Source organism: Ochotona princeps, chromosome 19, assembly GCF_030435755.1.
Source record: "Ochotona princeps isolate mOchPri1 chromosome 19, mOchPri1.hap1, whole genome shotgun sequence".
Classification (NCBI taxonomy): Eukaryota; Metazoa; Chordata; class Mammalia; order Lagomorpha; family Ochotonidae; genus Ochotona; species Ochotona princeps.
In genome coordinates, this window is record NC_080850.1 from 43,080,140 (window position 1) to 43,224,318 (window position 144,179).

The 144,179-nt window shown below is 48.4% G+C and overlaps 2 protein-coding genes across 2 annotated transcripts in view; one reads left to right on the top strand and one right to left on the bottom strand.

Annotated features, from left to right (window-relative positions):
• Positions 1-4,280: 4,280 nt before the first annotated feature.
• PRDM6 (PR/SET domain 6) lies at positions 4,281-101,272 on the bottom strand. The gene is made up of 7 exons (XM_004586363.4): positions 100,381-101,272; positions 92,614-92,921; positions 39,390-39,517; positions 35,927-36,051; positions 26,858-27,200; positions 11,970-12,146; positions 4,281-5,345 (listed from the first exon to the last, which is right to left on the bottom strand). Exons 1-7 carry the CDS (start codon positions 100,976-100,978, stop codon positions 5,231-5,233), a joined length of 1,794 nt encoding a protein of 597 aa, XP_004586420.2. The 5' UTR covers positions 100,979-101,272; the 3' UTR covers positions 4,281-5,230.
• A 38,246-nt stretch (positions 101,273-139,518) lies between these two features.
• Positions 139,519-144,179, top strand: part of PPIC (peptidylprolyl isomerase C) — an 11,579-nt gene continuing 6,918 nt past the window's right edge. Inside the window, exon 1 of the mRNA XM_058677752.1 lies at positions 139,519-139,653. Within this exon, the coding sequence (XP_058533735.1) occupies positions 139,537-139,653 (117 nt within the window). The 5' untranslated portion in view covers positions 139,519-139,536. The remainder of the gene's footprint in view (positions 139,654-144,179) is intronic.

Genomic DNA, 144,179 nt, shown 5'->3' on the forward strand with positions numbered 1-144,179 from the left:
TGCAAAATCTAAATTATGGTCATTACCAACACCTCCATCAACATCTGAGGGAATAAACCCAAGAATTCCCTCATTTTTCCACTAAAATCTATTCAACAGATTCTTTGCCAATGCCAAGTACAAAGGTAGGACCTTCAGAACACAGAAATAAAGATGCAGGAGGTATCATCTTTTATCATTCCATATTTTGATCTGATGAAACATCTGGCACCCATCATTTACAGAAAAAAATCACTTACCTATTTCAAATGTTCCATTCGACCCTGGGTCACATCTACACCCCTGCGGCTAGCCTCACAGAGACAGTAATGCTTCATTGGGAGTACCCGATGACAGCTCTTTGGGGTTTACAAGCTTTAACTGGAGGAGGGCTAGAACATGCACCGTTTCCTAAGTCTCTGCTATTAGTTTGTGGGAGCTTAGATAAGCACCAGTAGTGGGAACACCTTACCCTCCCCTCACACGTACTCCAAAGCCCTTTACCTTGAATCTGGAACCTACTCTTACCACATAGTAAGTACACCTGGGCCCAGCATGATGGCTTAATGGTTAAATCCTTGCCTAGTACATCCTGGGACCTCATATGGGCACTGGTTCGTGTCCCGGATACTTCACAGACCATCCAGTTCTCTGCTTGTGGCCTGGGAAAGCAGTGGAGGATGGCCTAAAGCCTTGGGAACCTGCAGCTGTGTGACAGACCCAGAAGAAGCTCCTGGCTCCGATTGGCTCAGCTCCAGCTGTTGTGGCCGCTTGTGGGGTGAACCAGAGAATGGAAGATCTCTCTGTATATCTGTCTTTGCAATACAAATGAACAAATCTTAAGAAAAAAAGAAAAATTAAACAGCATACCTCTTCTACTTTCCAGGATTTTATGCCAGGAGTTGGTACAGACTCTGGGAAATAAATCTACATCAAGTAAAGCAAACAAAACTGCTTTTGAAAATGTATTTATTTGCTTTATATGTTATTCCTGGCCAGGCTTCAGCACGCCCGTGTAGATTTAACATGAGAGCAACCCAAGACTCCTGGGTGTGCTCGGAGTGCCCCATTGGTCCACCAGCATTCTAGAAATGCCCTATTTTGAGAGCCATACCATGCTTTCTACTTTAAACAACACTCACATTTGGTTTTTTTAAATCAATGCAAAATAAAGGGAAGGGCGAAGCTACTTACTAAGAAAAGCAACTGGCTATCAGTTTCTTATGGGAACAACTCTAATGACTAGCGCTCCACTGCGCACGGAAGCACCTGAGACCAGGAACCATGGAACTTGGTGTCCCTGGCCTGGGCAATCTGCCATCAGGACACTTAGGGAGCCCCATGGGAGAGTAAAGGTGACTTTAACGCAACAACTAGGGTTTTTAAGTGACCGCCCAACACCCACACGGATGTCCTCTGCAGTGCCAACGACAGCAAGCAGCACTCTGAAGATGACACTTGGGAGCACCTGTCAACACGAGCACCACAGCCACAAACTGGGGACCCACTGAGGCACCCCTGACTGTGCAGGGACTGGAGGGAGCTCTGCCCCTAGCTACTCCAGGCCCGGTTCACGCCATTGTTTCATCACTGCCTTAGGGTCATAAAAGTCCCAGGACCCTGGCCTCTCAACAGTGTTGCCAAGGACCAGCAGTGCAGTGGGTTCATCAAGGACAACACAGTGGGCATCTTTCTTTGTTTTATAGGGTGCGACTTCCTGGTCCTGGTCTGAATTTATGTCTCACAGATTCTGCCCATTGCAGCAAACCTGGCCACCTGACCAAGACAATGACCCAAAGAACCAAAATTCCCATGCTACGAGCTGGCCTCTTCAGAGAATAGTTCCCTAAGCGACAAGCAATGCTGCTCACGGCAGACACCTAAGATGGGGTCCTCAAGAAACACCTGCTGAATCAACACATGGACCAATCAAACAGGCAACTGATCAAAGAGGTTGGTAGGCTGTTAAATGTTGATAACACTTCTGTATCTGGAGTACAATGAAGTTTTCCCCCAAGGCACAACCCAACAAACTGTAAGCCCTGTGAGGACGGAAGGGCATCGGTGCCTCTTTCTGCTAGTTTTTCAACAAGGCTACACTTGCATGGATACTCAATAAGAACTTACTGTCAGAATTATATGAGATGAAATTTTACAGCTTTAGTTACCCACACAATAAATTTTTCTCTGCCGGAAAACAAAGGGCATTTTTCAAAATAAAAAAGAAAATTTACTTGAAAAAAAAAATGAACACATAATCTCCTGAAGAAAATACTCAAGTGTACTCAGTGTTTCTTTCAATGACTAAGATTTTTCAAGAAATGTAACGGTCTGTGGCATCACCCAATTGTCCAGTTCCTTAACCTTGACCTGGCATTATCCTCTGGCTTAGACTAACTAGTCCAATGAGCATGTGCTGGCAGGGAAAGTCTTATTCCAGACAAAGAACAAGGAAGTGCCTGGCTGCAAGAACAGAAACAGTGAAGAGCATCACTGCTAGGGTCAAACCTTGCCTCGCCTCCGACACCAGCTCCTACTGTGGGCACCTGCTCTCGCCAAAGCCACAGAACTTTCTGTTTTGAGACTTTGTCATGAGGTAAGAGATTGGTAACCAGGGAAACTGGCACATCTTGATGACTGCATCTTCTACTACCCATTGCCTGGCTCTCCAGAAATTCTGTGTTTGTGCCAACTGGAAAAATCTAAAGCAACTGTGGCCTCGTTTCCATAAGCTTTCTCTCCAGCACATACTTCCATAAAGAAAGTACTCACAAAAAATAACAAACAAACAAAAAATAAAAGCACTAGGGACCCAAATGACCTCTGTACTCACTTAGAGCGTCCGGTCCACCTGCAGGTCAAGGTTGGGCAGCTTAGGCTGCTCTGTCAGAAGCTGACCATAACTCAACATCACAAATCTATAAATGTTCCCAGCTGCCTGGAACATCGGATTGCTCTGTACTCTGTTAAACAGAAACCAGTTCTGGCCCAGAGCTGGTGTACGCTCTGTGTCAAAACCCTCTCTCAACAATGGAGGAGAAACAGACTTAAAAAGAGAAGAAGGCAGGACACGGGATGGGAGCAGTTGTGCCACATTCAGGGGGAGTTTGGGATCCATGAGTTTTGCTCTCTTGAAGCGTTCACTGCTCCTGGAACTGGTCACAAGCCAGACATGAAGGGAGGTGTGAGAGCTTTTTTTCCCCCAACTGAGACAGTTTGTGTTCAGTTGCAAAACAAGAAAATAAGGCAAATGATCCACTCACCTAACTTGTTTCACAGACAGACCTATTAGAAACACACATGGGAGTCCCTAACTACCATCTGCCAACAGAAGTTCAGCCGAAGATTTCCACCTTGGCAACCCTTGGCCCTTCGTGCAGCTCAGCAGTGCTGCGCTCACAGGCTTTAGGTGTACACACAGGCATGCTTTGTTGTCAGCCAGCCCAGGGAACCGTGAGATCCCTGTGCAGTCTACCCACGAGAGGACCCTGTCCCCCAGCCACCATCACACAGCACTGTATGTGCTTACTGTATCATGGGTTCTCCCCTCAGAGCCACGGAGATTTCCGGGTGAACGACTCAGGATTAGGCAGTGAATGTCGCAACCGGTCGGGTTTCTCCTTGGAGCCTGGGATATGAGAGGTGTCTCTGGCAGAAAATAACTCAATTTCTACTAACATTTGTAGTATCTCCAGATTTGTGCACATGGACTTCATACTGCCTGTTAAAAATCAATTGAAAGGTAATCACATCATGACAGATCAACTGAAACCACATATCCTTGCCTCGCAGCAGCAAGAAAAGCTAGATGGCTCTCCATGTCTTGGTTTTGCTTTTTTTTATGACAAATACTGGGAAGACACGAACACAAGGAGTTCCTTAAAAGGGTGCGCCCTGCTGCCAGGAGACCTAGAAATTACTGCTTGCACTATTCAGCAACAATGCACAATGCCTGGACCAGGAACTCTTGGGAGCTGATAGACCAGGAACTGTATGGGCAGACGTGGCTCACTCATGCACTGTGACCCAACTCTTTGAACATCATTACTGGGCCACCATCGGAGTAACAAGAGCTCAATTCACCTTGCAAGCTGTCCCACAAGGAAATTGCTTAGCCAAGACTTTCCATCCCACTTAGTCACCTTGAGAGAGAGAAAAGAAAATTCTTGTTGACCAGAGTGGCAATGCTGCATACCACATTCTAATTGTCAAGGGTCCCTTGCCCCCACCCCAGCTTGGTGCACCTACTATGGACAGGGATTCCCTTCCCCACCGGCAGCCAGTAAAGGAGCCTCCCAGCCACACCTGCCCGTGAAGGCTCTGGCCACAGAGTTGAACGCCAATTCAGCTTACTGATTCCATGCTTGTAAAGAAACAACAACAACATTACTTGAAGCCTCATACCTTCTATTCAGCCTCACACCGAACAGCTTTTATTATCATGTCCTTTTTGTTTTTTTTTAAGCTAAAATGTCATTGAAAACAAAACTGTCTCAACTAACTGCTTCATATTCAGAGCAATATACTGCATGATAAAGCCCCGTATATTTTTAACCAGTTGGGAAATCCAGACAGCACGAAGGACCCCCCCTCCCCTGCCCCAACCTCTTCCTTTGCAATCGGAAAGTGAAAGCTCTCGGCTCCTCATCACGGCTCGCCTGCTTCTTCAAGACCAAGCTGTTGGGAAAAACTCACGAGAAGCGAGCGTGGCAAACATGGGCACACGCGGCATGGGCAAGACTCTTTGGCCTCTGCCTCCACCCAGTGCCAGGGCAGTTAGCAGCAGGTCAGGCCCAATCAAAACAGCAGGAGGCAGGGCTCTATACCAAGTCCCCTTGAAACATGCTAAAAAAAAAAAGGTGCCATGAGATCCAAGTCCCTGTGCATTCTTAGTTGCGACTGTGGGCACAGCAGCCCACGCCCATTCCTCCCTTTGGTATTAAATAACAATTCTTTAAAAAGCTTTTTAGAAACAAAGCAAATACACAATGGGAGGACTGCAAATGTTCGGCCACCCCGGTCCACGGTCCACTGCAATGAGTCTCATCCCCAGTCATAAATAAATAATCTGTTTCCTGGTCTGACTTCCACGCCGGGATCAATATCTCTTAACATCTTACTTATTTTATTACGGCTTTTGGTTTTCTGGGACTGATTGAAAGTTGCTCAGAGGAAATCTTTGGTTTTGCTTAAGTGTCCGTGACATTTAATCATGACTTTCCTTGCAGTTTAATTCCAACCAGTCAATCAGTTAATCCACTTCGATTGATTCTGGACTCTCGGATATCGGCTTGCACTCATTGGGCATCCTCTGGTGTCGGCTCAACTGGGTGGCCTGTGTGAAGCTCCGTTCACACCTCTCGCACCTGGTGGAGGCAAGAGAGAAAATTGAGACCGAGGTGCAGGGCCTGCGGGGTGACGGGCGTCCTCTCATCCTGCCTAATCAGAACAGACACTCCAAAGTGGCTTCAGCTTTTCTCGGCTCGCGAGGTTTAATTGGCGCCTCCTTCCTTGGCTAGGATGGGACAAAGGCGTCAGCTACAAAACAGAGGCATGTGTCAATAGGCGGAGGAAGGTGATTTCTCCAGAGAGCCCTGTCCTGTCGCAGCTCTGATCACTGTCACTTCAAATAGATAAAGAACAAAAAGAGATTTTTAGGAGCGGACCATCAATGCTGCAGCTTGTCCGCAGTTTTCTGCTCCGTAACCCCAGGCCGAAATGGGTGACAAATAGAATTTCATGTGCTGCTAATTCAAACCCAGGAATTCTTCTCCCATCATCCAGCCAGCCAAGGAGCAATGGGCTTTGGAACTTAGAGACTGCAGGAAACAGCCCCTTTGATCTGCAGGGCCTGGCAGAGTGAGGATAGAGTGGCTGTTGCTTGGCAAGTGCTGGCTATGGTGCCACAGCCCAACCAAAGTTAGCCTTGAAACAATCTACAAAGCTAACATGGCAGTGGGACGGCAGGGAGAACCAGCGATGGAAGGGTGTCTACATGGACCAAATTTCACCTGTGCAGAAAGCACAGTGGGAATCGAATGTCACAGTCATCCGCTGGCCTGTGCAGCTGACGAGGAGGAAGCTGGCCTCACAGTGCGAGAGCATCCGCTGTGCGTGACCTCCGAAGGAACCGGTGGCACTGCTGGGCCACAGGCTAGCCTCAGCCTGAGGTATCAGCACCCCACAGAGGCCGCTGAGAGTCCCAGCTGCTCCACTTCCCACCCAGCTCCCTTCTTTTTTTTTTTTTTTTTCTGTTGCAAACAGAGAAGTTTGTTTGTGAAGGGACCAGGTGAGCAGGGAAGGGAGAGGAAGGGGAAAGCACCTCCGAAGAGCCGGGAGGTGGGAGAGAGACACCAAAGGTTTGAGGAAGGGTCTTGGGATTTTAAGCCTTCCTTGACCCCTCCTTGTTGGGCGGGGAACCTACAGGTAAGATGTTCCCCATTGGTGGTCTCTTAATTAATTAGAAAATGGGTGGGCAATGCTGGTACCGCCCACCTGAAGGTGTGGCCAAGACCTCAGCAGGCCTGGATGGTCTCAGACCCCCCTCTTGAAATCCCACACCCTACTTCTGTAGGGGTAAGGGGCGACCATGACGAGTGTGTCCAAGTGCAAAACCAGGATATACTTGAACTGGCAGGAGTCCCAGAATTAGCATGGCGCAGGAAATGGGAGGCTGAACAGAGATTTCAGTCTCGGCCACCTTAGACACTGGGATTCCTTTGAGCACCAGAACCTGCTACACCACAGCCTGCCTGCCTGCCTGCTTCAAGCTTTTGAATGGCGAGAATTAGCCTGTGGGCCCTCTTTGCATCTGTGCTGCTCCTGCTCACGTGGAGCACGCAACTGGCTTCTCAATTGTCTTATGGTCTTATGTTTGTTTCCTGATTAGGGGTCTTCAGACTCCAGGTGGCACTGAACGTGCAAACTTGTATGACAACCAGACCAACTTCTGCCGTGGCAACTTGGATGACCTGGACCACCTCTCTGGATCCCACACCTCTAGGGGCCCCTTATCCAAACAACGACCCGATTCAGCAGGAAGTAGCCAGAAGACCCAGCTCCCTTCTAACGTGCCTTGGAAAGCAGTGGAGGAGGGTCCAATGCTTGGGCCTCTGCACCCATGCGGGAGACCCAGGAGCTGCCAGCTCTTGGCTTCAGCATGGTTCAGCACCAGCCATTGTGGCTGTTTGGAGAGTGAATCAGCAGATGGAAGATTTCTGTCATTCTCTGTTACTCTGCTTTCCAAATACATCTTTCAAAAGGAATGGCAGGACTGTTATAATCTGGCAACCCTTGCCCTGCTTCTCTCCCACTCACTAGCTTGACGGCTCCTCAATTTGAGGAAGCAATGCTCTCACAGAAACCACTGGAAGCCTCTGGTTTGTCTGTGGTGGTTGTTTCCGGCAGATGGTGAATATCTGCTTCTCATGCATACATGTTCATGAACTTAGGCAGAGAACTGCACATACAGTTCCCAAAACCACCTTGTCATCTGAGCTGCCCACACCCTGGGTTGCACCTGCTTGGGCCCAGCAGCCACCTCAGCCATCCCCTTCTTGTCCTCTTCTCAACCTCCCGAAGCACAAAAACCATCCAGAAACAGCTGCAGACAACTCTGCCTCTTTTATATAATGCCACCTCCAGTCCGCAGGTCTTGGCACTAATGGGGCAATGTCACAGCCACCAAAGCAAGTTCCCCTGTCCAGGTGCACAGGCTGTGGGTCCCAACCTCTGGCTGGCATGCCCTACACGGGGAGGATGCTCTCTTAACAGCACACCCATGCCAGGTGCCTGCATCCTGCCCACCATGCTCTGGACCCCTGCCCCACAGCTGTGTGTGTCAAGGAGAAGTTGTCGTTTCTTTGATTGTTTCCACGAATATTTGTCAGCAGGGCTGCGCCTGTGTTAAAAACTGCACTGTGATCTTGACAAATGTATGATGTCAGCTTTAATGGATCGGGCCCATCAGCTCAATGGAAATAACTCAGAAGTATTGATCACCTAATGATTTCTGGTGTATTCATTAGCGTCCACCGGCAGCCAGGCCCCTCGCCCGGGCTCCTGCTGGCCTGATGACATGTTAGGCGATAGCCGATTGTTTATTAGAAAACTGATTGGTTCCTGGATTTCAGTGTCAAAATATACTACCTTTCATGGGCTGACAAACTTCCAGATTATTGAATCCCTATCTTCATGCTGAAGCTCTGGAATTAATATCCAAGACAGCAGGGGTGCAGGAGTTGCCTTAATTTAGGTCAGGTTCCCAGAGATGCCCCCTTTCTGGGGAAACCGGGCTACAGGAAATAGCATCTGATGGCTTGGAAATGAGAATACAATGTGTGTGTTCCCGAGGAGCAAATGACGGGTGGATACAAAAATATTTTATTTATGTAAGGCCTGGGGCTCAGCATCTTATAGAGAAGCCACCTATACCAACACGCTTTCAGAGCAGAGAAAGACCAGTCCCATGAAGGCACCCGGGCTCTGACACATCCCAGCCAGCCTTTGTCTGGGTTTTCAGGACCCCAACAAAGTGACCAGATGCGGGACAGAGGAGGAGGCTGCAGATGACAGGCCATGAGGAGAGAAGACTGCTTGCATTCATCCTTTCTACATGGCACCCCTGCCCCCTGGTCCCTGGTCCCTGGTGCTGATGATGTGGAAAACACAGCAACTCTCACAGGCAAAGGCTCCCAGATACCCCAGCAGTGACTCTGCCTTCCTATGGGCAGGAGCGTCTGCACGTCACTTCCTTGTAGGGGTGAGACAGTTGATGGCTTACTATGAAGGCCGATTACGAACACAGAGTTCAACACATCAACGGGAAGTCCTGCAAGAAGGGCCTGTGTTTCTCTCACATGTCACAAAACAACTTGAAAAAGCACCAAACTGCTCATGGCTTCTGATGCTTGAAGTGCTCAATGCATGATCACCAATCAGCCATTTGGATTTCCTTCGATGTTGCGCCCGGTTCTGCTGAAGTTGTTGATGCCTTAGAATGTCCTTCCCTTCTTCCTTCCCTCTTAAATGAGTTGGGCCATTAACACCAAAAGAAGTCTTTTTTTTGCTTCTTGTTCTCTGTGACAGCACACTCAAAGACAAGATCTTCAAGGCAGCCCTGTGGTTGTCATTCTCCTAGGACCCCCTTTCCCCTGACATTCTGCAGACAAGTCCAAGCTCTACCCAGAACTTACACGGTGGGATCCTTCTGGCCGATCAGACCGTGAAGCGAGCTCTTAACGTCATACCATCTCCAGTCTCCATCGCATGGCAATAATCTTGACCTGCCTTCCAAACTCACAAGCAGGGGCCCACAGAATTGAAAGGCTCCACCCAGCCCCATGCAGAGGCTCAATCCCACTCAACTCAGGGAATTCTGGGAAGGCCTGTCAAGCCCTGGGGATGGGAATGGGGTGTGGGGGTGGAGGCATAACTCAAGATCCAAGCCACCTGGGGCACGTATGTAGGAGTTCCCCATCTACTCTATTTTTGGTTGTACACTTACCATGGCTCTTCCTCTGTGTCGCATTGTTTAAGCCAAACAGTCATTAGTCAAAGTAGCTAAGTTAATTGCTGTGGTGAAACCCATTTTATTGACTAGTCTGCAACTCACTTTTGTTTTTTAATGTTTGTTTCATAGACTTGTAAAAGCATATCTTCGTAATATTTACACATGTTGGTGGGATGGGATGGATATGTATGAGCTATGGTTCCAAGAGCCCCAGGTCGCCTTGGGAGGGTTCGATCCTGGGAAACATAGTTGTCTACACCAGAGGAGTTACTGTTCTACTTCTAAAAGACGTTTAAATCTTGCACTTCCAAAGTCAGCAAGTACTCAGTTCTCCACTGCGAATAAATGTTCGCCGAGTTTAAGAAATCAAAAAATGAAACCATGTGGCTATCTTCCTAAGAACAGGGTGAAGGAACAAACATATAAGCACACACAATTGAATCAAAGCCTGGCTCATGTCCTTGCATATTTCCCAGCTCAGGCCCAGGGGTAATCGCAAAATGTATTTCCAGAAAGGAAAGAGAAGCTGTGATCACCAAAGCCCTTCAAATATTCATCGCATGAATTAAACTTAAGTTAAAAAGGCAACTCTATTGGAAACATGACAAAAACAAGATGTTAAAGGAAAAAACTGAGTGGAGCCAACGAGCTAACACATAAGTAACACCTTAACATTAATAGAAATCTATTTCCCATTTTGACCCTGAAACCTCTTCAATTAATTACTAAAATCTATTTACACAGCAACAAGATAAAAATCAATCTGATTCCTGGCACTGTATCTGTCTGGCTGTCCTCTCTAATACAGGGCGCTAGAAGGATGCCAGGTCCTCCTGCACCTCCATTACGTAAAAACTCCCCATCTCAGAAACACAAAAGATGTGCCACGGTCACCTTCCATACATGGAGGAGTGGGGAAGTCAAAACCCAAAAGCTTGAAGGAGGGAGGTGAAGTTCAAAGGCAATCACCAAACTTATCAGACAGAATGCAAACACTGGGGATCAGGGGTTCCCAAGCCAGACAGGGGTAACCCACATGACTCCAGAGAATGATGTAGAAAAGCACATGGCAGCCTCAAGGGACACTGGCCTGTTTGGCTTAGCACAGGTTCAATCCAGACCTCATCCTACAATGCACATGCTGACAAAGCTGGTCCTGCCTTCCACTAGGCCAATGAGAAAGAGACAGACTGATCCACGGGAGGAGAGAAGGGCGGGAAGATGACCGCCCACAATGAGCTCTTCTCTTCAGTGACAGACATGGTGGCAAGCAGAACACAGAGCAACAGGACACTGCTACCAGGGGCAACAGCAGGTGTCTGGGGCTGTGAGAACCTAAGATGACCTCCCAGCTGATACTGGGGCCTGGCCTCCTACTGCTTGAATCTCACCCTCTCTCATTTGACCTGGTCACACAGAACTTCAGACTGTGCATCAATGCCCCTTCAAATTTCCCTCTTCCCAGAGGAAACTCAGTGCATCAACTGAGTAGCGAGAGCTGTAAGAGAGCACACCACACAACCAGGCAAACCTGCTCTGGGCCACCGACAGCCACACTCGCAGTCCACATGTGCCAGCCTTTGGGGGCCTGGGCTGCCCTTTAACCATCATCTGTCTGCCGAACTCTTACACGGGCCTCCTGAATGTATCTTAAACTTCATCCCCCCCATGCACCAGCCCTTCCCCCAAATGGCACTGATGACTCAATGACCACAAGGACTCCGTGCTACCTCGAAGTGCTGTACTCCCTTCTCACGCTCGGTGTGACACGCATGTTCAGTTAATGGTTAGACTAGGAAGGCGTTCAGGTACAGGACAGCAGTGGGGAAACTGAGGCTCATTCATCTTTGCATCTGTTTCACCTAGCAGGGTGCTGTGTGCAAAACAAGGTGCTCATTAAACATGCGAGTGAAGGAATGTATGAACGCAAACAGCAAAAGCAGTGAGCGGAGGGGCCCCCTTAGAGCATGCTCCAGCTGACCCCATGACTGTGCTACGTCTACAAACAGTGGCCGCTCGGGTGCCCTTCCCTTGACCTCTTCCCCAGCTCCCCCGACTTGCCCTGTGCTCAGCTGGCTTTGCTGAGAACCCTCAGGGTAACTAACGTCCACAGTACACAATGAGGATGGCTGCAAGAGGGCTGAATCTCTGTGGCTGCTGGATAAGTCTGTAAAGCACAGACCCCCAAGAACTAGAAAGAACATTCACCTCAACCCCCCAACACCTCCTTAATAGTTGTCAATGAGAACAAAGACGCAGAAAGCATGTCTCATGTCCAAGAGAAACCACAGACAGCCAATCAGCGTTCACGTTTCCTGATTTCATTGGCCAGATGGCAGCCACTGAACTGGGAGCTGCCTTGCTGCCAGGACGCTGAGGGTTTGGGTAGCCACCCACACTCACAGAGCTGCACCTGTAGCTGTGGTGGGGAAGGCACAGAGAGAGGGGGGAGGACAAGGGCCAGCCAGCTGCTACTTACTTGAAGGGCTTCTCTCCAGTGTGGGTTCGGATGTGGTTGTTGAGGGTAGTGGCTCCGGCAAAGGCTCGACCGCAGTAGCCGCACTTGAAGGGTCGGTCACTGGAGTGTGTGACGACGTGGTTCCGCAGCTCTGAAGGTTGGGAGAAGGACTGGGAGCAGTGCCCACACTGGTAGGGTCTGAAACGAACAAAGACACTGCCTGGTCATTGCTGTCCACATCGCTCGGGAGAGGTGAGCAGCACGAGGCGGGGCAGTGGGTCCATCAGTACCTAACAAGTACCCCTTCCCAATTACACCATCGACAGAACTCGCCTTCCCTCCAGCAAACACGAGTGTGCATTTCTGAGCAACGAAAGCACAGACCATTTGGCCAGTGTTGCTGCACAGTGGGTTAAGTTGCCACTTTCGATGTTTGCTTCCCACAGTGGGCTGCTCCACTTCTGACGCAGCTCCCTGCTAATGTGGCTGGGAAAGCACTGGAAGATGACCTGAGCACTTGGGTCCCTGTAAGAGACGTGGCTGGGTGTTTAGGTTCCTGGCTTCTGGTTACCGCCTAGCCCAACCGCAGCTGTTGTGCTCATGTGGGAAGTGAACTGGGAAATGAAGAGATTCTACCTTTCAAATGAATGAAAATGATTCTTAAAAAACAGAAAGCACAGACTGTATTCATCAGAAGGTTACAAGAGAAAATACAAAGTTGTCGGTCACACTTCTTCGGCACTTTTAACTTTCCCAAGAGCTTTAAAATCAAGTATCTAATTCAATCCCACTTACCCACCAGGATAGGAAAAGCAAGTGCTACTTCATCCAGTCCAGAAAACCGAGTGCTCACTCTCCTTCCAGGGCATGAAGTTCTTGCCACCAAGGTCATCTGAGGGTGTATGGATCTCATTTCAAGTGTCAAGTGCGTGTGGAGGTCCGCACTGCACATGCGCGTTTCAATCAACACTAAGCCAACTTGGGGCTGGCCACAGTGTGGTCACTGGCATTGCACGGATGAAGAGACATGCATCCAGATGTGTTCATTTGGAAGAGAAATCCTGACCCTTGCTTACTACAGCCCCTGCAAACATTTCTCCACCACACCTGTTTGCCCAAACCTCAGCTCCCTGGTTTCAGCTAGCAGCAAGAAACAATTTATAGCAACCAGGAACTGACGGGATGTCACTACGACCAGGGATGGGTGGCGACAAGGCCCAAGCCAAGGCAAGGAATGGCGAATACCTGATAATTAGCAAGATTATCAGGGCACACTCTTTCCAGCTCACGAGAAGCCAATCAATTCTGGGTTTCATAAGATAGATTAAAATTCTGTCTTCTCTATAGCAGTACTTTTGCTTGCTTAAGCAGTCTGCTGAGTGATGGAGAACCCGAGGGCTTTTCCCTGTTTGGAGCTATTTCATATCACTACTCAACGGGGCTCTAATCCGTTTATCACAAATTTCGTTCCAAAAACTAGTAATCTGTCATGTAGGATGTTAGCTGCACTGCTTACACCCCAGTTTGTGGTCCAGACATCTCTGGTTGCCTCTAGAAAGCCAAAGGCAAACACAGCCTTCATTGCCCCTACTTTGAGCAAACGCATGACCTCCAGTGGCCAGCAACCAAAATGAAGGGCTAGGAGACAATGGTGCCCCAACCTATACAACAATTCAATTAAGTGCAGAATAAAGTGTACCCTCTCATTTGTCAAGCCAAGTGCTTAATTGTGGCTACTTGCCTCACTGAACACAAATACTATTATTTTACTAGGCCTCAGCACACTGAGCACTGATTGTAGAATTTTTTAGCTTGATTAATAGTCCAGCATTGGTCAATAACTCAATACTATACAATTTTAATTACTTACATTAAGAAATCTATCTAACTGGCTCTCAAACAAGTTTCAAAGAAATATATAATGGTCCTTGGTAAGGAGTTTATCAACCTTGACAAATTACATATGCATGTTATTACAATTCTAAAATAGTTGCTTTGAAAGCCAACGGACAACACACAGCTCACCAGGGACAGCGTGTCTCTGATCTCCAGCTACTGTCGCATGTGCCACTGCCAACAGCATCACTAACCGTAAAGGAGTCTCCAAAAATAATCCTCTTGAGGTGAAGTTTTTAAAAGCACCGTTGAAGACTTTACGCAAAATAAATCTATTCATACATGCTACAGCCACTGACAATTGATTTTTTTTAATAGTGAAGGGACCATTAACGTTTATTAGCCTCTGGTTATCTATTTTTAATAGCTATCACAATAAACAATAAGCTACTAAATAAAACCAATTAATCTTCTTGCCTCCTAACTCTTCCGTCTCAAGTTGAAGTGATCAATTTCCCATGTCAGCAGCCAGCCTGTCCTTTTTTCACTTCACAGTCAGAGAGGCAAGCATGTGCATCCAGGAGAGCAGAGCTGACCACAGAATGGCTGATGCTGCACTTCCCTTCAAGGTACCACCAGACAGACAGGACTCCCAACAATTCCCTGTGCCCAACACCTCCAGCCTGAGAGCACCTGCAATGGATTCAGAGACACCAGGGTAGTTGTACAACTTGGCAAAGCCCCGTCTGAGCAGAAGGGTTCAGAACAGTCGAGGTGAGACCTGCGTGGGCTCCTCACCTTGATTAGCCATGCATATCGGCCCATCATTCAACCTGTCTCACCAGTGCGTCCTCATCTCCCATCATGCTCTGTGGCAACCAACAGCTCTGTGTCCAAAGTGCAGCTCACAAGCGACAACATGAGCCACTATGTCCAGCTCCCTAGACACAGAGCGTTCCAAGTGCACGTGCAAACACACTTACCAGAACATGCAAAACTCCAATCTGCTGGTACAAAGTGAGGAATTCAGAGCCGCACACTTAGTTTTGATCATGTCAAAAACCAATGTGGGGCCCGGCGGCGTGGCCTAGCGGCTAAAGTCCTCGCCTTGAACGCCCCGGGATCCCATATGGGTGCCGGTTCTAATCCCGGCAGCTCCACTTCCCATCCAGCTCCCTGCTTGTGGCCTGGGAAAGCAGTCGAGGACGGCCCAAAGCTTTGGGACCCTGCACTCGCATGGGAGACCTGGAAGAGGTTCCTGGTCCCGGCATCGGATTGGCGTGTACCGGCCCGTTGCGGCTCACTTGGGGAGTGAAACATCGGATGGAAGATCTTCCTCTCTGTCTCTCCTCCTCTCTGTATATCCGGCTTTCCAATAATAATAAAATCTTTAAAAAAAAAAAAAAGCAATGTGGTGTTTTTGTATCCTTAGGTACTTTGAACAGTAAGATTTCAGCGCAGAGTATGGTTTTATGTAGAACATAGAACTCCAGTGCACCTGTCACCCGCTACTATGGCACAGCGAGGCAGCCCTTGGGAGGTGCAGCACCAACACTGCCGGTACAGAACACTCCTCTAAGCTCTTTCCCTATCTTTTCAAAGCTTCTTTTTAAAATAAGTAAATTATCAAAAAGTCATTTTGGTGCTGACGGTATGCCTTAGGGTTCCATCCTCAGAACGGGTACACAGGACAGAATTACCTCTTCAAACCCAACAGGGGGTGGGGCTAAGGAAACAAGGCTGCCCTTCCACAGTGCCGGACATCACAACTTCGTAGGGGGGCAACCCTCCAGCAGGTCAGCCTCATCCTGACTCTACACCTCTCAACTCACAGCCCAAGGCGGGTCTTTGGGACAGATAGGTGCCACTACTTAGCTGTTCATTCTGATGGCCAACAGTCCTAGTAATTGCTTCATAGTCCAAAGGTAAGAATTGTTCAGCTTTCAGATCTATTCAGTCCTAACTGTAAAGCACTGTCTCCCTCTGATATACCATGGCAGGAGCAGCATGCCCAAACTGGCACTGCTTGGTGTTTTGCCAAGTCCTCTATCATCCAGCTAAATGGAACTCTCTTAAAAGCATTTTAGTCCCCAAAACTGGCGTAGGCATCTAACACGCCACCATTCTCAAAACAAACACCACGAGTATGCCTCACTCAGAGGCAACACGTCATCATCTTTGTCACTGATGGAAGTCTCCAGCAGTGGTTGCCCAGCTAGAGAGATATCTAATGAACAGTCTTCAAGAAGCTCACAAAAAAAATGCATAGTATCAAAAAATTCATGGATTCCAAAATAATGTTTGCACCAAAATAAGCTCATTTTCCAATTTCATTGCCCCACACACTTTTTGAATTCCCATACAGAAGTCACTGACTCCATGAAGCTGTTGAGCCCATAAAATGTAGCAAGTGCAACCGAGAAAGTCAAGGATTATTTTGCTTAACTGCAACCAACTGAAACAGTCTCTTGTGACAAATTCAACACGGAAATATTAAGCTCCATGAAACACGAGAAGGTACTCAATAAACACATAACTTGCAAACAGGCTACAACAGGGCAGAGTTAGTTAGCATGCGTCATTGCTAGCCAATTTGTAAGAAGAAAGAAAGCAGCGAGACAATGTCCTACATCCTTGGCATTCTGCTCCTAGCAGCTCCTTTCCCAGCAATCACTCCAGCACAGTGTGCAGTTCATTTACTTTGAGTCTGTAATTGGTTTGGTGTACACAGAGGAAAAGGATGAAACATGTCACACAATTAAGTGTGGTTTGGTTTCAAGTTCTCCATCCCTTCTTTGATTCTTCTTCTCTGGCATGAAAGCCTTGAGGACAGTCTTGCTTGCTTGGGGCTCCATTTTCTCCTCGACCCACACGAGCCAAAACAAGTGTGGAGCCCGCAAAGCTCCAAAGTGAGGCTACTTGAGTCACCACCAGCTGTGCAGTGAGGAACTTACTGAGCTCAATGTAGTGTCACAAAGATATCAGAAAAGTGACCAGACGGCAGAATGCAGGGCCTGGACGCTGCAAAGAAGGGGACCTTTGCCCTTAAGGACATCAGAACACGGGCAGACGCCGTTTCTGGAGACCACTATGCTGCTCCCACTTCCAACCATCACCTTCTTGGAGCCACTTTGTCCCCTGGCATGACAACCTCCCACTGCAAACAACGGAACCTAAAGCACAAATGTGAAAGCTGACATGTGCCCAGGAGGGGGAAGGCAGATTTCCCCATGGTCGCAAACAATCACAAAGGAAAAGCAAAGGGACGCAAAATACCGATGTGTATGATCCCCCTGTAGAAAAAAGAACGTGACCATCAGAAGCTAATCCAGAGGGCCCAGAGTGACAGCCTAATGGCTAAAGTCCTCGCCTTGCATGTGCCAGGATTCCTATATGGGTAGCAGTTCCTGGCCTGGCTGCTCCACTTCCTATCCAACTTCCTGCCTATGGCTTGGGAAAGCAACAGAGGATGGCCCAAGGCATTGGGACCCTGCCACTACACGGGAGACCTAGAAGAAGCTCCTGGTTCCTGGCTTCAGATCAACTCAGCTCTGGCCATTGCGGCCACTTTGGGAACGAACCAGCAGATGGAAGATCTTTCCCTGTGTTTCTCCTTCTCTCTGTCAATCTGACTTTCCAATAACAATAAATATTTAAAAAATAATAATATAAAAATCCCAACTGTTAGAAGGTAATCCACACCAATGGGAAGTTGCGCTTATGCCTTTCCCCAAGCAGAAAAACAGAAGAGAACATGCACTTCTAACTCCTGGATCCAGCAAAAAGGAGTCAAGCTGTGCTGACCTAGGAAACACACTTCAGTAAAAAGTCAAATGTTTACGGAGTCCCTAAACAACATCTCGGCTGGTCTAGATTCCAACTGCTCTTTCGCTTTGCATTTTCTCAGAAAAAGAAGTCAGCAGCCTGGGAAAAAGGAAAAAGAGATGTTTTTTGGTAGTGTTTGTTTAATATTAACAAAACTTAAGAGCAACTGCATGACTCCAGGACCCAGGGCTGTATTTTAGGGATGAGTCAGTCTTTCTTTGCCAGGAGAGAGAGAGAGAGAAAGAAAGAAACAGAGAAAGAGAAAAAGAGAGAAAGAAAGAAAGAAAGAGAGAGAGTTAGTTAGTTCAGTTTGAATTATGCAGCAGAAAGCAGCAGTGCTGGTATCCCTGGGTATCCACACGCCTCTCTCTTTTTTATAGCAAGGCATAGAATTTCTGATGGCTCCTCACAGGAAAAACACAAGGAGGCACACAGTCACTTTGATGAAAGTTCCAATGTCTGGAGTTTCACGGCCAAATATTCCATCTGTTGAGTGAAAAATCTCTCGGACCTCAGATTCAGGCGCCTGTTTCAGATTTGGACCTGTCTGAAACTCTAACCTGTTTACCTTCTGACTGTGTCTTCTGGGTCTCCCTGCTTACCTGTGGCTCTAGCAAGACGTCCTATCAAAATAAAAGCCTCTAGAGTGTCCCAACAGGAGGGAAATGGTTTCTGACTGCTAAGCTTGTCCGCTTTATACAGCTGAATGGGCCTTGATTTCCCAGAATGAAAAAGATAGCTCATACCTGGACCCAGCCACTGTGGTCTCTGCACAGACAACAGCCCACAGCAACAAGGGTGACATTTTCTTCTGTAATCCTGCCCATTTCTATTTAGGCATTCATTGGCACAGTTAAGAATTATGGAGAACATTTTTACTCTCAAAGATTCTAGTACAAAGACAGCCCCACACGACACTGGATTCCAGAACAGGATAGAGTTTGTTGTCGTACCTGGATGAACCGAGTGAGTGGGGAGAAGGGATTGGCCCCCACTTCCACTTGCTCTTATTTCCAACAATCACCAGCATCCCTTGCTCGTCCCATCACAGGGAAAAGCTGCACTTTCTTTGCCTGTCAAGTATGACTTCTCATTCTTCAGCATGGTGGTAACCACTTGCCACATTTTCAACAAAACTCAGAGAAGAGAGGAGCAGGAAACCACTGCTTCCAACATCTGATGCCTTCTGGCTACACACTTGCACCACAGGCACACCTCATCTCCTGTGGGATGCCTGGTCACAACACACTTGGGTGGAAGGCTCTAGAAATTCCAGCAAGTCCAGTACAGGATAGGGGCCTCTGATCACTAACACTAGACAAATTATTCTGAAATAATTGGGAATCAGGTCTGACTTAACAACCTCTCAAGAAATTGTACTAGATATCTTCAGAATCAAGATGGCGGAATAGGGTAGGACACGTTTAAACAGATGGAGAAATAACAGCCAGTGTGAAGCAGAGAGGGCCCATTTCAGGAAACAGGAGAGGACAGAACAACAGCAGAGGAATACCTTGAGACTAACAGAAACAGGAAAGCAGCAGACACAGAGGTGTGGTGTTGCAGTGACTGATACCCCAGTGGCAATCAGCTAACGGTGATCTGAACTCCACCAGCAGCTGGAACTCCACCAGCAACAAGGTGGGAAGGGATGTTTACTGGGAGCTCAGGAGGTGAACCCAAAGAACTGTCCATCCTGGTGGTCTGTTTCATTTGATCAGGAGCAGAGACAGAGCAGCAGCTCCCAAACAGGGGGTGTGGGAACTAGGTGGATTTTACAGCCCAGTCTGCCTCCTAGAGCTGAATTGGGCGCCATTTTGTTTAAGGAGGCGAAGGCTAAGGGGCAGGACTGGGCATGCACAGTCCTGGGAGTGAACTCATTTCTGACTCAGTGAACTGCAACAACGTGGCATCCTACAGGTTCCATCCAAGACAGGTCCGGGTACCCCTCAGACCTGACAGCTGGCAGATCAAGAACTCTAGTAGCAGCACATCAGGTGCCATTTTGTTCGGGCCTTGGGATTCGGGGGCAACTGCCGCTCCTCACAGTGTGGCGGCTGTGGGGGGTGCCCCTGCCGGGTCGGACCCAATGCTGGGGGCTCACGCCAAAGACACTGCCGCAAGGCAGTGAACGAGTCCTCGGCCTCATCCAGGGCAGCAAGTGCACCATGTGGTGCCAGGCTTTGCCTGCTGGCCACCCGGCCGGGAAGCTCTGGGGTAATGGATGTCCGAATTGCTGCTTAGATAGCTCTAGGGTGACCCCACTGTTTCTGGGTTCTGAGTCAATCCTAAAGATTCCCAACGCCAGCAACTCTTCTTTTGGAGAACTTCTAATCACTCAATAATGCTGAGCTTTGAACACCTATAATGCAGAAGATAACCCCCAGATTGTCTAGCAGGATATTTTTTTGCCTGACATGATGGTGGTTCAGGAGGCTGGTCACATTAGGCAGGTCCATAATTTTAACTAGCACTCTAGAACCTTATCCTGGGGTGGACTCTGTGCAGGATGTGTGGGCCACACCCTGTAGAAAGTTTGGCCCCACTGGTAAACCTAAATGTTAGGTGGTTATGGACTAAGCTAGGTGTGACCAAGGAGCCTGCCATCAATCACAGGTAAAGGGATCCGCCAAAGACTGGACTGGGCAAGGCAGCAGCACCCAAATGTGCATCCTGAATAGGTTGTGGGGTGGGCCGGGCTGCAACATTCACCAGCTCATACAAGGCCAAATGGGAGGCCAGAGTACACCGGGTACTGGCCTAAAAACCAATGGCATGTATGTAAACTGGGTTTGGGAGTGGATCAAGTGGAGGTACTTGGGAAGCTCCCCTGGCGAGTCATAGCTCTCGCTGGTGAACACACCGTCCAGATCTGGGGGTCGGACAAGCAGGGCATAGTAGCTCCAAAATGTGTAAATTGGTAATGGAACGTAATGTACTGGGCAGGACTGAGCAAACCTTTGTTTACAAGCAAAACTAGAAACCAGCATGGAACACAGGTCATACCGAGCTAGGCTCTTGCACCTACTGGTCCTCAGAGCAACCACGGGCAGGGGCATGATTTACAGCTAGGAACAAGCCCAATCGGGGAGGTAACGGGACACCCTAACTAGGTTGAGGTTCCCACCAAGGGGCGTATGTGCTAGAATTGGGGCTGCGTTCTATCTAGGAAACTGTTGCAGTCACCCGAGGCACTAGTGTGGGCTGGGATTGGATGCACCAGGCCAGTTCAGACCCCAACACCATCTGGTGTCATGGAGAACCAGGGGGTAGATGTGGGACTGACTAGGCTGGGTCTCAACCCCCTACTGAGCCATGCGTGAGCTGTATGTGGGTATGGACGAGCCATGGCCAGGCTGAAACATCCAACAACAAGAACCAGAATGGGGTGAAAGCCAGCCAGGAAAAGCCACTGTCCCTATTAGGACAGGACGTGAACTGAGTTGGGTTGGCTCAAGGACCCCCTGGCATGCGCAAAACCTGCCATTGGGAGGGGTTCTGATGGAGGAGCCTGGGCAACTCCTCTGGCAGGACACAGTCCCTGCAGGTAAGCGCAAGAAACATGATAGGAAACAGTCCAGAATAGGCCATGGAAAGTTTCCCACTGGCACACATTCAGCATGGGTCAGGAGCAGACCAGGCTCAATCAGTCCATATCACCCACTGGCAAATCCGATCACCAGATCAGAGTGTGGGATGAGCCGGGTTTGGTTGCGACAAAACCAGTACACATTATGGAATGCCAGGGCGTGGTTGCCTGTACTGGATATGAATGCAGCACCCAACCAGCACACGTGAGATCCAGGAAGGAAGGGAGGGGCAGAACTGGCGGGGGGATTAAGGGGCTGGTTCCCTCGCCAGACAGCTACTCCCACCGGAGAGCATGGGCTGGGATAGAGACAGACTAGACTATGCAAGGCTACAACACCTGTGCGCTGCATGTGGAATAGATCAGGGAAAAGCCAGGCTGGGCTGATTATTCCTGCTGGTGCAAGCATAAATTAGAGTGGGTGAGGGATGTTTGGGCATAGCCGCAGAAGCTGGCACTGGGGACTAATTCTGTCAAGTCAAATCACAGAACCACCTAAAGAGTGCATAAACCGGGACAGAGAGACCTGGGAGGGAAAAAGTGGGTTCCCCCTTCTTGGGTCACTAGTCCCGTGGGAGGGCATGAAAACTAGGACGGGGGCTGGGATGGCTAGATAGAGAGGCACTCAACAACACCCGTGAGGGCTGGATGGTTGAGTTGGTTAGATAGAACTAAGCTTTAATACCCATTGACAAGTGCCAGAGCCAAATGGGATGGGGGACAGACTGGTCTTCTGCTACACATACTGGCAAACCAGGGGCGGGCCGGGTGAGGGTTATCGTGGGTCGCCCAAACTAGGCTGCAGCTCCCACTGGTTAGTGTGAGGGCCGAGTACGTGCTGGGCAGAACCAGACTGGACTGCAACACCCATTGGTTCCAGTGCAACTGGGGACTGAAAACAGAACCAACCCAGCAATTGCAACCACCAGCTGATCGGGGTGATGGACTGTGCTTGCTAGAACATGCAAGAAACTAGTCTCGGAATACCTCAAAGTTTCTTTGGAGATCTCCCCAATCGAACTGCTGGACTCAGAACTCTAATCAAGAAAAGACAGAAGACAGAGCAGATCAATCATTCATCTCAGCTATATGTTAGCAGCGAAAAATGGGGCAAACGGAGACTTTATGATGGACCATATCAATCAGTGGACGACCTCATCGAGCGAAACTGGCAGCGATTCATAACTGGAGAACTATTAACACCACTCGAGCACATATCTCAGAGCATGCCCCATATCCGGGACTCGGGGTGGGCGGGAAACCGGGTGGGGCTTCTCCCTCAATATCCTCCTTTACCTCAGATACATGATGGAAACAATATGGACATAATAGTATTGCTCACTTCCCTATCCCCCTGAACCTTTTTTTTTTCTTTTTCTTTCTTTAACTGTAATTAACTATGAAAAGATTGTCAACAACAACACAATAAAATAGATTATAAAAAAAAAAAAAAGACTGCAGGGGACAGCAGTGAGCTGTGCATGTGCTGAGCTCAGCTAGAACTTACTGAGCTCAGTGCATTGCACTGGTCCCACATGAAAATAATAGTGACTATGGTATTGTACAGGTCAAAATAGGTCCATGCGACCCTCAGACCTAACAGCCAAAAGGTTCCGGCAAGATCAGCACCACCAACAACCTAGCTATATAGGACACCTGGTGTCTCCCTAATCCTGGGGCCTACTCCAACCGGAAGTGGGAGAAAGGTTGTACAGACAACAGAGCAGCCTCAGCACAGTATCACAGGAGGTGGAGATCATGGTAGAACTCTAACATAAGAAGCCAGACCTGGAACTTGCTGGAGGGAGTGGCACAAGTGACTGCAAAGAGCTGTGTACCAACTGCAATAAGTAAAACTGAACTGTAGACCTGTGGGTGACACAGCTTAGAAACCTGTCCCAAGGAGAAGAATCTGATAACCAGAAGTACAATGACCAGGAGCAAAGGAAGAGAAAAAGGCACAGTGAATATTACTGAAGACTCCCCTGCAAAGGAGCAAAACCCTCTGCCAACCTCAGAGTTAACTGAGGAAGACATCGAGAAAATGGGGGATACAGAATTCAAAAGACTTGTTATAAAACTTCTTATTAACAATGAGAAGCACGTAAAGCAGGCATCCAAGGAATTCAAGAAATATGTCACACAGGAAATGAACCAAATGTAAGCTGATATATCAGAAATGAAGAATACAGAGTAGCAAATTAAAAGTACAGTGGAGAGTCTCCAAAGTAGAATGAAGGAGGGAGAAGAAAGAATTTCATAATTAGAAAATATTTCTTGTCACCAGGAGAAAACAAACAAAAAGCTGGAAGCAGAGCTGGATCAGGCAAAAAAAAAAGTATTCAAGAATTGAAAGACACTATTAAAAGGCCAAATATAAGAGTTATGGGACTCACAGCAGGTGCAGAAAGAGAAGCTGGGTTTACAATTGTATTTAATGAAATAATGAGGGAAAATTTCCCTAATCTAGGGAAAGAATTGAGAAACAACATCCAGGATGGGCACAGAACTCCCAACATGGTTGATCAAAAGCAATCTTCATCGAGACACATGATAATCAAGCTCTCTTCAATCGAACATAAGGAAAAGATCCTTGAATGTGCACGTGAAAACAAATCAACAGACATATAAAGGAATGCCAATTAAACTCACAGGAAACTCTACAATCCAGAAGAGAATGGAGTAACATATTCCAGATTCTAAAAGCAAAAAATTTTCAGCCCAGGATAATGTACCCAGCAAAACTTTCCTTTGTCCTTGAAAATGAAATAAAATTCTTCCACAGTAAAGAAAAGTTAAACGAATTTGCCTCTTTCAAACCTGCCCTACAAAGGATACTTACAGATGTTCTCTTGACAGAGAAAAAGAATAGCGCCCACCAAAACCAAAGGTAAGTTGGAAGAACATCCCAGTAAAATAACAATAGAAGACTAAATCAACGAATGATCTATTCCTGAAATGACAGAACCAAATTACCACCTATTTGTGTTAATCCTGAATGTAAACAGCTTAAACTCATCAATCAAATGTCATAGATGAGTAGACTGGATTAAAAAACAAGACCCACCTCTTTGTTGCCTACAGGAGACACATCTCACCAACAAAGAGCAGCGGAAACTGTATCTCATGAATTTTGATTTTTTGTTGTTGTTAGTTTCATCTCTTCCAAACACTTTCTTCCGATTAAATTCTTCAATGACTCATAGATCACACAGAACCATCATTTTCTTCAAGAAGATTCTTGATTTTCTTTTTCATTTCTTCAGTGACACATTAGTCATTCAGTAACATATCATTTAGCTTCATGGTGGTGTTAATTTGTTTTTTTTTCTTCCTGTTGTCTTTTCTGTTTTGGGGCTTTTCTTTTAAGGGGATGTACAGTAACTGTGTAATGGAGACTATCGTATCTAGCAGCATGTTACTTAACTTTATGGCTTTGTAAATTTCTATTTTTCTTCCTGTTTTTAATTTTGTATTGTGGCTTTTCATTTAAGGGGATGTACAGTAACTGTGAAATGGAGACTATCATATCCAGATGTGAGGATACAATGCAGTATGCATCTCTACTTCCAGACAAAGATGGACTCCCAATGAGACTGTTAACTATATCTTAACAATAGGATGCCAGACTGTGCTATTGTCCCTGCCCGCAATGACGGACATATGACTGGGTAAGAAGAACTATGCTATATTAATGATATAGGGGAACTCAGGGGGAGGGAATTAAGAAGGAGATAAGGGAAATCCCAGGGCCTATGAACCTGTATTATAACATGATAATAATAAAAAGTTATATATATATATATATAAAAGAAATTGTACTATGTGTCTTCAAAGGGTTCATAACACTGTATATATAAATGCTATTCATGAATTTCAATTTTTTGCATGAAAATGCATTTTAATTCCCCACAGACTTTTTGAAGTACTTTTGTATTTTCTGATAGTTGACATGCATGTATTATATATAAAACTACGGTATTAATTTTCAGAACAGATGTCATAAGGACTTAAATTATAATCCACACATGGTTTTCTAACTGGGGTCAGATAAAACATTGTTTCAGTATCTTTTTATTGACCATGAAATAATTTCACTTCTTTCATGATAAAATTATATCCAGTCCCCAGAAACTTTCAACTTCATTGTATTTTACCTGTCACTTTGTAACATGAACTTATGCAAATAATAGATCCATACTCATTCATTGACATAATGTTCAGAATAATGAACACTGTGGTGTGTTTTTCATACTTAAAACTACCACATTGCTTTACCAAATTAAAACGCATGTATGCTGAAGGCATTTTTGCAAGGAAGGTAGGCTTCCAAAACCCTTTCCTACATGAAGAAGAAATACTTTTAAATCTTGTACCATCTCTAGGGCAGCCTAGACAGCGTTGCCTCTACCAGGCCCAATTGTAAATGTTCCCACGTTAACCAGTTACAGCAGAGCTCAAGGCTGAGAAAGGGCTTTCCAGAAGGGCTCAAATTAAACTGTACACACACAAATGTGCGTATGTCCACTTAACCAGCTGCTATTCTGTCTCTTGAAAACTCCACTCCCCTGCAGCACACCACCTCTCCCCTCCTCTGCTTGCGTTTTCTAGGCAAGCCCAGAAAACCCCATGAAGTGGGGAGAGAAGAAACAGGTGTAGGTTACTGGCCAGCAAGAGTTAAATGGCTTGCTGCTGGTTAACTGACAGCAAATTTAAGAAAATAATTTCAGTCTCACATCCTAGTTTCCGAAACTGTTTTCTATGTTGATAATTCCAAGCACTTTTCCAACACTATGCTTACATATTCTGGTTTTAATCAAATCTCACAGGACGTGACGTAGAGATAAAACACGAGCAGTCCCTTCTTATTGAATTCATTTGATTTTTGTCTTTGGTGCTCCTAGCCATCAAGACTGTTGAATAAACCAGTTTTGATTCATAAATAATAGTTCCATTATATCTACTGTGCCACTCGTCAGAGTACCTGAAATTTTAATTCACTTGTTCAGCTAAATTTCATCCTCAGCTCATGGCCATAAAATTCTTTATTGACAAACTTTCAAACCAACTTTGACTCTGAGGTATCTAGTCAACATTTTTCTTGTGTGTGGATATTAGTTTATTGAATAAATGGCATCTGTTTTCCTCCACATCACTGGCAGACTAGGTATTTCCTTTTGACAGCTTCACAGGATTTATGGGTTTGCATGCTCTGAAGAAAAATAGTACTAAGCAAAAAATTCCAATTCATTACCTCTTAGTACTTAATTAAGTTCATACCCACGGCACACTGGAGGTGAACTCTGAAATGACTGTGACAGCCGCGGAGCAGCCGGCTATATTATCTCTGAAAGATGGAGAGGATTCTAATTACCCTGACCCCAGTCTTCCATCCGTGATATTCATAAACGCGTCTTCTATTCGGCTTCCTCCGAGTCTCGGACAAAACAATGGCATAGCAGGTGCCACTGGCTCCTCACCGTAGCACCTGCTTCCCAGTGGTTCCAACAAGTCCATCCAAGGCCCTCAGCCAGAAGGCACATACCCCTCATCACAGGGCTTTCAGCCAGGGCATGCCTGGAGCTGGGGACCAGAAGCCACAGCCAACCCGTGGGAGTCCCTAGGCCAGGTCAGAAGGAGAGGGCAGGGGCAGGCTCACCTGTCTGGGTTCTGGGTGCACACATGCATCTGTAGTAGGATCCGCTGCGTGAAGGTCTTAAAGCACTGGCCGCATTTCCACAGGTGCCAGTCACTGAACTCCGAGTGCAGCTGGCTGGTGGAGGTGGGGCTGGCAAGCACTCGCTGGTTCTTCACATTGATCTGGTTAAAGCCCGATTCCATGGGCCCAGACTTGTCCAGCAGCGAGAAGTTCCTGCTGCAGGGCGTCTGTGGGAAGACGACAGAGCGGGGCTGGGAGGCGGTGGGCAGCTTGCTGCTCTTGCTGAACGGCTGCAGCGTGTCCTGTCTGCACATGGCTTCCATGACCGTGGAGGGTACATTCACTAGGAGGACAGCAATGGGTGGACGTCAGTGTCACGAGCCTTACGGATAGCACAGAGACACACACTGCTCACATTGTAAAAACTTGCTTTATCAGGACTCGACATCCTCAACAGGTGGCTCAAGGAGGTAAGGCACATTTAATAACATGGCCAAGCACACAGACGAAGCACGTACCATGTGCTCGGGGTGGTCTTTACCCTCAGGAAGGTCACCTTGGCCTAAAGACATCCATGACGACATAATGAGCCCCACCCTGCACCCTATGTATTTGGAGGGGGGTGATCCAGGTAGGAGGCATAACACGGGAGAAGAATGAGAAACAGCCCCTGCAGGGTGGTCCTTCACAGAACACAGAAGGGGGCTTTCTGCCCCCAAGACAGACCCAGTCAGCCCAGCACAGGGGATCAGAACAAAGCAGGGGCAGAGATGAAGGGGAATGGTGAGGGAGGAGATGGCTGGCAGGTGGCGGGGTCGGAAGGGAGATGGGCACAGTGTGGCAGGTCTGGGGCATAGCGGGAACAGTGCTGACCTCGGAGGGCACTCAGCGCTGACCTCGGAGGGCACTCAAAGTCTGAACAAATAATCAAATAAATGAGTTCAGGGCTAGAAGGAGACCCAGAATGTGCCCCAGAGGACAAAGAACAAGAAAACATGACACAGGTTTTGGGGAAGGATTGAGTGGAGCACAGTTCCCAGGCAACATGTACAGAGGAAGAGGGCAGAGTTGGGGTGGCACAGAGCAGTACGTGCACCTTGGGCTATGGGGTCAGAAAGACCCCAGGGGCAGGCGTTGGCCCAGCAGCAAAGATGCCCAGGTCCTCTAAGAGTCCTTGGTCTGAGGACCAGCTGCACTCCAGACACTACCTCCCTGCTTAATGCAAACCTTGGGAGGCAGCAGACGGTGACTGAAGCACCAGGCTTCCCTTCACGCCCCTGGGAGACCAGTCTGGCCCAGCCCCAGCTGCCGCCAGCATTTGGGTGCAGAACGAACCACTTGATGGAGGCAATCTCTCTCTAGTAAGTAAACAGGATTAAAAAGAAAGACTTGGATACAACGAGTGATTCTGCCTTTAATGAGCCTGCTGATCCCCTTGGCTTTCAGTGTCTCTGCCTCCCAAAGCAGAACGGTGGTATAAATAGGTCTAACAATAACAGCAGCACAGCCCCAGGACTGGGGTGGCCTACACTCAACTCCACTAGGCACGAGGCTTGTGACTACGGACAAGCACCTGAACTGGTCACCTTAAGGATGGAAAGAGGGAAGACGCCCACAGCTTCCTATCCTGAGACTGGCCTGGGGCTGACCCAACAGAAGCAGAGCTCCATGGACTCACCCCCAAACACCTGCAGTCTCGGGGTGAGGCCTGGGAACGCAATCTAAGCCCCCCACGTGTGTGGTGGGAACCTCGTTTCTTGAGCCATTACTATGGCCTCCCAGGGTGGGTCAGCATTCGCAGAAAGCTGGAGCTGGCAGCTGGAGCCAGCAGTGGAGTCAAGGTACTTCGAGAAGGAGCTCAGATGTCATAACCAGCATCCCACCCGCTGGCCAAACACCATCTACTGCGCACACTAAAAGGTCAGGAGGAATGCTTGGCTTATTTTGGCGCTTCTTAAATTAAAAAAAAAAATGACGGCAGCATCAGAGGTCAAGTACACCCCGTAATTGGAAAAGGCAAAAAAGCAGGGCCACTGGTAGGTGTGCGAACAATGCCTTGCTCTAGTGAGTCACACAGGACAGTGTGGCAGGGAGACCACGCAACACACATGTCATCAACATGCAGCGATGTGGGGGGAGGTCAACATGTGGGGGGAGGTCAACCGGAAGCGCCACTGTCGGGAAGAGGGACCCTGTGCCTTTGGGGACAAACATTAGAAATACAGCTCTAAGCATGGATGACAGAGCCTGGCTGATCACTCACACTTCTGGAACGTGACCTGCTCGATCAATTCTCAAAAATTAAGGCCACACAACCCTTACATGAAGACACAGGAAGCTGTGGGCCAGGGGATTTCTGTAAGGTCTGCGATGATTAGTGTGGGATGGTAATAAAGAAACACTGACGTGTGTGTAGCTAACCCCTTGTAGAATCATCAAGGACGTTTGGGAGTCTGATCTCCTGGCGTCAGTGATAGCACTCAAGCATCAAGATGACATTGCTTGAGATAAGATGCCTATCCCTTTTATTCTTTTCCTTCCCAAAGCAAACATAATTGGAGTTCCAGCACTGGGAAGGCTTGCACTGTATCTGCTCTTGGCCCAGTCCGTTACTGCACTTAGGAATAAACTCAAGCCTATGGCATGAACACAAACTTGCAATCTAGGGAGGAGAAAAGAATAGGAACGCATCATTTTCATCAATGCAATCACATGGCACTTGCCCCCAGAGGGCTAGGCTTTCGTGTTTTTTAAAGCAGGAATTTTAGGAAGGATTGCTCTTCCTGCATATAGAATCCTCACTGGTTGTGGCACCTAGCAGAAAGTGGAAGGTGACAGGGAGCAAAGTCAGAAAACACATTTTTTATTCTGAGCCCTAGAAGACGGCCAAACCTCTTCCGGCCATGGAGACACAAACAAGGAGCTGGGGCACACGCTCAAAGCCTCGAAGACGGAGGAAAGGCAGGGGAGAGCGCAAAACACAGAGAGTGGATTCAGAAACTGTGAGCCCAGGGCTAACTCCACGGCCTACCCACTCAGTGCACCTGCGTTTACCGAGCACCTGCCGATGCCTGCCGCTGGGCTAGGTGCTGCAGAGAGAGCAAACGGAAGCCCCCCGGCCCTCCCACCTCGGAGGGACAGATAATGAGTGATGCTCTCTGGAAAGCACTGATTCCGCTTCACCAAACCTAAAATCCTCTCCGTGGTGTTGTTATCAGTGCAATCATTGCAAGACACCTGAAGCTTCCCAATGATTAAACTGTGACAAGTCGAGGCCGCCACGTGGCTAAGCAGGCTGTTCTCCATGTGCAAACAGTGGCTTCTCTTCATGTCTTGGCTGCTCCACGTCCCATCCAGCTCCCTGCTTGTGGCACGGGAAAGCGACGGAGGACGGCCCAAAGCCTTGGGACCCTGCACCCGTGTGGAGACCTGGAGGACGCTCCAGGCTCTTGGCCTCAGATCGCCTCAGCTCCCGCCCTTGTAATCATTTGGAGAATGAACAAATGGTGTGACATGGCACCGTAAGATCAAAACAGGGAGTAGCAGGAAAGCAGAGAAGACCACAAAAAGCCCATGGAAAATGGAATAAAAAAATAAGTTTATTTAGTTGTAAAACGAAAAATCAGGACCCAAAGACCCGGCCTGTATTAGGGACTACTGCCCTTGCGATCCCGGGGAACCTGCATGCTGAAGGGTGCAGGCAGTGTCAGGGCAAGCCAACGAGACGCTGTGCAAGGCCTGCAACACCCCGACCCAGGGGGAAGCAGCTCTGGACACATCAAGCAATGGACGAAGGCCAATGTGTCCAGAAAAGGGAGGTGGAGCAGAGCTGGGAGCTGCACAGGGGCAGGAAATGCAATGCGACTGGCTGATCGCAGCTGTGTTGTTATTCAGACAGGGAGGCTGGACTGGCAGCAAAATGAACTGGGCATGGCCAGTCCAGAGATGCATTCTTATTTTTGCAAAACACTTTCAGGCCATGCAAAATATGTCTCAGGATTTATGAAGCCCATGGGCCTTCATATGAAAGAATTGGTTTTTTTCTTTTTTTTTTTTTTGAAGATTTGTTTGCTTGTTTGCCTATTTGGAGAGACAGACAGCAACAGAGAGACAGAGTTATTTTCACCCACGGGTTCACTTCCCAAATGTCTGCAGCTGTCGAAGCTGGGCCATGCCAAAGCCAGGAGACTAGAACTCCATCCAGGTCTCCTGTGTGGGCGACAGGAGCCCATGTAACTGGACCATCTGCTGCTGTAGTACCCAGTACATCAGCAGGGAGCAGCTGGGGCTGAACCGGGACCCTTATGGAATGGAGGCGTTGCAGCTGGCGGTTTAGCCCACAGTGCCACAACGCCAGCCCCAGAACTAAAATTAAGACAGTATCATGGCAGGCCAAAAAAAAAAAAAAAAAGTTTTAACACCAAGGCATGGAATGATCAGATGTGGATGAAAAGCAACACATATATTACGTTACTGTTTGTGTAAAACAGGGAGGGAAGCAGAACAAGAGTGACCAGAGAAAGGAAGGAGGAATATGGCTGGATGCTGTAATGAGCAGTTATCTCCACAAGCAAAAGAACTGCTCCTTGTGACTCAGTGTCTCTTAGGAGGACACAGTGACATCATCGGCCTTTCTGGACTTTGGGCCATGGGACAGTTCTGTTAACAAAACCAAACACCACTAAGACAGGAAATGAGACTCCATGCTGGCTGCCACCATGTAAAGACAGAAGGACCCAAAGCGGAGTCAGCGACACAGGTTGGAGTGTGTCGTGGTGGCCGTTGACAGAAGTAGATTCCAGTTAAGAGATTTTGAGATGCTCACTCTAACTTCCACCTGTGAGTTCACGTGTACCAGCCCCGTGGCAAGGGGCGGAAGCGCCACAGCAGGACCCCCTGCGGCACCCAGGAAGGCAAGTCTCCTGTAACACGGACTTTCCCCATGTGCCTTCTGCTTTCAGCAGGTGCAGCTGCTTCGCATGCACATCCTGGGGCCCAGGATGGATGGTTCCTCCTCGGCTGATGGGCTTGGGGGCAGCATGTTTCTAGCTCCCTATTGAGGGCCAGGACTGCTTCTCTTGCTTTCTGGGGATTTTCGTGGGGAGTTCTGTCCCAGCTGTTGGTATTCGAGACATCTAGAACATGGATTTCTCCGTGGCATCCAGGCTCAGCCTGGCTCAGACCTTGGCCCCTGCATTGTGTTTTCTGCTGGCCCCTGTGCCACGTTCTGGACTGTGTTTATTCAGGGAGGGTCTGACCGGCTGCACCACATGGTGCCTCCCATTGGGGCGTGCCCACAGCTGCTCTTGCTGGACGCAGGGATGCAGGGATGCCCAAAGGTGGCAGGGAAGGGCTGAGAGGGAGCTTCCTGCCCGTGGGCTTGCCTTCTCCTAGGCAGTGGAGATGGGAGTCACGAAGCAGAGGCGCTCTTTTCCGTCTTCTGTTCTTGGGAGGTGAGAGGCTGGGCTCTCTTCTGCCCACCTCCTCTGCGCTCTGCTACCCTGGCTCCATGCACTCAAGCAGGAAAAGCTGCAGAGACCTAGACTCCCAGGGATTTTTTTTTTTCATTTCCTCTGAAAGGAGCAGGAAGGCAGTGCGGTCTCCACACCCTGCAGGAGCTAATCCCCTCCTGGAAGCAGCTGCACTGCTCCTGGCGGATGCCATCTGTCGACACGGCCGTTCCCTCAACCTCTCACTCTGTGGAGCTCCATGGTGCGGCTAACTGTGATGTCTTTCAAAGAAAACAGCAGGGCAATTGCTCCCAGAGCCCAAGCGCCTGTATGAGGTGCTGGGGGCCTGCCCTGTGGTGCCCGCAGTGCCCCTGTTGCCTGCCTCAGCTGAGCACTGCACAGAGCTTGCCCACCACACACATGCCATAGGAAATGGGTGCTTTCGGTGTTGAAACAACCCCGAGGAAAACGATGTCTATAAACCAAAGTGCTTGGTCAGTAATCTTCACTAGGCAAGGTCCTACTTTCCTTTGGTCTTACTCCAGGTATCAGATTCAACTGCAAAGAAAGATTGAGCTAAAATCCTTAAGCCCTTGTCTCAGGACTGCTGCAGACCGCGTGTAGGGCACCAGCATTTTCTCAGGTCCATCTTTGTTCTCCACAAGCTTCTTTTGAAGGAACCTAATTTACTCTGTGGTAAGCCCAGGGGGACACAAACAGACTTAGCAGTGTAATCCATTTGAAATGATTCGAAGGACTCTAGGTGGGGTGAGAGCAGCTGTACAGCTCTCTCCGCCCTTTCACATGGGTGTGCTATGAAATCACAGAGAATATTCTAGAACAGATTCTATACAGCCGCATGTCCCTCCATGAATCATGTGGGATGGGACAGGCTGTCCCATAGGTAGACCGAACGTGGGCCATCAACCTCACACTATCTGACCATGCACTCTGCTGGTATGCGGCATGACAAGTCCCATGACTCTAGGATAGAAGGACTGTCGCCATAAAGCATTTCATTCAATGACATTGTTCCCTTTAAACTGCTCTAACTCCTGCTAAGACCTCTGAACAGAACCCGAGCACTTGCTCGGCTTTCCTATCGAAGCTCCAGTTTCAAGCTGCCATGGGGGCTTTGTGAATCTCCCGCTAAGGATTCTGGGAACTACAGGATGTTGTGTATGCCCCGGGACAGTGTGCTGTATCCCTGAAGCAACACCCTTGACAATGCACCACAGAGGTTTGGACCACAGAGAAGAAAGATGAACTGAGAAGCAAACCCTGCGTTGTTCCAGAAAGCACATTTCCGATGGCATGAAGGGCCACATGTGAAAACCACCTGTGGCCAGGTGGTTGTGAGCGACACACAGGTCCCAAATGCTCCATCCCATCCTCCCCTTACTCTCTTCCCCAAGGCCACTTTCCCACCAGGCTGGCTCCATCCAAAGAACAGCATAGTAAGGTAGAAGCCAGTTGTGGCTGGACTTCCCACTCTGGGGCCCCAGCGTCCAGAGTCAGAAATGCATTCCCTAAGCAGTCATGCCCCCATTTCTGCTGCTGCCTCAGAACTCAGTAAAACAGCTTCTTCCTGGTCTTTACACCAAGCCTGACCACCAGCCCACCAGCCCCCCATTTCTCTCTCTCTCTCCCTCTCTTTCCATCTGCTCCGCATCCTCAGCATCCAATGTGTTATAAATGTTGTAGACTTTCAAAGTGCATGCAGAGTCCATCTGTCCGCCCTCTATACATCTACACTAGTGCGACCCAGTGTAGGTGCCACCTCCCTGGATTCCCGGAAGCACTGTCCCAACAGAGCCTGCCCTGCCCCTCTTGGCAAACACAACTCCTGCCTTCTTCTCTACTGCTATTCTGCACTTCCCAACACTCCTCACCAACTCACAGCCTATTTTCTTACTGATGTAAATACCAATACTCTGTCTCCTTTTCCAGAATGCAAGTTCTGTGACAGCAACCATTCTTGCGTTTTGTTCCCTGGCATATCTGCAAAACTCCTGGCCCATGACAGGTGCTCAGTAAATATGAATGCAATGAGTGAATGAATGAATGAAGAATGAACCTTTGCACCATGTGCTCCATGATGTAGAACCCTGGGCCTTGTAAGTTTATTCCCATTTTCCAACACTCAAACAACAAGGACATCTACAGAGTTCACGGCAGGTGGCAATCAACAGGAAAAGGAGGACCTCACAACAGTGCTAGAAGGTGAGGCAATGTCAAGGCTTGTGCAAGACCTCCCATCAGCAGACGACTTGGGCTGGCACTGGTGGTCTGCCACGCAAGGACCTGGACCAAACTTCAGGGGAGGCAGGGCACAGAGGCCTCTGCGTCCACATCTGCCTCTCATACCAACCACACCTTCACGCCCAGCACTTAGACTGCCCCCTAGGAAAACATCCCCTCCCCACATAGGAGCGCCCCCCGCTGGGAAGAAAGTTTCCAATGGAAACTTGGGAAGCAAGAGGAATGCACCATATGTCCAAAGATTCTTTTTTTTTTTTTTTTAATTGAGATTGGTTTGGTGTAAAGTAGAAAAGGAAAGTTGATAGCAGTACTTTTGAAGGATTGTACTTCTGACAAAGCATCTGAATACGGGAAAGAAATATTTGAACATCAGCATTCTGACCAGTGGAATCATCAACATTTTTGTTGGCGCTCATGTACATATGTATGTGTGTGAGAGAAAGAAAGTGGGGAAGGAAAATGAAAAAGGAAAATAACATTTTCTTTAAAATGAAATTTTTCTTTCTAGGCACAAAACAGATCTTTCATCTCTAAACTCCCTGCCTAGCATAATATTAAATGATTAGTTCACACATGAACGAATGCGGTGACAGGAAAATGTGGCATCCACACACCCAGTTCAGTGACTCTCACTGAAGCAAGCAGAGCCACCCAATCCTGTTTCAAACAATGGACATCGCCATGCAATGGCTTCCAAAGAACTGATAAAACAAAATTAGCTTTTTTTGAAATTGTTACAAAATTTTTCACAAAATTCAAAAACGCGGTGGCAGGTTCACACTTGCCTCAGTGTTAGATTACTGTTTCAAAGGTAATGGTTGTCATGGTAATGAAGACTGGGCCTACCTATGGTTTTAGCCAAAGCCAAAGAAGGACATGACTTTCCTCAGCTGTACACCTGACAGTTGGACACCATTCTTCACTCCCTGCCAGCTTAGAGGGAGGCTCACACAACGGACTGCAGAGGGCAATACTGGCATTTTCTCATCATTTTTTTCCTACACACTGGCTCCAAGACTAAATTCAGAGCGCAAGTTGTGTCTTGAGCTGCTCTCATAACCCCCTGAGGTGCCAACATCGAACCAGACACACAGCAGGTGCACTGGGAATAGTGGCTGCCTTAACTTGCCTGCCAGTGATGATTTACAACTCTGGCCAAGGCTTCGAGGTCGTGCATAAGCAAAGAAGGGTGCAAATGACATTGGGGGGCAAGGAAGCGGTGGGACAGACCTGTGTATGTCTGCACCAAGTGCCACAGTGAACCACATGTGCGGAGTCTCAATCAACACTTTTTCAAACATTCTCTTTGAAACAGGTTATGTTAAGATGTGAATTCAGAGCTAAAAGAAATTCTTACAGTTTTCATCCTGGGCAATGCATTGTAAGGGGATCCCAAAGAAAGACGTATAGCTGTCATTGTACCACACCAGAAGCTCGGTACCCCTGGGGATATCTATACAGGCTCGGTAGAATATATTCGACCTATTCAAAACAAAAGAAAACCAGCTTAGTCGCACGTAAGACTCATGTGTCCCAATCACATTGTTATTACCCACAAACTTCTGCCCAGCTCCACCTCAGAAGTTTCTGTTGACAACCAGCATATCACCCCCATCAGACCGTCCCCAGCAACCAGGTACAGTCTGCACAGAACACAGGATTTCCATCATGACCCCACAGCAGGGCTCTGGCTGAAAACACACACACTTGGCCCTGGACACGGCAGAAAGACAAGAGTGTATTTTTTTAAAAATAAACATATATGCAATATATAACTCACACTGATAAGAAAACCCTTTCTCTTGGCCAATCACAGAGACGCTGCTGCCTGAACTCCCCATGTAAATTCATGCCACTGATTTCTTAGTTGGAGGAAAAGCATTTAGTACATTCTTATACCATGGCAGGGGGAGTTCCCTGATTTGCAATAAAATCAGGCAGCTCTCTGACACCAGGATAAAGAGAAATAAAAATCGGCTTTGTTGCCTTTCTTTGAAAGTTGGGTACAGGACAAGAGGAAAAAGCTGTGCTGTGAAATGGATGGAAACTCGATAAACACAGGAGGCGCACCTGACTCCGGCTGAGGGATTGCACTCCGAAACGGCATGGCTGGGGGGGCCAAGGGATAAACACTTGTTACAGCAGCTTCGGTTACTGGGAAGAAAAATCCACAGAATAAAAAAAAAAAAAAAACCAACGTGGAGCCAGTGACTGGTTTTCTCAATGAAGAATGGCTACAAATATTAGCCTCAAGGTCAAGATAAAAGTGTTTAGGGTTGGTGGGCCTTAAATTTCCCCTTTCTGCAACGGAGCTATGGCTGTAGCAGGGCAATTTGTTCCTTGTACAACACTGCAGACATCAGGCAAACCCTGCTGCACATTTTTCACGGCGGTGAGATATGCACTTGTCAACATATTTTGTCACCACAAAGTGGCTCTTGGCAATAGGATCATCAAGATCAATAAAAAAGTGCAGATTCTCAATATTTTACTTGCAGCTGCAAAAATTTCATTTATCTTGTTATTTTCCTTACTCGCTGCCGTCCTGTCTCAGGAGGGCACTGCTAGCTAAGCAGAATGTTTGCTCCAACATTCTATGAATATCTGACAAAAACTCCAGCCGCCTGGCTGTCCGGCCTGCGCCACTCTTGCCTCGGCCGCTCTGAGGGCTGTGCATTTTATTAATTCTTTCCACTGCTACATAAAAAAAAAAATCAAAATGGGAGCCGAGCTATAAATCACTGGCATCTCCTAACTTGAGAAAAATTGAGTCCACTTTGTGCCTCACCCTCGTAACATTTCATCTCTCGGTTTGGCGTTCCCTCATATAAACACAGCGCCCGGCAAATGAATGTGCGAAACCTAAATGACACACTTCGCCGCTGAAAGGGCGCAACTGTTTTCGAGCGATGGGTGGTCTGCCGAGGCGGGGGTGGGCCGGGGAGGGGAGAGAAAACTGTGTAAGTGTACACCATGCCTTACAAGCAGGCCGCGCTTCCAAAACTCGCAGAAATCTCTGCGTGTTGGGGCACATCAAAGGGATTTTCCCGGTTTTAAATAATATTTCCTTTGTGGTGGGGTGACTCATAAAGATAGCTCCACCATGTCCTAACGCACTTGAAGCAGAACTCATGCCAACAAACATTATTGTCAGCCTCAAAATAAAAACAAGACGTTCAGCTAAGGGTCAATCAATCAAGGACGCTTTGAAGAGAATTCCACTTAGATATTACAAATCATAACAGAACGAATTTAAACCAGCTGACTCCCTGTGAAGGCGGCGTCCGTGAATAATAAGAAAAAAAAAATCAGGCTGGCTCTGCAGGGCCCAACTTTTCTCTCTTGGATGGGGTCACTGCGGAGGGATGCCAGTTCCGAAAATTGTGTTTTTGTCGTTTGTTTTATGGAGATTCAAAGTAATCGAAAACAGATCAGTGAGGCAGGGTAGGCCTGTAGAGCAAAGGCTGTTGTAGAATCTGTTCCTCTTAGACCGGCAGCAGATGGCATGCTCAGCCTTCCCGGGAGGGCTCTGTCTTCCCACATTCAAATTTGCTTCCTAAGCTGGAGCCTGAAGGACAGGCCTAAAACCCACTCTCCCCAGGGCTCAGGGTCCCCTAAGAGCCCTGGCCAGTGCAGTGCAGCTGCCACCAAGATAAAGAACCAAACAGCACATTGCGCCATTGCATCTGAAGCACTATTTAACGATCAAAAACTGCAGGGCAAACCAAGGTAGTGTGTCACATGCTGCTCAAACAGGTTCCTTTGGAATTGGAGACCTTTAGAGAGCAAGCCAGATTGGGGCAGCCTTTAACCTATTAGGGGAAGAATTCTTCTTTTAGTTTTTAACATGGGGGGAGGGGTGAAAAAGGAAAACAGCCACCGGCAAGACTCCAAGTTGTGGCCCTGGGCTTTGATGTGTCTATGGTGCCCAGGAAAGCTAAACAGTCGTTTCTGCCTCTAAGGCGCTCGCGGCTGTTTATAACAGCTCACATATTTACATGGCACATGTTTTCGAGGGATTCTGAGCAAAGAGACTTAGCGGGTAGGGCTTTTTTGCTGTCTGATGGTCCCTGCCTGTTCATCTCCCCTCCAGTCTGTGTGGAAAGGCGGGACCAGCAGGTGCACCTGCCGATGCAGAGGGCTTCTCAGCTCCCCCAGAGCCTGCCTTGAGGACTGCGGGTGGCTCCGCCTGGCTTTGTCACTCTAGGGTGCTGTCTCTCAACATCTTGGGAAGCAGGGAGGCACTCCCTGCCATGTCAAAGGTCCAGACTCTAACACTCCGGCATCTTTGAGGAGGCAGGGGAAGGTCACGGTGGCTCAGCATCACTGCTGATCACGACGGCTCAGGAAGAACAGCCTTAGGTGCTGGGCATTCCGTTTTCCAGTTCTCGGTGCAAAGAATCAAGTCCTCCCAAGGATACAGCACTGGGTTCCTGGTACTACATGCAAGTGCACCTGCTGAGGAAACCCCTGTGTCTATGTGTCTGCCATTGACACCCAGGCCATGGTATGTGGTCAAGCAGGAAGTGGCCTCACCACGCAGGAAGTGACCTCACCATGCATGCTGGGTCAAGGGCAGGGTCTACCTTTTTTTTCCCCGAGTGCTTATTAAATGACTGTTGTAGAAACTGAAATTTTTTTGCCTAACCTAGAAAACAAATAAACAAAAAAAAAACCAAATCCCTGCCAATCCTTATGCAGATCCCTCTGCCCCCTCCCAACCCTCCCAGCCTATGACGACGGATAGCAGGAAGGCTGCATTGGCAGAAGCAAGCTGCAGGGCCTGCACTGTGGGAAGCGGTACGCGAGGTATACTTTACCTGTACTGAACTACCGTTAGATTCTGCTCTCCGCAGTGCCTTGCACATCGGATATACCTCATCCAGCTCGACTTACTAGGCTCCCCACCATCAATAAAGTGCTGAAGTGTCCCATCTTGATCATATATCTGGAGAAGAGGTCAGAAGGTCAAGTAGTTAGAACGAATCATCAGCAATCATTTCCCGGCCTCCCTGGGTGTCTGCAGCGGCGGTCCTGGTGGAGATTTACGGCCCTCGGCTTGGCCGCCGCTTATCGATGCTTGCCGCAACCCAACTGGAATCGCGGGAAAATATGTTTTGGTGATGCAAGTCGATCACGTTTTTCTTATCGAGCCAATCTCCCCTGAATTAAACATGTTTGTGATCCCTCAAGGATGCGATGGTGGTTCCCAAAGAGCACGTACCCTATCTTGACAGGCTAGCCTGAAGTAATGAGCTGCTGGAAAACACGAGCAAGCTGAAAGCAAAGGCCGTGCTGGAATGGTCCAAACAGCCCGGCGTAGGCCCCCAGTCTGCAGCACACAAGCAGACGTGGGCAGCAGCCCCCGCCTGTCCGCCTGTCCGCCTGTCCGCCTGTCCGGCGAGCCGGGTGACACCCGCCAGGAGGCAGTCGGAGCCTTGGGGAGCTTTACAGAACTGGTAAAACAGACTCTAATTTGGGGGGCAGTCAATGACCCCTCACCTCACAGAAGATAAAGAAGCTCCACTCTGGGGACCTGAAACCCCAAGGAGTCTTAAGCCAAAAAAAAAAAATAATTAATAAATGAGAGAGACAGAGAGAGACCCTATCCTCCCTGCCCCCGTCCCACCCCACAAAAAGGGAAAGGCGGGGGGGAGCCGTTTCCCACGGACTATAGGAGTCCCAGCTGAGGCTGGTCTCAGATTCATCGCTCAGGCTGGACTCCTCCTCATCTTCATTCCACTCCAACCCCGGGCCGGCGACAAGCACGGGACAGAACGTCTCATGCAAAGTGAGAAGTGGCATCTCAGAACCTTCTAGAAAGCGCCTCCCATCTGGGGCACCTCAGGGGGAGTTGTAGCTTCAGCAGCACAGCCACGGCAAACCTAGGGGTGCCTAGGAAACAAGGGGGCAGCTTGGCGGCCTGGGGGTCCAGTTCTCCCAGGGGAGCTCAGTGCAGCTGAACCGTCCCATAGCACATCCCGTCAGCTGCTTCTGCCCGTAGCAGCTCGGTGTTCCACCTCCTAGGCTTGCTCTCAAGCCTTCCTACTTCCCCCCCACTCCCCGGCCCCCCGGACAAGGAGACCAAGTCTTTCAGATGCCACACGCAGGCCCTGAAGTCAGCTCTTAGCTGAGTGCCTCCATGCTGGGGCCCCAGGGCTTCGCGATGACAACGTCTTGTTACAGTCAGCAGGCTGGGTTTTCCTTTTTTTCTTCCATGCATTCCTCTCCACCCCAACAAGCAGAAGACAGGCATTAATTTCAGAAAGACAATTGTCAGAGAACTTGCGACTGAGTAAAGACAGAAGAAGGGGTTGTGGGGAAGGCAGGTCATAGCTGATGATTAGTTTAGCCGGAGACAAAGGAGGCGCTTCCTGGCTTGTGTCATAGTGAGGGCTAATGACTTTGTTAAAGTCCCAGGTTTGGGGAAATGCCAGCAAACGGAAACTTGGCAGGTGGTGGCTATGCCTACTACCTGAGAAGGCCAACACAGACTCCAGCAAGCTCACAGGATTCCGTAGCTATTGTGTTGGACTTCCATGGCTTGTCTGTTTTCTAGGAAGCTGGTTAGGACTCCCACTGTTTCCAGCCAACATGACCCTGCACAAAGCCACTTGATTCCTTTAACCCCACTGCTGATTTTCAACGGGATAAAAACTGGTCATGACCCAGTTCCTTGCCCCAGCAAACACACCTTCCATCATGGATACTGGCAGAAATTCTTACGAAGTATTTGGAACAAACTCGCATACACTGTAGTTGGAGTTACCCTAGGCAGTCGCTCACCTGCACGGCAGCCCCCAAGCCAGTCCACCCTGAAGACAAGCGCCCGTGTCACACTCTGATCTCAGAGTGCCTGCCTGCTGCAGACTGAGGTCCGCCAGGAGGACAGGCAGGTGGCTAGCTATCAGGGCGCTCCCAAATGCTACACAGGATGGCACATGCCACTGCACTGGGCTTCCCCGGCCTCAGCTCCCCCTACGATACCAGCCTTTCACGTGACACTGACGCCTACTCCAATCCTACAACCTCATTCCCAGCATTGAAGACAACCTTGACACTGTCTTGCCCTCACCGCCCCAAGTCCAACTCAGGCGGAAGGTGCCTCCTAAATGTTTCTCAGGTACATGTGCCTGTGCCTCACCCTTGCAGCCCAACAGGCTTTCTTCTAGGCTGCGTGGCTGATCTCCCTACAGCCTCTCCAGACCCCTCCAACATACCTCCTGTCCATAGCCACAGTGATCTTGCCAAACATTAGCAGAATTATATACATCCCACCTGACCTGCCCCCAAAGCAAGGAGCAAAAACTGCATGAATTTGTAAATATCAGGTCATACACAGGAGGGTCCTTCAGAAAGCTCATGGAAAATAGAATTAAAAGTTGATCTTGGTACCAAAAAATTAAATCCAGGCCTCAGTGTATTTTCCACCACACTGGGTCTCCTCTAGGGTGTTTATCACACTAATACAACCAAGATCTCCCGTCCAAATGAAACCACAGGGCTCTTGCATTTGACTCAGCACAATTCTCAGAGCTTTCAGGCCTGTGGCATTAAGAGTTGAATATTTCAGAATTGATGCTGTGGCTTAGCAGTTTAAGCCAGCACCTGCGATGCTAGTATCCCCTATGGCATTGCAGTCGGTTCAAGTCCCAGGTCTTCGACTTCCAAACCCAGCTCCCTGCTAAAGTGCCTGGGGAAAGCAGCAGAATATGGCACAAGTGCTTGGGTTCCTGCACCTGTGTAGAAGACCAGTAAGAAGATCCTGCTGCCTGGCTTTGGCTCTGGCCCAATCCTGGTTGTTACAGTCACTGGGACAACGAACAGCGAAGGCATAGTCTCTCCTTCCCTCTCTGTAACTCTGCCTTTGAAATCAATTAATCTTATATTTTTAAATTTGTGTCATACCAGGTAAAGCTACCACCCGTGACACCAAAAATTCCACACGCTCATCAGTTGCAGACTGGCTGCTATACTTGTGACCCAGCTCCCTGCTGCTGTGCCTGGAAAAGCAGCTGAAGATGGCCCAAGTACTTGGTCTCCTACACTCACACGGGAGGTATGGAAGAAGCTCCAGGCTCCTGGTTAAGCCCGACTCAGCTTTGATTGTTGCAGCCATTTGAGGAGTGACCAGCAGATGGAAGATCTCTCCTCTTCTAACTGCCTTTCAAATAAACCAATTGGTTTTTTTAAATAGTTATTTAAACTCAGTGTTTCTTAAAATGGCAGCTGAGGGGCCAGAAGTTTCTAATGCCCACTGTGTTCATTCGTCTAGTAAGATGCAAACAGAACTGAGAGAAAACAGGATATCCAAACTTGAGGGCTAAGACCACTTCTCAGACAAGCCCTGGGTACTACTCGGTACCCTATCATTACTCTCCATCATTAGCTTAACTCTGTTACCATTTAAGAGCTTTGTTTAAGAAAATAAAAAGCACCAGGCTGGACCGCAGTCCTGCAAGCAGGCAGAAGGAAGTGCAGGTGCCGAGCCCTGGGCTGACTTCAGTCTGTGCTAACAATGGTAAGTTCAGGAAGCTGTCCTCCATCTGCAGGACACTAAAGTAAAGCTTCAAGTTGGACACCTCAGTGTTCTAAAAAAAAAAAAACAAAACAGAAAGAAAAAAAAGAAAACAAAAGGCATAAGTTCATCTCCTTAAATTCCAACACTAAGAGTTATTTTGTTTTTATTACCTTTGAGAGGACTTTAAATAAGCAGAAAAATATTGAAAATCGCAGGCAAAGTGTTTAGTCAACCCCCTCAGGACCTATAAAAATGCAGAAAAGCTCAGAAATATTTTTTGTTCAAATAGTGAGAATGAAGGCAAGAGAGTTAAATTTAGATTAAGATCCATTTTGAGAAAATAATTAAACGCAGTGAAGTATTGCCGAAAATCATGCACTTCACTCTGAATGAACTGTACAACAGTGTTAGTATTTGTTCCGTTCTCCCTAAGGAAGCTAAACAAATGAATCGGTACAGTTAGAGACAAACATGCAAAGCAGCTCAAAGCCAAGCCTTCTGTCCTGCACAGAAAATCCTCAAAACTTGGCATACCTGTTCTAGAAAGCTAACTGCAGCCTAACTAACAGGAGCACGGTGTGGCGCTGGCACCTTGGCGAGGGCTTCAGCAAGAAAGTCAAAAATAGGTCTATCCCCTGGCCCAGCGACTTCACTTCTAGGCAGTCACTCGCAGTCCAAGAGACAAGTTCATGGACACACATGGCAGCCTCGTAACAGGAAACTGAGGAATTTCAGAAATGCCAATCGCTGGATGAACAAATAAGTTGTAGCTTGTCTATCCCATGAAACAGTGGAACTACATAAAAGGAAAGAACTATTATGAAACAGTTGTTACACACAATTTTCATAAACATACTGGTAATTGAAAAAATCAAGTTGTAGATGATAGCTTGACATTTGTTAAAATTACCAATACTTTAGTATATTCTATTGCAGCATATATCGTAATAAGCAAACATGAGTATATTCCTATATTATACCTATTCATTTGTATGTAAATTTATATATGACATTTATAAACTGATTCTATAATAGTTATTGCTTATATGCTAACACTTATTCACTTTTTCTGTGAATACGCAGCCATTTGTCCATTAACTTTTCTGCTTTTCCAAACTTTTTTGATATCAAAGAGAGAAAAATAAGTGGAAAGAAAACCTAGCTCTCTGTTGCTCTGTATTTTGCCCGTGTCATCCAGACACAGATGCTGTCACTCATGATTAAAGCCTATGCCCACACCAAGACTTCACTACATAGCCAACCTCAGGTTTCTGCTGTGGTTATTGCTTCTGCTATTTTAAAACCATTGCTGGGCCCAGCGCGATAGTGGAGTGATTAAAGTCCTTGCCTTGAACGCCCCGGGATCCCATATGGGCGCCGGTTCTAATCCCGGCAGCTCCGCTTCCCATCCAGCTCCCTGCTTGTGGCCTGGGAAAGCAGTCGATGACGGCCCAAAGCCTTGGGACCCTGCACCCGTGTGGGAGACTTGGAAGAGGCTCTGGCCTCCTGGCTTCGGATTGGTTCAGCTCCAGCCCTTGTACCCACTTGGGGAGTGAACCATCAGACAGAAGATCTTCCTCTCTGTATATCTGCCTTTCCAATAAAAATAAATAAATCTTAAAAAAAAAAACATTGCTTTTGGTCTGTGCTTGGTTTTAGTAAATGGGATTAGAAAGATAACCAGAGAGGAGAGCTCACTCTTATCTTCTGAAGGAGATTTTAACAGTTTCAGTTCAAAAACATTTATTGGGGCATCCCTCATTCGGCTGCAACAACCCTCACGCAAATTCTCACTAAGTTACATCATCCAGCGCAAACCGCCAGCAGCAAAAGAGCCAAAGGCTTCTCACTGCCGCCCTAGACCTCGGGAAGCACCAGGGGCATATGTTCCTAGCACAGGAAGCTGCTTTTAGTAAGAGCAGCAGCAGTAAAACACATGCAAGTGTTGGGAGTCACACCTGTGGCGAGAGGCTGGTCCTGGGCTCTGTGGTCTCTGAGCACAGCCAGCTCTCATTAACAGCAGCCACCTCAGAGACAATGACAGCTGGCCACTGCTTCAGGCCTGTGAGAAGACACCGAGAAAACCATCTTCTGCAACAAAGAATTCATGCATACGCCTGGCTGTGAAAAGGTTTCCCTAAAGTGAAATTTGCCCACTAGTGGCTCTCAGATTAAACTCAAAATAGTAACCCAACTTCACTCTGCATAAAGTTTGTTAAAAAGATTTGGGGGGCGGTGGGTTTAATTTATTTAATGATGCAGAAAAACAGAGACAGCATCTGGCCCCAACAGCCAGAGTTGGATCAGGCTGCAGCCAACAGTGTCCAGATGGCAGGCAGGGGCCCGGCACTGTGCTTCAGGTGCACTAGCTGGGAGTCAGATCAGAAGCCGAGCAGCTGGGGATCAAACCATTGCTCAAACACACGTGTTAGTATCACACACAGCAGCTTACGTTACTGCACCACAATGCTGGCCACAATGTTTTAATTTTTTTCAAATGCTACATAATTAGTGGCCAGCACGATGGCTCAACTGTCTTATCCTCTGTCTACAAGCACAGGCATCCCATACAGGTACCAATTCATGTCCCAGCTGCTCCACTTCTGATCCAGCTCCCTGTGTGTGGCCTGGAGAAGCAGTGGAGCATGGCCAAAGCCCTGCACCCACGGGGGAGATCTGGAAGAGGCTCCTGGCTCTTGGCTTCTGATCAGCACAGCTCTGGACATTGTGGCCATTTGAGGAGTGAACCAGGAGATGGAAGATCCTTCCGTCTCTCCTTCTCTCTGAAAATCTGCCTTTCCAGTAATAAATAAATATATATATCTTTTAAAAGCTACCTAATTATATACCAATTTCTCTGGAACAAGTCAAAGACAGGTCCCTAGTATCCAGCAATGAGCATCTGAAACTGAGAGAAGGTGGCCCCCTGTGGACAGTGTAGAGAACTACAATTCCCATGGTCCTGATAATTTACAATTGCCTCACACATCCTTTAGTTTGCTCCTTTACTCAGTATCTTGGCCTCAGGAAGCACTGATGCCTGTAACCACAGCTGTAATCACCAGCATCGAACACCAGTCTGCTACAGATGGGGACTCTTGCAAGGGACAGTCTAGAAACACTGCAAATTGTCACCCATCCTGAGCCACACAGGAACCACTAACTGACCAGTAGTTTTCCAGCTCAGAGAGAAAAAAGAAAGCTGCTTTTTCTTTCTCCTGTTTGTCAGCTAAGATTTTCAAGTATCTTTTCAAGCCAAGAATCCCCATGAATTCGAAGTCTAAAGGTGCAATTGACAATAAAACAGTTGATGAAGAAGGAAGGGTTGGTGGCACAGAACCCCAGCACCAGGCAATTACCACTACTTGTATGACAGTTCTGGAGTGCGTCATTTCCTGGGGACCTGGTGCTAGAGCCCTCAGGCACAGCATCCAGTGTCATAGCGAAGGCCTTCACACAGATTTTGGTCACTGATTCTACCAGAACGCTGCAGACTATGGCTAAATTTTGAGCTTAGGAAAGTCCAGTTCGAAAGGAACCTCTGGGGTCGTCGTCTCTGACTCGGTCCACTTACACTTAAGGAAATTGGGGTTTCAAAAAATTAATGACTTAGCAAAATGAGACCACCGATCCACAGCCCACACCCACCATCCCACCCTCTGCTTCTGCACCTAAGCCACATGATCCACTCTGTGTCCTGCCCACACCCTAGAAAGCCAACCACCCTCACCAAAGGCAACCTGAGTGACAAATTCCACATGCAGCTGCTCCTCTCAGATCCTGGGACCCTGCCATTTGTCACAGCAAGCAAGAAAGGGAAGTATGAAGCTCTCACATCAAATGGACCCTAGGGAGCAGGCAGACATCTCCCCCTCCCTCTCCTGTGTCCCCAGCTTGCGCACAGCCTGTGCCAAGGGCCTGGATGTCAGCCTTGGGTTGTGTGTTGACATGCCAGCCTCTGACAGGTGGGGTGAGGGAGCCGATTTTATACCCAAACATCTCACACGGGGCCCAGCACACAGAAGGAACCAAACTGAATTCTCACAAGAACACTGAAGACGAAATCACCATGAAAGGCAAGGAAACCTTGATTTTAAGGTTTTTAAACAGCTGGGATTTAAAAAAAAAAAACTTTCCAAGTCAAAGCTTTTCAGCCCCATGCAAAGCAAAGGTGAAGCTCGTGTGATGATGGAATGCAATACACCATCATCAGAGAGCAGAGGCTGTGGGCTCGAGTTCTGCTTGTACCTGCGAATCCTGCACCACTGTTTCCAACACGTCACAGCACATGGAGGACACAGCAGTCATAGAGGACAGGCTGCCCTACATATCCTCACTCCATCTCCACACGATGCTTTCTGTCAAGCTCAGAGGGGAGGCTTGGGTTGTAAGAGGCAAATGTATGTCACCTGAGAAACCGCATTGGAAAACACACTGGGCACATGACTGGTGACATGCCTTCGAGTCATTATTTAAGCTCTTGTGGAAGCTGACATGTCCACTGTAGAAGGTTAGTGCTAATGATAGTCCCTTGCTTCCAGGCACTGTTGTCAAAGATCACATGAAGATGTAAACCCACACGGGGCACCCACTAAGGGCTCCGGGAACTGTAGCCAGCCACAGGCCCATGCTACCAGCATAGGATAAACATCAGTCCGCTATAATCCACTCGCCTGCTTCGGGACCCTGGCCACGATACAATCCTTCCAAATGTTCATGGAAAAATAGAATGATGCCTGTTTGCTGCCACAATGTTTTTATAATCCAGACTGTTTAATAATCTCCATGAACTTTTTGAAAAGCTTGTCTAGATGGTGCATGGGCAAAAACATCACTGCTAAAAGTTACCAGACCAGATCATACGCTTACTGAGGGCAGGAATGCATTTAAACCATTTGAAAAATCCATCCATGCATGCACTGCACGGGATCTTCTACACTCCAGGAAGTCAACTATTGTTGAAAGACAAGATCAAAGTCTAAGACGACGATACCAAGGAGTTGCCCAAGAAAGCCAGCTGCTTCAGTTTAGACTTCTGAGTCTAATAAAAAAAATAATGCCGAGGGATGGCATGTGGCACAGCAGGTAAAGCTGCGACCTGTGATGACAGTATACCCCACGTAGGCACTGGTTCTAATCCCAGCCGCTCCACTTCCTATCCAACTCCCTGCTAAAGCATGTAGGAAGGCAGTGGAAGATGGCCCAGGTAGCTGGCCTCCCATCATCCCCATGGGGAACTCAGACAAACTCTTGGCTGGCTTCTGCCTAGCCCAGCTCCAGCCTTCATGGCTATTTGGGGAGGGAGCCAGGGGATGGAAGACCTCTCTGTGTCTCTCCCTCTCACAGCCTTTAAAATAAGGAAAATAATTTTTTTAATAACCCCAGCAGTTAATATTTGGCTAAGTGATTAAGACATGGCTTGGAACACCTGCATGCCAAACTGGAGTTTCTGGTTCAAGTCCATGCTCCACTTTTGATCCAGCCTCCTACTGCATGTTTGGGTCCCTTGCCTGCACATAAGAGATCTGGACTGGGCCCAGCGGCGTGGCCTACTGGCTAAAGTCCTCGCCTTGAATGCCCCAGGATCCCATATGGGCGCCGGTTCTAATCCCGGCAGCTCCGCTTCCCATCCAGCTCCCTGCTTGTGGCCTGGGAAAGCAGTCGAGGACGGCCCAAAGCCTTGGGACCCTGCACCCGTGTGGGAGACCCGGAAGAGGTTCCTGGTTCCCGGCATCGGATCGGCGCGCACCAGCCCGTTGTGGCTCACTTGGGGAGTGAAACATCGGATGGAGGATCTTCCTCTCTGTCTCTCCTCCTCTCTGTATATCCGGCTTTCCAATAATAATAAAAATCTTTTTTTTTAAGAGAGAATGATATTTTTTAATCAAGATGCAATATAAAATACCCATACACTTTTATTCCAATACTGAAAGGGTCCTATAATAGAACGAAATACTTAGGCTGTTTAAATAATTCAATTCCACAACATATATTATAGCAGTTCAATGTCCCTTATTGCTGAGAATTACCACATGAATGATGAACAAGTATTTCTAAGCACATACACAGATGTACAGTATAAGCACAATTTTTCATTACATTAACTGTTAATGTCCTGCCATATGCATATTGAATGCATAGAGGGCAAATAAAAATGAGGATTCTCCCTAAATAATCCAAGCACAAGTCTTAACTTGAGAAGAATATTTCTGAAGTTAATTAAAAAGCTTCATAGCAGTTTCAATTTTAGAGACGTATCTTCAGCATGTTCCGTGGTACTTGAATTTCCTTATCATCTACTCTCCTTATTGGTGTATAAATAAACTGGTTGTTCCGTCATTCTAAGATATGAACAACTTCTAAGTGTAGTACTCAATACAAATAAAAATCTTTAAAAAAAAAAAGAGATCTGGACTGAGTTCCGGATTCCTGGTTCCTCCTGCCTGGCTCTGTCCAGACCGCTACAGCCATCTGAGGAAGGAACCAATGGATAGACGCTCTGTGTGTGAGTGTGCACACGTGAGCACGTGTGTGTCTGTGGTCTTCTCACTTTTCAAGTAAAGCAAAAATAAGTTTTCCAAAAAGAAAAGACTATTAACATATTTTAAAAACCAAAATTGCCGTATGAATGTAAACATTGTACAGAAAATAACACTTATTTCTTCAAGTCCACATTTTCCATTTCCTAAAGTGAATCGGTTTCCAGCTGAATGTAGTGGCCCTTGGCATATAATACAATACAAATAATACAAGCATAGCAACTCAGCAGATCATTCCAGAACCTTCTTGGGTCCAATAGGAATCTATCACAAGGGCTTGGGTGTGGCTTTGGGGCCCCACGAGCCCCTCACTGAGCACTGCCTACCATGTAGGGGTGCCTCCCCTCTGAGCTCCGTGACATTTTTGGCCAAAGGACGCCTCAACCTCATTTCCCCAGCCACCAGTGCCTCGTCGTCTTTTTCACTGCCCCGATGTATTTTCCTTTAAGAGCATCTGAAAGTTTCCTCCAGTATGTTCATAATAATGTCATCTGTCAAATTCCTATTTTCAGAGCAAATGTCGACTCCGTGAGAAAGACTGAATCTGTTGATCAAGTATACACACGCAGCCAGCACAGCCTGGATGGAGACACACGTCCCTGGGCCTCTGTAAAGCTGTCCATTCCATAGGCAACAGGTCACAGCGACCAGGAACACCAAAACACAGGCAACTCTGTGCCTGAAGACACAAATTTCACAACAGAAACTTCTTCCTTTAGGCAAATGCCAGCTAGCATGCCCCCATCATTCCACGTTCTCTCCTTTTTCTCACCTATATGTTACATCTAGATTTCTCATTTTGACGATAGCTCCTTCGCTCTCCCATGAATGTATTTCACGGCTGATGGTAAGAAAACCCTCTCCTGTCACTGTGGTTTGCAATCTTCTGGAATGACTTTAGATTCCGAAACAAGGCTTCAAAAGGTCAGGTCACAAACGCCCCGTAAAATAAATGAGTAATGTAAGCCACACTGCCGCTGCGTTCTCGGTGATGCTGATATAAAGCTGGATACTGTACTTTGTCAATTGACATTCATCAAGTTCCAGAAATATTAGAAAATCATTAGAGGTTTATGTTGAGTTTGCACATAATACTAACACACAGTCAGCACTGAAATACAGTAATCAGAAAAACAGTTGGGAAGTGCCAATGGACAGTAAAACACCATGGCAGATTCTGTGATGGTTCTATCAGCAAGCTGGCCACCTGAAGGCATGACACGGGGTCTCCCCGCACACTAGGGGTCAATGTAGGGGACCAGTGGCTCTGAGCATCCCCCAACGTCCCCAGGAACTATTGGGTGCAGTTGGATTCCATTCAACTCCAGGATGCTGGGAACTGGAGTGTGAAGCTGCCGCTGGCCACCGTGGCGTCCTCCTTAGACGTGCTGTCTGCTGGTTACAGCGAGACTGGAGAAGTGGCTGCCATCCTCCGGACACTGGGGTCCATGCGAGGTACTGAATCTTTAGCTTGGCACTTGGCAGGAATGCCGGCACTGGAAAAGTTCTGACACTTCATTCATTTCCCTCCATCCTGGAGCGACTGGTGTCTGACTGGGGAGACCCGTCCTCTTTGATGTTGGACTCTTTCAAGGGTGCCCTGCTGTGAAAAAAATTTGAGCCATCCAAATTAAAGAGAAATCTTTCTGCACCCAGCTGTGAGCTGTGACATGCTGGCCATTTTTCAGGGCACTGGCGGGGTGCCATGCACAGACCCCACGGCAGTCCTACCTTGGTCCCTCCCCTGCCCAGCTGTCTGCTTCCACGGTACACCACGCTCTCCAGCACCCACTGCAGCAGCCAACAGCAAAGCCAGATGGGAAAATCCTGCTCGTCCTACAGCCTCGGTGACGCACGGCTGCAGCCAGTTCTTGTTCATTTCTTCTGTTTCTCTTTTCTTCACTCTTTTTATTTTTTTATATTTTACAAACTATAATTACTTGATCTCAAACCACCACCACCCCCAGTTTAAAAACTGCTTCGAAGCAGTTTTGTAAAATCCCAGTTTCAATAAAGCATTCAAGAAGATGTCCTGATCTCTGTGAAATGTCAGGGGACTGCTCAATGCTCTGAGAAAAATGACTTTAAAACAAGCTTATTCTGGTGGGGGAAAAACAGGTAAAATCTACATGCACAAGGATTCTTTACAAAGTTTATGGAAATGATATTCTAAAAAAAGTATGTATGTATGAATTTCAAAGATTTGGGCACCAAAATAAACTCACCTCTTCATTCCAATTTCTGCAAAATTTACGAAACATGCACATATATTGACAAATAAGTTATTGCTCTCACGGGTCCACATTTATAAAAATGCAATGGAGACAGCTCCGCACAAATAAATATCCCATGGGAGCTTGAGGAACCGTTCAGATGAATGTAACCAAGGAACCCTGCACCTCCTGATTCTACTGAGGGGCTCACAGGACTGCAGCCTTGAACGCTGGGTGTTACAAAGGGCAATCCCTGCTATTGCTTCTCTTCTGCCAACATGTGCCGGGACAACTGAGTCACGGCCCCGTTACCAGCTTCCCTGCCTTGCTCTTGGCCTCGTTCCCTCTTCGCTCCCTTGCTCTCTTGCCAAGGGTGGAAGGACCAGCGGGCACGGCCTCACTGATCTCAGCACCTGGTGTCAGGCGGAGCCTGCCTGGCGCCTGATCCCAGACTGTGACCAGCTACCCAGAACAGCTGCCCTCCTGCCTTGACTGCATCGGGAAGAGGTAGGTTTCGAATCAAGCAAAATAAAAACGTGCTGTGTGTGAAAAAGCATCCACTTTGGAAAATAAACAGCAGAGACAGTCGAACTCCCGACTTTCTCTATTTGGGAAAGCAGAGTCTTAGTTTTCCACCCAACAGGAAATGGGACCATCATGTTGCTATCTTAGAAATAACAGCCACACAAACTGATGGGATTTCCAGGTGATCTCTGAAAAGGCAGAAACCACTGTGCATGGGGACTCAGGCATCAGACACATCTGATGGAATTCAACCTCTTGGGATACAACCTCTTGTATATGCAAGAGGGGAAAACCCCACACACTCAGTGAAGATGGAGTAACTTTACGTCTCCTTGTACTTGTGACTTCCAAGAGGCAGCTTGGACCACAGCCTGGGTGCACACGACAATGTCGCGTCATCGCTGTGTTTGACTCTCACAACAATTCTAAAGGGAAGGTGCTAAAACCTCAGACACGACCTCTTCTCACATGAAGACACACACCATGTCCTACTGCTCAGTTGTCATGAACTCCCAAAGACACAGGATGCGCATCCCAATGAAGTCATAGCTTCCTAGGATCTTACTTTTCAGAGAAGCCTGCAGCTTTATTTCTTTGCTGAAATGTCTCACTCTTTAAATTATTATGTTTTCCTAGGTCTACAACATTCTTCTCCCAAACCACCAATAAAGTGTGGCTGTCAGACTTGCTTTATTAAGGAGAAAATGACCATGTGTCAAAGACAGAGAACACATTTCAAATCTTACATAATTTAGGAAGCATTCCTTGTGCCAAGCTGGGACACAACCAACCATAAACTCAGTTTCTACTTTGTGCCAGCCTATCCTGGATCACAGAGAAATGACAGAGATGTAGACAACCCTAAGGTTCAGGGCACACAGGAAAGTCACAGCGTGGCAAGTACAACTAGCTAGATCAGACAGGGTCTCTGATGAGAAACACTTAATAAGTCCCAAGTTTATTCCATAGCAGGACAGGAGGACACAGTAGAGAGGGATGGGACAGATTTTTGGCATCTCTGGATTTTATCTGCTTGCTTGTTTTGGGTTGGTTATTCATCTATTTTGAAAGTCAGAGTAAGAGAGAGAAGAGGGAAAAGATCTCCCCCATCTGTTGGTTCTTCACTCCCCAGATGGCCACAACGGCCACCAGTGGACCAGGCTGAAGCCAGCAGGCAGGAGCTGCAATCCAGGACTCCTGCAGAGGTGGCTGGGGCTCAGACACTTGCGCCATCTTCTGCTGCTTTTCCCTTGCTGTTAGCAGAGAGCAGGATAGAAAGTGGAGGAGCCAGGACATAAACCAGCACTCCTAGAGGATTCCAGCAATGCAGGCAATGGCTTTATCCATTCCAGCACCATGCTGCTCCCAAACTTTGTCATCTCCAAACCATCTTTCTGGAAGGATTAAGCAAACCCGTTTGTTTGCCACAGCTCTGCTCCCCATCAAGATCCAGCAGATGAGGCAGCCTGGACGGAGGGCAACAAGCAGTCATGGTTAGTCTCAGATTCAGACCTCTGACCTCCCAAGCAGCATTCCTCCAACAAACAAACATTTAGAAAGCAGCTCCTATGTGCCAGCTGCCAGGCTTGCCGGGAGGCATTAAGGTCCTACTTTCCCTCTCTCTCCAGTAACTTGCCATACAGTAGAAGAGATAAGCATTTAAAAAGAAATCTTTAGGCATTCATTCTGGAACTACGGTCTATAAGTTTCCTATCCAACTTCTGGACATTTGGCTCCTGGGTGGAATGGTGAATCCATTTCGGTTTTGCAATAAGGACTTCAGAACTAGAGTTAAAACTACTCCCTTACACCAATGAAGGGAAAGGCGTATTTTTAAGATTTATTTTTATTGGAAAATCAGATTTACACAGAGCAGGAGAGACAAGAAGATCTTATGTCCACTGGTTCACTCTCCAAGTGGCTGCAACCCATCTGAAGCCCATCCGAAGCCAGGAGCCAGGAGCCAGGAACTTCTTCCAGGTCTCCCACACGGGTGCAGGGTCCCAAGGCTTTGGGCAGTCCTCTACTGCCTTCCCAAGCCATGAGCAAGGAGTTGGATAAGAAGTAGAGCATCCAGATATGAATCGGCACCCACATGGAATCCCAGCACATGCAAGGAGAGGACTTTAGCCACTAGGCTGATTGGTTGGTGGACTGAATGGTAGAACAGGTGGATACAGACGCAGGACAGGCAGCATTCCTGGTACAGAAGCTCTAAGGGCTGGATGGTGACTGTTTAGTGTGTGGGTGCACACAGCTAATACTAATTTGACCACTCTACTGGGAGGAGATTTGAACAGACACAGTGCTACACCTTGCCTCACTGACAACAAATTATGCTGTTCTGAAAAGTTCCTGTTAGTCTCTGCAGAATGGAGGCTGCTGCAGAGCAGGTACACAGACAAACGCTGTGTCCATGGAGTAGGCAAAGACCACCCAGGGCCTGTGCACACCTGCCTCTCTCCAGATGCTGGTCTCCCATCCCATCACAAGCCCCTACCTAACTGTCCCATGCTGATGGCTACCGTCACCAGCCCCACTCTGCCCCGGTAGCAACTCTGTCAGTCTCTCTTCTACTTCCAGTAACCACTCTCATAGGAACACTGGGAGTTGTGACTTACACCTCACTGTTGTAGGTCAAGCTGCTATTCCAGGAAAGCACGGCCACACTTTGAGCTTGCAACAGGGCAATGAGATTTTAAAGGAATTCAAAGCACCACAATGGGGCAGACATCATTACCACTGCAAGAGAACCAGTCACACCCTCGGCCCTTCCTCTAACACAAGACCAAGAGAGACAGCTGGAGGCGCAGGCGCAGCATCAGAGGGTAGGCTCCCTAATGGAGGCAGGCAGATGCCCGCAGTGGCGGGGGCGGGGGGCGGTTCTCCGTGGCCATTCACTCCACCTGCATTAAGAGCATCGGATGTGTGCTGCGGTTATTTCCAAACATGGTTACACATGCCAAGCGAAAGACAGACACAGGATTCAAAGAACAAGACCTTCCACGCACACTCTTAACTTGGGTCCTGGAACCGGACCACACTGCCTGTAGTAAGCCATAAATGAAGGTTTTTATAAATCCTGTAATTAAGTTATGAATAGCACAATTATATGTTTCTGGGACAAGCAACATTAAGTTGATACAGGCAAATATGTAAAGTCTGACACTATTTTGGTAACCCAGTCTTGGCTCTTTTTTTTTTTTTTAAAATACATCAGGAGCTTCAAAACATGGAAAAAAACCAAGCCTCTCCACAGCCCCGGCACGTCTGGCTAATAAATCCTCTTTCACACATCCAAGTTGAAGGCTGGCAAGTGTGCCCACACTAGGATCATGACACCACCACAGGTTCCCACAGAAAGAGCGGCTCGGTGTGTAAGGTACCGTTTCCAGGAATGTGACCACGAGATGTGTGAGCTGGATGTTTGGGGCACAAGGTTTGCCAATCTTTGGTCAGCTGTGGTCATGCCAACCCACACCTGGCTGTGACCTGTATGCATCTCAATGTTTCAACAAGAGTTGGGTTTTTCCTACTTTCCCGAGGAAGGTCGTGTGGCTGAAAGGAAATTGCTGAGAAAGAATCTCCTGGACTGGGGTCCACACCAAGGTGTGAGGCAAGGCCATTAAAAACCTTCAGGTCCCAAGGACACAGCACCACGTGCGTGTCAATAAGCCTCTGGCAAAAGGATTCCACGGTATCTGCCAGGTTCTCCCAAACCAAGAACAACTGCCAAATCCCACACTGTGGACAGAAGGGGAGTGGAGCCAGGAGACACGCTCCTCCGCGGGGTGAGCAGCATTGGGTGGGGGGTGGTCCACATACTCCGGAGGAACGTTTTCTCCAGTCAGCAGGTGCCTGAGGTCTCTGAAGTCCCTAAGCTCATCCTCCCATCCTGCGTCCTGCACAGGGAGCCACTGGGCTTCCCACACTCCTGGAGCCACTGGGCCTCCCACACTCCTGGAGCCACTGGGCCTCCCACACTCCTGGAGCCACTGGGCCTCCAACACTCCTTTCACAGTCCTTGCATTCCGCTTTGGAGGGTCGCTGTGCTCTAGTGGACTGGTCTTGCTGAAGCCTCTGCCCACACTTTCAAAACCAAACCGGAAGAGCACCTTTTGCTTGGTTTCCTTTCCTTGGAGGTTAGAAACCACATGAACATGCCAAACTGCACCAGGTCAGGCTCAGCATGGCAGGGCAGGCACAGCCAGAACTTCCTACAGCTCAATTTACTTGGACAAAGCTCCTTAACGCACCCAGGCATTCCCTCTCAGCTGGCTCAAGCCCTCTGAGGCCACTGTCTTTTCCTACCAATACAAATACTAAATTGCACTGAATCAACCCACCCTGACAAGAACCGCTTGCTTTGTAAGCTATGACATTTTTGTAATTTAAGGTGCTGTTCATCTTCCTCTGGCTTATGTCCTTAAGTTTCCTGATAAATTAGACAGCATGTGGGCTACGAATTATGAATCCCAGATTCTGACTCTGAAAGTGCTTCATTGGTGACAAGGTAGTCACTCGACCCAACTGTGTGTCCTCTACTGTGAAGTACAGATAGCACAGTACATGACCTCAGGATCCACCAGCCCAGTATCTGACCACACAACCCATGACACTGTAATGGGACTTCATCATAGAAGGCAACTGCTGGAAGCCAGAAGAATAAAAGCCATAACGCAATTGCTTCAAGTATATGCAACAAATATTTCAATGCCTGGGCCCAGCACAGTGGCCTCGCAGACAACGCTCCAGGATCCCATATGGGCGCCGGTTCTAATCCCGGCGGCTCCGCTTCCCATCCAGCTCCCTGCTTGTGGCCTGGGAAAGCAGTCAATGAAGGCCCAAAGCTTTGGGACCCTGCACCCATGTGGGAGATCCAGAAAAAGCTCCTAGCTCCTGGCTTCAGATGGGCACAACTCCAGACATTGCAGCCACTTGGGGAGTGAACCATTGGACGGAAGATCTTCCTCTCTGTCTCTCCTCCTCTCTGTATATCTGCCTTTCCAATTAAAATAAGTAAATCTTTAAAAAAAATTCAATGCCCAATAAGGGGAAGATGATGCAACCCTAAGGAATAATGATTTATTAGACTACTCAAATTTAATTATAATGTGTAACTTTCAACCTGCTAACTCAAGGATAAACTCTCAAAAGTTACATATTTAAAAAGTCAACCTAGGGCTTGACACTATGGCTCAACTGGCTAAATCCTCATCTTGCAAGTGCCACGATCCCATATGGGTACTGGTTCATGTTCCAGCTGCTTCACTTCCAATCCAGCTCCCTGCCTTTGGCCTGGGAAAGCAGTCAAGGATGGCCCAAAATCTCAAAACCCTGCACCTGTGTGAGACCTGGCAGAATCTCCTGGATCCTGGCTTCACATTGTCTCAGCTCTGGTCATTGCGACTAAGAGAGTGAACCAGTGGGTAGAAGTCTTCCTCTCTATCCATCTTTCTCTCTGTAAATCTGCTTTTCCAATAAAAATTAAATTTTAAAAAGATTTTAATTTTTATTGGAAAGGGTCCCAAGGCTTTGGGTCATCTCTACTGCTTTCCCAAGGCACAAACAGGGAGTTGGATGGGAAGCAGAACAGCCAGGACACAAAGTAGCAAAGATTTAGTCACTGAGCCATTACAATGGACCCAAATAAATCCTTAAAAATTTTTTTAATTAAAATATTTGACCTAATTAAAATACAACCAGCACTTTATCCATGCACTTAGATTTAAAAGTAAAAGGCGAGGGCCCGGCGGCGTGGCCTAGTGGCTAAAGTCCTCGCCTTGAACGCCCTGGGATCCCATATGGGCGCCAGTTCTAATCCCGGTGGCTCCACTTCCCATCCAGCTCCCTGCTTGTGGCCTGGGAAAGCAGTTGAGGACGGCCCAAAGCCTTGGGACCCTGCACCCGCGTGGGAGAGCTGGAAGAGGCTCCTGGTTCCTGGCTTTGGCCGTTGCAGTCACTTGGGGAGTGAATCATCAGGCGGAGGATCTTCCTCTCTGTCTCTCCTCCTCTCTGTATATCTGACTTTGTAATAAAATAAATAAATCTTTAAAAAAAAAAAAAAGTAAAAGGCGGCCTGGAACCAGAGTGGCCCAGACAGGTTGGGTCTGCATTTTGGGCTTGGCAATTATGAGCTGAGTCACTCTGGCCCAAACAGGATGACTCACTCACTAGCCCATCTGGGAGATCAAAAGATCTTAACATCCTTCAGAAGGTTTCTGTAAGGCTGCATGATCACACCAACGCTTGATACAGAGTGAGCGCTCAGCATACGGCACCACCGGCACTGCGACTTGATGCCTGTTCCAAAACCATTTCCATCTTTGTCAGGATATCTGGAGGAAAAGTAGATAAACAGAGTATGGAAAAAAATGACAGCAAACGCTGGATCCTGCGATGCTCTGTCGCAAGCGGCATTCGGCCGAACCAGAGTTAAGTCTCATCTATTTAAGTTGAGGAATACCCAAAGTGCATTTCAGAAATCCTAATGAATTCTGAAAAACTTCTAGGCAGTCAGGTTAAGCCTCCGCCCATGATACTGACATCCCATGTAGGTGTCGATTGGACTCTTGGCTGTCACCACCCACCCAGCTCCCTGCCGGTGGCCTGGGAAAGCAGGAGAGGATGGCCCAAGGCCTTTAGGACCCTGCACCCGCGTGGGAGACCCAGAAGAAGCTCCTGGCTTTGGAATGGCCCAGCTCTGGTCACTGTGATCATTTGAAGAGTGAACCAGCAGGTAGAAGTTCTCTCTCTCTCTGACAGTCCTTCTCTGTAAATCTGCCTTTCAAATAAAAATAATAATCACTTCTTGGCCTCTTGGTGAAGATCAACTGTAGCATCAAGAAAGTACCAAAACAAAGCCAAATACAAATATTAGTTGAGGCACATTTCACCTCGGAAATGGAGTGCCAAATGGATTCAGATTTATGTCTTCAGATCACCCAAAAGGACTTAAAAAAAAATTAATGGAAAACTTGCATTACCCACCTCCTCCCCTCCTTTTTATTTTTGGAAAGTCAGCTATACAAAGAGGAGGAGAGACAGAGAGGCATATCTTCGGTCTGATGATTCACTCCCCAAGCGACCGCAACGGCTGGAGCTGAGCCAATCTGAAGCCTCTTCTGGGTCTCCTACGCGGGTCCAGGATCCCAAGGTTTTAGGCCGTCCTTGACTGCCTTCCCAGGCCACAAGCAGGGAGCTGGATGGGAAGTGGAGCTGCCGGGACTAGAAACAACACTCATGTGAAATCCCAGTGCATTCAAGGTGAGGACTTTAGCTGCTAGGCTACTGTTCCAGGCCCACATTACCTTTTAATTATTTTTCCCCATGAACTTGCGAAAACTCTTTGTATTACTAAAATTAAAATAATGTTTTAAGAGGCAGGCAATGATATTCCTCCTATATCATCCAAACAAGCAGAATTTCATACACATATGTTATAGACCTTGGATACAATCACCCAAACCTTGGTTTACCAAACCAACAAATGCACATTAAAATCATGACAAATTACACAGAAGTCATACTTTCCTCTACTTAGTTTCCTAAAGCCACCCTTACAACAACTCCAGGCACTGATTTCCAGAAATAACTGGGTTCACCTTTTACAAAATGTTCACTTTAGTTCTGAGGTTCAATTCAAAATGAGAACATCTTTGATGTAGGAACAGTTCATGGGACAGTGCCATGGCGTAGCAGGTAAAGCTTCCTCGTGCAGCACCAGCGCCCTGTATGGGTATTTGTTTAAGACCTCGAAGGACCTCCTGGCTGTGGGCTTCAGGCTGGCCTGGCCCCAGCCACTGCAACCATTTGGCAAGTGAACCAGAAGATAAAAATGCTCTCTCATTCTCTCTCTCTCTCTCACTTTGGCTTTCAAATAAATGAATCTTAAAAATAAAATGGGCTTATAACGTACTTGAAAAACATTATTACCTATCACTGAAACTTACTGAAGAATTCATTTGCCTTTTCTTGATCACTACTCTCTTTACAATCCTGTCTCCGCAAGACGAATTGCATGAACAAGTCCCTGGAATAAAAAAGACCAAATACAGAAAGATTCCATCCCACTTAGACAACCCATTTCTCAGACTTCTGAATGATTTCAACAGAAAGCCTAAATACAGCCTTGCCAAAATAATGGGCCTTTTTTTTTTTCATAACCTAAGGAGCTTTTTTTCCCCCCTGTAAGCTGTCGTTGCATTTCTTTTGCAATAAATTAAATACAAGTCAAAGTTTGAATTGGTATAATTAAAATCCAACAAATGTCTTTGTTTCCTCTTTAGCTGGGACAATTTTGCCCTGCTGAGAAGCTGCAAAAATCTTGGCTGGTTTGCACATTTTTGCTTTCAAGGATGAAATGCAACCATCAGAGCTGTTACCTCATGTAAATAAATTTCAAAGATGGTATTAATATAAAAACTATATCACATAGCCCTAAAAATTTAATATAGCTGCCATGGAAATAACAGATCATTTTTCCAAACAAATATATATTCCATCATGTCATTTTGAACTTTTCCTGACCTTTTTTTTTTTTTGAGGAAAGAAAACTACAATTGAGACCAAATGTTTTGTGAAAGAAAATACAGGCCAGCTGATTTGGCCAAGTAGAGATAATTTCAGATTAACCATGTTATAATGTTTTAGAATTTAACCCATTTTTTCATAAACCACAAACCTTAAAACATCATCTAGGAAGTCCACAAACTTGTTAGAGTGCTTAAAACGTTATCAGAATGATTTCGTGTTAACCATGACTACCAACTACACGGTTTCTTAAAAGGAGTCCAAGGCAGGGTTCCCATCGTTTGAAATCAGGGCCACAATGGTGTCAGCATCTCTTCCCTAACAGATCACAGAGACGTTTCCGGTGGCCCCCTCCCTCTATCCACGAGGCCGACTCTCCAGGCTCCAGCACAGCTGGCTGGAACCACGGCACCCCACTACGCTGTGCGTGCTCTGGTTTCCTATCCATCCACAGTCGCCATAAACCTTCATTTACAAACAGGGCAAAGTGAGAGAGGAACAACAAAATGCTCACAGCACTGAACTGTGACACAAGCCACGTGGACGTGGTCCCTGTGTCCCAGTGGCTCACTGGGCTCCGTGCACGGGCAGCCACCTCCTGCAGTCTCCCATTCTCCAGGCTGTCATCCTGGACCAGGCAGCCCTTTCTTCCTGCTCCTCCCTCTTGTTTAGCTCAACCTCATCTTGGCTCCTGAGTCTTGGAATCCTTTCCACTTGACTCTACACCTGCTAATAATGCAAATCCTCCCAGGTCCCCTATTCTAAGTACGAACTGGATCAAAGAGACCAAAACAGTAGGTGCAGTGACTCTAGAGAAAAAAGAGCTCCCAGGGTTCAGCATGGGCTAGACACAGTGGAAAGAGAGAGAAAAACAGAGGCAGAATCTGGCTGTCTCACTGAAAACCAAGTTCTGGAGCCAGCACCTGTTGCCTCCCAGGGAACCAGAGCCAGTACCTTAACCCAGGTACTCCAACATGGGATATGGACATCTCAAGTGCCAAATACTCACCCCTGGTTCTTTCTTAAAACATTCAACATCTGCCAAACCTTAAAGTAGCCCTCAGGAATACAAAGGCTTCACAACATGAAGGCCCAAGCCACTGTGTGAAACAGGGGGCATCAATACGAAGAGCTGCTGTAGGCGTTCAGACCCATCAAGGACCCTTGCAGACAGCCAGCGCTAAGAGCTGCTGGGCTTGGGATAAGATAGCATGCTATCAGAGCCATTCCTGATGCTTGCCCTTTCATTATCTGCCTTTCCCTCCCACAGTGCATCTCACCGCAGCCACCATCCATGGTGGCCTCTGCTCTTAGGATTCTGGGACAGAGGGCCACCTGCCAACACTGCCAACACTGCAGATGTAGGATGGCCACGCAGGGAAACCCACAGAGACACACCGGGAGCTAACTTCACTCATGCGCTTATTGGAGACAAAGAAATGCTACCAAAACAGGAAAAACGTCCTCAGGTCTAGGAACTTACCCGCCTTAGGGCAAAGAATCTTGAGTGGGGAAAAAAAGAAAAAATTTCTCATGTACTGTCTTACCGTCTTGCAATCCTGGCCAGTGTCCCAAACCCAGAAGGCCAGAGGGGGCAGGAACCCCCACGTGTCAGCCCCCACATGTGTGCCTCCTGTGGCATCCTAGCATAACTGGGATCACCATGTACTTAATATCCTCGGTAAGGTGACGTCACATCAGTTTGTTCCTAGGTCTTAGCCTCATCACAAGCAATATTGCATGTAAAACTGCAATTGATGGATAAAAACCACATTTCTTCACATCATCTCTAATTACTGTGAACACAACACACTCTGGAAAAAGCCATGCCACCTGTCTGGGGGGTCTGTTAGTATGTTCACACACCCTAACTCCCAAACCCCTAAATTCTAAACTTGACAGTTTCCGGCACACTCACCATGGAGTCAGTCAAAGTGGACGTCAACTCTGATCCCATGTGGGGTTCTTGCCCCCAACCTCTGGTGCTCCAGCTAAGGCAGCCACACCCTGCCACTTGCACAAATGCACAATGTAACGGACAGAACCAGAAACAACAGCAAACATGCCCACATCATGTAGCATCTCACTGCCTGCTCACCACTGCCCATCCCGCCCCCTGCCAGACAGCAAACAGCCCTGGGCAGGGGAACCTGCACAAGCCCACCGAGGCCGGAAGCGATGGTGCAGAGGAGTTTGTCAGCAAACCATCCTAGCTGTTTAAATCCCTTCTGATTACATTTTCTTGTTTGTTTTATAGTTTCACTTTTTTTTTTTTTTTAACAAAAGAAAGGAACAATAGTTAGAAACACTAGCTAGCCTCTCCGTAACCGGTTTGTAAAATAATCTACTCTACTGGGTGACTAAACTGTGGATCTCGGTTTCTGTTCTCAGCCAGCATGATCCCTATAAACATATTAAAAATGGCCAGGGCAGAAATAAAAAAGCAGGGCTGGGGGGCGCTGCAAACGCAGGCCAAAGAATACATTCAGCATTGCCGTCATTGGATCTCAGCGATCGAACTCACAAACGGGACCATTTCCAAAAGGAGATACAAGCTGGCCTTCGGTGCAGGATGGGGCTGGAAATATAATCTCATAATTGAAATCTTCCCCCAAACCATCCCCAGAAAGCTGGCCACTGTCCCCTGTCCACACACGTCCAACTGGACAGAGAGCTTGACTGACAAGCAAGTCCCTTCCTCCCAAGGTGCTAGACCATCTGCGAATACATTTTTAAGCCTTTAATTTCTCTGACTTCAGTGAGAGTGAAAACACAGTAAAAGAAAAAAAAAAACTTTAAAAATATCCCAAGGCAATGTGACAGTTAACAAAACAAACTAAAGAAATGTTAAAATAATTCCATTGAACTCTGAGGTCCAAACGCCTTGGTCTGGTTATTTTAATATTTGTGGATCATGGATAAATGTGTGTGGGGGGAAGTTGTATATGAATAGATTCTCAGGAATTTAGAAATTCATCCAAAATGCAGCAGTTTGAGATGACTTAATGAGCTTGATAATAGGATACAGAAACTTTAATTCTTAAATCATTTGTTTTATTTCTAAGCAGTCAGGGCTGGTTAATCCATTTCAGTAACAGCTGAGTGGCTCATACCGTGTTCCCAGGACTATGGGCTTGGGACACTAGCAGTGGTCTGCAGGACTGCTGCACCCCCAGTGTCCCACCAACAGCCACCAGTAAGGGACAGGCGCTCGAGGCTGATGAAACCCCCAAGCTGACAGAAGTGCAGCTGCGGGCCTGCACCTGTGTCAAGAGTGGACCCACCCCTCGCCCCCTCCTCAGCCAGGCCCTCCGAAGAGTCACTGTAGCCAAATGATGTCTTTCCGTTTCCCTTTTTGCTTGTAGGAACAGCCTTAGCCTTTCCACTCGGGCGAATTTTACTGGCCCTCCGTTGCTGCCTGCACTCACTGTGGCTTCAGCAGTTGCTGTGCAAAGCCGTGTGTGACAGCCTCAGTGTCTAACGCACCACGGCCAAAGCAGCTCGGCCGCGGTCCTTCGGCAGCACCGGCCACTTGCGCAGGCTCTTCACTCTCACAGCTTCTGCCTCTCTGGGCTCTGCAGGCTGTGGACGCCACCTAACAACGGCGAATCTTGAGACGACCACAATTTCTTACAGCAAGACAACCACGGGAATCGTGTGTTTTCAGCAAGAGTTCAGGCGGCAGAGACTTTCGTACTTTTCTCCCAGAGAAACCCTCTGCCCTTTGCACGCACTATTTTGATCAATTCCAGTTGTCCTCAATGAGGACTGAAGGGGCCAACTACCCACAGGTTAAACGTCCCCACTCCAGGATGGAATCTACTCACAACCCGGTCGCTGCCTTGCCCAGCACTCACTCATGTGGCCCGTCTCTGCTCCCACGGCAGTAACTTGAGACGAGCCAGTATATTGAAATGCACTCAAAGAACTAATTCTTCGGAGCCAAACCACAGAGTGTTTACCAGAAGTTCTAACTGAAAATGACTGATGGAGATATGAGGTTAATAATTTTTATGTCTGTTTATAAGCTCTTCTGGCTTAATTTCACTTAATCCATTTTACGACAAACCCATGAAAAAGTTCACTTCTTTTAAAAAATAAATTCAAATTTGCCCATAAATTAGCTTCCTGTGTGTGCTACTATAATTTAAAATACATAAACATGCAAGTGCTTGCTAAATAGATGAAGGATTCTAATGTTCGAATTTATCTACTTATACCCATTTCTGTTAACACATTGCTCCAATTCCCTTCATTAGCATAAGCTTTACTGATTCATATCTATGACTTTCTCTCTGTTTCTCCTGGAACTCAGGGCTGGAGCTTACAGGCCATACAAGGCCCAGGGACTCATCCACTTGGGCCCTGCCAAACCAACCACAGGCAGGACTCGAACTTCAATAAACCTGTAACAGGCTCACCTTTCAGGTGACAATTCTACTCAACCCCTGAATGCTGTTGTAAATACCCAGGTGGTCCTTTTAGACATGCTCGTCTAAAACACCAACCCCGAAATGTTCATGGAAAAAAATTCACCGGCTTCAAACACATCTGCAGCTCTTCTTGCTGTTTTCTAGCCACAGTATCCAAGAAGTAAAGCCATTACAATTGCTAAGAGAAGGCAAGAAACCGAAACCCAGTGATAAACCATGCTAGGAAAAAATATCATGTAAATCCCACAGTTATTTTTTTCAGATATCTTTTGAATTTTTACAAGGGAAAAAGAAGTACAAGTTCACAAACAATTACAGAAAAATATTTAGTAGAAGGGCAGAGTGACTTTGAGTTGTTGGAAATATTTACATGGCAGTAACCAAAAGTTTGTAAACTGATCCTGTACTGGTTTGATTAAAAGAGGGTAATTAATAAAGGGCAAGACAGAAAGTTTGCTGCGGCATTTGATAAACCACCCAAGAAGTGAAATCAATGCTTTTCTGCTTAATTTCACTATTTGTTTTTCCATTTAAGTTGCCAATTTTCTAAAACGCCACAGAAGGAAGACGCTTTTTTTTTTGATTGATAAACATCACAGATTTTTTGTTATAAATCAATTGAACTTTTTCAAGACGGTCTTGAATTTGCTGTCACACAGTGGTGAGGCCATTTGTCCATCAAAGCTCTTCAACAGCTCCGCTTTTTCAGCTACCTTGACAAGCACAGCACAGCAGTTCACAGCACCCTTGACCTTCAGGGTGTATATCATCTTGTCAACACATAAACAAACACACTATTGGTTGTATTTTAATAGATATTGTAAATATCAAGATCCAATTTATCACCAGGTTTACCCCAAGTGACAGTTCTGATTCTGGAATATATTCGCAATGCTAATTCTGACTTTTAATAAGACAAGATATTTGGGTTGTGTTTTGTTCTTTTGTCCATTTTTTCAAGGAAGTGTAATGAGCCACCAGAACTTTCTTTTTCCCCTCCATTTTTGTGACCAGAGATTTGATGCCAATTCAGTTATTTCAGAGGGAGAATACTGCCAGATATGAAAGACGGGTGCTTCTCGCTCAGTTATTTGTTCAGGGAGAATTTATAGGAAACTCCTCCTACCTTTGACACAGCCCAGCAGAATGCATACCTTGTGATAATAAGAAGGCTTTGCTTTGAAAAAGAAAAGATTATGGCAAAGATGACTAACCTCATTTCTACAATCCAGCAATGACTTTTACTTTCATATTCGCAGCATTCTCACACCAGAGGTCGCTGACTTGGTGTATTCTTTCCAAAACATACAATGTGTTATCCACACAGATGCGCCCTCTCGGGCTGCAGGCCTAGGCTAAGGAGATAACTATAGGCGTACCGTACACTTTCTGGACTAGAAGAACTAGAAGGGAAAGCACACATTCGTTAAAATAATCTGCAAGATAATGTTGCTAAAGATAGCTTGCAAGAGCTGATCAAACTTCAGCAACCACAAAGATATAATATCTGCATGCTGTCACAATAGGAAAACATTATCAAAAACGTCTTGATGACACAAGGTCGGCCATCTCATGTGGTGGCTGAAACGTTGCTTGGGTGGCCTGCGTCCCATATCAGACAGCCTGGGTGCACTCCTGGGAGGCAGCAGGCAATGCAGACCAAGGAAAGTCTGTCACCCACACAGGAGACCTGCACCCACACAAGAGACCTGCACCCAGTTCCTACAGGCTAGTTCCAGCTCAGCCCAAACCCTTCTACTGTAATCTTTTGTGGAGCATACCAGCAGATGGAAGATCGCCTTCTCTAAGTCAGCCTTCCCAATAAAAGTAAGTAAATCTCTTAAAAAAAAAAAAAAAAAAAAAGACACTGCTGCCTGTGACACCTGCATCCCACATGGGCTCCGGGTTGAGTCCTAGCTGCTCCACTCCTGATCCAGCCCCCTACTAATGTACCTAGGAAAGGCAACAGAGAAGGGCCCAGGTCCTTGGGTCCCTGTGGTGACACAGGACACCGGGATGAAACTAATGGGTCCTGGGTCCTGGCTTCAGTCTGGCCCAGTCCTGGCACGTTCAGCCATTTGGAGAGTGAGCTGGTAGGCAGAGGACCTCTTTCTCTCTGTCTCTCCCTCCTTCTCTAACTCTGCATTTCAAAGAACTAAGTAAATCTTTATCTTAAAAATGCAAAAAGTTCATGGAAAATGGAATTAACAAATGACACTAGAAGTGGGCGCTTGGCCTAGCACTTGAGCAAGCCTCCATTACCATGCCTGAGTCCCACATCACAGTGCCTGAATCGATTCTTCGCTCTGGCTCCTTCCTGCTAACGCTCACCCTGGGAGGCAGCAGACGGTGGCTCCCGTGCTTGGGTCCCTGCCACGCAAGCACCAAGTCTAGGCTCTTAGCTTGGTCTCCAGCTCAATTCTGATTGCTGTGGGCACTGGAGGAGTAAACCAGGGAACACATCTCTCTCTGTGTGTGTCTCTCTCTGCCTTTCAAAGTAATCAAATAGAAACATGAAAACAATGTTTTCAAATCCAACCATTTTTCCACAATATACACCTTTCATGAACTTTTCACAGACCTCTTGTACATTTGGGAGAAAAAAATGTTTAGTAATTCGGCCCCTAAGGAAAACGCAGGCACCTCTAAGAGACACTGACCTGCATGCACAAATACATTTGTATAAGCGCAGTGCTATGCAGTTAAATGTTGCACAAATACATTTGCACAAGCGCAGTTTTACGCAGTTAGAAGTCACACCTGAGACACTCAACACAAGCGCATTTATTTCTGCATCCAGATAATCCATGCAGAAGCCATGGGCGCATTTAGAAGCTCTCAACATTCCCCAAAACGTCAACACACTCAGGGTACTTCACAGAGATCACAGATGCTACCGGCTGAGCCACCTGCTCTTGTGAAAAGCTAAACAAGGAAGCCCATTAGAAAGTGGTTACACAAAGGCCAAGACGGGAAAACTCTTGGATTCGTCAAGCACACAAATGACCCACAGAACTCCTTTCCCTCACACAGAGATCTGTTTTTCTGCTCATGTGAAATATGAGCCAGCAGAAATGTTAATCACGCAAGGCCTGAGCTATGACTCCATGTGTATTCTCCCCAGGTGGCAATGGAAGGGATTGTGAGTGCTGAAAGTCCCCGGATGGAAGCACCTGACTTTACACAAGGTGTCTCCATTAGGGCAGCTTTCAACAGTACACACAGAAGGACAAGTGCCGTCTGAGTTTGGTCCAGGTTAAGCGAATTAGGAGAGTCTTGAGTTACTTGCATGCTACTCACTGCGCCATGGGCACTGTTCCACCTGCTTAATGTGTAGTAACTCCCATCCTCAGGGACGAAGCTATTGCTCTGTCCATCTGAAGTATGGAGGCTAAGAAGACTAAGTTACAGAGCCAAAGACACCCTTCCAGGGGGGCAGAGAGCTGAAAAGCAAGCTGGGCAGATCCAGACACAGGGCACCTGGCACCCCACCAGGACCAGACTACTTCTCAAACTACTTCTCAAACCTTCAGGGAACACATTTAAATCAGACGCATCCTAGGACCTCGAGCTGCTTGGTGCTTCTGTCTCAGAAGGAAGACATCAACATCTCATAATGTCACAACAGGTACAGCTCCTCATGGCCTCTTCTAAGACTGATGTATTTATTGCAAATGCAAAGTTATGGAGAGACTGGGGAGATACTGAAACAGAGGGGTATCCCACCTGCTGGTTCACTGCCCAAATGGCTACAGAGGCCCAGGGTGGGCCAGGACACAGCCTGGAGGCAGGAGGCGGCGGCAGAGGTCTGGGCATGGAGTCCACCTTCTGTTGCTCTTCCAGGCACTTGAGCAGGGAGGTGAAAATAATATAATACAAGACAATATCACGGGCTATTCCTAATAAACAAGAGCAAAGTTCAGCCATACCAGTCCTCAGACCATCTCTTTAGAGAATTCGTAATTACTTCTCAGCAATCCTTTGGCCCAAATGCAGTTTCTCATCTCTTAATGGACTTCATTGCTTTTAAAAATTTTTCCTACATAAATGAGAGAATTTAAATAAAGTCACAACCAAAACAAGAGATCTTCTGTGCCTGATTCTAACCCGAAACAGACATGGTATCACTGACATCCAAAAAAGTTACTTATTCCCTATGCTTAGGATTTCCTGGTTCCTTAAGAGGTGACGGGGCTGGCTGCTGTTGAGAAAGGAAAAGAGCAGAGAAGGGAGGGAGGGAAGAAGAGAGGGTGAGCAGGGCAGAGACAGGGAGAGAAAGAGGGAAGGAGAGAAAGAGGAGGGTGTCAGCCAGTTCAGATGCTATTTGTATAAACAGGAACTGCCTAAGTTAGAAAGAGTGTATTTTCTAATTCTCCCTGGCTTAGGTGTTAGGCATGGTGGAGCGTCACACTGGTACAACTCCATCCCTGTCACAGCACGTGGACGTGAACACCCAGGACCTCGATCGAGCCAGACAATAAACCGATTTGCAAAATACAGAATCACACCTGGCTTTCTCACTACTTTTTTTTTTAGTTTGGAAAACACAGTTTTCCTAAAATATATGGCCTGTTTGAATATGGAATGGATTTACTATTTTTAAACTACTTACAAGGATATTTTGTAATGTTCTGCATTTTCTTTCTAGTAAAGTATACATCAACAGCTAATGCAGAAACACAGAAAATTTTAAAAATGCAATGAAGACAAAAAAACATTCACAGACTCTACTTTAGGAAAAGCAGAGTGCTACAACACACAGGTAACAGTTCTGTTTAATTCTGATCCAATTTACAGGAGATTGGGTAACCTAAGAAAGAGTAAAAGTAAATTGGCCCCCAAACCACACCGGAAGTGAGAATTTGAAGTAGTCTGCGTGGCTGGCAGTTGAGTCTGATCTATCCTAACTTCCCCATCACCCCCGCCAAGCTCCCAGGCCCATCTTACCCAGTCCCCTCACCACTGCACAGGAGAGGAGCAACAGGGCATGGGAAGATCACAGAGCTTTCCCAGTCTGTCTCCAAACCCACGCCTGTCACAGCACAAGATATTTTCCACACTCCTTAAATCAGTGGGTTGAGGAAAGGCCTGGGAGGCAAGGCCAGCATGGTGGCACTGTGACCATGACACCTGCCCTGAAGCCAGCATCCCTTTCTGGAGCTGGCTGCTCCACTTCCTGTCCAGCTCCCTGCTGATGCACCTGGGCAAGCAGCTGAGGCCGTTGTGTGTGTGTGTGTGTGTGTGTGTGTGTGCGCGCGCACCTCTGCCCGCCAGGGAGGAGACCAGAAGGATCCAGACCCCTGCCTTCTCTCCCAACTTCAGTGGGATAAACGGCTCTATGGTAACACACAAAATCACTTCAAAAGTCTATGAAAAAACGGAGTTGAATTTATGTTGTTATGAGACATTTGTGAAATTCATGCATACACTTTCTCATAACACGCGTTGTCCACAAACTTCAGAAGACACTCCGGGTCTCCTCCCATCCTTGCCTGCACCCATGAGAACACTCACACAACAGCATTGTTTTTTAATTTATTTATTCTCATTGGAAAGGAAGATTTACTCCTTGTCCTTGAGAACATAAACCTGCCCTTCTGCAACAGAAACCACCTCTGCTTCATGTGTCTGAAACTGGAAATCAGTTTTTCTTCCAACTGTCTTCTAGCAGAAGTCACTACAAAAAGGGAGAGAAAGAAAGGAAGGAAAAAATAAAGTGTGAGAGAGAGAGAGAAAGGGAGAGAGGGAGGGAGGGAGAGAGGACAGGACAGGACAGGAAAGGAGGAGGAAACATTCCATTGCAAACATCGCGTAACTTCTCCGGAGCCTGATTACAGCTCCCCAAGCCCAGCACTACACATCCAAATGATAGGATGTGTGAGCCTGAGCCTATGAGCTCTTGGGAGGAGGCAGGCTGGAGGTGGGGCCATGTCAAGTGGACTGAATTTCTGGCAAATGGCTCACTGTACATTTCATTTCAAAGGCCTAATTATGTCTGCATAAATAAACTGTGCTACGCGGCTTGATGCATGGCCATTTGTCATATTAGAACAATGGTATCCAAAGTAAATCCCCATTAACATTGTTTAACTTTAATGCTTTGGGGTGTTTGCTACTCGAATGATTAAAAAAAAGGAGTGATTTATGAGACCACCATTTAAATGAGGCAACACAACAACAGACTGTGAGTCACCAGCCATGGTAAACCCAGCTGGCTTCACAGAGCACAAAAGGGAGCCGCAGCTCCCAAGGCCCTGGCCCCGGGGCTGTGGCCTTTGCCTCGCGTGGCAGAGCGTGGCGGAGCGTGGCAGTGTGCTGCAGTGTGCGTGAGAGAGAGATCATATGAGAGGGTCTTTCAAATGTCAGGGGGAAACACAAACTATACACAGCGGCATGAATTTCAATATAATCACATGTTTGTGTTCCACTTTTCCAAGAGCTTTTTGAAGTGCTTTGATATGGCATGAACAGGATACTTTTTGTGAAAAATACAAAAACATATTTTGAAGGATTTACTTATTTATATGTTTATTTGAAAATCAAAGTTACAGAGAGAAGAAAAGGTGGGGATGGAGATCGTCCATTCACTGGTTCACTCCCCAAATGGCTGGGGCAGATCAAAGCCAGGAACTGGGAATTTGTTCCAGAATTCCCATGTGAGAGCATGACCCCAAATACTTGGGACCTCTTCTGCTGCTTTCCCAAACGTATTGGCAGGGAACTTGCTAGCAAGTGGAGCAACCAAGACGTGAACCAGCGCCCCCATGGGATGCAGGCACTGCAGGTGGTGGCGGCTTGACCTGCAAGGCAATAGTGCCAGCCTCCAAACAGTTTTTCATGTCATATAACATGCTCATGCTCTGTCTCAAGGAAATGATGAAGTTCTGGCATCAAACTTTTGGGGTACACAAAAGATACATGCAAAAACAATGAGCTTTGGTCAGTGTTGTGGTGTAGCATGTAAAATTGCTGCACGCCACGCTGGCATCTCATGCGGGGGCCGCTTTGTGTTATGGTTGCTCCACTTCCAATCCAATCCACCACTAATGGCCTGGGGAAAGCAGCAGATGGTCCACGTCCTTTGGTCCCTTTAGCCAGGCCAGGAGGCCTAGATTAAAGTCCTGGCTCAGTTCTACCTACTACACACACTTGGAGAGTGAACCAGCAGATTAACAATCCTCTCCTATTACCTCTCTTGCACACTCTGCCACTGCAACTTCCAAATAAGTAAATAAAGCTTTTTTTTAACAAAAGGTAAATTATTCCACAGATCTAAGGGCTACATCACAGACATTTTTTCCCTTTATTTCACTTTTTCCTTTGATACAATCTTGAATGCACTGGGATCCCATATGGGCACCGGTTCTAATCCTGGCAGCCCTACTTCCCACCTAGCTCCCTGCTTGTGGCCTGGGAAAGCAGTCGAGCACGGCCCAAAAGCCTCAAGACCCTGCACCCACGTGGGAGACTCAGAAGAAGCTCTAAGTTCCTGGCTTCAGATTGGCTCAGCTCTGGCCATTTCAGCCACTTGGGGAATGAATCATCAGAAAGAAGATCTTTCTTTCTGTCTCTTCTCTCTGTAGATCTGCCTTTCCAATAAAAATAATATTTAAAAAAAAAACAAAAGAAAAGGAAACAATACATCGAATATCTTCATATGGAGAAAAATATAAAACTTGAAAGCTTATCCTTTCTGAGATCACAAGTCAGCATTTTAAATCAAAGCGTGTTACATACCAGTCAGTATAAATTGAGGTATCCCTGATCTTAACTATCAATTCCCAGATACAGTTGTGCCTTCACTTTTACTTCTGTCCAACTAGTCTACTTCCCTCTCGAGAAAAACCATTTTAAACCCTGATGCTTGCCCCTCCCAAATCGAGGCAGTGTGACTGGTCAGGAAGAGCAGAGTTCCAGACCTTCTAGCTTTCTGGTCTTTCTGGCTGTTGCTAAAGATGAGAGGCTTTCCATTCATTGCCAGCTCCACGTTGCACTGTTTTCTGATTAAACACATTGACCAACACAGCAACGGTATTTTTCTCTGATCCCTCAAGAAACCAAGTTCCTGTGTCTGCTCCATAAAAATACTTTGAGGTCTGTTGTGAAAGAAGAACCATATGAAGTGTGTCTAAACAGCACAAAAGTAAACTGAAAATTGGCAACATTCACTCTACCATTGTGAGTGGCTGAAGTAGACCATTGAAGATAAGATCACTTCCACTGAAATATTAATTATCCTGTTGGCCATCTCCACTGAAATCATTATTTAGAAACCCACCACACTGGCCCTTCCTGTTGTGGTGGATAAACAGTCACAAAACGCAGAGCACTGGGGAGAGGTTGCAACGTCACAGGACACCTACAATCCAGAACAGGCATGCACTACTCCAACACACCGGTAAACCAAGGCAAACAGCCACCCAGCCTGACATCCAAGGCCAAGACTGGCCAACCCCCGGCAAGGGCAGTCTGCCAGGGATTCTGTCTCCACTGCCTCTGCTCATGTCACTCATGATTATCATTCACGCCAAATCCTGGATTTTTTTTTCTTTCTCTCTCTCTCTCTCTCTTGATTTACTAATTTTCACTGAAAGGCAGATCCACAGAGAGAAGCAGAAACAGAGATCTCCATCCACCGATTCATTTCCCAAATAGCCATAACGTCTGGAGCTGAGCTGATCTGAAACTCAGAGCCAGGATCTCCCTCTAGGCTTCCCACATGGGCTCAGGGCCTCAAGGACTTGGGCCATCCTCCACTGCTTTCCCAGGCCACAAGCAGGGAGCTGGATGGGAAGTGGAGCAGCCGAGACACAAACTGGCGCCCAGATGGGATGCCAACACTTGGGAGGTGGAAGACTAGCCACCTGACCTGTTGCACCAACCCTCTCATTCTTCAAAATACTCAAAATATTTCTGCTCTGGCTTGCCCCACGTAGTCTCAGCCCTCTCCTCCTTCTCCACTGTTCCCTTCCGGGTTGCCTTGTAAGGAGAGTCCCAGAGCCATCCCACTGGATACACAGACTAGACTGATGCATCTGGAAAAATCGGTAAGTCACAGGAACATACACAGGTTGGCTGGAACGATCCTAGAGTTTTCCAGATTACCAAAGTGGAGTAAGAGTGTGCACGGCTGGAAGCGTGATTGTGGATCCGTTAACAGCATCGGTGCAAACAGAAAGGAAACTAAAGAAAGATCAGTGAAAATAAGACAAACCATGGAGGGTTTTTTTTTTTTTTACCTGCAAACTTAGACCCCAAGGATCCTAGTAAGTAAAATTAACTTAGGATTCATATAAAAGCCTTCTGACAAAATACAGGCAACTCTAGAACCACAACACTTCATTGTGTCTGCCAGGGACGCTATCTGATCTCCAGCAGCCTTCATCCCACCGCAGGAATCCTGTCCAGATCTCCAAAGGGTGCTGTCCGAACATTCCAGGTCAGAGCCAGACACAGAGCTACCGGGGTGGGCAGTGCCTCAAATGCCTTCATCAGGGTTCTCCAGTAATACAAAAGAGGGAAGGATGCGTACTTGGCTTATAAAACAGGCCACACAGCAGACCAGAGGATCTGGAAAAGAAATTCTCTCTCTCACCCATTCAGGGAAGCAGTAATAGATACAACCCTTTCCCAGGGCAAAGGAGGTAACGCAAAAACTTCTAAAATGTGTAAATATTTTAACTCAGCACCATGAAAATTTAACCAAGAAAACGGTTACAAAATCTGTAAGGAATACTGGGAAGATTATTATACTATGCTGTAAAAGTTACAAAAGCGTTTGTAAAATCTTTTTTTATTTCTTAAAAAAAACAAAACAAAACAAAACAAAAAAAACCTTTCTGAGTAGAGCGGAATGAGCCTGGGTGATTACCGCTAAGTGGAGACATCAGAGGTAATTTTTGTTTTCTTCTTACTTCTCTACACATTCCCAGTTTTCTGTAACAATTACCCTCTATAATCACACCAACAAATTCGTTTTCTTTGCAAGGAAAAGACAGACGACTACAGAGATGATGAAAACAGATTGAGGAATTTCAGCAAAGTACTCAACCAACAGCAGCAAAAGGAGCCCTAACAAGGACTAATCACTCGCGAGAAAGAAGTGACGAGAGCAAGAAGCCGCAGATCATCTCAACCATCACCCACACAGGGAGTCCCACTCTGGACAAATCCAACCAACGGAGGGTTCGGATCTAGAAAACAAATGCTCCAGGGACCTACTGAACATTCATGGCCATGGTGTCTTCTACATCAGCAAAGCCCACCAGTAGTTCTGTAAGACACGCACCCTGAGGATGCCCACTCCACGGGTAAGAGGACACCCCCCCAAGCAGCTCAGTGCCAACCCTGAAGGCCCTGCTTGGGCTGCTAGTCAAGCCAGCCACCTGGGGAGAAACAAAGGGACATGGACAGCAGGTAGACTCAGGAAACAACCATCCACTGTGTCACAGTTCTGTGGATTGTTTAAATGCACACATTTTAAAAATGAATACTGAAGTAGGTAAAATGTCACCATGAATGGGGTTTGTATTAATATTTTCAACAAAAAAGTAAAATTGAAACAAAGCAAAGAAGTTTGGAGAAAACACAGCAAACAGAGAGAAAAACTATTCAAATGTATTTTAGGTACAAGAGGATTTACTATAACATTTCTCTCTACCTTGGTGTATGCCTGAAATTTCCATAAACACTTGGGGAGAAGAAAAAAAATTTTCTTGCAGTTTGGGAATGGTCCAACTTTTAAAGGCATTCAATTTGCAATTTGCAAAAGGAGACCCAAAGCAACTTTCAAGTAACTCCTCTTTGTATAAGGAAAGAATTTAATAGTTTTGTAGTTGTCATTTTTAACATATCATAAACTAACATTTGTAAACATCAACTCATTTGACTCACATAAACACAAAAGACAGAGAAAAGGGAGCCCCTTCTTACAGCTTCTTTCAGCCAATAGCCACGCTAAGAAGAAATAACTCCCAGTAGAATGAAATAAAAGAACTCCAAAAGATTAAGCAATACATCCAAACATGAAAAGTCAAGAAAAAATATCTATGAACCACCTAGATTTCAAACATCTAACAACAAGGAAACAGCAAATTCTCACACAGCCATTTGCTGGACAATTAATTCAATATAATTATTACAAAGAATACTAATTAGAGTAGGACCTATGTAGGCAACAATGTTTAAGTAAAAACAGTTTTCAGCGTAATACACATACAGACAGAGCCTATGTCAAATGACATTTCAAATTTGAGTTTGCCTCCCGGTAGTGGGATTTGAAAATTTCAAAAAAAAATTTCCTTCCTTCTAAAAATTTAGTAACAACTTCAAATATTTGTTTAGCAAGAGGGAAAAAGCCTTCGTTTAACAAATAAACAGGATCAGAGAGGTCTGGTTCTGATCGGCTTCAGGGACTTGCTCTGTCCACCAAAGGCCTCACGGACGGAGTAAACTTCATTCCACGGCGACCACACCACGCCCACCACACCGACTAGGAACAGAATCGGGGAGCACAGATCCCTCGGGAACCACGCACAGCCACAAACCGTACCAAGAAACTGTAAGCCACGTGCATGAGATCCTGTCTAAAATTTTGCATTTTCATCTTCAAACACGGGCATCCCTAAAACCTCAACTTTAAAATCTATCTTAAGTCTCTTGGGAGCAAAACACACTGTAGATTTAAAAAAAAAAAAAAAAAAAAAAAAAAAGAACAACACCCTTAATAAAATAAAAAGGAGCCCTGAATTGAACAACACCCTTAATAAAATAAAAAGGAGCCCTGAATTGACCAGAATTTTCACAAGATCCCTAAATGTAAATGGGTACTGTGAAAGACATGTTAAGCGAGGAAAACCTCAGAAAGCTTTTAACTCAACTTCCTATTTTCAAGATGAAAAAAAAAATGTTCAAATAGAAATTAAAATATAATTTTAAAGTTCTAGAATAAAGCTAACTTGGTGCAGTGTGTAAATATAAGTTTATTTTCACTTCAAATGCCTGCACTCAGTTTGCCTGCATGAATTCCATTCTGTTGCTTAATTTCCAAACAAGAGATATTACTTCTAGTCTCCTACGGCCAAAACATCTGCTGAGGGTCTCTCTGACACCGTTGACAATTTGATTCTAAAAACAGAAAATTATAGATTATCAGAGGAGGAAGTTTGGAAGTATCAGCTTGGGGTCTGAAGCCTGTTTTGCCAGGCCACCCAAAACGACAGCTTTCCTGGGGTCCCAGCCCTGGGCTCTAATCTCCAGCCAGACGGCAGGCACATTCCACTAATTCCAAGAGGGGGCAGGGCCAGACGTCCCAGGCAGGAGAAGCTTCTGGTCCCTTGGCCAGAGCATGGCCACTGAGGTAGGATGAGGGGAAGAGGCCCAGCCTGCAGGTGGCAGGACTGGAAAAGTCATCCCTCCCTGGAAGGCCATGGCAGTGGCAGGGTTTCCAGGACTCACCACCCAGGCCCATCTTCTGCCCAGTCCTAACCCTGATTAACCATTCTGCCTTCCTTCCTTCCTCTCCACATCGCACATCTTGTTTTTCCCCTATTCAACTCACTTAGACTTCAGCATTTCTCAGTTCTCTGGTTAGCTTGCAGGTTATTTGGGGATCATGTCTTTATACATATACATACAGATTATTTTTGTTGGTTGGTTGGTTTCCGTGCATCAGCAGGTGCTACTTGCACATGTATGATCCCACCTCCTGGTGCCAGGCTACTGCCCAGCCTGGGAGCTCTGCGTTCTCTGTATCTGTGCTCGGCTCACCAAAGAGGTGCCAAGGGACAATTAGCTCCGGACTCCAGCAAAACACATCCCCGTGTCACAGAACACGTCACGGAACTTACTCCTCCACTGATTCATCTTCCAAGCTGATCCTTTACACAGAGTAACTTGCCTACACCCCCTGCAGACTTCTGCATCTGTTAATCATCCATCCTTTTAAAAAATATTTTTATTTGAAAAGCAGAGTTACAGAGAGAAGGAGAGAGAGAGAGATCTTCCATTTGCCGGTTCACTCTCAAGATGGTCACAACGGCCAAAGCTGAGCATATCTGAAGCCAGAAGCAGCTGCAGGCGCCCAAGCACTGGGAATGTCCTCCACTACTTTCTCAGGCACATTACCAGGGAGCTGGGAGGGAAGCCGAGCAGCCGGACTACATCCAGCACCCATGTGGGATCCCAGCACCTCAGGGAGAGGCTTACCATTTCTCTATTCATCCCATCTTAACTCCCACCTTCCCTTCTGGTCACTGTTCCAGGGACACGGATCCTGAAAACAATGACTGCAACTGAATTTTAGCCAAGACTTATGCCACTCTCTGACCCAGTGAGTTCTTCCTTGCTTTCCACACTCAACCCTTAGATTGGCACAATCAGGGGCTCCATTCAACTCATTTCAATATCTTCCTCGGGCATCTGCTGCCTTCCTCACCGAGGGGGAGCTCTCCCCAGGTTGGGACTGCACCTGCACGAACACACTGCTCCATCGTCTCCGCTTAGTGCCTGACCCTGAGAAGCTGCCTGAGTGCTTGCTGCATAACTAGGTGGCTGGCCCCAGCTACAGGACAAGTCCCTCCGGGGTCAGAGCTGTCCCCACCGACACCCCCACCCCTCCTGGACCAGCTTGTGGGACAGCAGCCACCACACAGGCTAAGCAAAGGCTGCGCATGACCGCACAGCCACAGCTGCCGTGGCCACTTCGGCGTGACTCACTGGGATGGCCCTGACCGGTGACCCGATGCCAGCAGGGCAAATGTGACAGAAATCCTTCTGTCACTCCAGGCAGGAAAGGTGGCGGGGACACTGAAGAGAAGCTGACCTTCCTTCCTGCTGGCCAGCTCTTCCTTCCTGATGTGTCAACAACACACACACACATACACAGCCACTTTAACCTTTTTCTTTGTGTGTTTGAAAGGCAGAGTTACATAGAAACAGAGAGACTGAAAGATCTTCCATCTGCTGCTCCATTCCCCAAATGGCTATGGTAGCCAGGGCTCGGCCACGCAGAAGCCAAGAGCCCCGTCCAGGTCTCCTATGTGGGTGCAGGAACTGAAGACTCATGCCATTTTCTTCTGCTTTTTTCAGGTACATTCGCAGGGAGCTGGGTTGAAAGTAGAGCAGCCAGGACTTGAACCAGTGACCATATGGGATGCCAGCACTGCAGGCGGTGGAATAACCTGCTACACCACAGAATCCCACCCCATCCCCACCAACCACCACCAATTCTGAACTTTGCAGACACAAACTTGCTGTGATCCAAAGTCAAGAACATGAACATTCCCATTATGCCAAGCCACAGAACAGAGCTGTCAAAAAGCAGAAATCACTGCTACTCCTCTCCCGTGTCCCAAAAGCAGAAGCCAAATGCCAAGGTACCTCAGATGACCCACTGCCTCATGGTGCAGGCCACCCTAGGCTGCAGCCACTTTGGCCATGAACTCTCCAGCAGCATCAGCCTGGGTCAGGGCCTGCTTCTTGCCTTCTGCCGGGGCCCCTGCTGCCTTGTCTGGATCCCCAAGGCCACCATATTGCCCAACTCCAGAGCTGCGCTGGACCTGGGTCCAGATTTAAGTGAACTCTTAGGTGGGTGGGAGGGCGCCTGGGGGTCTCCGGGAAGAAGTCATCAGAATGTTCAAAACTCACTCAGGGCTGCGAGGCTCCCTGGCAGGGGGGTGAAGGACCCACCTAAGGCCCGAGAGCAGAGGCGAGACAGGAGTCTCAAGAGGGAACTTGGTGGCTGGAGAGTCAGCTTATCGGAGGTGTAGAACGGGAATCCGCCAGCCGCAGAGAAGTGAAGCAAATTAGGAAGAACAAGGAAATGACTGGCTGGGAGACGGGGTTATTACGGAAAGCTGATTTCACTGTCCAAAAATTTAGGCTGCATTTATTTTCAAAATTATCCAAGTATTTTGGCAATTATCTATTTCTATGGTTGCTTTCTGGACATTTCCGTTCTGTTTCTCTCCAGCCTTTTGTGCAGTGTAGGAGTTGGTTGCTTTGGAGTCCCTCAGTTTCATCATACCCTGCTAAGCCCGGTCTATCTGCCCCGTTAGGTCCTAAAAGAACTGCACTTGGAAAGGGTTTTCAGCTGGCCTGGAATAAACCGCCCTGAAACGGGGGGGCGGGGGGGTTTCATTTGTATTACATAATTGAGTTTGATTTTCTATTCATCCCCTCCAGTAACCACTGTGGACAGTGGTCCAAGCGGGTTTGTTTCCTTTGTAAACTCCGCCTCGGGAACACAAGATGTCCAGACACAAAAGAGCTTTCCGAGCGGGCCGGCAGCTCAGCATCACCGCGCTGCGTATCCCAGGCTGTCCACACGCTCTCGGCCGTGTACGTCTGAGAACACAAAGCTCGTACCATGAGTCCCTTGCATGCAAGTGTCTTGTCATTCAAATGGAATTAACTGGAAAATGCAAAGCTTTTGAAAAAAAAAATTACAGGTTTATGTTCGCTGCTGTCGCTACATGTGTCAAAGGTGTCACCGCCGTGGAGGCACCCACTGCCAGGCTAGCGTTTGTACAAAGAGCTCCCTAGAGTGCTCAGGTCCTCAGAGCCAGCTCTGCCCTGCCTTGGTCTTGACCCTGAAAGCTCACATCTGACTCTCACCAAGTGGGAGGGGAGTTCCCCACAGCGGAGACACAAAACCAGCAAACTCAATGTGAAATCACTTATAAAGGAGAAAAGGGCTGGATATACACTTGCTGTTGCTACAAGCCTTACAGTGGTTCCCATGAGGGCCATTCCCTCTGTGTGTCGGTATGGTCGGGACGCACAATCTGATAGACACAGGATGGTGACTGGTTGGCATTATTTTCAAAACTTAGAAAGAGTGAGGAAGGAAGGGAAGGATGAAGGGCCCACCCAAATGCCAATCATGAGATCCAACTGTAAGAGGCCCAGAGCCAGAAACAGCTAGAATCATGGAGACTGCACAGTACGGGAAACACCTTGTTACGACTTGGTGAGTTAAACAGCCTGTCTTCACCCCATGTGTCTAAAGAGAACAACTGCAAGCAGACTGACCAATCAGCTGTGGCCCATTCTTCTATTAAAAAACAAAAAAACATCATGTGGTTTCAAAACTCCCTTTGTAATCTTTTCAGCCTTTATAATCGCCAAAAAAAAAATAACTGAAATAAAACAATGACAAAAAGCACAGGGAAAGTTTCATGAGAATAGTGAGTGTGCAGGCACACCTGTCCCGTGTCTCCCTGCGAGGAGAGCAGGTGTGTGTGAGGTCAGAGTGCTGGCCCAACAACTCCTGGACAAGGGTCCCGTGGAGGCTTCCCCTACCACAGACAGCAGCTTAAAGGCTCACGAATCCCAACTGAGGGATGGCATGTCGTTTCCAAAGACGCTAGACTCCTGCCTCACTGTGCTGGAGACCACAGGAATCCCAAGATGAGCCCTTCCATACAGGCAGAGCAGGGCCAGGAGATGCAGCAGCCATTGAGGCACCTAGCCCCGTGCCCATACGGCTCCGGCTCCCTGAGCTTTGCAGAGCCCAGGTACCCTAAGACCCCCTCTAGCCAACATTCCACCTGCTGTCTTTCTCAGTCTCCACGCAGCTGTAAGGATCTCAATGATGACGGCCACCTGCTTGCAAACATTCACCAGCTGCAAACTCCAGCCTCAGCCCGCGCCCGAAGCTTCTCCTCACAGCATCCACACTGCTCAACTCCACAGAACTCTTTCTCATCGTATAAACCTGAAACCCTACACTTGCTGCAGAATATTACTTTTGCTGCTAGCGGCAACCCAGATTTGGAGCTCACAGGCAGGCATGGAGCAGACACCATGCTGGCACTGAGCCGATGGGCCAGCTCTCAGTCAAATGGGTCATGAAGAATTTTGACCATCAACCTTGCTTATTTCACTGCATTACAGTGAAGACTCCAGGTGTAATACAATTGATTCCTGAGGGGTAAAAAATACACTGTGGAAAATACTGGATTCTCATTCCCTATGACACTTGTCAGCGTCTGTGCTTACTTTTTAGTCTAAAATGCCTAGCTGCAAACAATCACTTGGAATTCCTGCTTTCTTCCTCATCAACAGGGATACATCCTCAGGATATGGCGGTCTGCTTGGTTGTATTTGTATCATGGATACACACACGTATTTTTATGGACAGGTTCAATGTGCCATGAGGCATTTCTGTTGTCACTTAAAATTTATTTACAAGTCACCATGTGCTAGGTGTAGTGATTCTCTTCCCCATTCAAAATCCCAGTATCTGGGGCCCATGTCATGGCTCAACTGGCTAATCCTTTATCCTGTGGCACCAGCACCCCATAGCGGTACAGGTTTGTGTCCTCACCTTGTATCCACTGGGATCCCATACAGGCACCAGTTCATGTCTCAGCTGATCCACTTCCCTTCCAGCTCCCTGCTCGAAGCCTGAGAAAGCAGTCAAGGATGGCCCAAAGCTTTGGGACCCTATACCCGCATGGGAGACTCGGAGGAAGATCCAGGCTCCCGGCTTCAGAGCGGTTCCGTTCTGGCCATTGTGGCCGCTTGGAGACTGAATCAGCGGATGGAAGATCTTACTTTCTGTCTCTCCTGCTCTCTATCTGATTTTGCAATAGAAAATTTTTTTAAATCTTAAAAAAAAAAATCAAAAGCCACCCAAAGACTTTCTATGTCTATACTGTATGTATGACATCCTTTAATATGTAATCCTTTCTTGCTTGTAGGAAGTTCTAAATAAGTTTCCATTAAAATAGTATTAAAATCTGATCTTGTACTAGGTCCAGGCTGTGTATCACTGCCTGCCATGTACATATTTTCTGTCCCATATGAGCTGTAACATGTTTATATGCAGTCTTCTACAGACCTAATATTGACTATTAACGTCCAACTGAAAAGCAGTGGGGAAAGTGCAATTGTTACACAAAGTCATACCTGTTTTCTCTCTAGTTTGCATATCTAATATTCCTCTCCGTTACACAGGGAAAAATAGAGATGCAAAGAAATTGTTTCCCCAAAGCCTCATAAACACGGACGATATGAATAAAAGCATATCCAAGGCACACGGCTCCTTTTTGCTCACATCTTCACATACCAAGAGACCAACAGAAACTGTCTCCTTTCTTCTCAGAGGCCACAAAAGCATCTGGTTTCATTAAAGACATGTGCTCTAGCACGAGGGAAGTATCAGTACAAGTGTGTTTTAGAATATCGGCAGGGCCTGCGGACTGTTCGTTCAATTTCCCACCAGGAAAAGTGCAGGGAAGGGAGGATGAGGCCAGACACAAAAATCAAAATCCATTCCGGGCGCGAACCAAATGCGGCATCTGCAGGAGACTCTACAAAGACAGAGCCTTTAAAACTGCGCTTTGCAGGATGGCGAGACGGTGCAGACACCTTCTAGCAATGCCATGATTTAATGAAATGAATGCGTCACACGTCACACAGGCAGTGCTCCGGAGTGTACTGCGATAGGCGACGGTCAGCACTGGTTTAGTCTTAAATAGTTTGAATTTCTGGTGACACATGTTAATCACTTTTATGATGAAAACTCATTTCTTTCTACTAGCGTCAAATGTAGTGATGAGATTCTGCAATTTGTGTTTTAAGATTTGATTCAGCTAATTTACAGTTAAGCATTCTCCTAAGTACCCCAATATTTTTCAGAACCTTCTCCCTCAGGAACCATTTGTGTGTTGTTTAACATCACAAGAGTGTATGGAAACAGAACTTGGGACAGATACAACAGGTTCCAGAAGTTTTCCAAGCTGGAATTGACTTAGGAGCTGTCCGCCATCTTGGAAGAATGCATGGCTACCTGGGAATTCAGGATGGTTACTTGTGCTAAGCATCAATATCCCAAGTATGCAAACAGCACTCAGCTCTGGGTGTTTTTACAAGACACTGAAACTATGACTTGATTACATTTAATTTGATTCCAATTAAAAAGCACTTAAGAAGTTTCTACTGAATTAGATTGCACTGAATGTTTCTATAGCAGACACTTCATTACCTGTGGCAGCTTCGATTTAAGATGATCACAGCGAACTAAAACCCGGTTCATTTTAATAAAATGGGCTTTCTCCCACATGATTAGTTCACAATTGCATGCCATAGATTTTGATTTATTAAATAAATGTATGGGATGCTAGAAAAAAAACATTCATAATACTGGACACTGCATTCACAATTCGTCCAAGACAGAGCAAACTGGAGTTCTTAACTCTTAAAAGAGATCAGAGATGCCGCGGTGGGGAAGGGTTTGTTTGTTTTTAATAAAAATAAGGAGAAAACATCAAAACATTGAAACAAAAATCCTGCCTTTCCCCTGGATTCTTCTGGCAGAGAACTTTACAACTAACAAAATAGGCACAAAACACATTTTGTGAATGATTAAGCAACAAGAGCCCAATAACTGCTGGTGTCACCATGCCATCCAACTTCCTGGCATGCAGCATTCCCCCCTCAAACAGACAACTACCTGGAGGTCCAATTGTTCTGCATTCTCCATCAGGACACAAATCGAGACAAACATTTTAGGCTTTTGTCTTTTTTTTTTCTGACACTGTTATTGCTTTACAAGACCCAGTCTGTGTCAAGGTTTGCAAAGGGGGAAATGATGATTAAAAACAAAATGATGATTAGAAACAAATGTCCTCAAGTCAGCTATTTCGTATTAAGCACAAACCGCAGGGCTGGCTTCCACTGGACACAATCCTGCAGACACATTTGGCATGGTCATCACTGATATTTCAGGAATAAAAGCAACTTTGTGGTTTGTGGTTAGGGATCAAGCACTAAGTGAACTTGTTATGTGTGTTCTTGAATAGGAAAACCCGGGCGGCATCCTGAGCCATTCACATTTGTAACAGTGTCTTTCTTTGGCCTTCCAGACTTTAATCGACCTAAAATTCAGTGACGGCACGATATATCTGTCGGGTAATTAGAACTCTAAGGACCAACAAATAAAACACGTTATTGGCTTCTAGGCCTTCAATCAAACAAATATTTACAGCTGCAATCTGCAAACGTCAGTGTCTTTTTGGAAATTGGCATCGTATCAGAATCTGTGCTATGAACAAGAAACAGTTCAGAGGCATCAGTATCCTCCCCCGATTAGCACTGGAATTTTCAAATAATGCTACACCCTTTTACACTCACTGTCACACACTAGTTGCATGACCTCTGAAGAAAAATTCTACACTTCACCATATATATAGACTTCTTTGAAAGTCGGCCCGACCTTGAGACCAAAACTCCCTAGACCGCAGGCGGTGGGGTGTTGGACAGTGAGCTGGCTCAATGACCGGTAGCTACAGACATCAGAGAATGTGCTTGCTGCCGATGATCATTGCGGAAATCTGCCTATACCACACCGGAACAATCAATTTTGTAAATGATTGCAATAATCAAGGAAATTGCCTAATTTATAAATCCTTGCATACAGCTTTTTAATGGATCCCTCCATTTTAATGCTGATGCCTTCAGAGCTGAACGAATTGTTGTCCGGCCTGTCATTACACACAATGATAAAAACATTCCCTCCACCGGTGAAACCACAGCTCATGGATATTCACATCGTCAACCCATAATCCCTCATTAGTGACTTCCGTGAAACTTTCGCACAGAGGCAACTTCTCTGTGTCTGCGCTTTGGTGGGGCGGGGGGGAGGGGAGACCCCTATGAGGGCTGTGGACTCTGAACAAATCACCTTGCTACACTGTAACACATGGACATCTCCCCACTCAGGCAGCCCACCCCGGAGGAGATTTTTGTATTGTGCCATTTGGTCACCACCAAGCCTCAGAGCCTGTAGGCCGGACCCAATGCCCCACACCCACATGGTGAGTGCCACCCACAAGGATGCTGAGGGGTGAGGTGAAGCGAATGCGTGATGTCCCCACCTTTCCCTGCCACTGTCACGCACACCTGCAGGCTTTACCTGGCCGCCCGGCTGCGGACCCAGCTCGCGCCGTGAGCCCACCGCACACCGTGGATTGCTCTGCTCGGTTAAGCCTTGGCCAATTGATCCCAGCCAATAGTGTGCTGTCAGTATTTTACTTACTGCTCAATCTCACTAACCTGACATTTATGGTGCACTGATTGGCCTCTGTCAGGGGTGGTGGTTGTAAATTCACTTTGAAAAGCTTTGTGTTAACAGCCTTCAGCCAGGCTCTGAGAAGAGTACCAACAGGCAGCCTGACAATCGCCCGACCTCCTGCCCTTATTACAGTGAGTAAATCAGGCTTTGAGCCATTAGGCTGGAGTCTGGGGCCTGCACAGAAAGGACTGACATGACGAAAGGTCAACCTCTGTCACACATGTGGAACAATTTGGATAATGGAATTCTGTAACTTATCTGAGGGAGGTGGCGAATGCTTACAAGGAAACGTAGATTCTGCTCCAGCTTCTCCGGCTTTTATGCTAAGTACTTATACTGGAGCCTGTGTTTCTTGTGTAAATACACAAGGAATGTCTGAACTCATGAAATCCTGGAGTACAAGTGATTCCAGAGAGAAATGGGCGGGGGGGGGGAGAGGCTCAGAGACTGAGCGCACACCATATTCTTGTGAGAGGCCCTCGCCACACTTCCAGTATGTTCCTCGCATCCTCTGAGAAGGCAGGAATGTGATCTTGCTGGCAGCCATCGCCAGCTCGGTCTGTGTACTTTAGTCAAACATCCAGCAAAAATAATACGCATGTTTTCCAATTTAATCAAAAAATTTCAATGCAGAATGCTATACTACAACTCTAAGTGATTAGGGTAACAGGGACATTTTTCTCCAGTAATTAAAACTTCCTTAAATTACTCAAACAGAAAGATCCCCTCAGGTTTCTAGCAACCAGAGGGAGCCTATGGCCCATTTCCATCTGTCCATTTGCTACCCTGCAAAGAATATGTTCAAGTCAGCATGGAAATACAAGAAAGTTCCACAAGCAAACACAGAACTATGGAGCAAGAAATCCCCAAGCATTATTTTCTTTACATGGGCAAAATGTTCTGAACAACAATAATAAAGAGCTTTGTGAATAACAGAAGAACTGGAAATTGTCTTGCAAACTTCAGAGCACATCAATCTTTACCAAGTCTTTGGGACTAAACACTAAAGTGCCACACGCACATTTGGATCAAACCTCACAGAAGTGAAGATTTCCCACAATAGCTGCTACAAGTCCGCTGTTCCCACCCCCCCCCAAAAAAAGGAAAGTCATCTGGGGACTTGGAAAAGCGGGGCTGACACCGCAGGCGGGCACACAGAGCAACAGGCTTGACACGACCTTTGCAAAGCCACCATAAAGGCCCGTTTTGATTTTTAACACAATGCTGGACGCTACTCCAAGAGGCGGCAGATGGCTTTACAGTTTCTGTAAAACTACAAAATGCTCACACTGGATCCAATGCCCCCCTTCCCACAAGGCATCTTCACATTAAATGAGGCAAGGCCAGAGAGACACCCCAGCTGTTACTCTGCCTAGTAACATTACTGTGGCTTCTTTCTAGGAGTTCTCAAAATTTCAGCAAACTGACATCTTCAAAATCAAGCCGACAGACAGACTAGGATATTAAATGGTCAACTGCGGAGAAACACAGTTTTTCCTTCCACAGAACTGTGACAGCTACATAATTCCATCCCCTCGCGCTCTGGTGAGTCAGACCGAACCGAGTCCACGTGCACAACACAGAAACAGGGAGTACACACTCAGTACTACCACTGGGACCATTTTGAAATGATTTTTTAAATTTAAAATGATGACTTTAACTTTTGTTTTCAACCTCTAAAGGTATACAAATGGATTCCATACTGTACGTTTGCAACCGGGTCATTTACAAAACTATATGCCATATACTTAAAGTATGAAATCAATGCGTTCCCTTCTAGTGCCAATTACTGGTGACGGTTTTGAAATATAAACATGTAGCCATGTGTAATATATTTTTAATCTGAGTTTTCATTAATATCTTTTGACCTAAGCTACATGGTAATGATGAAGAATGAAGCATTGGCTTAAAAGCAAAATTCTTATTAAATGTAAAATATTATGGCACAAAATCAAACCGCAAAAAGGCCCACATGACATTAACTCCTTTGGATTTCTGAAGAAAAAAATAATGAGGCTTCCCATGTTGTGCACCTGGAAATAAGACCCTCAATTTTACTCTGGCAGAGAGAAGACAGGTTCCATGGGACTCTAGGCCTTACTAGACCCTTGCAATCCTAACAAGTCATTACATTATCTCAATTAGCAGAACAATTTCTCTCGGGTGAAAACTCAGTGCAGTTTGTGTCATCATGACTGCTCAAATTTTTTTTGTCAAACCAGACTTTGAAAGTCCTGAGCCATTTTTGCCTATCTTCAACTGCAACTGTGTCTTAAACTTCTGCATTTTGTCTCGGTGCATCTGAAATCCTCAACTGCACGCATTCCTCCGGTCCTTATGTGTTACATTCTGATGGTAAGCAGAAAGGGAAACCATGTGTAACTAGATGAATTTAGCTCAGGGGAAAAAGGGCACATTAATAATTGAGATAACGCTTTCAGAAATGTTGGAATTAAATGTGCCTTTTCCACTTCTTTATTAGAAAACACATTAGGACAAAATTATCTTACTCCCATCAATAATATCTAATTGCTGAGAAAGATTGTTTTCTCTGCAAAACAGTCAGAAGGAATGTTTCCCCCAATATGTTCAAAAATAGCTGAAAATGTATCATGCATACAAGTCTTGCTGGAATAAACATATATAGCAAAAGGAAAGTGATTACATAATGTGTCTGCTAATGTTTTTGTTTTGAAAAGCCTGGATTCATTATGTTAAAAAAAAAAAAACTCTGATTCTAAAAGAAATTGTTTCCCAACGTGACTTAAAGAGGCTGACTTTTAGCTTGACTTTTCATCTTCTGGGACTATCAAAAAAAGTACCTTGCTTTATTATTAATAAGAAGGAAAACAAAAGCTCTTGAAATTTCCTCCAAACACCCAAAAGTGTCAAAACACACTGAATGCTACGGACTGATAGCTAACTTTATTTGCTGGATTATACATAAAGAAAATGTTAACTACAAAATCCTAACATGTTTATACACTGAACAAGCAAGCTCTCCATGGCTGAAGAAGTCATTTTCTATACAGAAGATACTTTCAACAAAAGCAGTCACAGGGGTGAGCCTGACGGCTCCTGTAACAATCCTTCGTGTGTGTAATAAAGTACAAGCACACTGAAAACAATGGGCTGTCAACTGAAGCAGAAATCCATCATCCGCTTGGAAACAGTGACGGCAAAAGATTAGCAATCCATTTATTGTACTGAAATAAAGATAAGTAACCCCAGGAAGATCCATCAGGACCTGGGTATTGAACTTTAAATATAAAGGCATTTCCTCATCAGCAAGTGACCTGAAAAAATGTAAGAGAAGAGAAATGATCCCAGCTGACTTTGAAAATGAGAGACTCATAATTCAACTGCATTTCATTTTTTAAAGATCTGCTTTACGTCAAGCTGATATTCTGGGAGATAAAGAATATGGTTTTAAAATAAATAATTATTACATGAGTCATTAAACAATTATTGCCAACATTTCCTCTTAGACCTGTAGTGCCTTCCAATTACAGATATGCTAGTATAAACAACGCCGTGATTTCGAAAAAATTTCACAACTGAATTGCTATTTGAAAGGAAACATTAAAACGTAGGAAATAATTCAGCATTTAGAATCTTGTCAGAAATATTAAGATAATTCAAATAGTCATGTTTCATAGAAATCATAAGGCTTTCAAATTAAAAATCAACTCCTGCTTGGCATCTTACAAATAATTATACTAGCAAGAACCTGAAGCCTATTTTTTAAAGTCAGCGTTTTATCTTGCAAATGGACATGGGCACTAAGTTAACTGGGCTCAGTTTGTTGTATTTTATTTGATGTCCCAGGAGACTGATAAATTTCAGATGGCTGAAGCATTAACACCTTTCGGTTTCTGAAATGCACAGTACCCTAGCTGTTGTTACAGTGATAAATAGATTGGTTATATCCTACGTTTAGGAGCAGGGCTCTGCAGCCAGCCTGCAGCATGTACACAGCCGGTTCTTTTTCACAACACAAAAATCAACTTTGTATATGCCCCTTCCAACACATTCAATTCACTACCTCAAATCATAAACTCACTTTGCATCTACTCAAGTACTGAGACAGGAGATAAAAAGAAAAAAAAAAAAAACCTGACCAAATCTCCCAGTTTCTTTTACTACAAGAGAATCTGAACTTCATGCAGTGCAAGTCCAGTCACAAAAGCCCCCTGGTTTGCAGTATACACATTCTATATGTGCAGTGGCCTCCTGCCAACATCCTAGTCACTCAGAGTCTTCCAGGAAAACCAGTGTGTTTGTGGCTTTGTCCCCTGGCATTCTAAAAATAGGTAGGCAGCACGGTGCAAAATGACAAGATCCCGTTTTCGCATTTTCCGATATTCCAAATCCGTGCCACTCAACAGCTGCTTGACCGTGTCCCTCAGGCCAGCATGTGCAGGCCCCCATGGCCGTGTGCAGCTCCAGTTCCTGACAACATCGCTGGACTACGAGCCATGCCTGGCAGTATTTTATAAACTGTAAACCACATGGAGGTTACAACTAATTATCAGAAACAAAAACTAACTAGGAAATGTTGCAAAGCCAGATGCTTTGATTAGTTTTCTTACACAAAAACACAAACTGCTCATCTACTGCCATGTATCCTGCACCAAGCCATTGCTCCCATCTTAGAATTCAACCGATTTCTGCTTTTCTTTAAAAAAAAAAGGACCATTTAGCAATAAATATGCAGATCCCTCAGCCCCCATGCACATTCATGCAAGCACACACACTCTGGACTCTTATCCAAAGACTAAGCATGTATATGCAATCATTTATTAACAGCAGCTGAGGAGTGACATGGACTGGGAGCATGGCAGGCCAGTGGGGAGCCCACTGAGGCCCAGGGCCCTCCTGCTGTGAGTTGCAGGCTCACACTCAGCTTAAGGGGGCTTGTAGAGGCTACCCCAGCACCCCTACTCCCAGGAGCCATGGGAAGGCTCTGGACAGCAGGGATGCTTTCCTCAACATGGCATCTCCAGGACCCAGCATAGTGGTAGCTGGAGTGGGCACTGGGCATCTCCAGGACCCAGCATAGTGGTAGCTGGAGTGGGCACTGGGCATCTCCAGGACCCAGCACAGTGGTAGCTGGAGTGGGCACTGGGCATCTCCAGGACCCAGCACAGTGCTAGCTGGAGTGGGCACTGGGCATCTCCAGGACCCAGTACAGTGCTAGCTGGAGTGGGCACTGGGCATCTCCAGGACCCAGTAGGGTACTGGCTGGAGTGGGCACTGGGCATCTCCAGGACCCAGTACAGTACTGGCTGGAGTGGGTTTGGAGTTCCAGGTGTGTGTCATTTTAGTGACTGTGAGGTGGCTCACAGTCCACAGGCCATCAAGCGTGAGTGACACACTCTTACAGAAGCAATCCCTTAATGGAGCGGCCAGGTCCCTGCCAGCTTGGCCCTCAAGCAACTCTCTGTTCTGGTGATTCCCAGTTCATTCTCTCATCACCTGGCTACAGTCCCAGGCACATTATGCTTTAGGGTTTGATTCACAGTATTTTGCATTTCCTAAAAAACTCTCCAAGGATGTTACGGCTACAGCCTTGGGGTTGTGGGGGTGTGCATATGACAGCACCTGTCTCTTTTAGTGGTGGCCCTCAGAACTCAATCACGAAGCTCTGGGGGAAATCTTGGGCTGACATTTTCAAACAGGTTGTTCTCATAGCATATCATCGAGGTAAACCTGGGCCAGTTCAGCACTCCCACCAATTGTGCCAGTTTTCCTGAGTCACAGAAGGCACACAACGTGTGCTGATTCACGGCGTAGCACCCTTATTCCGGGCATTTTGAAAGTTTGGGGGAAAAAACCAGCAGCATTCACAAGAAGCTTCATTCACAGAACTGTTAACACCTGAGCGAATCAGCAGGCCTCTCTCCTCCTCCTCTCTCCCTCCCTCCCTCCAGCCGCGGCTCCTTCCAGCTCTGAGCACAAAAGTACCCTACGTTGGAGGAGAAGAGAGCTGGAAGTAAAGCTAACCCCACACCAGTTCCAGCCGCTCAGGGGTTCTTAAGGCTCAGAGACACACAGAGTCAAAGCCAACCCAGCAACCACAGAGGCAACTTCAGGAAGCGGGGGAGGGGTCTGGCTTCCTGGGTGGGTTGCTGGCTTTGAACCAGGGTGGTGCTGGGCAGGCGTGTGCGGGAGGACCGGGTGCCGAGCAGCGAGCACTCACCTCCCAGAGATGCTGCGTGTTCCTCACGGCGCCTGCCTGCACTTTCTCCGGGGGCAGGAGCACGCCCTGGAAGGGCCCGATCCACGTGCCCTGCTGGATCCTCTGCGCCGCGCAGATGCCGTAGGCCAGGCCCGGCACGGTGCTGGTGCACAGGCACACCTCGCGCGGCAGGTCCCGCAGCCACTCGGGCAGCTCCGGCGGGGGCGCGGCGGCCGCGGCGCTGCTGGTGCCCACGAGCCGGCGCAGCGAGTGCAGCGGCCCGTGCATCGGGCACTCGCCGTTGCGGTTGTCCGCGCACATGTCGCAACCTACGGGAGACACGCGGGAGGGAGGGAAGCGAAAAGTTAACCCGACCTCTGGGGCTGCCCGTCATTGGTGGGGGAGGGAGCATCCCCGCCTGTCCCATAAGCCACCTGCAGGGGGTGGGGGGTGGACGTTGAGGAGACCCGAACCAGCGCCGCTCCGCCTAGGAATTCGTGCTCCCCGCCTCTGCTTGATACCAAAGGCACCAGCGGCTCCCCGCACCTGACCCTCCCTCGACTAGTTCCGGGTGCGTCTGCCGGGGTTTTACGGAGAAAGCCCGTCTCTTGCCCAAACTGACATATTGGCGAGATTCTAGGTCGCAGTCGCCTGCGTGTTTGATTAGCCTTTGCTTGCAATTATAGGGGAGACGTTTAGAAAAGACAAGGGCACGTGGCCGACCTGTCTGACTCGGGGAGCCCACCCCCAAACCTGGGACAAACCCACCCCCGCCAGCTGGGGCCCCCGTGCGCCCAATCCCCGGCCCCAAGGGGTCCCCTCGCGCGCCCTGTCAGCGCGCACTCCAGGCGCTGCAGTGGGGCGCCGTCTAGTGACTGCTCGGGGGGAGGGGGGCCTAGGTAAGTCTGTGCCTTGGTGCGCTCGAACAAACCCTCCACAGAGGCTCAACCAAGACAGGACCCCGGAGCCCTGCCCCCCGATGGCTAACCCCGAGTTCAAATGCGCTGTAAACGCACCCGGGCAGTGTGGCTGAAGCTTTCTCAGCACCCGCGCTCCCGTGGCAGTCGGCGCACAAGGACACCCCCACCCTCAGGGAAGGGAGGCTGCGGGCTGCAGGGCCTGCAGCGACCGCGCTGTCGGATCCCAGCGCCCTCTGGGTTATTAATGGACCTGGTGGAGCCGCAGTGTCTGCGCCCGGGCGCGGCTGGCCCGTCCAGCGAGGAGGTGGCCTCGGCGGCGCCGCTGCTGGAGCAACTCGGCCTCCGTGGCTCAGCCTACCCGGGGAGCCTTGTAGCCTAGAGGGGTGACGGAGAGCTGGGTACCCGCAGAGGCTCCAGCCCTGGGTGGCCCTAGAGACTTCTGATACCTGAGCCAGGCCTTGGTCACTTGGTAAACCTGATGCAGCATCCTTTACGTGCCATCTGCTTGCTGAACGGGCTGAAGCCCCAGAGAGCGTGTTAGGTACAAGATGTTAGCGGAGGAGGGGGAGGAGATGGGGCAGAACTTTCCACTAATGTAGCTAAGTGAGCTAAATGAGAACCCTCTCCTGAATTGTTTCAAGGCCAGGGGGGTTGATTGTAAGTCCAGCTGTGTTTGCGTCCCAGGAGAGCCTGGGAAATGGAAACACCTGCAGGCTGCTGCGTCTGGTAGGTGAATCCTTGAAGCCACCACCTGTTTCTGTAGATGGGGTGGGGGAAGCATCTTCCCTCCCTCCCCCACTGGCCGACTTCTGCCTCCTCCTTGCAACACAAAGCACTGTTAACACCCTTCAGGACTGCAGTGCGGGTAAGCACCTGCTTCCAAGTATGAGCGCCAAGGTTCCAGTTCCGCAAGGGAGGCTGCTGAGCCGTGCGGGCACTGCAGGTCGACCAGAAGAACCTGAAGCTTGGGGCGGCAGAAAGAGGAGTGGCAACCAGGTACACCTGACTCCCTAGCCTTCAAACCCAAGGATTTAGCAAAACAAATGCAAGCCAGGAGAATTCTAATCCCAAACTCATTAATCAATAGAATTGAAGTATTCCACGGAGGTAACTATTTTAGGGCCACAAAACTTGCCACAGCAAGATTGAGTTATGGCGATTTCTCTCTTTTCCCACACTCTGGGGAGATGGGGGAGGGTTTAAGTTGAGAAAATAAGTAGGGATGTATATGGATAAGATCCACGGTTTTGAATTTCAGCATCTGGCCTCCAGGGTGACCTTTCAACACCTTGGCAAAAATAGCTGAAAACAAATGACAAGCCACAAATGCAAGATGCCCGTGAAAAAAAAAAAATTGGATCACCCCAGGGAGCCGCTGAACCACTTTTTCCTTCCTGGTTGACTACATGAAGCAGTAGGTGAAAAACAAGAGCTTCTAGAATTCAGTCCCCTGAGGCCTGAACAGAGACTGTTTCCAACCACCCCCCTCCCGCTACAACAGAGAAGATAGCCACTCCAGCCACTGCCCGCCTCCTTAACTGCCCCAACACACACACACACACACACAATGTAGCAGGTGATAATAAACCCCTAGTGCTTTTGTCTCCACCAAGTATTGGGAAAACTTAACAGTAGCCTTTCCCAGCATGACAAAACTAACCCTCCAACAATATCTGCTAGACCACCCCAGTGTCAGGTTCCCAGCAGACTGGACCAGGTCGCCCCAGCCTCTCTGAGTCTTCTTAATGGGCGGCTCACTCAAGGCTCCCTCAAAACAGCCTGCCAGCAAAGTGGACCAACTGTCATCATATTTTACCCTAGCTTCTGATGTCATTGTTTTTAATATACAAAACCCCATCCACCTAGGCTTTCTGACTTGCATCTCAGAGATCAAGTGGAATGTATAAAACAAGCCATTTGTTTTGGGGGGCCTGGTGACAAACAGACTATGTCCTTGTCAGTGAGCCATAAAACGCCGGCATGGAAAGGTCTGGGGAAGCTGTGGGCTGGACACTCAAGCTTTTATAAAAGCATTATCCACAGGGTGATGGAACAGGACACTCACCAATGCCTACCACGACACAACTTTCTGTGGTCAAGTTCCTGTTTGCTCCTGAAACTAAGGCAAGTTTGTGTGCAAGTTTGCAATTATTATTCACAAGGAATTTTCTATTTGCAAGAGGTATTCTACTTAAGCAAGACATTTTGAAATGCCATTTCAGCATCGGGGAATCCACACCAGGCCCTGCTTTACCCAGAAGACAAGCTGTCATGGCCCAGTCAAGGGGGCCCAGCGTGAGGGGGAGGGGACCCGGCTAGGTCACAGACGCCTTCCCCTCCTGCCTGCAAAAGGCCAGGCCTGGGTAAGAGGGGAACTCACTTTCACTCTCCCACTGCACACCTGTCTGCCGGCTTCCCAGGCTTTTCCAAGCACACGGAGATAACTGTTAGAATTTTTAATAGATCTGCTAAAGACATGTTTTTTTTTTGGGGGGGGGGTTGTTGCTGCTTGGGTTTTTTTTTTTTTTTTTTTCCTAATTTCATTCCCTGTTCTTGAAAAGTGAAATACCAACTGCGGAGGGCTTGTGGGAGTCTGGAGTAGCCTGCAGACATCAGTGGCCGCGGGAGCCTCGGACCTGCGGAGGGTCCCCTCCCCATCCAGCCTTCGCAGCCCGTGGCTCAGGGAAGCAAACAGCAGCCGACAGCTTGTTTCCCCACCTCCCCACGCCACCCCTCCACCCCGCCCTAGCCCCAGAGCAGCGGCCTCTCCAGCCATAAATCCTCCCCCAGCCCGTCGGCGAGGTCGCGGCCCACAACCCCGCAGGCCAAGCCTTGCGAAGCCAGAGTCCTTCGATCGCCCAGGAGGCTCGGCCCCGGGAGTGCCGCCTGCTGGCCGTGGCGCGCACCCTGGGCCAGAGGAGGGGCTGGACGGGGGACAGAGAGCGGCCCGAAACCTCTGCGGGCCGCAAGGACAGACAGAGTGCCCAGGCGCCACGCGAATGGGGGCGCCTTGTGGGAAGGGGCGTCGGCTGGAGCACTGCGCACCAGGGCTGCCCTAGAAGGGCTCTCTTCCCACCCCAGGCATGGCCGCCGCCCATCCACCCTCCTCTAACCGACTGGGGTCTTGCAGGCCCTGCGAGAAGGGAGGCGGGCCAGCTCGCCCTTTGGGAAGGGGAAGCTACAGGGCTTTAGCTCCTGTGGGGCAGCGTGAACCGCGGGGGCCCTTCCTGGGGCTCGCTCCCTGAGTCAGTGTCCAGTTTACGCACCGCGCGGACACGCGGGGCAGTCTCTGTCCTGCTGAGCCAGGCCTGCCCGGGCGTGGCCCCGGGACCCCCAGAGCAAGACACAAGGAGAAGACGAGAAGCAGCAAAAAAGAAATGTGTGCTTTTATTCGTCTCCCCCACGACGGCATTACAGAATTCCACGGGCGCGCCAGTGGTGTGGCGAAAGCAGATGGCATGCAGAATAAACCCTGCCGGCCCCTGCCACGTCCACCGCGCAGATGATGAATAGAAGCCGCGAGAGGAGATCGAAGCCGGCCCGGCCAGCCCCACTCTCTCCTACAAAACGAGAAGGCAATTAATTGTGGCGTGTCCCCCATCCTTCATCTCCTGGTGGCACATATCGACGGAGATTACTGCTGATGGACCATTTTATCACCTTAAATAAACAGTCGCCACCCCTCCTAACCTCAATCTCAAACACGGCTCTGTGTTCGGTTCCAGGGCACTAGATAACGAATGATGTTAGAAAGCGTGTGTGTTGCGGCACCGGGCGGGCCTGCTGCGCACCGAGAAAGCAGAGAGGCACACAGACACGCAAGCCCACGAACGCACCACTGGCTGGTGGTCCACAGCCTGCACACTGGTGCAGGTGCGGGGTGGGGAGGAATGAGGGCAAGAAGCCGCTGGAGCGCTTCGGGGCTCCAAGCTACCCCAACCCAGTTAGAAAAGATTAGGGAAAGATCAAAAACCATGTACCGCCTATAAAGGACCAAACTGTACTCCCCACAACCAGAAAAACCAGTGCTAGAAAAACCAGACTTTATCGTGGCTCCCCTAGTCTCATTCCCCCGAATGTATGCACAGCTTGGAGCTACCCACAAAGGTGCCTCTGCCTACGGCCCAGCACACATCCACTTTTCCCAGTACTGTTTCCCCTGATTAGGCTTCCTAAAGCTCCAGGGGACAGAGACTGACTCTCCAAGCCCCCCAAGGTTCAGCTTGTGGCTGAGGTACCCAGGAGGGTTTGACTGTCACCTGCCACCCAGGTACCAAGGGAGACTGCCCAGGCAGAATGGTGTGAGCCTCCAATTGATGAGAAGATCTGGCATGGGTGAGATGTTCTGGAAGTCTTGGGGGTCCTACAGCCCACAGACGATCAGTGGCGTCGATGAGGGCAGAAGCATATTCCAGAAGACCTCACCTCCCTCCCTCCCTCTTCCCACTGCGCGGCCACCTCAGGCTTTAGGAGAGAGGAACCCTCACAGGGCAGCTCAATTTGCAATCTCAGCCAGAGTGGACTTCAGTCCCAGGAATATATTAAAAAAAAAAAAAAAAAAGATCCTCAGAGCTGGACCACAAATGCACAGCTTCTGCTGTTGTTAACTTCCTGGGCGACAGACCTACAAGTCCCTTCACCTCGGCAGGCAGGCCAGATGCCAATCAAGTTCCCGGGTGAACCTGCAGGGTTGCGGAGTCCTTGGCTTACAGGACAATGAATCGCGCATTGCTGATCCCAGACACAAACGAAAGGAAAAGAACTCAACTCCGTGGGGAGAAGCAAGAAGGCCCTGCCCCTTGCCTGCCTTGTAAGAAAAACAGAAAAATCGCTCAGCACACCAAATGACAAAATGAAGCAACACTGAGCCACCTCGTTCCAGAATTATTTTGGAAAGAGGAATGCCCCTCCAAAAAGAAAAGAAAGAAAAAGGAAAGAAAAGTAGAGACATTTCTAGGTGGCGATTAATCAGGGCTTTCCTTTACTGTCCGCCCCACCTCCAACCACAAATCTGGGAAAAGAAGAAACTTTTCAGTCTTTCCAAAGACCTGCTTTCAGGGAAAAGGGATCCTCTTCCGTTACAGGCAGGCCCCTGGCTAGAGTCGACTCAAACACTTTTTGAGTCCAGAAAACACACCCCTCCATTTCACGAGGCAGCCTAAGGGTGCTTTCCCAGACAGGTCCTAGCAGAGAGAAGTCCCAAATCTCCAAGCATCTTTCCGGTGCAGCTATTCGAGCTCCCTATTGTCTTGCTCGATTGCCCTTTAATTAGGACGTTCTAACTTCCCCGCCACTCGCCCACAGCTGACTCCACTAGGAGACACCAGAAGAACCACACAATTGGAGTCACACAAATAAAAATCTTCATGTGTGTCCCTTCAATCAAAGGTCTTTGATGAAAACGTATGAATGTCAAGCCTGTATGCAAATCGCGCGGGGGGCTGAACCGCGCTGTCCCGAGTGGGGCCGGCACCCATCTAATTCACCAGCTTGAAGGACTTCCGACCCGCTGCGGCTGCGTTCCAGGCAGCAGCCATGAAACGCCTCTTCCACGGCGAGTCCTTACCTTTCTGTTTCACAAGTTTAAAGAACTGCCTTGAAAACACGACATCGGGGGAACATAAAATTTTTCGGAAACCCCTTGAAACAACACAGAATTTTCTACAACTTAAACAAGTCATTTTCATTGCACCGGGAAGTAGCCTGGGGACTTGCCATCTCAAACCAGGACTTAACTCTGGGACTCGAAGGAAAGGGGAAAAGTTACCGCACATGCTCCTTTAGTCGGTAATTATCCGCAGCGTGCTGTTCACTAATACGCCTCAAGCGCTCCCTCGTTTTTCTAAGGGGGAAAAATCACTTTCAACAGCTGTCAAGGAAGTTATTTTGCTTTTACCACAAATAAGGAAGTTCACCAAGCGGCAGACTTTGGGGGAGAGGGGGATTGATCGATGTAAGATACAAAAGTAAGTATGTACGACGCCCTGCTCTCCTAACGAAGGCGGCTGGCGGACTGGGACGGGAAAGCTGAGGCGGGAATGTCCATCTTCCCAACTCTGCCCTGCCTGCAGTCCGACTCCCAACCTGCTTTCCCGCGGTCCGCAGACGCCTCCAGAGCCCGACTCGCGCTTCCGCCATCACGAGCGAGCGGCGCAACCACACAGCCCTTCCAAAGGGATCCAAAAGAAACGGGTCTAGGGCAACACACGTTCTTGATTTTCCCTTCAGAGATTTGCTGTAAAAACCTCACACGGATGTCCAGCCTTTAAAAAAAAAAAAAGGTGCATGCAGGAGCCCGGGGTTACTACAGCCCTGACGGTGAGTCAGGCGTTCGCCACTTAACTTTGGCGAACAAGACAGGAAGATGCGTTTTCTAAATGCCTGACATTTTTATTTAAGACAAAACCCACGGGTGAACCAACACCAACCGCAAAGATTCTCAAGCTCGAGACGGGGTCTGCGAGCAACTACACCGCCCAGAAATCGGATTTCTTCTTCTCCCGCCCAGAAATCGGAATTTTTCTTCTCCCTAAAGCAAGGGGTATATTTTTCTTTTCCTCCTTTGGGCAAAGAAACAGTTGACCTTCCCCGGTCCCTGGGAGCCCCGATCCCAACCCATTTGGGACTGTGAAGCAGGGTGGGCGTGCGGAGGGCAGACCCCAGAGTCCCCCCCTCTCTCCACTACCGGCCATCACAGCCGCTCCCTTCTTTCTCCAACGCCAGTCAACTTTGGCTGCAGTGTCCAGCCCCGGCCCAGTCCCAGCGCACCCCCAACCCCTTGCCCCCGGCGTCCCGCCTCCCCGACAGGCGCCCGTGCCCGCCGGCGCCAGCGCCCCGGGAGAGCGCGCGGGCTGCGGCGGCTACGTACGGTTGTTGGGGTCGCTGGCGTGCTGGTTGAGTGGGATGATCTCCATACGCTGCTGCCCGTACAGGTAATAGTCCAGCTCCTCTGCGCTGCAGCGGAAGCGCGCGGCGCCCCGGCCGTCGCCGCCGCACTTGGCGGGCCCTGGGCCCGAGGCCGCGCCTAGGCACAGGTCCTTGGGGGGCAGCGGCTCGGCGGCGACCGCGGCGGCGGCCAGGGGAGCGAACACCGGCAGCTGCGCCACGGGCAGGGCCGAGAGCCCCGCCAGCGCCGCGGCGGCAGCGGCAGCGGCGGCGGCCGCGGCGCACGAGGAGGCAGAGGAGGCCGAGGCGGAGGAGGAGGACGAGGAGGAGGCCGGGGTGGACGAGGCGGAGGAGAGCGAGGCGGGTCGCGGGCGCAGGCTGTCGAGTGGGGGTTCGGGGCGCTCCGGGGGCGGCGGCGGTGGTGGCGGCAGAAGAGGCTGCGGCGCGCCCAGGGGGCCGGCGGGGCCGCCGCCCTTGAACGGGCCGCCGGCGCCGTGGGGAAAGAGTTGCTGCCAGTGCTGCAGGTAGGCTGGGTCCACTTTGAGGAAGGCTGAGCCGCCCGGCTCTCCTGGCTTCAGCATAGCCGACGCCTCGAGCTGGGGCAGAGAGCAGGAAGGGCGCTGGTGAGCCAGACCCCGGGGCGCCGGGGAGCTGGGGCAGTGATGGGAGGGAGGCTGCTTGGACCCTGGGCTCCGCCCGCGGCAGCCCGGTTCGCCCGCTCCTTCCTCCCGACTGCCTCGCCGGGCGCAAAGTTTACTCGAAAGCCTCCCAGAGGGAGCCGCGAGTGCCCAGTGGTGCCTGCCAGCCCGCGAGGGCGCACGGCGCTGGGACCGGCGAGAGGGCGCTTGGCCGCCGGCGGGACTCGGCTGCGGGACGCCGCGCCCGCCCTCGCCCGGCGCCCGGAGTCGACCCGAGCCAGAGTGGCGCAGCGCCAGAGGCTGCCGGCTTCAGGCGCCAGGAGGCGGGACAGTCTAGCCCCCCGCCCCCAGCCAGGGACCTACAGTCCTCCCCAACCCTGAGTCCAGAGACCCTCGCCCCGACGCTCCTCACCTTACCCGAAAACTCGCAGCGGCGGCCGGGTGCTTGGGTGCGCGCTGGAGCCTCGCGGCGCCGGCGGGAGAGTGCACGCCCCGGTGCGCTACATGCCCCCAGGTCGGGCGCGGGGAGAGCCTCGGGGATCCGGCCGCCCCGGGCCCTTCCGGGCTGCGAGCGAGGGCCGTTCAGGCCCGCGGAGGGCGCGGGAGCAGCAGCCGGGGGCACGGGACTGGACAGGGGTGGGCTGCTGCGCGCTGCCGCCGCGTCCCTGCACCGGGGCTGCACTCTCTCTGGCAGCCTCCCGGCTGGACACGTGGGTTTTACGACAGCACAAAATACGCGTGTGTGTGTGTGTGTGTGTGTGTGTGTGTGTGTGAGAGAGAGAGAGAGAGAGAGAGAGAGAGAGAGAGAGAGAGAGAGAGAGAGAGAGAGAGAGGTGGGGGTGGGGGCCAAGTCCCGAAGAACCAAGGGGAGGGGAGAGCGAAGAGGAAGTTCTAACTCAGCCGGACCCACGCGCCCTCTCCTGCAAGAATGCCTCCTCCGCCCGCTCATCCCCTGCTCCTGGGTGACGTCTCCCGCTCGCCCGCTGTCTCTTTCTGCCCGTGATCTGTCTTTCCTAGGTCCTGGCTCCTCGCTGTGATGTTGTGAGCGGCAGAATCATCGACAGTCGGAAACAGCTCGGCACAGGCGCCGGGCCAGCGCTCTCCGCCACCGGAGTCCTGCCCATCCCGGGCCCGCCGTGCCCAGCTTCCTGGAGTGCTGCTGGCTGCTGGAGACGCCTCTCCGCGCCGTGCCACCTCTCACAGAATCCTCCCGGGAGAAAACTTGAGGCGGGTTGGGCCGTGGTGCGCTGGAGTGGAGCTCTGGGACTGCAGACGCAGAGCACGGCTTGGCGGAGCGGGGAGGAGGCGCGGGACACCCGCTCTCCCCCGAGCTGCCCCGACCGCAGGGCTGGGGGTGAGCAGCGGCTGCTCGGGAGCCTGCCAAGCTCCAAGCCTAGCCGTGGAGGGTTGTCTTTTCGTCTAGGAACCAGGCCCTGCCCCCCGTAGTTCTATCCAGGCTTCAAGGAGAACCAGCATCGCCTTAACCGCGTATTCACACAGCCATTCTTTCTTGGTTTCAGCTTGCTTTCTGTTTGTTTTTGTCTTTCCTCTTCCCCCTGCTCCAGCGTCTGGAAAGCCGCCCTTTGATGGACTCATCCTCCGGGTGTCTCTCGCATGCTGCCTTGGGGCTGGAGGGAACAGCTGGACCCACAGTGTCCTGACTGGCGTAGTGAGGCAAGGTCATCCATCATCCCCGGATAAATTGATAGAACCAGAGGAGAGGGCAAACCCCACGCGGGGAACCCAGAGATCTCAGCTGGGGTTGCAGTCGGAGGCATGTTTTGGCTCAACAGCTGATGGAACTGCCACAGCGTGGACGCAGCCTAGCATCAAGCACAGGCGAAGGAGTGCCCGACCAGGTAGCTTCAGGGTTGGCCCCAAGGCCCCCCCACCGTCCTGCTTCTTGGCTGGCTCCAAACCTCAAGCTCCAGGTACCCCAGCCTTCCCTCACGTCCACGTGGACCTCAGCATCTTCTCCAGAGGCCTAGTGCAGCCCACACTGTGGAAAGGGGCGTACAACTGAGTGGCTCCTGGGAGACAAGGACTCCAAAAGTGAGAGTCGCCAACCCCATATCATGGATGGGGCTCACTGAGGCGCTGGAAGGCTGTGGTGGTTGCCTGATGTTTATGGGCTGCTGGGCGGACTCCAACCTGGGTGAGATTTGAACCCCTGGCTCCCTGGCCTCCAGCTGCCAGGAACCCAGGCACAGGCAGAGGTCTGCTGGGACAGGTGGACACAGCCTTGCGACAGTCAGGGCGGGACCCAATGCGACCCAGACTTCCACGAAGCCCGCCCAGATAGCAGGGGTGGAGGGGACTGGGGCAGAAGTGAGTGCTGTCCCCCTGGACCCTGCCGTTACCCCGCCCCCACCCCGCTGAGCGCAACTGGAAGGTGAGCCCACAGTGTGTACCTGAACCCGCTCCTCTCCGTTGGCTTTTTTAGAAGTCCGAGGCAAACACATTGTCTGCACCACTTAGGAAGCCATCAAACCTTCCTTAAAAAAAAAAAAAAAAAATCCATGGCTCCCAAATCGATATGGAATATTTGCTGGGAATTTGTTCCGGAGGAATAAATAAGGCGCACGAGTGTATTCAGTGCAAACGTGGGGGGACACGGTGGTGTTTTTCTTCATTGATTAATGACCTCTAAAATAAAACAAGTGGGAAGAGGAGTCGGGATCAATAAATTAACTACCCAAATTCATCATTTTCTTGAGCATTCTTCTCCCTCGCCCCTGAAAATCAGCCTCTGGGGGCCCACCCTTAGCTAGGCGGGAAGCGCGCAGCTCCAGGCCAGAGGAGGGAGGGAGGGGTGCAAACCAAGGCGCATCCCTGCCGGGATGGGGAAACCTCCCTCCAGGTCGCTGGTCGCCCTCCTGGTCGCCCAGGTTAAAAGTTTGCCTGTCCTTGTATTCACTGTTTCCTGCCAGGGGAGGGCAGAGGAGAGGAGCTGAGCCCTCAGGGTCCGTTGCGTTTGACTGCACTGCAATAAAGGATGCAGCCACCCTGCTGCCTGCCCTGGGTGCTCCTGCTTCTAGGCTTAAGGTCACGGGTGACTGAGTTAATAATTAATTCATACAGACATTTATTCAGAAGGTTCTCTGAGATCCACTCTCCCAGACTCCTCCCGGAGATTTATTTTCCTGGGGGATGGATGGGGGAGGTGGGGCTGCAGGTGACAGGAGCAGCAAGCAGAGAAGCAAAGATGGAGATGGAGGGAGAGGCAGAAACTGCTGGGAGGAGTCCCTGTTGAGGCACAGGGGGGCGATGCCTCCCACCAACCAAAAGCTTCCTTGGATAGATGCGTCCAGCTGATTTAGAATCTGGAAAGAGGCAGCCAACTGAATGAAGACCTTGGAATGCAGGCAAAGGGAGAAGGTTCTGGAAAGATGGCACCCCACTCCCTCCCTCCCGCTAGGAGCATTCTGAAGGGGTAAGGGTTGGAAACTGGCCCAGACCTGACCTCTGAAGGACCTGCCTCTCTTAAGGGCACAAGGAACTTTGGGTGTGGGATGGCCGGGGGGGGGGGGGGGGACAAAATATCTGAGACCCAGAAACGGTACTGTGGGGCCTATAAAAAGAGCTCCAACCATGAAGAAAATTGCATGCTCTAAGAGTGGAATGCATGTGTCAGAGCTGGGCCTCCTCTGTGGCTTAGACGGACAGCATATCCAGGTGCACACGGAGGATATGGCAGTACGCTGGAGCCTGCAGAGGACACCTGGTACCACAACAGAGGACGAGGACAGAACAAATCAACCAACTACCCCAGCCAAGTGTTGGCAGTGAAACCTGGACAAGCGGAGTCTCTAAGGTGGACTATGTCAGCCAGTGGATTCTGGAGACATTTCATTGTGATTGGAGTGGCAAGATCGGCAGCAATACAGAACTGTTGAGCTATCAAAACCACTGGAGCAAGACCCCCAGAGCGCGACCCACATGGGGGACCCTGGGATGGTTGGGAGGCTGGGTGTGACTTTTCCCCTTATCTCCTCCTCCCCGCCAGATACAGAAAGGAAGAAAGAGAATGCGAAAACAATGGTCTCACCCACTTTCCTCTAGCCCTTGACCCTTCGTACCCTAATCAAATACGTGAAAATTATCAAAAATAAAATTTATACAACAAGAAAAAAAAACCACCCCGTAGCCCAGATCATCAGGTTTACATTCCAAGTGGATGGTGACCGAAGCCCGATAATGGGCCATGCCTGATGACAAGACGGCGGAAAGCCACAGCACGCAGAAACCAGAGGGCATGCCATGGAGGGGACACCATCTTACATGGCATGGCCAGGTGGGTTTCTCTCACGAGGTGAAATCTGAATAGACTTTCAAGCAAGAGGGTGACATTTTGTACCTGGAGTGCAGCATCATTGCCCTCCCTGAGCTATGTCAGAGACCGAGGCAACAAGGGGGGTGCTCCCTGCCAGTGACCCTGGGAAAGGAGGGGGCCTCTGCCACCCACATGCCCACATGGCAGACCCCGGTGGACTCCAGCCTTGTGGCATTTTGAGCCACTGTGGCCGTTCAGGGAATGAGCCGGTGCCTAGAAGGTCTCTCTGAGTCTCTCTTCTGAAACACTGTCACTGTATTCAAGTGAATAAACAAACTTGAAAAAAAAAATGGCTGGGCCTCAATTCCTCTGGAATGACTTGGTGGGACTCATGCAACTTTTTTTTTTTTAAGATTTACTTTTACTTTTTAAAGATTCACCTTTGTTGGAAAGCCAGATACACACAGAGGAGGAGACAGAAAGATCTTCTGTCCACTGATTCATTCCCTCAGTGGCCAAAGTGGCCAGAGCTGAGTCACCCTGAAGCCAGGAGCCAGGAGCCTCCTCTGGGTCTCCCACATGGGTGCAGAGTCCCAAGGCTTTGAGTCATCCTCTACAGCTTTACCAGGCCACAAGCAGGGAGCTGGAAGGGAAGTGGAACAGCCAGGACATGAATTGGCACCCACAGGGGATCCCAGCACATGCAAGATGAGGACTTAGGCCTCCAGGCTACCACTCATAAACTTTTGATGATGCTATCTTGAAATGCTGAGCTTCTATGCCACATGCTGTCTTGCTAGGAGGCTGTTGCCTGGAGATGTACCATGCCTGGAAGCTTGGGGAAAACAAAGGGTGGAAATGTGGCCCAGCAGCTCAGGTGCCACTCGGGACACCTGTCCGGCTTTCCATTCCAGCTGCCTGCTCAGGCCAACCCCGGGAGGCAGTGGGTCTCAAGTCAGCAGGAGCCTGCCACTCCCCTGAGACACCAGGGCCCAGAAACCTCCCAGCTTCTGCGTGGCACAGCCCAGCTGCAGCAGCCATTGCCAGTGGGTGAAAGCTCTTCCTTCACCTCTCCCCTCATCCTGTAAATAAGAAGTGCTGTGGCAACCCGAAGACAAGAAAGCCCTGTCCTCTCCCCGCAGCCCTCGTCTTGCTCTGTGCGGTCAGTGATGTTCTCGGGGCGCCGCCCTCCACCAGGACCACCCCAAACCGCACCTCCTCCTTTCCCATGGTCACCCAGCAGCTGTCACTCCAACAACACCTGTCAGCCACCCCACTGACCTCCAGGCGAAAGGCACAGCGGGAGCCCCTGGGGCCCATCAGTCCTCCCAGCAAAGCCTCTAAACAGATAGCTGCTGCTTGCAGGAACCTCAGCCCTTGTGATTCCCAAGGCCTCCGAGGCTTACTGCGTGCAGTCCAGTCCCTTAATTTGTTGGTTGGCCACTGGGTGAGAAAGCTGCTCTTTCTTCTCTGAGATCCTGGTAAACCAGAAAAAGCAAAGCAACTGGATAAGAACGGTCCCTTCAGATGCACACGGGCGGTCTTCACTTATTGTCTCATTTTTCTCCCAGGAATTTAACCTTCCGTTCTTCTCAAGAGCCTGCAAGGCTACCACAGTTACCTCCCAATGGCCAGAGCCAGCCTGGTGTCTCAGGTTCCAGAGTTCCCAGAGGCGTCTGTGTGTGATGTCTTCCTTGGAATCTGCTCTGAAAAACACTACCTGGCTCTTGCACCATCTTTCTTTGGCCACCACAGTGCTGCTTCCACGAGCTGAAGCCTGCAGGCTGGAGGACCCCTCAGAACGGGGCAAGCAAGTCCCCATGTTAGCAGCATGTTACACAGCAGAAAATTGACGATTTCCATGGTACAGTGGCTTCCCTACCAACAGGTCCTAGGAGCCAAGAGGACGTTCAGCACCCCTGGACATGAGGCGAGCTCTGGAGGAAGCAAGAGCCAGGTTCCCAGAGCGGCTCTTACGCACACCTGCAGGTGTACACATGGCTGTGTGTGGCTTACACTGGCGTCGTTACCTCTCCTAACAGCTGGGGTGTGACGGTGACACCCTAGGCTTTTCGTTGGATTTCTGATGCCTCGTGTTCCCTTGGGTAAGATTTTTCATCTAACATCCACTATCATACATATGGCATAGGTGGGGAGCAGACCAGGCTGAACCCGTTCACATCAACCGCTGGCAAATCCGAGCGGCATCATAGAGTGTGGGTCAGGCCTGCTCTTCTTAAACTTTCACGAACTATGCAGGAAGGAAAACACTGGAAAGTATAAAAGCCGAGCATTCGAACGTTCCAAAGTGGAATTCTTATAGGCAAAGATTTTAGAACAAGATTTCCCCCAAAGAAATTTGTGGGCCAATTCTGGCTAATCTCCCTGCAAAGGGTGGTGGGGTGGGAGGGAGAGAGAAATCACAGAAAAATAAGATTCTTAAGGTTTAAAGGAAAAAAATTATGTTGTACTGTCAAAACTGCCAGATTCTTAAACAAAATTTTTAAAAAATGGTGATAGTCACAAAATATATTCTTCGTCTTCTTTTTTTACAATATAGTGATTGACAAATGACACTGAAATATGGGTTGGAAATTTAACATTTTGAAAATTCAGTGATTACCAACTTGACTTTCACCAGTAGTGCTGTTTGCCCATATCTGTGGCATTTCCATCTTGTCTCTCCACACTGCATTTTCAGTGCAAACATCCACCAGGGTGGACAGGTGTTTTACTTGGCAACAGCGTAACAGGGTAAGAATAGATTTCAGAATCAAATGCTCCACAAACAAACGTTTTTGAGCAGAAATATTGCTCACAACTGTCTCCTGAAAATGTTTGTCCTGGAGCTAGGCAGCAAGGCTGAGCATTGTAGGGAATGTCTCCCATTGGCTCGTCACTGATGTCACCTTGCAGTTTTTCTGTCAGCCACGTTGTAGGACACGCACACTTCCATGGGTAGCTTCACTGGGCCAGCCCTAAAACATGATTTTGTAAGTTGAGGGCAAGTATTTTCACATTCACTTTTCCTCTTTGTAGAAATGAATCAGAAGCGTGCATACATTTAGCAATGTTGCATTTCACTGAGGTAGACACCATTCTATTTGTGATGAGTGACATAAAGTCTTCTAATTCCTGGTATAGTGTTGTAAAAGGTGATTGGGGGGGGGGGGCCTGCATTCCTGACAAAAATGAGAGGGTCAAGACGGTGAGTTTGTGAGCAACTCTGTGTGTGTGAGTGTGCACGCGCGAGACTCCTGTGACTTGTTGCAAAAGTCTGAGCAAAGTGCTAAGAATTTCAGCTAATTCTTTTTTTTAAAAGATTTATTTATTTGAAAGACAGAGTTATAGAGAGAAAGACAGAGAAAAATCTTCCATATCTTAGTTCATTCCCCAGATGGCCGCAATGGCCAGAGCTGAGCTGAGCCAGAGCCAGAGCCAGGAGCCAGGATTCTCTTTGGGGTCTCCTACCTAAGAACAGGAACACAAGGACTGGACCCTTCTCCACAGCCCTCCCAGCCAACAGAAGGAAGAACAGCTGATTCTCAATACAGCCGAGGTACATTTCTGAGGACTCTTTCAACTGCACGTGACAGAAATTCAACTGAAATCAACGTCTGACATCTCAAGAATCAAGTGATGGGCTCGGGCACAAATGGGTTCATGAAGTCTCCTTCTTTCTCTGCATTCCTTGGTTCTTCTTTTAGTCTGGATTGAATCTCAGACAGACTCTCCCATGCAGTGGCCCAGGGAAGAAAAGATCACTTATCTTCCAAATGATTGCACAAAAGTTCTGGAATGACATTTTAGTAGAGACTCATAGAGTCATCCAGCTATCCATAAACTAATCTCCGTGATTGAGCACATGGAATATACTAACAAGTCCTCAACCCCAGTAGTAAGCAAGCCACACAGAGTGAGACTGGGACAGGAATGGTTTTCCAAAGTATACCCAAGCTGTTGTTACAAGAAGCACAGTGACACACGCTGAATAAGAAAATGAACAGATGTTTCCTTCTCTAGAATGTCTGATATGCTAATAGTGACATGTCCAGTTTGTAGGGTATACTGCCATGCACAGGTGCCAGGTTGGACACGGAGAATCTTTACTGGTTTCTTGAACCATCAGCAGCAGTCCTGAAGTCACCATGTCTCCTAGGAGCAGAGCCTTAACCTTTAGTTGACCACACTAGTGGTTGGCTCACTCAGCTCCTGTCTACAACCCTCTGTCCCATTCAGTTTCTAGGATTGATTTTGAAGAAGTCAGGAAGCTAACAGAAATTCACGGGGTGGCAGGAGGAGGTATTTCATATTTCATGACAAGAGAGCTCCCTTCAGCGGGCATGCCCTCCGGATTGCTCATGTCGGTCCTTTGCTCATCCTTACTTGTTCCATCTTAGGACGCAAACAAGATCGTTAGAATCACAGAAGCCATGCAATGCTGAGGAAGATGGGTACGGGCTACAGGTGGAAGAACCAGGACAAAGAAGCAGGCCGGGGTCTGAGTGCTGAGCTACAGTCCTAGCCTGCACTGCCAATCCTGAGACTTCTTGTAGATAAGACACACACTTTCCTTGTAGCCATAAGCAAGCTTATCCATTGCACAGGCTTCCAAATCATGTATGTACATGGTTTGCAAAAGCATTTATCAGTTAGGCATGCTACATAGTGGCTCCTATTTTATTAATCATTCTTGCTACCAGGTGCTAAATTCATGGTTTCTATTTTTAGGGAGCTGCATACTGTCAATACAGGCAGTGTACTTAAACACATACTACAGTTCATGCTCCCTAAGCTAGTTCAGAACATTTGGGTTCAAACCTGGCTCCAAGCAATGGCAGTGTGACTTCAGACAAGTTATTTAATATGTCTATACTCCAAGGACCTCATCTATAAATCTCTAATGTTGCTACAAGCACTCAGAGTATTAGTTCTAGAAAAACTTTCAGAACATAGAACACATTCCATATATATCTGATAATGTTCTTTGCCTTTTAAGAATTGACTAAGATTTTACACTCCCTACATTTTAGTACCCAGGAGGACACTCCACTTACCATGTATAGTACAGCAAGGCCCACGTGGCACGTTGACCGAGATAGCCAAATGTCTCAACACTTGCTATCTGGTTTTCCTTGCCCACCATTGGAAGGCAGGCACAACTGCAAAGGTAGGGGACATCTCCAAAATTACGCTAATAGCTTTCTTGCTCAACTCTAGCTGAAAACCACAGTTGTCATACTTTTGTCTCCAGTGGCCGTACATCACGATCAAGACAATGACTGTACCACATCCAATTTCACCCTGTCCATAAAGCCTCCTGCTTTGCCTTCAAACTTGATTCCAGGCACCCTAAAGATATTTATTCTGTCGTTCGAGCTGATCTCCTAAATACACTCTTATTTGCTTTGGCTGACTAAGAAAAAAGTTAGATATTAAATCAATAGATATAATTGAGAACATACATATTATACACAAAGAGACATGCCTGGGGAGAAGCACGTGCCATTCGGAGTTCACACCGAGTCGGCTAGGAGGCAGGTCACTACCCAGCCCATCAGGTCACTCACCAGGCTTCTGGTGAGGTTGATGCCCTAAGTCCAACCCAGGCATAGGCAAGATAGTCTTGAAAAATAAAATGATAAGCTGATTTTGATGCAAAATTCCTGTAAGCCAGGCATATAGGTAGTCTTCAAAAAGTTCATGGAAATTCACACTATAAAAAAACTATGAATGGATTTCAAAAATTTTTGCATCAAAATTAAGTCACCTTTTAATTCCATTCTCCCAGATTGTTTTGAATATGCACACATTCTTTGCTAGGCAAAAAGGATTAGATTTCGTGATAAATACTTTTCTGCACAGATTGCGTGCCAAGTTACATGTTTACTGCTTTTTATGTATTAGTTTACTAATATTCGTATGGATACTAATGTTTAAGGTAGACACCTGAGTTCTTATAATTTTATTATCAAAGAGTACATCTTTGAATAATATACTTCATTTCACTTGTTTTCTTTTTAACAACATGAACAGCATCAGACTTCACTCTTTAGAATCTTTTCTCAAAAATCTTGTGAGACTTGTCACTATTCTAGTTCATTCCATGCTACAAATTATAACAATATGACCTAGCTCATCATTCATAGCTTATCCTATTCTTATTGCATACATGGGATTCTATCTGGGCTAGACCCACACGCAGACTTGCTGGGTTACATAGCTTCTACATCTTGAACTCTGCTAGAAAGTGCTACCTTATTTTCCCACCAAATCACATTAATTTGTATTCTAACATGCAATGAAACAATTTTCCTGTGTTAACAGTTGAAGTTGTTGTTTTTAAAAATTTTAACTGCCTGAGGGCCTAGGTAAGGGCTCAATAGCTAACTCTCCTTGCAAGCGCTGGGATACCATACGGGTGCCAGTTTGCACCGCAGCTACTCCGTGTCCCACCCAGCTCCCTGCTTATAGCCTGAGAAAGCAGTAGGGCACGGCCCAATGCCTTGGAACTCTGTATCCATGTGGGAGACCCAAAAGAAGATACTGGCTCCTGGCTTTGGATCAGCTCAGCTCTGGCCATTGCAGCCATTTGGAGAGTGAAGCAGTGGATGGAAGACTTTTCTCTCCGTCTCTCCTTCTTTCTGGAAATCTAATCTGCCTTTCCACTAAAAATAATTAAATCTTAAAAAAATGTTGAACTGTGCCAGCAAATTTTATCATTTTTATATTAATCTGCATCATTGATTACCACCACATAAATTCACATTGTCTTTGGCTGCTTTCTATTTTGTATTGTGCCTAGTAATGAAATGTATACAATTTTATTTTCCATTGTCTATTTATTTACAAGGAAGAAGCACACAGAGAGAATGCTGCTAAAGGAAAGCAACAGCCAGTTGGCCTGGGACAACCCGTGGAAGCTGGGAACCCACCGAAGTCTGCCTCACGAGTGGCAGAAACCCAACCACTACGCCTGTCACTGCTGCCTCCAATGGTTTACAACAGTAGGAAGCTAGCATTGGGAGCCAGAGTCGGTTATGGAACCTAGGCTCCTCCACATTGGATGTGGGTGGCTTCCCCAAAAGGCGAAATGCTTGTTCGATCACTGTGGATTTTCTTGAACTCCCTTGATAGCTCATGACGTGAAGTATCTTTTTATACGTGGAAAGTTCTCATCTTTTTGAAGAAATGTCAGTTTCAATACTCGGCTCATTTTTTACATGAGTCTACTTGTATTTCTGTTGCTGAGTTTTAGAGTTGCCTGGTGGAACACAGCATCAGCACATATTTCCTTCTAACCTGTGGTTTCCTTGATGGAGCTAGCCTTTCCTGGTGGTGGCTAGACTTTCTTGGTGGTGGCTAGCCTCTGAAGCACACAAGTTCATGCAGTTTGCAAGTCCAGTTGAGTGACTTTACTTTTGATATCACTGGTGGTCAAGGTTGTGCAGGTCTATTTTGCTCAAACCCATGGCGAGGTTGCTGCAGGGGCCTGGCGGGCTGGGTAACTTGCGCATGCCTCCTCCCAGGCCCCCGACACTGCTCTCCCGGGCCCTCCTTCACGACACCACTCGTAAACAGCTACAGGCTGAATTATTTCCCTATTAGCACCTGTTTATTCTCCCAAATCCTTTCTGAAGCAAAGGGCCCCTGCCCCTGTGGCCTCTTCCCCTTCCCCCAACCCCAACCCTCAGTCCTCTGGACCTGTTGAATCGCACCCTCATAAACAGCTCTTCCAATGAAACAGGGAAAACCGAGATTCCTCCCATCCAATGAAATCATCTGATAAAATTACAACACTACCAATATCTCTTACAAGTTTTCCCTGTGGTCTAATAACTCCTATTAAGACCTTGTAGCAAGAGGGAAGAGTGAGCAGCCCATTTTCTCTCTAATAGAAATGCCAGCACATGTCTGTGGATTGGTGGGCTGCACTCATATCTCACCCGGAGTGTCGCCAAGACCTTCCAAATGAGTTCCATGGAGTGTACTCACGGCGCTGAGAAATCTCGATCGAAAACATGATGTGATCTAATCGACACGCAGCCAAAAGCCAGGAACTTGGCCAGTCTTAGCAAAGCCGCCACACAATCTGAGACAGCAATCAAATTAATCTTGAGCGATGTTTCTTTCATGAATTCTGTGTGGAACTCAGGGATGGCAAGGAATGGAATCTATGTCAGCACTTGGAATAACAGAAAAACCTGCCATGCGTTCAATAGGTCCAAGTCAGTTTTCAGTTTGCTGGCAAGCGAATGCATATACACACCTGGAAGGGAGCAACACCTTCAGACCAGGTACTGTGGAACTGCGCTGGGGTGGAGTGGGGGGTGTGGTAGACCAGCACAGGTGAGGTCTAATGATGAAAGAAAGATTAGAGAATCCCTCTCACTCTGGGAAGGCTCAGAATGCCATGTGCTGTCAACCCTGTGGGATCCTTGCAGGGGGTTTGGGACCAGCAGACATCAGCATACAGGGGACTTCACGGACATGCGTACACAATGAGAAAACTATGCACAGCTTTCAAAACTGCTTGCACCAAAATAAACTTGTCTTTGATTCCCTTGCCCATGACTTTCTTCGAAGCCCTTTCATACAAGGTGTTTTAGGCAAAGCTAGTGCATCAGCCACCAGTGAAGCAGTAAGGAACAGGAGCCTGGGGCAGCACAGCTAACTCCGTATGGCCATGTGGCCATCCAAGAGCTCTGCCCAGGGGCAAACTCTGAAGCTTCGTGGGGACTGCTGACCAACCAGGGCTCATCTCTGTGGTAACAGAGGCTGTGGATCTACTGGAGTAGGTTCCCTGGACGAAGGGTGAAGAAACGAGTCATCCCACAGCAGCACCTTTGACAAATAGGGAGCAGATCCCAGCTGAAGAGGCAATGAGAGGATGGCCACCTTCGAGAGCCATGTGGTTTGTTAGGGGGCATCTCCAGTCCAGGGGGGCTGGGCTTGTGGAAGCAACCTGAACAGGAGCACCCCTCTCCCACTCACAGCCTCAAGCAGCACACTCTGTGATGTCTAGGGTGGTCCTGGGAACCTGACAAGGGCATGCATGATGGTTCACCCCACACCCGCGTGCGCCTCTTTCACTCTCAGACACAAAACCAAACCAAACTGGGCTGAAATTCTTCATCCTCACTTCTTTGACTGAACTGAAACACTGCAGTTCTGGAATGCTTAGAGCATCCTGCTAATGGTGGGCAGTTGAGAGGGATTTGGAAGGGCAGTGTTAGCGTTCCTCTAGACTGACCACCCACCAATGTGAGGACGTTTCCCTGAGAGATTCCCACGGAAGAACTAGAACCTGAAATACTCAACGGGTACGTGGTCAAAACTTAGGACAATCCACTATGTGTGATTCCCAGGCACTGGGCACCCTCTTGTCCCAGATACGGGACTGGAATCATCCACAATTTCTCTCCATGGAACATGAGTTTCATTAGATGGTTTTGCTACTATAAAAACCAGGCTGTGTGACAAGGGCACAGGGCAGCGTGCTGATCCCGCGTGGAATGCAAACACTCGTTTCATCTGGCACGCGTCAAGGCATCCCCTGCCCGTGTTTACAAGGTGCTTTCACACAAGCATATGTGCCTGGGATCCAGAAGGTTCTTGTCACGACTGACCTGAAGCTCACACTCCTTGCTGTGTGGTTCACAGTGCGGCCATGGAGGGAGGGCCGTACCATATGCTAACACACAGGGACTACAAATGCAGCAACAGCAACACACGTGTGGCTTCGTGCGGCAGCCCAAAGAGGAGGGAGGACTTTCTGGAGCAGGTGAGCGCAGGTAGCACCTGTCTCCCACAGGTGTGCTGCTCCCACACTCACCCCCACCTGTCTCCCACAGGTGTGCTGCTCCCACACTCACCCCCACCTGTCTCCCACAGGTGTGCTGCTCCCACACTCACCCCACCTGTCTCTCACAGGTGTGCTGCTCCCACACTCACCCCCACCTGTCTCCCACAGGTGTGCTGCTCCCACACTCACCCCCACCTGTCTCCCACAGGTGTGCTGCTCCCACACTCACCCCACCTGTCTCTCACAGGTGTGCTGCTCCCACACTCACCCCCACCTGTCTCCCACAGGTGTGCTGCTCCCACACTCACCCCCACCTGGCTGGCACTGCCAGGTTCTCTGGGACTGTGCAGGACAACACTTGCTCACGAGGCACTCCCTGCTCACGGGGTCTCGAGGACATACTGCACAGGCCTCTGGAGGGTCCTTCAGGCAGTCGGGAAAGTTAAGGGATGCATGAGGCGTATGGCCAGGGCTAGAAACGGGTTTTCCCTCGGGGTCTGAGATACCAGGGGTAGCCCAATGTAACACCCAGTCTGTGTGACACGGTGACTTGACGGCCACTGGGAAACAATCACTGTGAGATGAACACGCCATCACCTCTCCTGGTGCCTGTGTGCACCAGCAACAGCGAAAACCCGGACAGGACGTTCTAAAATGACTAGAGCATGCCAGGTCTTAGGAGAGAACACAGGAAGCAAAGCAAAAGGAGGGGAGCCTTCACAGTTCAGCATCTGACAGAAACACAGGGAGGACAAAAGATGCAGAAAAAGATGAGTTTTCCTTGAGAAATAAAATGGCTCAGTTCGTATCTATTCCACGTTGCCTACTTCTTTAAAGACTGATGAAAACAAAACAAAACTTCAAGGAGGCTTTGGAGAATATTTTCCTCTTCTTTCCAAACACACCTCCTGGAAGTGTAGACCAAACGGATCCCACACTCCCCAGTCTCCACCTGCTTGCCACACACCCCTCATCCAGGAAATGGGACTTTGTTCCAGTATCACATAAAGATACAGAGCACTGTGCCAAGTCCCCGAAGGATGCCCGTCCCACCTCCCACCCCCGACAGGTGCTGGGTCTCTCCCACATGGCGGTTCTGGTGAGGCCTGAAGGGGCCTCATTTCACGTTTCTGACCTGTGAGCTGTGAGAGAATCGGTCTCTAGGGTAAAGTCCTGGTCTGTGACATGGCACAGGGATCAGGAAAAGAATTCATAAGTGAACAAAAAAAAAAACCCATAAATACTAGCCAAGAGGATGAATGGACAGATGGACAGATGTTTCTTCGTGAGCAAACAGACTGTGCGAAGGCGAATGACGTTTGCTGTGTTTGGGCCTGGAGAGGGAACAGCCCTCCTCGGTACTTGATGTCATCTCCAAGCCTCAATGAATTGGTTGTCATGTCCCCCATGTATATCTGGGCACGCTGTTCACTGCACTGTCTCCAGCAACTGAGAAGGCCCAGTTCTGACACATGTACTCCACATGTACTGACACATGTAAACCACGGATCCTGTGTTTCTCCTGTGATTGGAGTTCTGAGTCCAGCAGTTCAGTTGGAAAGCTCCCCAAAGAAACCTCGTCTGAAGTGAGCCCAGATCTCACTCCTGTATGTGCCAGCCAGTGTGGGGTGTGGCTCAGTCCATCACTCACATTGGCTTACACACACATTGGTGGTTGTAGTTGCTGGGTCAGTTCTTTCTCCAGACCCATCCCTCATGCAAACCAATGGATGTTGCCCAGCCCAACCCTTCCTACCTCAAGTATACCATCAGGACCTGCAGCCTAGTTGGAGTGACCCCCAACAGTCCCCTGCAAGTCTGCACCCTGCCCTGGTACCTAGGAACAACAGTATGTACAGCAGACTAGTCAGTCTGTCCCACATCCCATTCAGCTTTTGAATACACCTTGGTTCTTGCATTTCCCTACAGGGACTGCATCCTGATAGAGGAGTTCCCCAAGCTACTCTATCAGGTTACCTCCTAATAGCAGGTCTCGTGCATACCAGTGTGTGCTTGGCGCAGCCTAACTTGGCCTACTACCTGTCCTGGCAGGAATAGTGGCCTTGCCTGACTGGTCAACACAGCACCCAGTTCAGCTCTTACTATTGGGTGCTAAAGCCCAGTCATGCCTAGTTCACCTCCAGACCCAAAACTTACATGGTTCAGCAGGTGCCAAGACCTAGCCCACCCTGCACCCTATTCTTGGGTGTGCCTATGGGTGCTGCAGCCTGATCCAGCCTGGCCTGTTCCACACCCCAGTACCCGTGTTTTTGGATTCCATGATCACGCCTAGCTCAGCCCGTCACCCTCTCAGCAAAGCAGCTGGTATGGCAGTCCTACAGGGGTGAGCCCACATATCCCTCACAGAATCCGCCCCCAGACCTGGTTCTCTCACATGCTGGTTAATATCACAGCCCAGCATAACATGACCCCATCCCCTGTTCCAACACTCACTGGCAGGTACTGTGATCTAGCCCTGCAGGAAGGCTCCCAGCCCTAACTTTAATGTGCAAAGGTGAGTGGTAATCGGTGGTGGTCGATTTTACATAGCCCAGCTCAGGTCTCCCATATGGGCAGGTGCATCAGTCTGAGCCAGAAGCCTCTAGCTTCCATCCTCCAAACTGCTTAGCCTCGGCCCCCTTGCTTACCTGCAAGTACAATGACCTTGTTGGAAGAAGTCCCCCAGAAGTCATTTCTCACCTGTAACATACACCCGCAGCAGTATCCCCTCCCACATATCCTATACCTCTTCCCTGATCAATCCTCAGCTCCGGTGACTGTGAGCACATGAGTTCCCCAGCCAAGTCTTCTAGCAGGGTGGCATGCTGACCTGAAGCCTTGCCTGCCCACCTGGGACCCCAGATCCTGTCCTCTGGCACAAGTGCCAGCCTGGGATCCTACTCCTCTGCCCAGCCAGGATTCAAGCATGTTAGCTCCAGTCCATTAGCATGTCAGCATGCCAGCCTGGGGCCCTAGCACCGCCCTCTACCTTGGACCCAAATATGAACAGGAGTCCTCAGGTCCCCCTCTGCTCCACCATCCCTTCTCCCTGCATGAGCCCCTAGGCCCACTCTACTCCACTGGCCCCTATGTGAGCCCCTGGGCCCAATGTTATTTTGTTGAAAGTATTTATTTTACTTGAAAGAAAGAGAAAGTAAGTTCCCATCATTTGACTCACTCCCCGAGCGCTGGTGACAGCTGGGGAGGAACACTCAATCTGGCTCTCCCATGCTGTGTGGCAGGTAGCCAGCCATCCGAGCCATCAACTGTAGCCTCCCAGCTCAGGTGTTAGCACAGGGTTAGACTCACGTGCCAGAGCTGGGACTCAAACCCAGACACACCAAATCCCACCCCGGGAACACAGCTCCTTTCCCTTTAACAAAATGGTCCCGACTTGACCATAGATGACACAAGCATCTACCTGGGCTCAGAAAAACACAACAGCCAAGGATGCAGAAGGCAAAGAGACGCACAGCAGGGAGCTTGGCTGGCCTCCCTGGCAGCTGCGTTTCATTTGGGTTGTTTCATATTTCTTGTTTGGGTTGTACAACTTCAACATACACGCACGTTGCTCATTTTCATAATGGTTCATTCTTGTGCACATGGAAAATGTGTGTGGAATGCATTACCGTCTAGCATCGTGTTTCAAGTACAAAACCCTTATCCCCATCTTTAATAATTACAGGATTGGTGCTGTAAATGCTTTCTATAATGCAGAAATCCCTGGCGGATTGGCAGAAGGATGTCTACGTTGTTTGGTTGTATTTGGGGCAAATGGATGGCAAATTTTGGATGTCTGTAACTCACTCCAACTTCTGGTATTTTAAATAATCAAATATAGTCAGTCTCATCCCCAAACCCTCAATGTGACTCAACTTCAGGAAGGGATTAAGCTGATCAGGGGTGCTGGCCTCTGGTAAAAAGCCAACATGCACCAGGCATGTAGCTCCCGGTGAACACACCCTTACAGGCAGCAGGACTGTCAGTCTGAGCTCAGGTGGTTAGACTGACCACCACCTTTACTGACATTTAAGTGCCCCCTTATCCTGGGTGACAGAGATTTTATTTTACTTGGAGGGTATCTCCAGTTCCCCCAAGTGTGACAAGAATCCCAGGCTGCATCTGATATGCAGGGCACTGTGCGTGACAGCCCACCCTATCTTTGGTCAGCAGGGTACACAGGTCACCGCTGAAGCACACTGTGTCCCTGTGGGTGTCTCTTGAGGTCTCTGTTGGCTCCCTGCTGCTGCTCAGCCCTGCTTAGCACCCAACCAACAAGGCCTGGCCTTCCCTGGCTATCCTGCCTCCACGTCTGCCATGTAAGCCAAAGGGTACTATTGTCATGAATCACACACACACACACACACACACACACACACACATACAACAATACACTTATTTTGGAGGCCAGAGATCCAAATGTACTTTCTATGGGCAAAAACAAAGATGTCAAAGGGGCTTGTTCTTTCCAGAATTTCCAGAGAAAAACCTGGACCTTGTTTTCATCGATTTCTCAAGGGCACCTATATCCCTTGGCTTGTGGTCCCATCCTTCATCTGCAAATGTAACAGCACTTCACCACTATCACTATCACCATCATCATCACCATCATCATCACCATCACCGTCATCATCACCACCACCATCACCACCATCATCATCATCACCACCATCATCTTCATCACCATCATCATCATCATCATAATGATCACCATTATCATCATCATCATCATCATCACCATCATCATCATCACCATCACCACCATCATCATCATCACCATCATCATCACCATCATCATCATCATCACCATCATCACCATCATCATCACCATCATCACCATCATCACCACCATCATCACCATCATCATCATCACCATCACCACCATCATCACCATCATCACCATCATCATCATCACCATCATCATCATCACCATCATCACCATCATCACCAGCATCATCATCACTATCACCAGTATCACCGTCATCACTACCACCATCAACAGCACACCATTATTATCAGCACATTAATATTTCTATTCATGGCCCTGGTCCATCATTTCTGGGAAAGGAGAGTGGAGTGGCCCAATACCCAGTCACCAACAACAAGGAGCCATGTTTGTCTCCCACTCAGGCTGGTATGTAAGGAGATGCAGTGGATTCTGGGTTTGAATGAAATGTCTGGGAGAGGGCAGAGCTTTCCCTCCAACACAAAACTGGAAGTGACCAGAAAGGAGGAAGTGAAAGTGCAGTGTAGGGAGACACGTGTGCAAATGAACACCCCAGTTAAAAATGAGCCCAACAACCTGAGTAGACGTATCACCAAATAAGGTATACACATGGTCAACAAGTATACAAAAGATATCACAACTTTATACTCCCTAACATGGCTATAGTTGTATACATACTACACACACCCCTCACACACACTGGCAAATACCAAGAGTCGGGGAAAATGTGAAGAAACTGCAACCCTTCAATGAAATAATCACCATGGTTTCTCAAAAAGCGAAATGCAGAAACTCCACTCCCAAGTCCACATCTGAAAGAACTGACAATGGGTACCTGCCCGTGGATGCTCTTCACAGCACTGGGGGCGACGACTCAGTGGAACCAAGCCAGATGCCCAGCGATGTGTCAGGCAGCTGCAACAGATGCAGAAAGCAAAATCTAATTACCCAGGAAAAGGCAGGCAGAATGGAGGGACACTACAGTGCTAACTGGAAGAACCTGGAAGAGAAAGGTTTCGTTTTGTGTGACTCCACTGGATTGGGCAAACCCGGGGAGCAGGGGCCGAGCACCAGGGTGTGGAGTGATGCTGACTGGCAGGGAGTTTTCTCTTAGGGAAGTGCCAATGTTTTGGAACCAGAAAGAGGCAGTGCTTGCAAAATGTTGTGAGGGTACCAGATGCCACTGGATTCCACATTTTACAGTAATTAGGGTCATGTTACATGAAGTTCATCTTCATTTTTTTTAAGAGGGGAAAAATATACAACATAGAACAAGCAGTAAGCAGAGCAGAGGCTGAATCCTGACTAGCAGTTACCGGCCATCTTGCTTGGCAAACAACTTAAGCCACCTCGCAGTCTGTTTTCTCATCAATAAGGCAAGAGTAGCGGTGCTTACACCAATGCATGCATGCACAGGATTACAGGAGTAAAATTAGATTATCTGGCATGAATGCATCATGTGAAACTGACATAAAATATGAGATAACTGACATTGAAGTAACAGTCACTAAAACGTACACTCAAAACACTGACAAGATTTGAGTTGTGATAAATGCCCTCACAGCTTCCTATTTCTAATTTATCCACTTTAAGCAATGTGCTACAGTGGATCATTTATTTTAGTTGAACAGGCACTAAAACTTTTAAAAGTTTGCTGGTATGAGATACCAAATTTTGTTGCAGAGATGACCTGAAGGAAGAAGATGGACAGGCGGTAGAACCACAATGGCATTACCTATCCAACAAGCAAAGTGACGCCTGCGTATTGGGGATGCAATCAGGCTTTCTTAAAGCAGGTTCTCACAATATTTCCATCAAGATAATGATAAAAATATGCAATGCGGCTGCAAAACATCTTAAATTTAGGGAAACATAATAGGACTTACCTTGTGGTTGCAATGACTTATTGAGCAGTTGCCCTGTTTGTAAAAAACAAAAAGGATAGGTCAAAAAAAGTTGCCTCCCCCACTCTATCTAGCTTCTGTTTAGTTCAATCACAAGATAGGGAGTGGGCACTTGGTCTGGTGGTCAATGCGCTGGTTAGGACGCCCATACTCCCTGTTGGAGGGCCTGGGCTTGGTGCCTGCCCCGGCTCCTGACTCAGCCTCCTGCCAACGCATGTTCTGGGAAGCAGCCGAGACAGCTCAGTTCATTAGAGTCCTGCCACCTGGATTGCGTTCCAGGCTCTCAGCCCCGGCTAGGGAGTGAACCAACCAAAACAAGCGTTCTCTCTCTCTGATCATGAAAAAAAATTAAATACAAAATAACATAAAAATTATCCACAAATTAAAGGCATTTGAAAGTATCACTAGAGGACTGGATTTTTCTTTCTCTGTTTCAGTCAGCTCCACAGGAATTAGACAACCAGTCCGTGACATTTGACAAATAAACTAGGATTTCCATTACCTATTTGCACCATAACCACTAGTAGGTGGCTACTCTTCCTTGACTTTAGATCCGTACCCTGTATCCTCAAAGGATGCTAGCTAATAACTTTAAAAGTATTTTTAAGAGTAAAATACAGGGGCTGGCATAATAACTCAATTGGCTAATCCTATGACCAAAAGCACTGGCATCCCATATGGGTACCAGTTTGTGTCCCGGCTGCTCCATTTCCCATCTAGCTCCCTGCTTATGGCCTGGGAAAGCAACAAAGGATAATCCAAGCCCTTGGGCACTGGTATCCATGTGGAGATCTGGAGGAAGCTTCTGGCTTCTGGCTTTGGATGAGTTCAGCTCTGGGTATTGCAACCATTTGGGTAGTATGCCAGCAGATGGAAGATCTGTCTTGCTTTCTGTCTGTAAACCCACCTTTCCAATAAGATAATTTTTTAAAAAAAGAGTAAAATTTAAGAATTGAGGGTTTTATACAATCTCCCAAATAATCTAGAGTATTTAAATACAACTTTACTTGCCTTGACACACCTTTCCTGCAACTGTGAGATTCCAACCATCTAATAAAATCTCACAGAGAAATTACTCATTTTGCCCTGTTCAGTAATTAGCAGTGAAATCCCTTCCCATAAACTAGACAGAGCAGTTTCAGGCAAAGTTGGAAGATCTCATTCTAGCCTGAATGTGTGCAGCTGTTAGGGGAGACCAACTCGTCTCTACAACCCAACACATGCTGACTGGCCAGCTTCAAATGCTGCAGGCCCCAAGCCTGCAGAGCTCTTTTAAGTACGCCTATGGTAACCAGGCCCCAGCAAGCAGTCCAGGGACCCCTGAGCACCCCAATCATCGAGGGCAACCCACAAACCCTATATTTTGAGTTTCTATTTATTATCACATATGTATAGAATTCATTTCCCCATTTTTAATTAACCTAAGCGATGAATGAACCAAGAGAGATGACCCACTTCTCAACAGAATCCAGCATTTTGGTAAATATTATTGTAACTAAATATAATAATTCTAGTAGTCTTTTTTGAACCAACAAATCACTACAGTTTACAGTTCCTGGTTACTAAGTTCAAGCAACTTTGTGCGTCCATGAGTTGGGTTCTAAACAAAACAGATTTAACATTGTTGAGAGCTTTGTTCATCTATGTATCTATCTACCAACATGTATAAACAAATGTGGTATTGGCATATATATTAAATATATCATTCAAGAGGGTCATGTGGTAATGTAGCGGGCAAATCCTCTGCCTGTGGTGCTGGTATCCCACATGGGGGCCAGTTCATTTCCCAATTGCTCCACCTCTGATCCAGCTCCCTACTTAAGGTCTGGGAAAGCAGCAGAGGATGGCTCAAATCCTTGTGCTCCTGTATCCACACGGGAGACCTGAAGGAAACTCTTAGCTCCTGGCTTCGGAAAGGCACAGCTCTGGCCATTGTGACCATTTGGGGACTGAACCAGCAAATGAAAACCTCCTCTCTGTCTCTCCTTCTCTGTCTGTAAAATCTGCCTTTAAATAAATAAACAAATGTTTTAGGAAACAAAAAAAGGATCATCAAAAATCTTGTGGAAAAAGCAATGCCATTGTTTCCTTTTTTAGACAAAGATAATGAAGGTCCCAAAGCTTGAGCAAGTGGTCTGGTAACTAAGAGCTAACAGGACAGGTGGGGCTCACCCACAGGGCCTTTCAACTCCCAGGGAAGCAGGCAACTCCAGCTCCATGACTTAACAAGGGAGCTTAGCAACCCAGCAGGAAACAAGCAGTCCAGAGGTTGAGAAGAGAAACTGAGAACCAAGCCTGGATGTCACAGGTGGCATTTCCCAAGCACTTGCTATGTGCCTTGCATTTTGAGCCATAAACAGAAGAGACTGGTGCCTGCCTTCACGCAGCCTACTTCCGGGGTTTCCTTAAGATATCAAGGCAGCGATGGAGTGGCTTAAAGAGCTGGAGGTGGAACAGACCCACCGTGGGAGGAGAGTGGCTCCCAAGGCAACTCAGCACGTTGGGGAGGAAGGCCAAAGCACAAATTACAACAAAGGCAACACAATCCCTTTCACAAGAGGCCCCTGATCCAACATGCCTTGGCAGGGCAGCAGCCAAGTGCAGGGCACTGGGCAGAGCCTGCCATTCCCAAGACATTCCCAAGACATTCCCAAGACATTCCAATGTTCCCTCAATCTCTCATTTCACACATACAGCAAGCTGTGCTTCTGCTGAGAGGTCAGGAATGTGTCAAAGATGTCGTTGATGTGACACTAACAGTAGCAGGGTGACAAGCGTCTCTCCCATGTGGGGAGCCTGGCTGGGCTTGCGGACACAAGGATGGGTGTTCCAGGCCACATTACATGCAGGCAGCCATCACAGAATCGGAGCATTCAAGCCGTGTCCCCCTCCAATGCATCTAACTGGAGAAACTCAATCGGCTCCAGAAATGAATCAATTTCCTTTGCCCATGTCCTTAGATTTGATGAATAGAGCCTTTGCTTAGAGCTACTGAAGCTGCTATTCATCTTAGCTAGTTGCTAAATAAAACGTTATTCTTGGATGTCATTCTGGTGACTATGACTTCGGAGATTTTTTTGTTTAACTATGTAAGTCCAAATTATTCCCTGAGCAATTCTGTCTTTGAGCTATTTTTGCTCCACATGCCCCATATTTTTTTCCATGTTAGAGACTAGGACTCCTCAGGACCAAGTGCTCTTGCTGAGGGGTGGGAGGTAAACCTGAGGGCCAGTCCAGACTTCTGAGACGAAACAGATAAAGTCATCGTCAGGAAGAAGCTAGTTTCTAGACACTTCGACTGGATCCCCCATCAACATTCACAGATTTGGATCTTTAGAAACAGAACAGTCAAAAATAAGAAAGACAAAGTTTAAATCAACAAATAAGCTATGTTTGACCACAAACTCAGCAAACTTGTCTTGAAACAGGAGTCTGGTAGAATTTTACGCATCCACAGTCCAGAAGCAGGCTGCCTTCTTTGGCTAAGGCTTGTTCAGGGATTTGTGACCAATTAGCAGTAGATTGTAACCAAAGTGAGGATTTTCTTTCCCTTTCTTTAGGCTTTCAGATAAAAAAATCTATTATTTTTTTAAATTTCTTAAAGATATTTTTGATTTGAAAGACAGAGATTGAGAAAGGGAGGATATACACACAGATAGATAGGTGGGACACCCATATGGCTGCAATGGCCAGTGCAGGGCTAGGGGACTGGGGCTCTCTGATGTTCCCATGTGGGTGCGAGGATCCCAGCACGTGGACCATTTACTGCTGCTCTGGCAGGCCACCAGCAGGGAACTGAATCAATGGGACTTTCTCAGTGCTCACATGGGATGCTGGCATGACAGCCAGCAGCTTAGCTCACTGTGTCACAATGCCAACCTTTAAACTTTAATTTTTACCCACAGGAGATAGATTCACAGTTGAGAGACCAATGACCCAAAAGCTTCTCCCCAACCCCACCAGTCTCTGACTGCCCTAAGAATATCTTCAGACAGTGCCACTTAGAAGCTGTTCCCAGCATTTTCACATCGTAAGTTTCTATCCTTTAACACACATGAGCATATAGATTCCCTCGACCTATGATGTGGGTGCGTTCTTCTAAACATTCCACTTGTAGAACCTTCCTATTTTAAAGCTCAAAGCGCTCACTCATGTACTTCAGCTTTGGCAGTTTTTCTTGTTAGTACTCTCCTGGTGTTTTCTTCTTTTTTTCTATTTTCTTTTAAATTCTGAATATTAGAATTTCTACATTAGCCACATGATATTTTTAAATTTCATCTTTGCGGCTTCTCTTTTTTGGATCTTTTTCTTCTTCTAAAAGTTTTATCCAACTTGCTTTTTCAGCATTTCTAATTCCGACACTAATAACATTTCTGCTGCTATGCTTTTACGCTCTACAAAAAACTATGTTCTGTTCCTTGAGAGTTCTTGAATATGATGCACCAATGATGGTGCCAGTCAAAAATGTCTGTTACCTGAATGCATCTCCCGCTCCAGCCTGGACATTCCTGATCATGGCAGACGTGTGCGGTGCTATGTCTTTCTTCTGCCTCATCCCTGATTGCTCCAGGGAATCAGTTTCCCTGTTGGCTGTCTTTGGTCTCCCTTCTCCAGGTGAGTGGCATCCCTCACCCTTAGGCTGGAGGAAGGAGCAGCAAGATTTCAGTTCTGAGCATCACTGTAGAAACACCCGCTGGGCTGCTTGCTGGGCAGCCTGGTTACGGGGGCGCCAGGTCTTCTGTGTAGGGCAGATCAGTTTCCAGCTTTACCTTCTTCATCTAGGACGAAAAAGTCTGGCTTCTTATATTTTGAGCATTAGCTGGGAGGAGCAGTCGCTGTAAAGACTGTGAACAGTGATATGATTGGCCTGCTGTGACACGATCCCCTTACCGGAAGCCCTGCCTGGCACCCCTGGCACCCCTGGCACCAGGCATCATGGATGTTTCCTGCTCAGGGAACAAGCCTGCAGCACACAGCATGGAGGGGCAGCCTGCTCTGCCACGGCCTGCATTCTGCTCCAGCCCGAGTCTCCTCCTCTTATCCCTACGCCCCTGGTGCTGCCAGTTCAACCCGTCACATTAATTGCCAGCTTTTCCCGCTGCAACTTTAGAATATGACTTCCTGTGTCTGCCAAGACAATCCCATCTATCTGTTGTGCCCACTCTGCCCTGGTGAGGTCACTTTTCATGTGAAATCTCTTTACTACAGTTATCAACTTTCAGGAAGGAACCAAACTGGAAAATCAGCAAGATGTGTTTAACCTGCCATTTTCCAGAAAGCTCTGCTGTGTTTTTTCTTCTACTTCATTAAGAACATTTTTACTACTAGTATGAAGTACATAATTTAAAAATACATGATAGGGCCTCATCTTGCAAGCACCAGGATCCTATACGGTTGCTAGTCGTGGCACGGATGCTCCATTTCCCATCCTGCAACCTGCTTGTAGCCTGAGAAAGCAGTCAAGGATGACCCAAAGCCTTGGAACCCTGCAGCCACATGGGAGTCCTGGAAGAAGCTCCCAGCTCCTGGCTTTGGAGCGGCTCAGCTCTGGCTGTTACGGCCATTTGGGGAATGAACTAGTGGATAAAAAAATATTTCTCTCTGTCTCTCCTTCTCTCCATAAATCTGACTTGCCTTTCCAGTAAAAAATAAATAAATCTTTAAAAAGAATATGTGGTAGTTAAAATACTTGTGCAAACCACACCTAAATCAACTAATGTAGCTGTTTACATGGCTTTCTGTTACTATAACATAACATCCAAGGTAGGCTATTTCACAAAGAAAAGAGGCTTAGTTGGCCCACAGATATGGTGACTCACAGTCCTAGATGGGCAGACCCTACTGGTCCAGCCTTTGTGGTGGCTTTTTGTTGGCAGCATCCTGGGATGGCAGGTGGCAGAAAACAGGGTTGATGCCTACCTGCCTATGTCCACATGGACATTCCCTCCCCTTACAAGGGTACCAGGGTTCCACATGAGGCTCCACCATAATGGCCCAACCCAATTCAATCACTTCCCAAAGACAGAACTTCCTCAAAACAGAACTGGATGAACTCTGCACTCCAGCACCACCATTAACATAAGGCTCCAGGAACTGAACTTCTCCATATGTGCAGGGAGACAAATGCTTTTCATTAAACTATGGGGTGTATCATTAAACTATGGGGTGAAGAGGAGAGGTTCTAAGTTTTAGAAGAAAAATAAGATTTAAAAAAAGGAGGAAAGAAAAGCAATTGTATTGTGACAATGTTTTAAATTCCAATTTTCTTATAGAACAAAAATAAAAGTAGCTGTCCGACTCACTGATGGGCAATTCTGGGAATGCTTCAAAGTACAGATAAAAAACAAAATTGACAAGTAAGCTCATTTTGCTGTAAAACATTTGGAAAGCTGGAGCTGGCATGGTTGTACAGAGGGTTAAGCTGCCTCTTGCTACACTGGCATTCCATTTTAGAGCATCAGCCCCAGGCCTGGTATTCCGCTTCTAACCCAGCTCCCTGCTAGCGCACCTGGGAAAGCAGTGAACGGGGGCCCAAGTGCCCACGCCTGGCCCCAAACACGAGGAACAGGATGGACCATCGTCATTTGGGGAGTGAATCAGCACACAGAAGCTCTCTTTCTCTCTCTTTCACTCCCTGTCAGTCTGCCTTTCAAGTAATTGTCTTTCAAAAATTTAAATACATACATATATTCTCATAAAATTCAATTTCTATGAATTTTCTGAAGATGCTCCCATGCATGGCTTTCAATCTTTTTTTTTTTTTTGGTACCCAGATAAATTTATCTTCCAACTATTTTCTATGACCTGTCATGAAGTCCTGTATACACATGCAGGTCAGGGGCCTGAGACACAAGGAAGTTCAAGAGGGGCCTAGGGGACAGGAGGTGGGATGCTTTGAGCATGACTGAGCACCAGACGGAAGGAGTGGCCCGGCGCCTGCAGGATCAGGTGCCAGTCAGAGGGCACTCAGCCGGGATGAGCCTGAACACAATAAACATTTTACCTATAATTCACCCTCTTGTGGTGGCCTCCTAGTCTCGCTCTCTTTTTAAGATTTATTTATTTTTATTGCACGGGCAGATTTAGAGAGAAGGAAAGACAGAAAGATCTTATGTCCACAAGTTCACTTCCCAAGTGGCCACAACGGCCAGAGCTGAGCCGATCCAAAGCCAGGACCGTCTCCGGATCTCCCACATGTGGGTGCAGGGTCCCAAGGACTTGGGCCATCCTCCATTGCTTTCCCAGGCCACAAGTAGGGAGCTGGATGGGAAGTAGAGCAGTGGGGACACAAACTGGTGCCCATTTGAGACCCTAGCATTTGTAAGGCACAGAATTAGCCACTAGGCTATCATGCTGGACCCGGTTTCCAATTCTTACAAGATTTTGGAGCCCTAAACACAGATTACACCTGTGTTGTACAATGGAGGGTCAGAATGAAGTCCAGGGACAGGCGTTTACCCCAGGGATGCCAGCCTGGACTCTGCTGTCAGAGTGCCTGGCTATGGCCCCTCAATCTGGCTTCTGTGAGTGTAGACCCTGGGAGGCAGTGCTGAAGGCCCAAACAGCTGCATTCTGGCTGCCCACGTGGGAGACCTGGATTGCATGCCTACCTGCTGGACTCAGCCCCGCCCAGTCCTGGTCTATGTGCACATCTGGAATTTGAGCCAGTGGATGAGAGCTTTCTCTACCCATCTCTCTTTTCGTCTCTCTGGTTCCATCTCAAATTTAACAAATAAACTTTAAAAAGACAGCTGCAAGAGTAAGAGGCCTGGTCTTGGTGGTGAGTTTTGGAGAAGTTCCTGTTCTTCCTGACTATATAAGGACTCTTCTGCTTGGACAGCGCTGGTCCATTCCATCCGACAGGGTACACGCTGCCCAGGCCACGCAGTTAAAGTTACTTTAGAAGTCCGGCCGCTCCAGCCTCTCCCGAGATGGCCTTTCATTTACTTATTGTACAAACATTTACGGGTGCCGACCGCGCGGCATGTAAGCTAGGTGCCGAAGGTACGGAGAGGAATCTGACGGGCCTGTGCCACACAGAGATGGGCGGAAGAGACGTTTTGATGGCCGCCTGGCCCATCGGGGCAGTGCTTTGATGCTCGGGGCACGTCACTGGCCCCCAGAAGGTGACATCCCTGCCCTCCGCTGTGTGACTTCCTTTCATTTCTTGCCAAATTAGGAAGCAAAGAGCATGTTACATCACTGCATTCGCACACGCTTTCACTTAGCACACAGCCCACCCAGCACCAAGGCTTCCAGCAGCAAAAATGGCTTCTTACTGTGATCTGCGCTCTGGTCTAAGACTGGAAGGCAACATTGGGAATTTTTTTTGTATTCCTGCACTATCAGCTGGATACAAAGCTGCAGCGGCTTTGGCACTCACAGCACACACAAGCCACTGCTTACCAGTCCACCAACGGGAAGGCCCGACTTCTTGCATGGCTCTGTCTCACTGGGACCAAGTAGGGTCCATGAGTAAGACAGAAGGGGCCAGCACTGCTGCCCTTCTCTGCCCCTCTGCTTTGTGGACCCTGCCTACAAGGAGCCACACCGTGCAGTGAGAAGGAGGTGGCAAAGGTCACCGGGGAACCCTTGGAGAAGGGCTTCTCTTTCTGTTTGGTCCCCGTGAGGGTCACAGGTCTGAACTACATGACCGATGGGCAAAGAATCACTTAAAAGACTGGCTGTCTGGCCTGGTGGTTACGACCTCACGGACCGCCTTCCACATCAGAGGGCCTGGGCTGTGCCCGCAATCCCAGCTTCCTACTAACGTACATCCTGGAGATGTGGCAGAGCCAGTTAGAATTCCTGCCTCCTTGTTTCTGCCTGGCCCAGCCAGGGTTCTGGATGCTATGGGCATTTGGGGAGTGAGCTGGCAGGTGGAAGATCTCTCTCTTGCTCTCTGCCTTTCAAATGAACTAAATAATTTAATAAACAGAAACAATGGAAAAACTGTCCTTACCAGGAGAAGATCTGTGCATGAGGAACAGTGCGGAGGACTCGTAGCAGATCCCCCGAGGACAAACACAAAGCCCTCACCACACCACCCCAGGCGAGGAGGTGACACGGCGTGTTTGTGGGCTCATGCTGCAGAACCAGCCCCCTCAAAGTGTCCAGTTCACAGCCACGACGGCTGTTACTCCTCACGCTCCTGGAGGCTGGCAGAGCAGTCTCTCAGCTAGTCCTGCCTGCGCTGGCCCCACAAGCACCTGCAGACCATCGCAGCTCCCTGCCTGGCACAGTCCCTGAGATGAAGCTGGGTCTTCCCTGTCACCCAAAGTCTTGGCTCGAGAAGCCCGATGGCAGTGAGGTGTCCGTCTTGCACACTGCCCTAGCAAAGCAGACGAGCCCAGCCTAGTTCAAGGGGGCAGAGAAACAGATGCCACCTCGAGACGGGAGCAGCAAAGCCACACTGCACAAGTCACACCAAGGTATCACAGCAGTTTTATAAGCCTCACGAATTGAGAATCCTAGGATTTATACCAAGCCTTGAAGGGACACTGAGACTTAATGAATCCCTGACTTCAAAACCGTGACGGTTTGCAAGTTACTCTGGCATGTTCCTCACTGCATGGAAAATGGGGACTTTGCCAAGCCCGGCAGTTACCAACTGGCCTTGGGAGAAAGGCTCCCATGGGGCCACGCCTGCCCTCCCTGCCGGGAGCCCTCCAGGGCCCACAGGCCTGGGCCTGGGCCCTGCTCCTATCTAATCAGCGAGAGGTGGAGACCGACTCACTCTCTACTCTGATATGGTCACATTCTAGAAGCTGGGTGGATGAGGCAGGGCTCTCTTGTCACAATCCTCCTCAAGCCTGCCTGCCTGCAGCAACCACCCTGCATGCACACAGTAGGCACGCGCAGGCATACAAGGAGGGATGCCTGAGGTGCTGATGTCACAAGGGCCAGACTGCACATCACTCCCACACTGGAAGCTCATTGTGAGCTGTTTACCAGAGGCAAATGTCTTTCCTTTTCACATTCTTCTTGTTATGATAGGAGAAAAGATTCAATAAAGTGTTCTCATTTCTCTTAGTGATTCTCCTTTATCCCAAAAACAAGTTTTAAACTTTTTTTTAAGATTGATTTATTTATTTATTGGAAAAGCAGATTTACAATGGCGGCAGCTGAGCTGATCCAAAGCCAGGAGCCAGGAGCCAGGATCAGGGTCCCAAGGCTTTTGGGCTGACCTCGACTGCTTTCCCAGGTCACAAGCAGGGAGCTGGATGGGAAGTGGAGCAGCCGAGATTAGAACCGGCGCCCATATGGTATCCCGGTGTGTACAAGGCTACCAAGCAGTGTGCCAAGTTTTTAAGTCTTTGGCATAAAAACCACCCCAGGGAACTATACTAACAGAAGTTAAAAAAAAAAAAAAAAGGTAGATGAGCACTATAAGCCTGTAACCAGCAAACCGGCAGGCAAAGCACCAAGCAGCCACAGCAGGCAGGGCGCTGGGCAGCTACAGCAGGCGGGCACCGGGCAGCCAGGGCAGGCGGGCACCGGGCAGCCAGGGCAGGCGGGCACCGGGCAGCTACGGCAGGCGGGCGCCGGGAAGCTAGGGCAGGCAGGCACCGGGCAGCCATAGCGTTTCCTACGGGGCACAGCTCTCCTTGCCTATGCTTCTGAGCACTTCTTGAACACCCCTGTACTCCCAGACACACAATCTGCTTACAATGTGCGTAAAAACAACCTGAGTGCAGAGCTACACATTTAAGGGCAATTAAGAACTCTGTTTCCACTGCCGCAAGACCCTATCAGCCCGTTTGTACAGACTGATGTGAAAGCAGTGGCTGTAGGTTATCTTCTATTTGACTTTATTTTATGGCTCTGGATCAACGTTGTGATAATGAATACAGGCTTGATTTGCGATACCAGGGTCTTCCCACCCCAATCAAAGCAAAGGAAACCAACGCTCAAGGTAACTCAACCACTCAGTAGCCATTAAACCTACTTAAAAAAAAACACAGGGAACAATAAAAAGCAAGCCACAAAACACAAGAAGATAAGGCAGGTTTTCTGTAACAGTTCCAACTACGCACGCTCACTGCACTTGCATGGTGGTGTTCCTCGCCAGCCACCCCAGGAGCTGCCGGCTTATCAGCTGATGGGGAACTCCAGCCTGGAGCAGCGCACACGGGCCAGTAGCTTCAGCATGGGAAGAATGCCAATGTTTAAAGAGCGGGAACTTTCTGAAACAGAGGAAGGCCATGCACTTTGTCAATCTGATGTTTTAACGAGGAGACAGATGCCACCGTTCAGCTTTGCCAACGTTTTTTGGGGTGTGTGGGGGGTGTTTGTTTCTGGAAAATGTTGCCCTCGAGACTCCTGGAGCTACCAGTTGTTGGACTTGCAAGCTGTCTTTTTCTTTTTTTTTTTTAAACAAGTCTCTGTTTTAATGTCACTTAAAATGTGAGTCACAGGAACACTCCTAAATGTGCAGCATTTAAAGAAAAACTGGTTAGGCCATTTTTCTTAAAAGGAATGCCAAGGACATGAAAGTGCTTAAAGTGTCATTTTTCTCCTTTCCATCATTCCTTTTTTTTGTTGTTTTTTTATTTTCAAACACAATGAGAGGTCATTATCAATCAACGAGAGCCAGTTTGTAAGTTGAAATAATATACAGCATGATTCAGTCCCGCAAAGCACGTCTGAAGTGGATAAATCCGCTCGCAGGAACGCAACGAATGTTCCTCTGACTGCCGATTTATTATTCCAACTGTCTCTGCTGAGGGCATTTCATACGCTTATAAATCTCCTTGGTTTCTTTCTGTGTTTTAGGGCCTCATGTTAATGGGCTCCATAACTGTTACATAAAACACATCTATCAGCAAAGGTTTAGGAACAAACATTTACACCACGACTGTTTAAAGTTGGCAGTCCCGGCACTCAGTAAATAACAGGGAATACTGCAGGGCAGAAACGCGCGGATCGATGCGGTGTGGGGCAGAGGGAGCCACTCGTGGGAACTGGGAGCGGGGCTGCGCCAAGTGGGACCACCGGGGTTTCCCAGGATCAGATCGGGGTGCCTGAGTTTGTGGAATAAGATCAATGATGAATTAGCCTCCTGCCTCACTTTGACTTGCAAGAACCATAGCTACTAGCTCCTGGCTTGTTGACAGTTCCCAGCTGCCATCCTCACACCCAAGCTCCCTTCTGCATTCCCTAAATGAATCATCCCTGAGCACTCACGCTGTGACCTTGGATACAGGTAAAACTTGAACTTCCCCGGAATCAGGTAGAGGAACTTCAACGTCGCCTTCTCAGCGTGCAAGGTGTGATGCCCGCCTGTGCACAGCAGCTACTGCATGCAGGCTAGATTCCTCTGTCTTCCCTGGCTCTCAGTCACTCCCCCACGAGGCACGGGGCTGACGCTCCTCCATCCGGGCTTTAACAGTTCTCCTGCACACACCATCCTTTGAACCTCCTCGAGATATCTTCACTGTAAGCATTGCAGCTGCTCCTGTGCTGGCTGGACAGCTAGGGTCGGAACAAGGTGTCAGCTTGGCAGGAAGAGTGTTGCTGTCCAGGCTGCCAAATGAAAGCATTAGCATTTTTGATCCCAAAGAGATTTTAGCTCCAGAATTTTTACAGAGGTAGCTCAAAATGGCAGAATACTTAGGTAAAGGACTGGCTCGGGAAAAAAACACGTGCTAGGCAGACTACAGGCCAAGTACAGTGTGAGAACTCCAGTAGTTCTTCCCCGATCCCAGGTCCTGCCCACTACTGCCTACTCCAGAAGACGGAGGAATGAGGATTCCCTTTCCCAACCCAGGAGCTTCCTTCACCCCAACACTTGAAGGATTCGCCAGGCAAAACCTTACTGTGCATACAGCCAGAAACAAACAAAGGCCTCAGGCAACTGCTCGCCGGAAGTGACTCTAACAGAAGCAACGTGCCACTTCCGTGGCATTTCAAGAGAGAAGTAATATTTGCCTTAACTAAGATGTTATTTATGTGAGAAGGAAAGTTGATTCAGTGTACAAAACATAAAGAACGTTGAAAGCCATTAAAAGGTAGCATTGAGAATCACATTTATTTTACGAGTAGCAGAAAGAAAAAACTCACTAAATATGACAAAACTGTACTCTTGGATACTGAACAATAGATAATAAAACATAAGCAGTCTTCTTTGTGATGAACCAAAACTACAGTAACAAGGAGACAAGCTATGGAAATATTAAGCCATGGTTGTTTATTTTGATTTCACTAAAAATAGCCAACAGATCGGCTAATCTTTTTACGACTCATACTTGCGATGCTTGGGTTTCATTTCATACTCAGACCTACATTTTATCTGTCTGCCTACCTACCTCTCTATTTAACTGAACTTTTATTTATTTACTTAGCTGAAATGCAGAGAGAGAAAAGCAGAGACACAGGAAGATCTTCCGTTTACAGGTTCACACCTGAAATTGACATAAAAGCCAGCTCTGATTTGGGGCAAAGCCAAGAAGCCAAGAGCTCAAAACAGGTTTCCTATGTAGGTGGCAGGGGCACAGGTACCCGGTCTATCACCTGCCACCTAGCATTCCCACTGGCAAGAAGCTGGGCAGAGCATCTGGGCCTCCAACTGGCACTTCAACGTGACATGTGGTTGTCCCAAGTAGAGGTTTAACTCAATGAGCCACAAGGCCAGCCTCTTCTTTAACTTAAATTGTACAATTTTACACTATGATTTAAACTATACTACACTTCAACTGCTTCTTAGTATCGAAAAGAGACTATCCAGAAATGTACTCAAATGAAAGTAACTTCATCAGTATAGCAAGACTGATTGTAAGGGCTTTGGGAAGAGTTGATGAGTTAGCATTTTCCCAAACTGGTAAGACTCATGTCACACAGTCAAGAAATCCTAAGGCTGAGCCGACGCAGTAGCGTAGTGGTTAAAGTCCTCGCCTTGAACGCTCCACGATCCAATACTGGTGCCAGTTCTAGGCCCAGCTTCCCATCCAGCTCCCTGCTTGAGCCTGGGAAAGCAGTCTAGGACGGCCCAAGGCCTTGGGACCTTGCACCCATGTGGGAGACCCAGAGGAAGCTCCTGGCTCCTGGCTTCGGATTGGCTCAGCTCGGGCCATTGCAGTCACTTGGGGAGTGAACCATCAGACGGAAGATCTTCCTCTCTGTCTCTCCTCCTCTCTGTATATCTGCCTTTGCAATAAAAATAAATAAATCTTTGAAAAAAAAAAGAAAGAAATCGTAAGGCAACCCAAGAGGGTGAAAGAAAATTATATGTAAGTAAATCTGGAAGTATTGTATATAAAAAAAAGAGAGTCCCTGCAAGGAAGCACCAGGGAGAGGAAGAGCGGATCTCTCAAGGGAAAGAAGGGAAACCGAAAGTGAAAAAGAAATGATATAGTCACATAGCCGGAAAAAAAAAAAAAAAACAACTTTTAGGCTGGGCAGAACTACCATTCAGGCATGAAGGTCAAACACACACTTCCAAACAAACAAACAGAATAAGTTGTCTCTGGCAGACTGGCACTTCAGGAAATACTACATGGAAATTGTTAGAAAGAAAACAGTCACCCGCATAAAGCTAGCAACACAGGAAGTACGAAAGCTCAATGAAGAGGTCAACTGGAGGAAAAACAGCTACCATCTGCTAACTCATGCTAACCCTGATATGAGAACTGACAGGAGAGTACAACCGAGAAAAATCTCCAGTCTCCACCATGAATCTGAGTATAAATGCCCCAAACACAAAATTAGCACATTCACTCACAAACATCGAAACGGCATGAGGTGATGAACCTCTTCCACATGACAACTAGAGCCACATCCTACCTACTGTCTTTTACTGGACTTTTAGAGAAACCTTGTAAAGTTGTTGCTAAGTTTGTTCACAAAAACTTATTAGCAAGCCACATTCAGTACTACAGAAAAGGGTTCAGACTAGTTCCAGAATGGAAGATTGAATTATGATTTGAAAATCAGTGTGATACATTGTATTCACAGAATAAGGGAACATCATACTGTAGTGGACTTAAAAAGGTTACGGTGACAAAATTAAAAGAAGAAATTCATGATAAAATTTCTTAGCAAACCGGGACTAGAAATGAAATGTCTTCATCTGGGAAAAAAATATATACAACCCAAAACACTTTCAGCGAATGCACTGAACATTGCAACACCGAATGCCCTCTCTGGGATTAGGGTCTGACCAGGTGGATGAATTTCCTAGTACTGCTGGAACAAAACCCCACAAACTGTTGCTGACAAACAGTAGAGCATCAGGGTCTGCAGTGTGGAGGCCGGGCGCGGGACAGGGGTCCACAGGGTGGTGCTCTGCAGTGTGGCGGCCGGGTGCGGGACAGGGGTCCACAGGGTGGTGCTCTGCAGTGTGGCGGCCGGGCGCGGGACAGGGGTCCACAGGGTGGTGCTCTCTGACAGGCAGCCATGCCACATGCCTTCACTTGATCCATCACTCCAACCCACCCCCACACAGGGCTCCTCTCTACTCTGTGTCCCCTCTCTCTTTATGAGGACACCAGTCCCATCCACCTGACCTTACTGTGGCTACACCTGCTAAAACCGTACTCCCAAAGAAGGCCAGGCTCCCACAGACGGGGCTTAAGACATCACTACAGCTTTTGAGGGAAAAGTTAACCCACAACGTCATACTCCCATTGTTACTGCTTCCTTTGGTGCTCGTGTTTCTAGCCAATGTGACAAAGCAAGAAAAAGAAATAAAACCATAAGGATTACAACTGTTGTTATTAGTGGGTGGTAAAATTAGCTACAGAAAAATCCAAAACAATTCACAGGTAAACTATTAAAACTAATAAACAGGTTGAACAAAGTTGGTATATGTAAGTTTGCTATGCAAAACTAATGTGGCTATAATAATAGCATTAAAAACTGTCTAAAAAGAGACAATTGGCAATGGCATAAAGATGATAAACACTCAGAAATCATATTTGTAAAATAAGTGTAAGACTTAGGGGCAGAAAGCTTTAAAATCTGGTTGTGGGAAATTCAAGGAGTCCGAATATGCTAACCCATTAGTTAGAGACGGAATATTGCAAATTTGCAGAGTCACTCAAACTGATCTATGGTTGCAAAAACAATGCCAATCAAAACCCCAGGATGTGGAAACTGTGAAAACTGATCTAGTTTATATGGATATGGAAGGGTCAAGGGCCACCAAAAACATGTTGAGGAAATTAACAGGAACACAAGGACAAGGAGAACACTTAGAAAAGCTAATGGAAAAAAACAGAATCAAAAGACAAACCCATTTTCTGGGGAAAAAAAAAACACATTGAAGCATATGCACATTTTTGTTAACACATTTTCCACAAACTTGTTGAACAAAACTTACACTATGAAATGCCTTATTTAAGACACAGTGGTATGGGCACAGAGACAAACAAGCCAAGAAGACATGATTGAATAGCCACAAAGTTTCCACAACAGGTCCACAGCCGCCCCACAGAGGCTACAGTTCACATCCCGGCTGCTCCACTTCCAGTCCAGCTCCCTGCCTGTGGCCTGGGAAAGCAGTCAAGGACGACCCAAAGCTTTGGGACCCTGCACCTGCATAGGAGACCTGGAAGAAGCTCCTGGTTTCTGGCTCCCACTAGGGATTCAGCTCAGCCCCAGCTGGGGAGTGAAACAGCAGATGGAAGCTCTCTCTCTGCCTGTAATTCTTTCAGCAAAGTAAGCAAAATCTTAAAAAAAAAAAAAAAATCCTACCCATCAAACTAATAGGTACTCCTTTTACCTGTGCCACAATGCTCCCAAGTCACTTCAGAGCCACTAGGGGAACTCCCTTGATTTATCTGGCAGTCAGAAAAACAGAGAGACGGGCTCTTGCACCTGCTGGTTCACTCCCCAGATGACCACCAAGGGTCTGCTCAGCTTGGGCCAGGAGCTTCCTGTGGGTCTGCCTAGTGGGTGCAGAGGTCCAAGGACTAGGGTCACCTTCAGCTGCTTTCCCAGCTCATTTCCAGGAGCTGGATGGGAAGTAGAGCAGTGCGGACACAAACAAGCACCTTTATGAAGCAGAGCAGGTGCCAGCTTTACTCCCCAAGCTACACAATGCGCTTCAATGTAACTGCTTTCAGGATATAAACTAGTTCTGTGCTCACTGTAAAACACCTGAGCCAGCGGAAAATCACAAAGAAAGCCAACAGCCACAAGCTGGCACCAAAGCCACTGTGCATGCTGTGACGCATGTCAACTTTTAAAGATGCATTTCTTTCTACACGTTCAGAATTCCTAGGTGACCTTACAACCTGGCTTAAATCAGCTTTCTTTCCATTTCTTCTTAAAACTTATTTATTTCTATTGGAACGGCAGATTTCCAGAGGTAGATTTCCACACAGATCATATCACAGAGTCAGCGCCTAAAAAAAGGATTGAAAGCCAAGGAGAAGGAGTTTCCAGGGCAAGAGAACCAAGCAATATCTAATTCCCCCCCCTCCCCCGAAAGTGAATTATTTCGAAACAACATCATTCCTCTAGAAACTCAGAGTTCAACTCAAAGCAGGGACCCCAGGATCCGCCGAGACAAGGGTGCTGGCTGCAGCGTGGAAGCCACAGACCGTGGCAGGGCAGCGAGGCATCCCACCTGGCGCCCGAACGTGCGCCCATCCCGGTGCCTCTACCCAGGCGGCCTGAAGCTCCGCCCGCCGCGCCTCCTGGGTTGCCTGCTCCCAAACTCTTGCTGCACCCGGCCAGGGAGGAGCGTGTCCGGGTCCCCGCCCCTCCGCCCCATCCCTGTCCCCTGCCGTGTGCGCGCAGGCGCAGCCGCCCCTGAGTCCCGCCAGCCGGCCGCCGCTGCCACCGCTCAGCATGGGCCCGGCTGCCCGGCTGCTGCTGCCTCTGGCGCTTTGCGTGGGGCTCGGCGAGCTCGTGCTGCCCTTGGGGGCTTCGGGCGTGCGCAGGCGAGGGCCCACGGTGACGGCCAAGGTGACCGCGCGGCGGGGTGCTTGGGGCGTGCAGAGGGGTTTCCTGGGTAGCAGGAGGGCTAGGGGTGGCCAAAGGGCTGGGACGCAGGGGCTGGCCGCGTGGGAAGGGGCCCTGCGCCCGGCCACGCCACAGGCAGTTTGGAGTCAGTCTCCTGGCGAGGGCCCCTGGCCCGACGTGACCGCCGGGGCTGGGAGAGGCTTCCCGGCCCTTACCCCTGCAAGGCGGCAGCCTAGGAACTTTTTTTGGCACGGCCTGGACGTGGGGACGGAGCAGGAAGGAGGCGCAGGGAGGAGACCGGCGCGCCACAGCCAAGCCTGGCGCCGCCGGCCAAAGAAAAAGAGGAGGAAGAGGAAGGCAGGCCTAAAGTTCCAGGCCGTTGTCCCGGCAGCGGCTGAGGCGCAGTCCCAGTGTTGAGGTGGATGGGGGGAGGCCCCGGTCCTGACCCCCGCATCAGCTCGGTCTTCCGCACCGGGACTGGGCGGGTGCTGGGCGAGTGCTGGGCGAGGACGCAAATGACCGGGTCCGGTGTCTGTAGTCACTGTTTCTGGAAAAGCCGCGGGCAGTCGTGGGTCCTGGAATTTGACAGCTGGAAGTGGTCTTAACAGTAAGTCGGGCTTCGCTGGTGCAAATGATAGCTGTGATCCTGCCCAGGAGACAGACACGCCGTACCACGGAGGCGGGCAGCACGGGCAGGGCGGGCCAGCGGCAGGCCCGGACCTGAGGGCGCAGGCTCCCGGCAGGATGGGCTTTTGGAATCAGGTGTATGAGACTGGATCTCCTGGGACACCTGAGACATACAGCTCTGAAGTGAAGGGAGCAAGGCCTCGTTGGCTGAAAAAACAGCCTGCTAAGGCAGGGCAGAGACGCCACGCGGGAAAAGGCCTTGTGACTTGGGTGGGCTGTGCAGGGCTCCTGTCAGGAGAGTGGTTCCCCCCAGGGTGAGGGTTCTAATTCAAGGTCATACTTAAGCCACCTGCAGCAAGAGCCACACAGGGACTTATGCCTGGGACCCACCTCAGGCAGACATGCAAGACTGTTGGGTAACCCGATGAAGAGAATAAACTGGGGAGGCACCCAGGGTCCCTAGCCAGAGTCCAGATGGCGGCTTGGATTTGGGTGGTCCTGGTGGAGATGGGGGCAAGAAAGAGGAGCAAGACTTGAAAGAGATTTGGGAGCCATAACTCCCAGGAGCTGATGGTGAGGGAGGAGCTGGGCTGTTGGACGGATATGCAGTGTTGGGACAGCTGGGCACCACCAAGGACCAGGGAGGGAGTTTCCTAGTGGACTGGTCCTGCAATATTCTGCAACAAGCTCTACCTGGGCGTTTTTTTCCAGCTTAGGTAAAGGTTCTGCTGCCCAGAGCATACCAGCCACCGTCTAGGGCTGGGTTTGGGGCCCAGGTGCTTACCTGTTAGCTTTCCTGGAGTCCCTGTGCAGCTGGCCGGAAGCCACTGAGACCTGGAGCTGAGGGGGAGCAGCTGGAGGCCTCGGAGCTGGGTTGTCCTGGCCTTGGTGAAGGGTGCTGTCGCTAAGGACGAGCTGTCCTTGTCACTCAGTGCATCTCCTGTTTCCCCCCACCAGATGCAGGGTTGGTTTCCAAAAGCTGACTGTGGGGGCGACTCTTATACATATCCAACTTCACTGAGTTATTTCTCTGATGAACTTAAAAAAAAAAAAACCTGTTGGAAGATGAAAACAGAAATGATCTCTGTGATGCAATGAAGGGCATTTGTTGTTTTTCCCGGCAGTGTTTTACCTCTGATTTTGCTGGTAACTGGGACCTGCAAAGGAAAGGTGCAAGGTGGCCTCCCACAGAGCCTGCTGTCCCACCCCCTCTGGTGCCCGCCTCCCACGGAGCCTGCTGTCCCACCCCCTCTGGTGCCCGCCTCCCACAGAGCCTGCTGTCCCACCCCCTCTGGTGCCCGCCTCCCACAGAGCCTGCTGTCCCACCCCCTCTGGTACCCTAGCTTCCCCACTCAGTGGCCTGAGAGCCACAGAACCACAGTCCCAACCCTGTGTGGTCCAGCAAACACCCCTGCAGAGCGCAGCACTCCAAGTGCTGCCTGCCTGTCTCCACCTGTAGCAGAAGAGTGGAGAGGCTCAGACTGCTGGGGGACCTGGGTGTCATTCGAGGCCAGGTTCCATCTCCTCCTGGGTAAGGTGACAACAGCTACATGCTGCCCGGAGGGTTTTGCATCTTAGGTGGGACACAGTGAGTGGCCTTCCTCCGTGGCCCTGGACCTAGGAGGGTACTTGTTTGGGTTCTGTTTGTGTGACTTGGTCTAATTCATTTGCAGAAGGTTCCTTGGCCAGGTAGTGGGGACAGTTCCCTATCCTTGGTGTCTTGTTATTTGGGAAATGAAAGCTGGGTGGACTGTGGGCTTGGGTCAGGCTGTTCCTCTGGTGTGTCCCATAGCTTTCCAATGACGTACAAGGGAAAAGAGAAGTGACGGAGGCTCCCTGCCCCAAAGGGCAGCATGGATGGAACAGCCACCTTTTCTAGGAAGTCTACCTCAATCCCCACAGGCAAGCACAGCCCCTAACCGTGATGTTACCTCTGTACTTGCCTTATTAAGCCCATTTCCCACTATACGATAGCACTGCTGTGCCATGTTTCCTACTGGAATATGATGTCCATGGGGTCGGAATTTGTACCCCAGCCTTGCCCAGCACTGGCCTTTGTTCCCTAGGGCACTCAGCAGAGTCCGAGAGGAACCAGCCCCACGGAGAGGGACTGTGCACACGGTTAGATGGCCAGAGCCCCTACCTCGCCTGGCAGAGGGTGGCTGTGCCCACAGAGTCAGAGCAGCCAGTGCTCCCTGGATGCCAGAGTGAGTTGGGTACTGGGAAACTGGAAGTACCATGTCCCCCTGTACAGCGAATGCCCAACGCAGCCAGGAAGCCTCTCCTTGATACGGCACACAGCAGCCAGGGGTCGGAATTCTGGAAACCCTGGCACATCAGCAAACCTCCCTTACCCACTGTGCCCTGCAACTCCGTTTTCTCCTTTGTAAGTCAGTTGGAGCCGTCTGGCCCCTTCCCCAAGCGGAGCGCAGCGCTCATGCGCAATGGGAGGTGGGTGGAGCCTGCAGAGGCCAGCACTCCGCAGCGCACCCCTTCCCCTCCTACTCTCTCCTATTTAAATGCTTCTGCTTACTTCCTCATCCATGCACTCCTCCCACATGTCCCACCACTGCCTCCTTATTCAGCGGCTCCCATCTGAGTAACTGCCAGTGCTGGCCCAGGCAGGCCCCTTCTGACTCCTCACAAACCTGGGGCCCAAGGCCGGCATCTCTCCCCTGCCTGTAGGACTGACAGGTGCCTCCCTTCCCAGAAACCCATCCCGCAGCCCCTGTTTCTTCTCTGTGCACCAAGTCCATTCCCTGCCTTCAGACCCCAAGCCAGAGCCCTGTCTGGCAAGCCCGCTGCCCTCCACGCAGCCCGTGTCCTGTCCTGCAGCCCTGCTTGTCCCTCCAGGCCTGGTGCACAGTGTTCTCGGGGCCTCTGGAGCATGCTGACACACTCTGCAGGCTGTGTTTGCTTACCCTGCCCTCCAGGCTACCCCACATGGGGACGTCATGTATGGCCAGGGGGCCCCCATGGCTTCAGCACAGGTCCCAATTAAATCCTTGGTGTCCAGGTCAAGACTGGACTTGATTATTTTCATGAGTGTTGGCACACATGTAACTGAGTCAAAAAAAACATTTAAGTTGCTCATATACTAGGCTGTATGTAAAACAGCAACAAAGGAGGCTTTTATGGAAGAGCTAGACACTTACGCTGTTCTCTTCCATCTTCTTGTTTTATTTTTTTTAAGGTGGATTTATTTAGTTGGTAGACTTACCTAGAGAGTAGAGTAGGACACACGCACACACACACACACAGAGATCTTCCATCTCCTGACTCACTCCCCAAAAAGTCCCAATGGCTGGGGCAGGGCCAGACTGAAGCCAGAAGCCTGGGACTGCATCTGGGTCTCCCACATGGACGTGGTGGTCTGAGAACTTGGGCTATCTTCTGCTGTTTTCCCAGCAGGGAGCTGGACCAGAAGTGGAGCAGCCGGGGCTCAAACATGACATCCATATGGGATGTCAGTGTCACAGGTAGCACCCCAGCTCTTTCTGCATCTCACAGATCTGGAGGCTTCTCTGGTGTCTCATGTGAGGTTTCTGTAGCGTCACATGCCTCGTGTCCTGGTGCTGCTCCGTGATTGTCTGTCCCTGAACCCCTTGCTCCTCTGTGGCCATGGCAGGTGCAGCGGCGCAGGTACTGGGCGGCAAGGCCCCATCTCTGGCAGGGGGAAGTTCTCATCCACTTGGCTTCATCTCGGGGGCAGGAACTTTTGCATGTTTTGTAAAACTCTTCTATCTAAATAACCAGAAAAGTTTTTTTGTGCCTTTGGCCATGTAAAAATTGTGAAATGCCACACAGAACACTAAATATCACATCACCCCGTGACAGGCGGGCTGACGTATTGGCAGGCGCTCCTGCCTTGAGCTATAGCGTGACAGTCTTTACTTAGTGAT

Coding starts and splice junctions, on each gene's coding strand:
- PRDM6 (XM_004586363.4), bottom strand. CDS start 100,978: ATGCTGAAGCCAGGAGAGCCGGGCGGCTCAGCCTTCCTCAAAGTGGAC. Junction 92,922..100,380: donor CGCCAGCGACCCCAACAACC/GTACGTAGCCGC, acceptor TGTCTCCCGTAG/GTTGCGACATGTGCGCGGAC. Junction 5,346..11,969: donor ACTGGAGAGAAGCCCTTCAA/GTAAGTAGCAGC, acceptor TGCCTCCACCAG/GTGCGAGAGGTGTGAACGGA.